The sequence below is a fragment of the Platalea leucorodia genome (genome assembly GCF_965183815.1).
Source record: "Platalea leucorodia genome assembly, chromosome: 1".
NCBI lineage: Eukaryota > Metazoa > Chordata > Aves > Pelecaniformes > Threskiornithidae > Platalea > Platalea leucorodia.
The window spans coordinates 15,014,353-15,158,531 of record NC_138823.1 but is presented as its reverse complement, the minus strand read 5'-3'; the positions used below and the strand labels follow the sequence as shown (position 1 = coordinate 15,158,531).

General features: G+C 42.3%; 2 protein-coding genes across 2 annotated transcripts; one reads left to right on the top strand and one right to left on the bottom strand.

Moving 5' to 3' along the window:
• Positions 1-12,436: 12,436 nt before the first annotated feature.
• On the top strand, positions 12,437-17,788 carry CCN3 (cellular communication network factor 3; the record flags this gene model as incomplete). Its single annotated transcript, XM_082328323.1, has 4 exons — positions 12,437-12,821; positions 13,146-13,397; positions 15,241-15,449; positions 17,492-17,788. 4 exons carry the CDS (start codon positions 12,437-12,439, stop codon positions 17,786-17,788), a joined length of 1,143 nt encoding a protein of 380 aa, XP_082184449.1.
• A 42,426-nt stretch (positions 17,789-60,214) lies between these two features.
• ENPP2 (ectonucleotide pyrophosphatase/phosphodiesterase 2) lies at positions 60,215-130,149 on the bottom strand (the record flags this gene model as incomplete). The annotated part of the gene is given in 28 exon segments (XM_082305746.1): positions 60,215-60,697; positions 65,175-65,331; positions 65,952-66,084; positions 68,642-68,719; positions 69,913-70,048; positions 70,540-70,676; positions 73,169-73,220; positions 73,533-73,705; positions 74,628-74,715; positions 74,894-74,981; positions 77,218-77,345; positions 78,160-78,191; positions 80,581-80,706; positions 82,081-82,192; positions 85,803-85,958; positions 90,673-90,745; positions 91,470-91,535; positions 93,766-93,821; positions 99,784-99,903; positions 101,120-101,199; positions 102,312-102,409; positions 103,654-103,714; positions 105,759-105,884; positions 108,016-108,171; positions 114,061-114,163; positions 129,877-130,011; positions 130,014-130,076; positions 130,078-130,149. Coding segments are annotated over 28 exon segments (2,976 nt in total). The 3' UTR covers positions 60,215-60,526.
• Positions 130,150-144,179: the final 14,030 nt, after the last annotated feature.

Below are 144,179 nucleotides of genomic sequence, written 5' to 3'. Positions count from 1 at the left end.
AAATTATATGAACTTTACATAAAAACCTTATACTGCACTGAGTATATATTAGGACTAGAAATCTATATCCTCCAGTATCTTCTCTTTGTCTCCAAGTGCAAAAACCGAAACAAGGTGTCTTTACTAAACAAAAGGCATCTTTTCAGTATAGTGAACTGCTGAAATCTAGACAGGCATTTTCAGGCTTTGCCTGCACTGGTTTCATCTCCTCTAATTGTTTCTTTAACATATCCAAAGCTTGCTTTCTAGGTACTAAAGACCAAGAAAACCAAGAAGGACTATATTCAGCAAAATCTGATAGGAATTAAAATCTCCCCAAGGAGATCAAGTGGTGTTACAGCAGGTTAATGCTTCAGCTAGTGGGTTGCTGATATTAAGCTGTGCATCTCTGAAGCCTCATGGGCCTTGTCAACTTTCCACCCATACCACAGTACAGAAACATCTGGGTGAAACAGCACTGAGCTTACTCACTATGAAAACACACAGATGAACACTCACATACCTCCTTTCTCATGTGCATGGCTGAAAGTTGGGCTGAAGTGCAAAACAGATTAAGCAAGCCACTGGTTGTGAAGCACTCTTGGGAGCCGTTTTTCACTCTTCTGCAAGACAAACTCCTTATTGGTTGACAATGAGATGTTTCTCCATTCATACTTAACACGTTTATAAATGTTTTAATACCTCATTTTTAAAGATTTTAATACCTTGTATTAAAAGAGTACACAGAGAATCCACGAGAGGAACTTCTCTCCCTTCCTTTATTATAAATCATAATTTACACGTTCCTGAATAATCACTGTATCAGAGACAGCACAGTTTTCACTGCTACTCAGCCCACGTACTTAGCTCCTTCAGCTTCCTCCCACTCCTATGATCCCTGGTCTCTGTTCTGACACTGCTAGTCATGATACCATTTATTGTAATGGTATCTGTGATATCGTTACTTGTTCTGTGGATGCTGAACTAGAGGTTTGTCTACATTACAAAATAATATATTCCTTCATAATCATCATAATCAGCTAAGCAAGACCATCAGACATGATGAAAACTTAGTTTTGAATTATATCTGCTAATCATACATAAAATGGTTAATGGCTTTCTGTTAAACATTAACATTAAACATTAGCAGCGAAAAAATGACTACACATTTTTCTTAGAAGTTGCTGCTCCATTAAGCCTTTTTACAAGTAATATCTGTTTAATTGCCAGTAGAATCCTTATTTACTAAAGAAGACATTTTAGTTATTAATTGGCTTGTTAATTTTTAAATGTAAAACTTACATAATCTAGGCTACTAATTTTTATACAACCTGACACTACCTTTCCACTTATTCCCTGGAACTAGTGCTCTCTCTTCAGTAAATGTTTTAGAGCCTAGTTTGACTGGTTTTGACAAACACGTTTTTGAGAAAAGTATCATCTTCTTAAAATGCTGCCAGTTTCTTTCTGGTCAGAAGAAAGGTTTTAAAGGTTTAATTTAGACTTTACATTAAAAACTGTCACTCTTACATGTATATTAAATGTCCTGAATTACGTTAACAGGAGGTGTAATCAAATTACTCAAATTAAAATATTTTAAATCACAAAAACTGAATCAGAATAGAAAAGCAAGAAATCATGTTATACAGGGAAGGGGGCATATAGTTTTATCAAAAAGAGGAAAAGAAAATAGATCATTTACACAACAGAGAACTCACAATTGTTTAAAACAAGCTGATATTGCTGAGACAATATTTGGATGAACAATATTTGGATGGTGCAGTACACACATTTTTTTCTCTTATGCTATGAAACCTGGAGTGATGAATACATTAGTTTAAGAATGCCTTGCAGCAAATATTTGGCATGATCATAGACACTATAAATTCTGCTTTCAGCTTCCACTAATATCCATACATCCTTATGATGAAATAAGCTTAATTTTACTTGGGTTCAAAGCTGCCAGGATCAGGGATTGTGTCTTTTTCTGTATCTTTATTGTTCCTACCACATAGTATTCTAGGAATCTACAATAGTATCTATTAAAACATATAATATAGTTATTAATTAATAATTATCATATGCACCATATCAGTTAATTACTTCTGCAAAGCACAAAGTTTCAAAATTTGTTTTACTGAACTTTCTAACTTCCCAATATTAGCCTCTAGTTTTGTCATGACTACTTTTGGAGAGAAGTTTTGAATGCCATCACAGCTGATTAAAAAGTTGCATTATTCTTTTTATTCAATCTCTGTTTCTTTTTCTGCCTGTATTTCTAGAACTTCTCTTTTCCTTTCTCCTGGTTTGTCCCCAACCTCCTTTTATTTCTGTTTCCAGTTTATAGAAATTTTCCTCTCTTCTTGGCAAGAGGAACAAACTTGTGGCCTAGAGACTTTAAAACATACTTCTGTAGCCATGGATTTCACATACCTAGCCTGCTGTCTGCACAGCATTTCAACTGAAAAGCTATACTGAAGCAAATATTTCTGGAAATTTTTATGAACTAAAAGAACTTTACAGCCATTTAGAATTGCCTGGCATTGGTACTGAAGGACGAACGGGTGTCAGTAGGCAGGACACACCAACGGCCTTTGCCAGTCTTGTTAACACCTGTATGAGCTGCTGCAGAGATTAAAGAGCAGAGCAATGAAACGAAAGGGAACGGGTCAGAGCACAGCTCTGCTTTGCTTCACTGTCCTCCCTTCCTCTCTCCCCCTTTTTTTTTGTAGACTGCCGCACAGGAAAATCCAGTTGTGCGCAGACAGCAAGCAGCCTGGAAGAAGGTGCTTTTCCGTTCGTTAAACAAACAAGTGAATGGGTATTTGTGGACCAAACGTTTCAGTCTTCCTCACTAGGCAGAGGTTTCTTAACTCCTGGTCAGCTGTGTTCACAGCGTGCTGGTGCTACGTTACAGTAATTATGCAGCTACGCTTGCTCCACGTAAAGACTTCGCATATTGAAGCCTGAGTATCAGTTGTGAACGTATTCTCTTCTCTGCTGCATCCAACTACAATTCCTTCCCATCACCATCTCTCACTTTTCACCCTTGCAGCTGTTGTAATATTTTGGCTTTCATCTAGATTTATGTTTGTTGAAGAACCATCATTCATCAAAGCCAATAGCTATTAAGGACAAACAGTATCATCCATTAGAGGATCTGAAGTTCCACATTTTTCTAAAGGTAAGGAAATCTACATTCAGATCACTGTAACGATGACTACATCCCTACTGATCGAGTCCTGAATTACTCTTTCATTGTGGCAGTGGGATGGTACAAAAAGCAGTCGCTGACCATCTGGTTTGATATATAGGGTATGATCTTCCATTCTTGGACCTAGTGACACCATCTACACTTCAGAGTCCCTAATTTCTTTCAGCAAAACTGCCACAGGATGCCCAGTACAGTGTTTGTCATCAGTCTAAGATCTTCAACTCAATCTCACCTATTACAGATGTATGAATTCCTCAAATTACTGTCTTCCTAATACTTATTTGGAGATTTCCTCCTTTTTTTTTGCTTGCAATCTAAATTTATTCATAATCCAGACATTAAACAGCCAGTCACTGCAACTCACAATGGGACTCCTGCAGTTTTCTAAGCGTTGTTTGCACATCACCATGAAAGTTCGAGCTGCTTTGTACACTACTTGAATAGTCACGAGACCTTTTCAATGTAGCAGAAAGATATGATTATAGTGCAAATGCCCATGAATTCAAATGTATACAAATACTAATGCAGGGTGCTCCAGCTTTCTGTAAATTTTCTTGCCAATACTTCACACAAACGCTCAAAAATCGTGAAACAGGAGGGAATGTGTCAGTAATAAAAATCAATGCACATCATTTTCTACAATATCAGGAACGCTTTTCAATCTACATCCTCAGCTGTGGAGACTCTCAGAAGATAATGGCTGGTAACACTTCCAGCACATCACAAAATTTGCCTCCATATGCAGTAATAATCTAGAAAACTTCACATTCGTATCTGCTTAACATTTGCTTTTAGTTATAGCTATCTGTTAACAAACTCATTAAGCAAATGGGATGATGTTCGATTTTAGAAGTGTCATATCTTACTCCATGTGCCTCTGCAAAAATGTTGAGGTTGTAGTGTTCCAAAACAGACGGTTTTGGAACTTAGCACTAGTCTAAGTGCTAAGCACTTAGTCTAGCACTTAGTCTGTTGGGATACCAGTTTTTTCAAGGCTAGAAGAAGTTGCTAAATTCTCACAAGACCCAGCATTATGTGCCAGATCAGGTGGCTACCACCTGTACCGTCCTTTCACCTTGGTAAATTCCCTCCAGTATGCTCTCCAGCTTTGGCAGAAGCAGCAGTTTGAAGTTCGAAACACTGCCCTGGAGCTTCTTGTCATGCTGCCTCTGGAATTGAACTTATAAAATAACCAGCTGGGTTAGAATTTTCCCCTGGTATCTACACCATCCTTTTTGCAACCGCTCCCCAGCTGCACAAGCCGTAGCGGTGTATGTACATACTATGAGGTTGAGCCCTGCCCAGGAATGGAGCTTCCCTTTCCTATGGGGCAGGACCGCTTCTCCTCCAGGACCTCCTGCATCCCTACCAAATCTCTTCTGTGAAGAGAAGACTAAAAAGTAATCCCAAATAGACTTCTGGATCTTCCGTCCATTCCTCAAATTTGGGAATGTTTACAGAGCAAATGAATGCCCTGCTATCCTCGGTGAATATTTGCACTGAGTTCATTTCGAATTTAAAAACATATGTATCAGCAAGCACAGGTGTCCTAAGGAAAAAGCATATGGAAAAAAAAGTTATTTGAATTCACATCCAGCTTCCATTTCCACAAAAGGGGAAACAGAGGGAGTCTGTCCTGGAAGCTTTCAGAGGGACCAAAGAAAGGAAAATGGGAAAAGGGAATGAACTGTGCTAAAGCACTCTCTATAAACAATCCCCTGAGTTTGATTTAGAAAAAATGGCATGTTGGTCTGAACAGATTTTTTCTGCTCTATGGATTTCAGTAGGAAAACCTGGATAGAATTTAGAGAAACACAGAAAAAAGCCTGAATGGATCATTTACAAGGAATATTGAAAGTATTAAATTATTTGAGCTTGGCTAAACAATGACACAATAACATTTTCAATCCACAAGTATTTTTAAACTTTATTTTTAAGTGCTGTTTTTACAATGAGGCAGCTTATAAGTGAAGTGAATATGTGGACCACTCCTTTTAATACAGTATCTCCCTGGCAACCAGACCAGCAAAAACAGAAAAAGAGATTAGACGACCAATCGTTTCTTCCATCTCTCATATCTTCGATTTCTTTTCTGGATGGCTGATAAAGTGCTCGGACTCTGTGACTCCTCTGGGTGGGGAAGCTCAATGCAGTATGTTTCCTTTGGCCAGAACCAGTACATGCAGTTAGATGGTATGTTATGCTGATATCATATGGCTGTCTAAAGGAGAAAAAATCTCTTTGGAGTGCCAGCAGTAAAGGCTTGGCTATCACAACAAGACCAAAATTTCAGTGTTTCCTTATGAGTATTTTTAAGCCCTAACTTACGGAAACAGCAAGGAGATTTTGGGAAGATCAGACAATTGGTCCAGGAGCCATGGCTGGGAACGGTTCCCTGGAAGGGCATCCAGCCTGCCAGCCCAAACTGTGTTACTCACGGACAAGGCAGGAACTCAGAACAGCTGAGGAAGAAAACACAGACGTATTTGATAAATGATATGAGATAAATGACAGATGCTCATATCTGAACTGAAATGTATTGTCTTCAAAATTATTCCAGCTGGAAGAAAGGAACCCCTCATGCCAGGTACGTCCCCAATACAACCCTCTTTATGGGTACTCAGTGCCCCTGCCCTTCTCACTCCGAGACAGGACGGCTGCCATGCCCTCTTAAGACCCCTCAGCGTGCAGCTGCCACACAACGGGTCAGAGAGCTTGTTACGGGGTATTCCTCCGGAGGGAGCGCATTATTCTTGTACCTCTCTGTCTCCACTGGCTAGTCAGTTGCTCTATGAGCAAAAGCCGGTTTTAACCTTAAAAACCTGAAATGGTAAGAATTACTTCTGAGACTGCCTCTACACCTGTAGCATAAAGCAACAACAGAGATTATAAAAAGTGCTCAGGCTAAGGAGGTCCAATTTAATTGTACTTCATTTGTTTTCCTTTCCTCACATTCTCAGTAGTTTACAGTTTCTAATTCAGAGCTCTCCCAATTCAAAACCTCTGGAACTGCTCATTCCCAGGACACACTAAGTTTTTGTTTATTCTCCCAAGCTTTTTATTTTTCATTTATTGCCACAAAAGAATATGACAAAAGCATATTGGAAAATGAAATGCAAACTATAAAATATGTTTTCATTACTTATGGCCAGATTATTCAGCACTTGGCAGAGACCAGTGAAGATATGGGAAACAGGCACAAAGGACAGCCCTAAATCACGCCAGTTGGTAACAACCCTTCGTTGGAAATGTCAGGAACTGCCAATTATCTGAATTAGGATCTGATTAGCCATACCCCTTTCTCTCAGACATGCCCTGAGGAACAGCTATTCTTTAGAGAGGAAAAAAAGATGGGGAAACCCCACTCTGCTCAACTAACTTTCTGATTGCAGAACACTCGTTTTACCACCATTAAGTTCTTCAAACTGCTAGCCTCTGCTTCCAGCCCTTACTCATGTAGGTATTCTTATTCTCAAAAGCAATCCGAGAGGCAACCACGTAATAGCTGTTTCATGCATGGAAGAGCCAAAAAACCCCCCCATATGTTCCACATGACCTGTTCATGTACCTCTTACGAAGGTCTTGAAATAGAAATTAGGTGATGTGTTTCTCAAGGATCTTACTGGCTCTCTGCACCAAAATGAGTTTCACTCAGTGAAGAAAGGAAAATTTCCCTAATTCTGTTTATCCATTATCATCTCATGCAGTAAAAGGGACCCAACTTAGATTCTCAGTAATGTCAGCCTGGTAATTTCAGATACAAAGCATAATTATACATTTAGGGTTAATAAACTTTAAAATCAAATTAAATAAGCAAATAAAGACTATCTCACTTATTTTGAGAGCAAATATTAAAGACCCTTTTCTGGCACAAGTCTCATCCCTTTGCTTCCCAACATAGTAGAAATCAGCACTACAGAACATGAGTTACTGAATATACACACCTACAGCCATCCTAACAGGAGCAGGCAGGCATGCCAAATCCCATGGCATGCAACACCTACCCTCAGGTTCCTTGTACGAAGACATCATTCTGGTGGGCTGCAGCGTAGCCCTTACGTTACTTCAGGCACTTTGTTCACTCATCCCACCCTCCCCCAAATAATAGTGACATTTTACGCCCATAAGGGAACACAGAATCCCAGGGGGTGAAAAATTAAAAGCTTGTTAGTGTGTACAAAGAGTATCTGCTGTAAAGAATGCCAGCCCTAAGCAGTGTGGACATGAGCCATTCCTCCCCTACTATTTGTACTATTTGTGACAGTATGGATACCAGGTTTGTGCTTCTTGGCTCTCTTTTCTAAAAATCTCAGCCCAGGTGAAACCACAGCAAACACTTCCACCTGCACTCTTCTGAGCAAATGCTCTTGCTGCTCACCATAGCTTTTTAGACATTAGAACCAATTATAAATGAGCAAATAGTAATAGAAGCTTTCTTAAAAACCTACAACTCCCCTTATGATCCCCAAAATAACAAAGCTGTAGGTAGTAACTTCACCTGGTGACTTGTGCTATACGTATTCCCAGCAGGCTCTACAGCTGAAATAGGTCTGGAGGAAAGAAACTGATGGAACTTTTTTGGTGGAACACGCAGATTGGAGTAAACTGGAACATTTTGTGAATTTCTTTTGAGCGCATAGAACTGTCTGAGTCAAAGGTCGTGATGCAACTCCCCATCCCCACATAATTCATTTTGACATTTTCTAAATGATGTTTCAATTTGAAATGAAATGTTATTTCATTCTGAAGTTTTCTTCAATTGTATGTAAAAATATTAAAAAAAACCTCTAAAATATTTTGCTTCCAACACATTTTTTCCAAATTTCTATTTTGCTAAAACTGTTCTTTTTTGGATGACACAGGAGGCATATCTCAAAAAAAAAAAAAAAAAAAAAAAAAAATCCAAATCACTGTCACTTACACAACTCTGAAGTATTGCAAAACTAATGGTATCATTGCATAGGCTCAGTGGAATTGTAAAATACCGCACGAAACACTGTACAAAATAAAAAGTAGCAGAATTCTTCTATAGGCAAAAAGATAATTCATTTTTTAGTCTCAATTCAAAAACACAACCATGATTAAGTCTGGGGGATTGATTCTGATATTATTGCCATTAAAAAATAATTACACCTTAAATCCTACTTAAAATAATGATACAGTTAACATTGTTAATCATTGAAGAAATCAGCTGCTTTCCTGGAATATCCATCTTACAGCTGAAGCAGCATGTCTTTTGAAGAGAAAAGTCGTTGGGTTCAGCGCATGCACTAGTGGGGAAAATTCACTGGCCTGGTTTCCTTGCCAAGAGCATACATGACCATATTGATCTCCAATGGCCAGCAACATCTTCATCATCCCTATCATGGTACATGCAACAGGATTACCAGTAAACTGTCTCAGCATGAACAGATCTTTTCAGAAACAAATTGTCTTACTCATGGTGAACTACTGTTGCTCCTTTGATAATTTTCAAGTAGACTAGTCTTTTTTGATTCAGGACCATTTTCCTTCTCAGAATCTTTCTGTGGGGTACTCAGGATATCTTCTGGGCATTGACGCTATCCACTTCATCCTGCTGAAAAGGATATATAGATCAAAATACAGAACCTCTTCTATGAACACAGTTCTGCTGCCTGATGGGAACAGGCGTCCTACTCTGAATAGGAAACACTGAGTCTTGATTCAAAGCTGCTGGGACCATTCACAAATTTGCATAGATCTTCATAGGAAACATCTTCTTTTCTCAGTAGCTCGATGGGAAATAAAACAGTTCATTAACACTGACATCAGAAGTAATGTTGCCAGCATCTGAGTCTCATATTTGTAGTTCAGGTACCATTTTCAAGATTAATCACATCATTCATCAATATTAAAGCTCTAAATGTTGAGGATGAACTCAAAACCCCAGGTAACCATTTGTGTCTGGATTAGCTCTTCTTGTAGTACATACAGAAGTCAAGGAGGCAGAAGGCTAAAACCTCATGAAGTCAAACAGCAACTTCAAAACTCCACAGTACTTATAAAGTAGTCATGTAAGCAGAGACAAATGTAGGAGAGTCCACTTGAACCTTGGACAGGTCTCTTCCGAACCACAATGAGTGTGGTACATACCTCAAAGCAGGCTGTAGTCAGGGAGGGCTGATCTGAACGGCTCAGGCTAGATGAGAATGACCATCAGGATGACCCTAAATATTAGTTGAGGTACCCAGTCATCCAAGTGGGCAACACGATTCACACTTCACAAACCTTCTTCCAGGATCTCTACCAGCTCAGACAGATAGGACTGTTTTAGTTATAGCCATTTCATCTGCGGCTGAAGAACCTCTTATGCTGCTACCATATGTTGAGGGAGGAACCAACGCAGTTTGTTACCAAGTCTGATGGCTTGCTATTGATATATCAATGTGTATGGAAAGCTGATAATATCACCGATAATTATGAATGTACTGGAGCCTTTATATATTTTTTGTTTGGTCCATATTTAGGTCATGTGCAACATTAAGAGCCCCAAAAGATGTTAGGAATTTACAGCTGTCATCTAGGCTGAGAAGGGCTAGCTAAAATCCAAAATGGCAGTATTTTCAAGAAAAATATTGTGATTTGTGTGGTAGACTACTAGAGAGGGCATAAAACTATAAGACACTGTAGGGCAAGGGATGAATCATCCACCTTACACTTGTATCAGCCGTGTCTTCCTGTAGAGTGAAGAGCAGAGGTTCATTTCATTACATATTAGGAGGAATTACTCTTTGCAACAGCTAGAGCCAAGGTGGCGACCCAAATATTAACTCACTTAAATACAGTTCTTTAAAAATCAAACCCAGAGAAATGAAGACGTTTATTTGTACCTACTAATTTTATATCATGACTAAGCACTATTCACTACCAGCTGAGCCAGAAAGAAACCCCTCCACCTGATCATTATTTTACTCTGTGAGGAGTAACAAAGGGTACGGTACGTTCATATGATAAGAAAAGTATGTTGCCCTTAAAAAAGTTGCAAAACAAGTACAGAAAAAAAAAAAAAATGACTGTTAGGAAGATGAAGCAGCATCCTAGAACTGGTAGTTCCAATGGATTCCAAACTATGCATGCTTTGGGGACTGCAATGTCTGGGAAAAGGTCTTTGGCCCTACTGTACTGAACTGCAGCATCATCTTATTTTCATAACTGGTATTTCATAAACAAATGGGGACTTAAGAAATTTATTAAATGCATGTAAAATGGTTATTTTTTTCCAAATTAAGTATTCCAGTAAATATTATTTTCATTTATTTGATTCTCTCTGCAGGTTTATGTGGTGAAACCTTTTTTATAGACCAGAAGATACTTAAGAGTGGTGTGAAGTAATCTCATTGAAAGGGAAGGTAACTTTCAGGTGCTGTGAATGATTACTGGCACTGAAAACCTCATCAGATTCACATATGGAGGGACAGGCAAAAACAGATCTTGTATGTGCCCCTCTGGCTTACAGTCCTGCTTCTGGGAAAACTACAGGATCAGTCTTGCTTCTCTTTAGCAAATCTTAACGCTTGGCCAAGAGCATTGGTCATTCTGTTCACAAGCAAGGTGCCATAAAAAGTGGCTTTGTGCTGACTGCCTAAATCAGAGGCAAGAGGGAAAGAAGCAAGGGGGAAAAAAAAGAAAAAGGAGATAAGGAAGGTGAAATGACCTGTAAGTCAGTGGATGACTGAAATAACCTCAAACCCATGCCCAAGCTGCTAATAAGGTTTGAACAACCCAATGTTCCCTTTGGCTGGTCCTGCTGTTTGTGAATGAGAAAATGAAGGGCCAATACGTGACCGGAGATGATGTGTTTCTGTGCCGGTGAAGTCTGCTTTGCCCAGAAAGAGGCTTCTCCAGAAACCCTGCTGTTGTCACTCAGCATCAAGAAAGAAATGGTGACTTTTATCCAAAACAAAACTTGTGTCTGGTGATTTCTGGTTTTGTGCTGAGTATTGCTTTGGCTTAGAGCTACAGCAGCCTTGTAAATTTGTAAGTACCACTTGTGTCATGTCTTAAGCTTAAAAGACATCTTGTTTTCAGTAGTCTGTCTATGACTTTTGTTTATTTTTCAAATATTTTCTCTTTAACAAGCCACAACAGAATCCAGTGCATATTATCTGCCCCAGACGACCGGGGATAGAGAATATCTGTATCCTAGCAAGACCCAAGAAGGCCTGCCTTGGGCAGAAGGCAATTCCTGACAAGTAAAACCCGTTAACAGATTTAGTCTCCCTTACGCTTGGCCTAAATCCGTCCTGCACACACTAAAATAACTGCACAGCACAGAGCACTGGAGCTACTTCTCCAAAGCATTCCTGAGGCCTGACATGTCGGCTCGGCATCTCCCTTGGTTGCACACGCCATGCGAGCCCTGGGGAGCCTGGTACCTTTGCAGCTCATCACAGGAGCTTCACGGTGCACAGAGCTCAAAGAGCTGCCTGCACAACTTCTGTTTCCTACCAGCCGATACGCTCGCACCCCTCTGGTAATCAATAGTGCCCATAACTTGAAACTGAAGAATTTACTGCGGAGCACACATCACCACACAGCCCCTAACCCTCACGGGCCCGTTCCCGCCTCAGTAATGCCCGCAAAGCCCAAGAGGCCTCAGGCAAGGGCCAGAAGCAGCGCGGCCCCGAGAGGTGCTTGCGTTTGGGGCGGCCGGTCTCCAACGCCGAGCGCTGCCCAACCAGTTGGCCATGCCGCAGACCATGGCGTGGCCCCCCAACAGCAGAGAGGCAGCATGGCGCTTCCCTACAAGGTATAACCGCGGGTGGGAGATGCCTGCAGGCGAACAGGGCGGGCTGGGGGCCGCCGGGCCGGGCGGAGGGCGGCAGCCCGGGGGAGCCCCTCGCCTCAGGGGCTCGGCCGGCTCGGCCCCCGGGAAGGGGCCGGTTCTGCCCTCGGGGCTCCGGCCCCCTCTCCACGTAACGCCTCCGGGGAGAGGGCTGCCGCCCGTGCCGCCCGGCGCCGGGCCGGGCAGGGTCGTGCGGGCGCGGCGGGGCTGCGGCAGCGGCTCGGCGGCGGCGGGGCAGGTGGCGGGGGGAGCGGGGGGAGCGGAGCGCCCGGCCCGGCCCGGCTCCAGCTCCGGCTCCAGCTCCCCGCCTCCGGCCCGCGCTGCCCTCTGCGGGGGAGTGGTGGTGGAGGGGGGTCCCCGACGGCCTCTATATAAGCGGCTGCAATGGCTCTGCCGGCAGAGCCGAGCGGCGCGGCGGGGAGGCAGTGGCCGGGACCATGGCGACGGGCGGCGGGCAGGGCCTGCCCGCCCTGCTGCTCCTCCTCCTCCTCCGGCTGTGCGAGGCAAGTGCGGGGCCGGCGGGTGGGGGGAGCCCGCGGCCGGGCCGGCCCCGTGACCCGGCCCTCGGGGCCGCTTTGTCCCCGCAGGTGAGCGGCCGGGAGCCGGCGTGTCCCCGGCCCTGCGGCGGGCGCTGCCCGGCCGAGCCGCCGCGCTGCGCCCCGGGGGTGCCCGCCGTGCTGGACGGCTGCTCCTGCTGCCTGGTGTGCGCCCGGCAGCGCGGCGAGAGCTGCTCCCCGCTGCTGCCCTGCGACGAGAGCAGCGGCCTCTACTGCGACCGCGGCCCCGAGGACGGCGGCGGCGGGGCCACCGGCATCTGCATGGGTAGGTGGCGGCGGGCGGGCGGCGCCGGGGCTGGGGGCCGGCACGGCGTCCCCCGCCTGCGGCAGCCCTCCCCGGGGCGGCGGGGGGACCCTCCCCGGGCCGGGGCCCGCCGCGGGGTCCGCCGGGGGCTGTCGCTGTCCCCCTCTTCCCCCGCCGTCCCTCAGGCCGAGCGGCCCTGCCTCAGGACGGCCGGCGCCGCGGCGGGCCGAGGGCTCCCCGGCTGCTGGGGGACGGTGTGGAGCGGGGCCCGCTCCGGGACGGGGGGGACGGGGAGGGAGCCGGGTGCCCCCCGTCTCAGTGCAGTGCGTTCGCTGCTCTCACTAGTGCTGGAGGGGGACAACTGCGTGTTTGACGGGATGATCTATCGCAACGGGGAGACGTTCCAGCCCAGCTGCAAGTACCAGTGCACCTGCCGCGACGGACAGATCGGCTGCCTGCCCCGCTGCAACCTGGACCTGCTGCTCCCCGGCCCCGACTGCCCTTTCCCCAGAAAAATCGAAGTCCCGGGAGAGTGCTGTGAGAAGTGGATCTGTGACCCTAAAGATGAAGTGATTTTGGGAGGTTTTGCTATGGCTGGTGAGGAAACTAAAACTATATCATGGTCATTGTGAGAAGGAGGTGATATCATACTGGAAATATCCATGGGGTTGCCAAATCTAAGACACATTGCTTTGTGCGGTCGGTTTCTTCTGATCTTTTCTCTCATCTAGAGTCACTAGTAAGTATACCAGTGGTTATGACAAAGGCAGAGCTCGACAGGTAAAAGAAAATATACTCAGATGATGAACGTGCATAGCAGTTTTGAAAGGTAGTTAGCTTGAGTTAGTTCCCAATTCTGAAATTGCTGTTTATCTAGTATAGGGTAGTTCTGTGAGTGGAATGAAACGGGGGCAAGCTCATAATCCTCCAAACATTCCCCCCTCCCAAAAAATCAAAGCTGCAGTCTTGCTAGTTGCTCTTCAAGAATGTTACATCATAAATACTATTCTAACAGCTTAGTCTACAAGAGATTTTTTTCCCCTAAATTCCCCAGCTATTACAAGTGGTCAGCATGGTAGCTAAAATGCCAACAAATTCCTGCCTGTCTGTGCTAGAGCTCTCATCATTATTGTTGGCATTAAAAGCATTACAAAGTACTTGGAAAAGCAGTGGGTCTAAACACAGTGAGTGGATCTGAAAAAAAAAATCCCATTCCATAATGCAGAACTCATAAAGTGCTTTTCTAATTGAAAAAAAAAAGGTACATAATACTTTCCCTCTGTTTTCTTACTGAATTATGTTTCCATCCCCTTTAAATTAGACTATTAGTTCAACATGAATAATAAGCTACCTTTACTGAGAGTTGAGGGCGCTGCATTCTGTTCCAGTCACTGCTCTTTGTGATCTTAAGCAGTTAGTTATGCTGAAACTCAGCTAATCCATTTGAAAAACAAGTAAGGAAGGATCCAGGAAGAAAAGCTCTAAAAACTTTTCGGAGTGCTATGAAGTGTCGGTTGTAAGGCACATAAGGTATAAACAAAAATCTTGCCACCTTTCTACTATCTTCCCTTTTCTTTGATTTGTCTGACAGTGACAGGTTAATCCGTAAAATGCCTACAGATGGATTATCTGCATTCTTTCTAGCAATAGCCATCCTTCTTGGGAGGCCACCTATTTTGGAGCTTTACCATGCAAAAGGCAAAAATGCAGTTGTAGAGGAGCTTAACAGCAAGAGCTGTGCCTGACAGCTCAGTCGTGTTGCCTCATTGTGTTTACTCCCATGATAACCACTGAACCAAACTATACAGCTACCAATATTTGCATAATACAGCTTAACACCGTCATGAGGGCAGGACGATGATCAGAGAAGGCTATGCCTTTGAGTAGCTGTGATAACTCCTGGGAATTACTTCCTTCCGCCCTCCCCACCATCACCCTGGCTATAATCTGTCAATAATTAACAAGATCGGGTGACTTTATGACTCTTGGAGAAAGGACTTTACTTCCATGCTGTTTATTAGTTTAGATAAATCATTTGGCCTATCTCAAATCATATTTAATATAAATGCTTTTATGACGTAGCTTTAGAACAGATTTGTGATGTATTTCCATTGGAAAGAGTGAGGAGTAAAGAAATGTTAGAGTTCTAAACTGGTTAAAAATTTGCAGTAATTCTTCCAGCTGTGGACTTGAGTGAACTGAATCGAAGTGCTTTGCTGATTACACTGATAGGCACCTTCTGTTATTTTTAGATGTAGGAAGTTGCCATCCAGGGCTCCTAAAAAGGCAGCGTTTAAAATTCCTAAATCCTGTCAAAAGCATGGATTTTGGACCTTTTTTTTGTCTCACATTTCTTCCCAGATGTGGTAGAACTCAATTAGATACTGGGTTTTCACATGAGTTTTTCTTGTAATAAAGTTCTGTGAGGTTTTTTCTCCAGCCTACAGACAAGAGGCCACACTGGGGATCGATGTGTCGGATTCAAGTGCCAATTGTATCGAGCAGACAACAGAATGGAGTGCTTGTTCCAAAAGCTGTGGAATGGGCTTTTCCACCCGTGTTACCAACAGAAATCAGCAGTGTGAGATGGTGAAGCAGACACGGCTTTGCATGATAAGACCTTGTGAAAATGAAGAGCCATCTGATAAGGTATGCTGCAAAGAGTGGCAGGGGAGCAGAGTCTCTTCAGCTGTAATTCCAAGGTTGCAATATTATGGTCTAGAATGCTCCAGATGCAAGTGTACATAAATACACCTTTTAACATATGTGCAGCAAGCCCAGTGTTTTTAGTAGGCATTAGATTTGGTGTGTTTGCTCAGTAGCTTTGTGCTGCACCTCCAGCAGGTTGAGGGAGGTGATCCTGCCCCTCTGTTCTGCTCTGGTGAGACCCCCCCTGGAGTGCTGCGTCCAGCTCTGGGGTCCTCAGCATGGGAAGGACATGGACCTGTTGGAGCGGGTCCAGAGGAGGGACACAAAACTGATCGGAGGGATGGAACACTTCTGCTATGAGAAAAGGCTGAGAGAGTTGGGGTTATTCAGCCTGGAGAAGAGAAGGTTCCAGGGAGACCTTATTGCGGCCTTTTAGTACTTAAAGGGGGCTTATAAGACAGACAGACTTCCTAGCAGGGCCTGTTGCGATAGGACAAGGGGCAATGGTTTTAAACTAAAAGAGGGGAGATTTAGACTAGATATAAGGCAGACATTTTTTTTATGATGAGAGTGGTGAAACACTGGCACAGGTTGCCCGGAGAGGTGGTAGATGCCCCATCCCTGGAAACATTCAAGTCCAGGCTGGATGGGGCTCTGAGCAACCTGATCGAGTTGAAGATGTCCCTGCTCATTGCAGGGGGGTTGGACTAGATGACCTTTAAAGGTCCCTTCCAACCCAAACCATTCTATGATTCTATGATAATTTGAGCCATCGCAAACAGATCAGGTAAATTCCATGTGCAGACTACTTTTTGACAGCTCGTGCAGTCTAACTTCTCCCACAAATGCAATTGTACTACCTCTATGTATATTTCAGAGCTGCTCCAGTCATGCAGACGGATATGTCTCAACAGATGCTCAACAGATTTCTAGTCTGTTGAGCATCTGGAACTGCAGAGAAATGTGTGAAATCTTGCAAAATCTGCTTGGGTAAATTAAACCTTATCTTAATCCTTATGATGCTCTTTCCAAAAGCCAATCCAACACTGACACTTCAGGTGCAATAAATGTGTATCTAAGGGAGCTGACTTTTTTGCTGCTTCTACACATTATACAAGTGCTTCTGTCAGGGAGAGTAACATGTAGGTAGGTAAAAGGACCATCGCTTTATGTAATGCTCTGAGTGTTGGAAAGCATTGCTAAGGCCTTTGCTGAATACTCCGTGCAGTTTTAAATGCTGTGTTTCGAAAAGGATATGAAACATTTGGGAAGAGTTGAGGAGACTAACAAGAATAAGCAATGGTCTAGAAAACATGTTCTGCTAGGGAAAAATTGATTGAGCTGAACTTTTTCTGAATGCAAGAGAACGGAGATGCGTTCTCATAACCATGTTCAGATATTGCAGCCTGTTCTGAGTCCATGGGGGATACAACAAGAAATGGTGAGTTTAGACTGCATAAAAATTAAGACAGGAGTGAAAACCTTCCAAGCAGTCAGAAGAGTGAACTGTTAGGATTGTCTGGCGTAGATGTGGGGTCTCTGTCACTGAAGACTCCCAAGGACAAGTTAGACAGCCATCTATTAAGAATAACATGGATAAAGCTGATTCTGCCTTGGGTCACAGGAATTGGCAATGACTTTTGAGGTTCGTTTTAACGCTCTTTTTTTTACCCCTGAATCTAGTCCTGTAACTTGCTCATTTGGCTTCCTGATTCTCTGATGGAACTACACTAGCCTGAAAAGTTCTCCAGTAGAGTATAGTTTCATAATGAATTTTGCTTTGGCTTGTCTCAGACGACAAGAGTGGGCTTTAATTATTTGTCCTTTGTTACTGGCCCAATAACACACTGGTGTCAAAGGGCAGATCTTGCAGGAGTTGCCTGTAAGTAACTACTGAAGTAGCTGCAAAGTCTTACTGCTGGTGAATGAGCAAAGACAACAAATTTAAGTTTTCAGAGTACACCTATATCCTTGCATGTCAATTTTTAACTGCTTTCTGTCTTAGCAATGATGTAGCTAATGTCTCTTCATGTTTCTCTTAGAAAGGGAAGAAATGTATCCGAACAAAGAAGTCCCTGAAAGCTGTTCGCTTTGAATACAAGAACTGCACTAGCGTGCAGACATACAAACCTCGTTACTGTGGCCTCTGCAATGATGGACGGTGCTGTACCCCACACAATACCAAAACGATTCAAGTTGAGTTCCGCTGTCTTCAGGGCAAAGTCCTAAAAAAGCCAATGATGTTGATCAACACCTGTGTCTGTCATAATAACTGTCCTCAGAGTAACAATGCTTTCTTCCAGCCGTTAGATCCAACGTCTAGTGAAGCAAAAATATGAAAAGCATAAATTAGATAGCGCAAAGGGTATAAATAGTTTATACAAAACTTGACCCACAATCAGGTGAATGTAACAATTGCATATGTAAAATATCTAAGATGTTTTCAAAACCGTCTAGGTGCTTTCTTTTCCTGTAGTTTATTAAATACCTCAGTTTACATTTTCCCCCTCCAAATTTGTTTTATTCACTTGAAGGAAATTTTGTACCTTGGACAGAGCCTTCTTTTTTTCTTGGCAGTGGCATAAAGATTACAAAGCGAACAGCTAGTCTTTCTCCTTGAGCTAAGGGGATCATGCCACGAGCTTCAGTAGCTGTAAGATGGGGCTCTTTAAGAGTAAATGGATTCCTTGGGGAATGCATGATACCAGATCACATAAGCTTCCAGGTTCTTAACTTCACTTTGCATAATGCATATAGACACTTAAGCAGTGTTCTTTTTCTGTTCTAACGAAACTCTGTTTCCGATGACAGTAAAAATCTTACTGATGAAAGTGTTGTATTTTTGTGTCTTATAAAATACCTTCTATCTGTACCTCCGACTTTCTCTGAGGATTCAGTTCGCACATAGCCCCTGACATGGCATAGCTAAGATCTCTTATCCTGAAGCATAGCAGACTGATAGCTGACAGCAATTAAATTCCTCTTTGGTAACTTCACTAGGAGTCTAATCCAAAACCCACTGAAGTCAGTGTCTTAGGAGAACTTGGTTCTAACCAATGTGTAGATATAACTGTTTGGATGCAAAAATAAAATTTCTGTAAATTCCTCTAAAATACTAACTGTATCATATGGTGCTTCATTTCTTAGCAAGGTGTATATGTAAATAGAAGCTGTATATATTGTAATATAACTTTACTAAGTAAATAAACTTTATGTGATTCAAAATATTTTTTCCTAAAGTTGTTTTTCTTAAACTACCAACTTTTCACAGCTAAAAGGAATGGGAAGAAAAAGGGTCTCCAAACTCCTAAAATCAGAAGACCCTATCTTGTGATGTTTTTAGCGTACCTCATCCTAATCGCTGCTGTAACGGGTATGCAGTGTCGGTGCAGGAAAGGATGAATAATTTGTGAGGCACACATTGGAAGGGAGATTTCTTTCAGAGTAAGTTAGCCTGGGAGATAGGATGATGTAAATAAAGTTAGGTTTGGATGCGATGTGCCCTGAAACATAGTGGTGGTGGTGAAGAATAATTATGTGATCTGGAGTTTGGGTTTGGGTCTGAAGTACTAATAAAGTATTTAATTGTATCTTGCAGCATTTCTGCCTCATAAAAGCAGCCTGTGAGCCTGCTTGTGCTAGATATTGTATGACAATATCCCTAGGGAATATAGAGCCTGAGGGTGGCAGTTTCACATATGTTACATCATGTACGTAGCAGGATTGTGCCAACAGGTCCTAAGTACCATTGTGTAGGCATTCAGCTGCCTAGACTGTGGGCCCAAGCTTAGCTCGGTGTGTGTCTCTCTGTTAGAGATATCAGAGTAGTACTTATGCCACAACCGTTCTATAACCATGTGGTAGGAAAGAGCTCTCTTGTGAGAAAAAAAGTCAGAAGGCCAAATCTCAGCATATTTGGCCCAGCGTCCTCCTTCTCTGGAGGAGCTAGCAACCTCCAGTTCGGCAATTCCTGAGATACACACAGGGTGGAATTCAGCACTACGTTAAGTCTCCTAAATTTGGTGTCTACATGTTGACATCTAATTGCCTGTTTTAGCCAATGAAGCCTAAAGTAAAGCTAACTGTGAGCAAGCATCAACAGCTGAAGTTTTTTAGTAACCTTTAAGTCATCCTTGAAAGCATGAGGCCCTGGTGCTAAAACCCGTACTGGTTCAGTTAAGGTTAGATAGATCTTGGGTCCTCACCTACGTTCTTGCATGGCTTTCCCCACTAACTGTGCCAATGATACATTTCTGCGTAGTCATTGCTGGTGTTACCAACACATCCCTGCCTGCAGGGACATCTACAACTCGATCAGGTTGCTCAGAGCCCCATCCAGCCTGGCCTTGAATGTTTCCAGGGATGGGGCATCTACCACCTCTCTGGGCAACCCGTTCCAGCGTTTCACCACCCTCATCATAAAAAAATTCTTCCTTATATCTAGTGTGAATCTACCCCCTTTTAGATTAAAACCATTACCCCTTGTCCTATCGCTACAGGCCCTGCTAAAAAGTTTGTCCCCATCTTTCTTATAAGTCGCCTTTAAGTACTGAAATGCCGCAATAAGATCGCCCCGCAGCCTTCTCTTCTCCAGGCTGAACAACCCCAGCTCTCTCAGCCTTTCCTCATAGCAGAGGTGTTCCATCCCTCTGACCATTTTTGTGGCCCTCCTCTGGACCTGCTCCAACAGGTCCATGTCTCTCGAATGTAGAGAGTTTGTAAAGTTCTTCCTGATTTTGCAACCCAGCAACCTTATGTGCTAGGAAATGCTGAGTGCTAGAGAGCACGAGGCCCAGACTCCTCTTGGTGGCTCAGGATTGGTTAAGGGCAAGGTTAGAATCTAGGGGAGAGGGAAGAAGGATTATTTAAAACTACTTTCACCCCACATCTTTATCTGCGCCACCCCCAAGAATCAGTCTGTTTTGTGCAATGCTTTTCTAATATAACACAAGCTATTAAGTATTTCTCAGGATCATCTTGCAAATTACATGCATGTTGATTTGCAAGAGATGCATCAGCTACCGAGCAATGGAGCATTTCACTGTCCGGACAAAGTTAAACAGTCTGGATTAATCCTCAGTCAGGTGTAATTAGAGAGGAATGCAGTCAACCACTGGTTTCCTAAGAAGCAAAATAGTTCACTCAGTCACTTTATTTTGACAGTTCGTCTACTCCTTTCACACCCAAAATCATTTATACTTGTGCATCAGCTTATCATTGTTGCATTGCTTCTCCTTTATCCCTCTGTTTTCCCTTCATGTTATGGATTTTCACATAATTCCTCATGTTTTCCTTTTTTTGGATCTTACAAGAAAAGCACAGGCACCAGGGGGAAGCTCTTCAATAGGTAGCTTCCCCTTTGCAGGCAAGTTGAAGAGTTTATCTGGGATATGAACCTGCAACCACTTGTACATTAAGATCATCCACTACTCTTAAGTTTGTGGGTTTTTCCCCTCCAAAGGCAGGAGTTTAATTTACGATATTTTCGAGGAGACATAAACCCAGCTTCCTGCTGAGACACTTTTTGTGGCTCATCCATCCTTTGAAAAGAGGACTATGCGCACTACGGCATATGAGTTCAATTCTAACTCAAGTAACTCTATAGATATTTCCCCAGAACTTTAAACTATGGTCTCCACTTCAGTACATCCAGTGCCAAAATGTCCCCAGTAACCTTCCTTAGTGCTGCTCTACGTGATCTCCACGTCTTCAACCCGTGTTGTGAGAATGGAGTTGCACTGTTATGAGCACTACAACCTTCACGAAAGAAAAGTGCTACAGTGTTCAAATCCTTACTAGCTATTTTTATTAACACCAGAACTATTGCAATCTCAATGTCTTCTTACAATGCTGTAGCATTTCAGCAGGAAAAGTATCTTTTGGAAAGGAACACAAATGTTTCCTCTGGAAAAAGAGAGCCAAAGTTCTTCACTGTCTTTTAGACTATATACATAATACCAATTCAGTGGCTATTTTTACCTCAACTCAGTTGATACAGCTTTTCATCCAGTATCATTTTTGCTATATTCATTTAGGTTAGATTACTAGCTTAGACTTTGGGCCAATTTCAGCATGTTCCTGCAAAAGGTCAGGATGCCAATTTAATTAAAACACAACAGTGGTTTGTCAAACCTGTGACATTTGTATCAGTAAACTCCAATGATAAAATCCTGAACTTTCCTGGTTTAGGGCTGTGATGTTCCCAAACAAAATTAAATTATTCAGATTGAGCAAAATTAAATTATTCAAATGTCAGCAGTTCATTTTCATATCTCCCAGGATTCCCATGTGAGCATTTCAGGGGATATCACTTGATATTCAATGTATGGGCCCATACAGTGACATGTACTGAGCATGATATGTTGACGGAACAAGCACAAAATATACTGGTTGACTTGTTCATCCCATACTCTCTGAACAAATTTACCTTTCCTTTGCTAGTACCAGTCAAGGACTGTCCCAATAATAAGCTGGTTAGAGACCTTTTTTTTATTTATTTATTCATTTAATTTAACAGCTTTTGGTGTTAGCAACTGGTAGGCTAAGTGCACCTTCAGTAAGCGGTGTTGATGGTAGCCAGTGTTACCCCCTACAGCACATATACCCAGTAGAGAGGTTTGTAGCTACTTCCAGGACTATTTCATCTCTAGGACTTCATTAAAGCAACCTGCTTCTTGCATTTAATCTGCTTCAAATTTGTCTAATGCAGCAGTGACAGACATATTGCAAAAATGTCTTTTTTTTGCCTTCACTGACTGTGTAAGGAGACCAGCTGTCAGCCTCCTCAACTGATGCCTGACACTAGAGTGAGAACCTCACAGTGAGCAAAATTCTACAATTGATTTCAGTAAGATCATGGCTTCACCCTTTCCGTTTCCCAGTATAATTCCAGGAGTACTACAATAAAAACTTCAGGAAAAGCAGAATGTTGCTATTTTTTTTCTTTCTAGTCCAAGCTATAATTTGTCTTCACTCTATTTTTATTAATTTATAGCTGTGTGGGGACATGGACAGGAAGAAATTTAGTTACTGTTTCTAGTCCTAGTATTTATACCTTACAACAAATCTGAACTTCATGAAATAGGATTGTATTTCTCTCCTCTGACAGCTTGCTACATTAGAATTTATTTTTCTTCTTAATTTTTTGAAGCAATAGTAAAATAATTCTTTTGTACCAAAGCTTTCTGCATTAACCCTTGTTTCAAAAAGCCATTCTAGTTATGTCTACCATGCTAAATTTTGTAATACGAGCCATCTAGTGCAGGCATGAAATTTAGTGTGACCTGAGGGAAAATTCTGCTCTGATTTTCCCGTTATTAATCCCGGTTTATGCATTACACAGGTATGAACACCTGTTCTATGACCAGAGATACTACGCTGACATCAGTCAAAAGACGTACCATGCAGATGTGAGAGGAACAGTTTACTTGCAAATATCTGGTAAATATGCTTTCTATTTGTTTAAATCCCTGCAGTTAACACTGTTATTCCTATAAATGTGTAAAGTTAGAGCTAATAGCCCGTTTCTTTATGATTAAGCACATCTTTAAGATCTGATGTTCCTTCCATGGACTGTAGAGGGAGCCCAGAAGGTTGCCTGCCAGTGAACTTGCTGGACTAACATGAAATTAATCTCACACTTAATCCTCTCCACTCAGAGAAACAGTAGGCAATAGCCATTGCTGATCAACTGATTTAATTTAACGATTTGTAGATTAGCAAACAGGAAAAAATACTTATTTATATTCCAAGAAGTAGATTTATCTGCCCTGGACATGCAAATGGTCACATTAAAATACTGAAGTGCCCCACTGACCTAAAATGCTTCAGTATTCATGTATGTTAACCTGGTTGTTGTTATTCTCAATGTTAGAATAAAATATTGCCCCCAAAATATTGTATTTCAGTTCATACAGGGAGACCCGTGTCTCTGGTCTCCTAGGTTGTCTCTCCTCTTCTTTAGTCTCTCATTCTATCAGCACGTGCTGAATCTGTTTTCCACCCTCTTCCATATTTTTTCCATGCTTTCCTCCACAAAACGCTCTTTTTAGCCCAGTTCTCAAAGCCCACCCCTTATTATTCACTTCTACAGTGCCCTCAAGTGGTAAATTAAACATGCATGTGCCATTGCCAGAGGCCTTCCCCATGCAGCCCATGCACACTGCGCACCCGCCCTGCTCCCTTTCCCCATGAGTCTTGCAGCCCTCAGGGTACGTGTTATGTCCATTGTGGTTGCAAAAACATTTGCTTGGAGCTAATCAGTTTTTTGAAGCATATCAAATTTAATTTTGCTGAAGGTAAAGGATAAAGGATACTTCAAAGGATACAATAAAGGATATTCTAAAGAGGAAAAGATGTGTTAAGGGAGGGAGATTTGCTCTACTGCACCACTGGGTCTGGCTCATTAGAAACCCAGGCTCAGCACCTCATGTTGCCTGATTCAGAGAAATTCAGAAAGAATCTATCCATTAGGCCAAACAAAGACTTGAGCCTGCACATAACCCAGGACTGAGTGTGCTCTGACAATTAGGACACGAAAATAAGCATGTTAGCCCCTGTGGGAGGATTGCTAGTTTGCGTTGCTTTGCCTTTTTCCCCCCTCTGTTTTTAATTAAAGAATTGGACTTCAATAGAAAGCTGGGGTTTTTTTGTGCAAAAAGAAGTAAACCCCAGAAATCCTTGCATAGATTGAGGCAGAACTAAATCCTCTGAACTGCCTTCATAAACAACTACAATCATTGAAATGCTTGAAAAGTTGTACCCTCACCATTTTGCAAAAACTGTATCTTCAGACTGTAACATGTTAGGCTGTCTGCTTCAGAAACAAAATGCACCTCTTTGGGGAAAAGAATCAGACTTTCAGAACATTTTGAAAGTATATACCTTTAGCACTCTGCAGCTAATGTTCTTACTCTGTGGGATATGAGTTTGTGATTGTGCATTAAACTCTGTCATTCTCAGACCAGGACCATGCTAAGGGCCATCCTAAGGGCTGCCTTTGCCACCACCGCATTGCTTAGAGGGAAGACAAAAGAGCTCATCACTTGGGGCCAGAATTACAAGCAGCATTTCACGTCAAAGTTATGATTGGGATGGCCCAGTTCAGTGGGATGGCCCAGTTCTCCTCCAAACCATGGAGAAGGGGGACACCTGGTGGCTAAAGGCCATTTTGTCTTGTCAATGATGATACCCTTTCTCTGGGCCTGCTCCTGAAAGTAGGGATGCATCCAGAAGGATGAGGTCAATGCATGTTACTTATGACAACTGTCACTGGTTATGGGGACATTAACAGTGAGGGAGGACAGAAGCCTGGATTGCTGTCCCATTTTTAAATGTATCCAAATTATTATTAGCATTATGGCGGGCCCCAGCCCCATCGGGGACCTGTTTTGCTTGGTTTAGATATACAGTGCAGAAGAAAGGTTCTCATCCCAGACACTTTCCAGTTAAGTGGGAAAGACACAAAGGATGAAGGGAAGGAGAGGCCCTTTTCTCTGGTTAGCGCACAAGGCACTAAAAGCTCAGAATATCTGAGCAGCTTCCTCCCCGTCACACACAATTTGTGGTAAAACCAGGAAATGAGCCCATTTCTCTTAAGTCACCATCTACAGCCTTAACCACAAAGGCTGTCCTCCTCCTCTTGGCTTTACCCTTTCAAGTCCATCCTGCACTTCAGAGGATCATGTTGCAGAGGAAAAGAAGCAATATGCTTTCTTTTTAGAGAACCAGAGGGGTCTCAGTCACCACATAAGACCTTTACAGGCTCGAAGGACAACGAGCTCAGGGAAAATGATGGTCTCAGGAATGGCGACTGTTCACTCCATGCGAAGAGGCTGCTCTCTGTGTATGTACTTAAGAGAGTCTTACTGCATTTGATTGCAAACCACCATGGTTTGGGTTACATACTGCTTGGTGGAATATGGCTTTGCATCTCTCTTCCTTGGGGTGCTTGTGGAGGAAATGTTCATCTCTCACTTATGCTGACCATTAGTCAACGTGGTTGCTAAATCTTTCCTCTTCCAAGCTGTAATGAATATTTTAGTTTCCATATCAGTGTGAAAAACCTGCAAAGCCTAGGGATCAGTATTTGCAGCCTGTGTACAGCAGCAGAACCACGACTCTGGAGAGAGGCAAGAAGACCAGGAGCCCTGGGGCTGGGGAGTGAGTCCCTGCCTTCCTTCCCGGGCACTTGGCACACAAAAAAAAAACCCAAGAGAGAAGTTTCTGCTGCAACCTTCAGGCCTGCCTGAAGTGGGAGGGGAGAGGGAAGGACAAGAGCATAGTTTTGAAAGATAGAAAAAGCCTCAAACCAGTTGCAGCTGTTACACCAAGTTCTTTGAGGTATCTGTGATTTTTTATTTAAGCTGACTTGGGCTTTTGGTTCCTGGAAAGAGCTGATATGTTCTTGCCTTAATTCACATTTGTTCAGCATTTTAAAGCTCCATCCTCCTCAAAAAAAAAAAAAAAAAAAAAAAAAGGCAAGTGCTGAGCTTTACCTAGCTTTTCAATATTTCCATGAAAAGAGGTTTTTCAGATTTACCACGAGGGGGAGACAGCTGAAAAATTATCAGATGCACAGTCTTAGAACTCATTTTTTTTGCGAAAAACACAGGGACATCCACAAAACGAGTGCAAGCAATTATGTCTTCAGGCTTAGAGAAAATCTTAACCTTTTCATGGCTGTTATCAATTCATATCCTTTTAAGTAAGGCTTATTTTTTAAAATCTTATTAATTGCAGTTCGAATAAAATTCGGCATTTCCCAGAGGAAAGAAATATGTTAATGGACATGATGGTTTGCTTCTATATATGGAATGGAAATAATAGAAATAGTTTCTCCAGAATTTAAATCAACTAGCAAACGCATGCTGCATGTTTAATATGAAGTAGCTCAGAGAAAAATTCTTTCTAAATTTCAGGTATATTATACTACACATTGCATCAAAAAATACATACTTCTACTAAAAAAGCAGCTGTTTTCTCTTTCTAATAGAATATTTCACACACGCCAAATCTGTTCCCAAACCTAATTAATTTGCTGTGTCTGAAACAGAATTTTTAAGGACATAACTACCAAAACCTATGAACATGAAAGGTCTTAGAGTGATAACTAAGGTCACCAAAAACCTTCCACTGCCCACAGCACCAGCAGACAAGGCAGAGAAAAAAGCCAGAAGAGGCAGAGAGAGGTCAACTCCCTTCCCCGTGATCTCCAGCAGATCAGTGGCAGACCCCAAAATACGAGGTACTAGCAAGGTATCTCTTGGATGACTTTTCTTTTTTAAGTGATGAAAATAAAAGGACATTTCTCTCTCAGTCTCTCTCTCTGATGACTGTACTTCAACAAGCCATGAAGCATTCAAAGTCCAAGGTCAACGTGAGTGTAGACCTATGAAAAGCAGCTGGGGAACCCTTTGGGACCACTAATTATGAGCGTATGAGAAATGGTCTTCTCCCCCGTGTGAGACACCAGTCTATCAAAGATTGGTATTCAATAGCAATCCTGCAGAATAGGCCACCTTTGAAAGCTATAATGAATAACCTCAAAAGGAACCCTTATAAAATCTTAAACATGCACAAGATACTAGCCAAGGGCTTAATAAAATATACAAGCCCCACATGCAAAAAAACAGGCAAAACAAACAGAAACCTATGGCAACTCCAAACATAACAAGATGGACCTCATAAGAAGGAATTAACAGTAAATCTCTCAATAACTTGCCTTTCGTGGCCAGAGGTCTGCTATCTCCCCAGGGTACCGAGCACAGAAACCAAATTAAACTGTGGTTATCTGATGTCTCTGGTGAGATTCACTTCGTCCCACGTCAGAGCTCAGTGGGTAGCTAAAGCCCAGGACCGGGAGTCAGAAAGTCTGCGTTCAGTTCCCAGCTCTGCCACAGGCTTGCTGTGTAGCACTGGTCTACTTACTCAGCGTTTGTTTGCCTCAGTTTCCACAGCGTAAAAAGTCAGGGTTTGCAACAGTGCTGCAGCACAGGACGATGCTGCAAAGCCCAGAGCAGGGCTGCTCGCACACCCGCCAGGTCAAGGAGGGTAACCACTGTCAAAAGTGCCAGTTTCTAGATGTTCACCATCACATATTTTTGAGTTCCTAGGATTCCTGGCAGGGAAGGATGGCTTTAAAACCAGCCTCGCTCTATGGACGGTGGATTAAGTGATTGCTGGAAGATGTGGGACTTCTTAATTGCAAGAGGTTGGCATGCCTGCATGCCGAGCGATGTGGTAAGGGGAGACCGCACAGCGGCACCCAGGCCCAGGAGCCCAAGGTAACGTTGCACAACATGGCACTAACAGGGTTGGATGAGGGGCTGTGGTCCCTCAGTACCCCGCTGAGCTGCCTGACTGTGTTTTCCGTGTATTAGTGACCATGATTTGCTCAAGCCACAGCTGTAGGAGCAGCCTGCTCAGCCGCAGAGAACTGGGACCGTATCATATGACAGCTATGATAGGGAACAACTGTATAACCTTTGTAATATGTTACCACTGAAAAGGTATCTTCACCCCCGCAGTTATGTGACACGGTCCACAGCAAAGCCAACCCCAGACAATGCATATTTTGTGCCCCCTGTGATCCGTGCAGTTTACAGATGGTGTCTCATGGCCTGGGGTAAACACAGTTTCATAGAAAAGAAATCTTGGAAGAAATTCTCAGACCCTAGTGCAGATCTATAATGTCACTTGGCAAGGTCTCATCCCATTAGGCGCAGTCATTTCCCATATTACCACGAAATGAAAATCCCACATCCAGCCCAATTTCTGATGGAGGTATACATAACCACACAGAGAGGAATTTGCAGGAAGCCTGTGGGGAAGAGCAGGCTGCAGCCAAGGGCAAAGGGCATGCAGATGGCATGTAGGAACATGGGACAACAGTGAGCTAGATCCTGGCACAACACTGGGGCTTATCCCGATTGAACTTTACTTCAAATCACATGAAGGAAAATCAGCAGAGCCTCTCCAATGCACAGGAGATCAGGCAGTCAGCCTGCAAAAATGACTGCTACAGAAGGAAATATCTGTATTAAAAAAATAAATCCATTTTAAAAGAGAACAATTAACATCATTGCAAATTCAAGCCCTCCCAATCTAGGAATGTCACCAATAAAGCTGCCTGTGTGAGGTGTGATTCAAACAGGTTCCCTCATCAGTCTCACCCTTTATTTGCTTTAAGAGATGAATCTTGATGTTACAATCCCCATAGCAGAACGTAACCAGGAATTCACATCTTACCTGGGATCTGTGGTCAAAGCAACTACTGTGAACTCCAGGAGCCCCCCTCTGAAGATACTGGGTGTACTGGGTATAACAGATGCGACCCAAAGCAGCTGGAGGAGGCTCCATGATGATCAACCAGGATGAAAGGGGCCGAGGCAGTAAGAGCTGGTTTTCCCTTGCAGACAGACAGGGAAGTAAAATGTGTGATCCAAACAATTTATGCTACCTCTGAAATAAGGTGAAATCAGCCAGACAGGAGATGACATGGCCGTAGTGAAGATGTCCTTCTTGACGACAGACCAAATATGGGAAAGGTCAGTGGATGCCACAGCTGCTTTGAGTGATCATAGGAACACCATCCTGATTCCTCTGGGCATTTTCTCTCTGCCAGATCCATATTTTGTATCATCTCCAAGGTCTTCACTTCCTACTAACCCCAGCAGAGGGAAGTTAAAGGAAGCGAGCGAGTAACTCCTTTACAATATACTCCTCATTGTCCTCAACATGGGACTCATACATGGACCTTACCTGCTTCAAAGCACTTCTAGTTTCTACAGCTTTGGGACATATATTCTCTCATGGAAGTATGAATTAAGGCTTGAATTTGTCCCTTTGGAAAAATGAATGAATGAAGTAACTTCAGACAGTTTTATTGCATTTAAATAGCCAAAATTACTTGCAATGATTGACAATCATTAAAATAGGCAATGGTTATACGGATTGTAATCCCACACCTTATGTCACAGGAGTGCTTTCCGTTACTTGTAACGTCAGTCACATCTCAGCTCCCATGATCCCTCATAGCCTCTTTTTACTCTCTTGCTTTTTTTTGACATGAGCTCTTCATAGGGCCTGCCTGGGACCTTTGCTTTTACAAGGTCATTTTTAGATGTTTCTATGTTTCAGATGAAGATGTCATTTACATCTCACTTCTAGGAATACAACAGGACAGCATAAGACAAGAACAGGGGGCTCGGAAGCTAGAAGTGATAGAAATGTCTTAATAAGTATCTGGGTCATCACCCAGTAGAAAGGACCCCAAGGACCACAGGAATCTTCACAAATTGTCCTGTATGCATAGAGGAGCTCTGCACAGGGGACACTTCCCGTAAATGACTTTGGCAGCTGAGATGCAAGTAGTGAGGACCAGTCCTCCAGCCTTCAGGGCTCTCTCTGTTGTATGCCATTTGCAGGTCTGTTTTCCACTGTTTGAGTTCATGTTTTTGAAGTTGTTTGATATTTGCATCCAGAAAATCATTACAAGAGAATTGTATCAAGATGTGTTTTAATACACTTTAGTTTTCCAGGCAGTCCTTCTGCCCGCCTTCCAAGTCCCAGAATCATACTGCATACATAAATAAGAAACAGGGTTGTGAAATCACCTCCAACATGATGTAGCCCAGGCCCAGCCTCTAAAGACTGTGTTATTCAGTCTGACTGACATCAAAAGGCAGCGTAAAACTTGATTCATGATGCCCACACAGGGCTGTGGGTAGCGAGCCAGCCTGAGCACAACCCTGCCACTGCATCTTAGAGCAGTAGCTGCACAGAGCAGGACTGTTTTGATCTGCTTCCCATAGGTCTCAAGAGCTCTGAAGAAAAGCCAACCGTACAAAAAATATTTGTTTCTTCATAGAACATGTCAGTATTTTAATTGTGGTAGAGATAAAGATAACAGCATGGAAAAAACCGAACAATATTCTGTGTTCTGCTAAAATATACCTGTAGAGATTTAGCCAAAATAAAGATCCATAGCATCTCACAGACTGCAATGAAGTTGTCACCAGAAGAAAACTGCCCCTAACATGACCATGTTGTAGACACTTCTAAACTTTGAACCAATTTGGCTCTGAGTTTTACTGTTTCAGTTTCCAGTTTTATTGTTTCTGCTCTGAGTTTTACTGCTTCAGCCCCCCTCTGTCAAGAACCAGTATCAAGCAGCACACACAACGCAGGTGCTTCCCTGAAACAGAAATTGTAAGACTCAGGGAAAACACTTTCTGAGTAAGAGAGAGATGAAAATCTCACCATAACCTTTCTCCAGGTATTTTTCAAATTTTATATCACCACTTGGAGACAAACCTAATTACCTGTGCCTAGCATGATGGTGCTTGTACTTATAGCTTTGATGCAATATAGGTCATGATAAATTATAATAATAATAGATCAAATGTGGAATTAACCTCCACACAAACACCTGGAGCTCTTGTAACTGGGATAGCACTTGTGCCTAACCAAAAACTGAAACCGTCCGACCTCTGGGAATTTGAAAGTTGTGAAGCCATTCAGATCCAGCAAGAAAACCACTGTGTTTTGGCCAACCCTTCATCTTCTTGGCTAACCAAAGAGCATTCTGGTTTGGGCCAAACTAAAACAGGATATTGGTCTGCATGGGGAGTCTCTATAAAGTGATTTCATACTGCTTTGCTTTACCATCCCCAAATGTTAGGACATGCCACTCTTTTTATCACAGTAAGGTGCAGATGCCCAGTGCATCTGGCCCTGGCTCACACCAGCATGAGCCTGGCTGATGGCTCAGAGGTAACAACCCTGCTCAGCCTACAGAAACAGCAAAGCAGTACCAAAGGAGGCTTGGATGAACCTGAGGGCTGGAGAAGCAGAAACAGGATAAAGCTTATGGCATATAATGCAAAGCTGTGCCTTTTGAGAACTAAAAGAAGAATATTTAGTAGAAAACATGGGACTGTGATTTGAGAACATCAGAGGAAATGACGGACATGTATCCTAGCTGCCACAGCGAGGCAGCCAGGGATGTGTCATGGCATATACAAGGAGAGATAGTTCTGCGAGTACAGAATATACCTGCTGTTCCAGGAGGTAAAGGATTTTTTTGTGAGGAACAGTATTTGATATGCATTTTTTTTTCTTAAATACCCATTTTCAGTAAAGGTGAATTTAAGCTAGAGTAGCTAGTGAGAAAACAGGGGAGGGGCATGCCTGCCTTACAAGAAACTATTAGAAGAGTCTGGGTTAGCCTGAAGCAAACACTCATGGAGAAAAGCTGTGATTACTTTCTGTAAACACAGAAAAGCAGAGAAGGAAAAGAGCTAATAAAGTAAACTAGAAAAGCTCGTCCAAGAACACATGGGCACAGAGTAGCAATGAAGAAGTTTAGGCTGGGAATTTCAAAAGGGCTCCTAACAGGGAAAGTCAGCAGCATATTCCAGTAGGAAGGGAAAAAGCACAAAACCCAACTTATTTCTAGGACAATGCTTGTTAAATTCATTTGAACCATCTGTTTTACTGCAGTAGCAAAGGACTTGAGTTTGAGGTTGGACTACTTTACAGACAGAGACATTGCACAGTCCTGGCTATGAACAGTTTTACCAGAGGAAGAAGCTGGGCACTTCACTGACACCTGAACTTGACTGGGATGCCAAAACTGGTCTTTGGCTCTTCCTAAACCAGTTCAGAGGTTCAGGCTGAGGTACCAGCTTTGCTCTGGGACCGCCAGCCAGCAGTATCAGCCACCTATACACACACAATTGCAATTCTGCTTTCTTTGAGGTGACAGCAACGGGGGTGCTGCTCTCCTGCGTGTTACACCTTAGCAGTGAAAGTATTTGTCTGGGAAATGGGATATATGGACCTGGTGGGAACTCGCCCTGATCCGCGTTCAGCAGGGGATAAGGACCACATAGCTCAGCAAGACAGAGAAGGCAAGAGGAGGTCAGAAGTCTGTGGGCAGAAGGAACCATAGGTCCTGTCCCTGCTCCCAGGAGTCTCTCTGTAATGTTACCAGACTTTGGATAAGATATGAAAACAGCTCTGGGAGCAGAGAGGAGAAGCCAGGCCACTTCCTTCCCAGCTAAATGCCCTGTGCCCTGACCTAAAAGGTCATGTTTGTGTTCTTCCTCTCCTCCAATGCATCCTGAATTCTTCCCTGCAGTTTCCCCAAGAGCAATGCAGCTTGCCCAGTCCAGAATAGTCTAGAGCTGGTGACTAAGAGGCTTCTGTTTGAGGGAAGCCATGGTTTTGAATGATGGACAACTGTTGTAACCACCAAAAGCAAGCATGGGTATACTGCCTCCCCGCCTGTCTTTATCAGCCGATGTATGCCATGGGACATGTGATGCAGTCAGGCCATGTCCTGCAGCATCTCTGCAGTCATATCGCAGCCATCCTCACCTGGGTGGAGGTGAGCCACACTCATCTCAGAGAAAACAGTCTTTGTGAGGGTTTCTAGGCTGAGGATCACAAATGAGCTAGAAAGTTTTCCAGGATAATCCTCAGGGAGGAGTGGGATTTCTGACATGCCCCTGTCCTCAGCACATCCTACTGGTTGCCATGGGATGTACTCATCTGAAGTGACACTGCTCCATGAGGCTGAAGGTCACTGTTCCTTGGACTACACAGGGAACACAACAGGACCTTCTGCTGCAGTGGCATTCAGAACCCAATGTGGAAGGGCCAAGCAATGAGGCAGCCTGTCCCACCTAAATCCAGCTCTGATGGCTAAAGCATGGTCACAGGTGTATTGTCCATAAAGCTCCTGTGGTGCTCCTGGAGCTTGCCTCCAGGTATGGGAGGGGAACCGGCCTTTATATGGCTTTGGGCTTCTCCTGCTTGCTAGCTGACAAATCCATAAACAGCTTTATTTAAAAGCTGTAAGCTAACCCTCTAGCCAGAGCTTATAAAGATCAAACAAACATTGTGAACAAACTCTTTCCTTTGCCTAATCCTAAATATTCAGCCTAAACTGAGGTACTTTCCCTTTTAGAGAATTTCCCAGTTTTTAACCTAAGGAAGCAATAAAAGTACCAACAGAACTTCCCAAAGAAAATAAAAAGTTCATCTCCTTATTTACTCATCTCAGCTTAATCTCTGGGAACAGACGGCAATGACTGTCTCTCCGAAGTCTCTCTGCTACTCGGCTCTACCCCCACATCTGCCCAACTCCCACTTTAGTGAATGAAACATGAAAACCACCCCTCTTGTTTTCCTCCCAAAATACTGCAAGTTTTGGGGGAAATACTTCTGATACCTGACTACAGTAAAATATATGAAATGATGAGCTAAATAAATCATAAACTGCAAAGACCAGACCACTAAGTATTATTTGTCACTACTTCATGATATTTTTATTTTTAAAACTGACAAGCAGAGCAGGCAATGCAGCTTCTAACACATGAAAGAAGAGGGCATGCTGTAACATTTAACTTCAAACAACATAACACAAATAGACTGTTGATCTGCATGATTATTTAAGCCAGCGGTTCCAAACTTTTAGGGTAATGGGACCACCATTAATGCTAAGACCCTCTTGTGGACCACCATGTACCCTATATCATCAGATTTTTAATTGAAAACATGACTGAAAGCTGTTCACTTTGGTTCTGCAGCCCAGCTGTGGACCACTTACCATAAGCTCGTGGACCACCAGTGGTCTGCAAACCACAATTTGGTAACTATTGGTCCAAGTGACTCAAGGCTAGAAATGTGCCAGAAAAAGCAATGGTGGGGTACTAATGTCATTACAGAGATATTACACATAACTAACCATATGGATACAGAACTCTTTATACCACCCGCAGCTTTCCATGTGGGAACACAATTCCAGCTCCTGATTGTCTTCTTGCTAATGCCTCCCATACAGTGTATTTTTTGCAGCACATCCTGGGACTTGTTTATATGCATGAGCTTTGTGCCACAGCCAGTAGCTACAATTAAGGCATAATTATATGTGGTAGGGCAGGGAGGAAAACTTGGCTACCAGTAAATTTCACAACCGATGGTTCTCCTACATCTAATAAAATAGTTTAATTGGGATCCTTCTTGTTTGCCTCATTCTTTAACTAGTTACGGGCCTGAGCTGCTCTTTCAAAGTCCCTGAGTCTTGTGGGTCTGTATTTTATGGCCTGGTTCTCCTCCTCACATAGAGGAGGTGGAGCAGTGCAAACCAGAGATCTCTAGCCACAAATGACTACTTCAAGTCTTGCCCAAATACAGTTTTCTTATATGTTTTGGGCATTCTTGAATTCTTGGTTTATGTTTTTAGGTCCATCCAAACTCTAAATACACATTGATCTTTGAATAGCAGGTACTTGTTTAATCTGCTGTAATATACATGTACACACACGTACACACATACACAGAGGGTTTATCTATGGGACACAGTGAGGTGCTGTGCAGAAATGCCTTAACTATCTCTAAATGACCTTGCTGAGGACTGCACAGCACTGCATAGAGCCATGCTCAGAAACCCAGAGGACCTTAAAGGCCTTTTCGTTTCTGGTGTCGGTGGATACCACAAGGTAGAGAAGCCCAAGTTGTCTTTAAACAAGCTTGCTCAGATACTGCTAATAGTGTAGCCATGACCTCATGGAGCAGTGAAGATATATTGTAAGTAAGTGACATATTCTTTACTACTAACAAGCTTACAGGCTTTCATGGTGCCTTGGGAAAGGAAAATTCACATTCAATCCTCACTCCCTCATGGAGAGGTACATAAGCACCGTGAAGCTGCACAGTCCCCAGGTAGCAACAGGCTTGTTACAATATGCAAAATCCAAGAAAGCATGAAGGGAGGATTTCAAGCTGCCAGAAGGAATAAGTGAGCCTCTTTAGAGCTCCTTGACCATTCCTAAGGTGAACCCTTGCAAATGCGTTTAAAGGCTCAGAAGACATTTTTATGCAAAAAATCATCTTTGGTACTTTCTGATTTGGACTTGGTAAGGCTTTTCGGACAGTATTTATGGCTGCTTGGGAAGCAAATGGCACGTTATCATTTGGATACAGAAAGGTTGGGTCAGTTGCTCTAAACTGCACAGCAAATCAGCGGCAGGGCCAAAAACCAAGGCGAGGAGTGCTGATTACATGTTCTGTTCTCTTGACCCTATGCCTGCATCCCACTGCTACAAAAGGCGTCTCTCACTTAGGCAAACACAGAAGAGGGAGGGAGTAAAAGAAGAGTAAGATTAAAAAATCTGGAAAAGAGATTGCAGAGAGGAAGATGTTGCATACCACCCCTAAAAAGCTGTTTGTCACATGGAAACAGCAGCAGTTCTCCCAGGCCAAGCCTGTGGAGACAAATTTATCTCTTGTGCAACATTAGTGAAGCAAAGAGACAAAGTTACTTCAAGAATGGACTTGAGCCAGTAAACCGACTCAGTTTTGTTTGGTTGTAACAGAAACTTGCCTTATTCTTCTTTATCCCTGAGCTTTTATTGGGAAAAAAATGAAAGTAGAGCTGGGCAAAGCTGTATTCTGGGAAAAAAATATATCAACAGCACATGGCTTCATGAGATGGAAGATCCATAGAGATTTGGTTTTTTATACAAGGAAGATCATGCAGATATACTCGGTTTACACAAACACTATGCTGATGCTAATGCTTGCCATTGCCCATGGCACCCCACCACGATGTGCTGTTCCAGCGCTGCTCAGCCTCTGTGACTAAGAAATTACTGTGACATCTAATGAAGCAATCCGAAGTCCCTCTGGAAAAAAAAGAAAATTTCTCTTTTTTTTGCTTCCAGTGTAAGCACATGTGAACCTACGATGCTCAGAGGGATGCACAAGCCCCACTTCCCGCACTCGGAGCCAGCCTGCGGCGAGCTGCTCGTGCGGACGTGGAGCTGCGTTAGGACACGGCACAGCGCAGCAGCACGAGCCTCGCCGCTCGCCAGCTCCCGCGCGCTGGGCTAGCACACCTCCGCCGGGGAGCTGAAGGCAGCTCAGCTTCCAGGGAGGCAATTACTTTGCGTCCTTCTGCAGCTCTGCAGTTCTCTGCGAGGAGATAGCCAGCTCTTTGCTTCCTGACAGGGGTATACAAGTGAACTAGCATTTATACATATATTTTTTTCATGGTTTTCACAGACTGTTTTTGGAATCTGGGAGCTTATGGATCTGAAATAACCCGCGGTCTGTTTTTCTCATGATACCTCAGATCCTGCTTGGAGGAAGTACGGCAAGAAGACCAGACCTAATCTCATCTTATTTCATCCTGGAAGCTCCTTGAGGAATTTGAAAAGCCTGTGAAAAAACAAAAACAAACAGAGAAAGAAAAGAGAAGAAACCCACAGAGAAAGAAATAAAGCTTTATTTGGGTTTCCCCTAAACACATGTTTCTCAACTTCATAGCACTGCACACTGAGATGATATTTCCTCAGATGTCTTATGACTCACAGAGCTACATAAACTATGTTTGCCATTCGTTAGGGCACTAAGTGGTGCATATTTAGTTCATCTCTATCCCTTTGCATTCTTCTGCTTACTTATTTTTTCCAACTGCCTGACCAGTAACTCCTTCCATCTCTGACTATCCCCATCGTGACCTTTCAGGATAAGGAGACTTACAAACTAGTTTTTTGCTCTGTGAGTTAATCTCCTCGTTTCAAGGCATGTTTTGGATGCAAGTGTTCTCTCTATTTTCCAAAAGAAAGTAAAGGTTTCCATTCCTTTATTTTTCAAATTACCAAAGTCAAGTAAAAGGTACTGATGTTCCTGACAATGCAAAGCAAATGATCCCACTGTTGTTTTCATCCTTCCACTAAGCCTGTTATTGCTACCCACTTTCTAATGCAAATTTCTCATGTTCCAGTGCATTTAATGGGCATATCTGAAGCTGCATTATTAGTGCATTAGAAAGTTGTATGCCCATAAAACAGCAGTGGCATCATCCAGTCACAGCACATCTGGAGGTTCAGCTGCTGGAAAAGGGACTATTTAGAGGGACTCAGATTAAGAAGTGGTCTGCAAATGCAGATACTTTCACAGGAAAAAACAAGTTTCTTTCCTCCAACCCATCCCAGCAGCTGCTTTAGTGTACGGTGGGGTCTCCCTGCACTTTCTGCCCCATGAACGGTGCCTCTGAGGCCTGCCACAAATTTTCACAGTAGTTTCCTCTTGAATTAGTTTTAATCCAGAAAAAGAAAAAAACGAATTTCAGAAGAAGAAATGGCTTGAACTCCCAAGGTGCAGTTAGCTTTCACTCCAGTGGGGAGCTAACAAAGAAGTCTTATTTTTGAAGTCCCTCTGTTGGACTTATCTCTCCGCATCAGTGTAGACAGGGGTCTTCAGACACACCTCCTGCCCCTAACACTAGAACAATACCGAGGAGATGCTCATATAAGGGACAGCATATCGTCCTGAGTCCCCACCTCTCTCTGCTCCCTGTGGCACAGCATGCCTGTGAGGTAGGGAAATACCGATCCCCACTCCATAGGACAACTGAAAAGCAAGGGCCATCTTTGAGACTCCTCATAGAAGTCTCTCATCTAGGTGGAGAGACTTCCGTCCTTAAGTCCAAAATCCCAATTTGAGTAACTCCTTGAGTCAGCAGCTTTCCTGTTTGGTGAGGGAGCGGCCCAGGCTCTGCCACTCGGCACCTCAGAGCTCTGCTTGCTCAACACCAAGTCACCAAGCTCCTACATAAACCCTACTTGGAAAGAAAAATCACAATCACCTGGATGGGACAGCTCTTTCTGAGGCCCCTTCAGCGGGAACATCTGGGTTCTGATGCACACCAGCAGGATTAGGCCTTTCACAAAATGCAGCTACAGCCACTTTTTCTGAAGAAGCAGCTGGAGCACGGGGTGCAACCACAACCCACCTTCTCTGTCTCGAGGACAAAGGCATGTGTAGGAAGTGGGAGCTGAGGCTGGAGACCTTCCTCAACCTGAAGTGATGCAAACCCAGAGCTCCTACTAAAAAGCCTTTCACTTTTAGGTCACTGGACATCAGCCTAAAAACTAAGGCAACTTCCTGAGGTCACCTCTGTTCACCATCAGCATGCTAGGTTTGAATGGACAGAAAGACCAATCATGCAAGTCTCAGTTCAGGAGACAGGCCTCATCCAGTGTCAGACCCAAAATGGTGCTCCGCTTTTCAAGGGCTGGCTCAAGGCTGCTCCCCACTCCACCCATCGTTTGGACTGAGCTCCTGAGGTGATTTGCTCTCTCCCTCCACTGACGAGGGAGCCTGAACATCCATCTGGGTTTTCCTTGTCACTCTTGGGCAAGTCGCTTGGCCTTGCCACAGCTTGCTGTAACCTCAGCAGATGTGCTGAGGGTCACACATAAGGTCTGTGAAAGAGCAGGAGGCTGAAGATGGGCTGCAATGTGGTCTTCTTCACCAAGCTACGGCCCTCATACTCACAGTCCTGTGAAGTGTGATGGCACGCAGTGACGCCTGTGACTAGAGACCAGACCAGAACATATTATCATACGTTATGATGTATGGCAGGCTATGACATGCTATATGGGCTGGGCACCTAGCTCAGATAAGTGAGGCATCATGAGTCTTCATTTAATGGACTCGGAACTGAGGGCAGTCTGTTCTTTGCAGGATCTGAACCAGTGACCTAAAAGTGAAAGGCTCTTTTTCCCATGCTAAAACTACTATTTTTTCCCATCCATGATTTTTCATATTGGCTTCAAATCAACTGCTGCTTCAAAAAACCAACATTTTGTCTGAATATTTTGAGGTTTAAAGAGGAGGGGTTTGGCTAAATGTACTAAAAAATAAAAGCCCCAAACAATTAATTGCTGAGAAATAACAGTAAGATTCAGCTGAATTTTTTCTAGTAAAAAAAGAAAGAATCCTGAGGAGGATGGAATCAAAACAATGCACTACTGTCTTGCCATTTCTCTTATGAAAACAAGTTATGGTAAATATGAAAAAACAGCCTGATACTAAAATAATTAAAGAGAATTGGTGTAAACTTTAATGTACAGCCATGTAAAGTCAAGAAGTGCCTACTCCAAGGAATGTTTTGACATCTGGAGATCAATTTTCTTTCCGTATTATTTAAAAAAAATAGTCAATATTTATGTGAAAAAAACATTTTAAAAAAATCATTCTGGAACCATAAGATATTTCTTTTCAACAAAATCACCTTGCTTCATTTGATTAATAATGGCATACCACATTTTAAAAACATAGTATCATCAACCTTAAAGCAGTCCTTTTTAAACTAAAAAGTGAAACATTCCCTTCCAAATAGGTCAAGAAACACATTTCAAGCTTTATCTAAATGGCTTAATTTACATTTCCCCAAAACAAACCTTTCAAAATGGTCAATTTCTTGGGAAAGAGTTTTGATTTTGAAATTTGGAAAAATGATAAAAGTCTTTCACTGGAAAAGTTTCAACCCATTCTTCTGATTTACTTAAGGCAGACTGAGGCACACTACCCATGCAAAACAGCCAAGTAAACCTACTGAGGTTAAAACACTTCGCCACATGTACTGTTTGGGCCTTCCTTACACTAACCTCCTCCTGTGTATTAAATTGCATAAATACCCTTCAACCCATGTGTCCAGGAGAGAAGCTGCAGCTGAACAACCGCCCTGGGGAGTTGACATCCCTCGGGCTGGGCCCAGCAGGCAAAGCCGTGGGCAGCAGCTCCAGGGTAGGTTGCCCCCAGGCGGCCCCCATTGTCTTGTGTTTGTCCTCACCTTGCGTCTCACCTTGGGCCTGTGGCAGCCCAAGGCAGCAGGGGAGGACCTTGGGTACCACCAAGGACCCATCCCTCCATGCCTTCTCCAGAAATAGCCATGGTGGCCTGCCTCTCCAGGCTGGGCAGAAGAGTTCAGCAGCTCCTGCTACTGCCAGGGTGGCTTGGTGGCTGGTCAGGGTCTCGAAAGCCACCATTTAGCCCCTGCAGCTGCTGTGGTTAAACCATCGTCTTAATTACGCAGGAAAATGTGCTTGAAACCACAATTTACATTGGTTCAGCTCACCCCTGCCTGAAACCAGGGTAAACTGGGCAAGAGGAAATCACAGCTCATAGCAGCTTTTGCCTATGCGCACCACCCTTATCAGGACGCAGGGACATTTGGTGACTGGGAACCAAAGGCTTTTTCTGAAACAGAGACAGTCATAACTGAGATGCTTCTTAAACCACACAGATTTTTTTACATAGTTCCCTTTATCATGGTTCATATTATCTGTTGCTTATCTAACCCACTCTCTAAGAAGCTACTGCCACCAATATTTGTGTTTAGCAGGCACTGAAGGTTTCCCTAGCATGTCCTCGAATGATTATTTGTATATTTTTACTTGTCATAGGCAGCTATGTCCAGAAACTTGAAACCAAGAACAAACTCTGAGACAGATCAACTTGCAACTATTACGACAATTGCCCTCTCTGTGTCATGATGTTTAAACCATACAAATTCATCTTTGCAAATGTAGGATAGATTGCTTCAGCAGCTGTGCTTTTAAAGACATTGTGGACTTCTTACTCCAAGCAGACTGAAAATTACTTTCATCATACAGTTTGGAAAAAATAGCCAAACCTCAGGGATTACTAATGATGGGTAAATAAACCAAAGTTAGCATTCTGGGGAGGGAGTAAACAGTAGCAGTGCTTGAGATCCGACGTGGTGACCCAGGCAATGATACTGATCAATGCCTTCCCGGAGGAGGAAAAATTAGAGAGTGTGGAATTAGAGACACCATTCAGTTTAAAATGAATAGAGCCTTAAGCAAAACAGAAGGGAACAACCTTATAATGTTATAAAAGGGCTTTTTGTTCGCTCTGTACCATACCTCCTTTCATTGTGCAAGGCTGTTATCATCTTTCATTAGTGGCCCTTTTGGCATAAAATTTTTCTCCCATGAAACATTCAGATTTTTATGGACCAAATTAGGACCATTAAATTAAATCCTGGATGCTTGGCAATGAAATATGGCTGAGGAGAGAAGTTTAAAAGCACACAAGAAACAGTCAAATCACTTGGCAAAAAAAAATAAGAAAATAAATGCTTTGTGGCTAGATAAATGTTATGTTGCGTTAGCCTTCAGGAACATCCAGGGACATAAGCCCACGATGGGCACAGGAAAGCCAATTTAAATTCCCTTCTAACTCAGAGGCAACCACATGGAGCTCTAGAATGGGGTCTCATCTTTTCTTTAAAAACATGTCAATTTATTTTACTGAAATATTCACTACATCTGGAACCCAAGTAACCACAACTACTAAGCTGGGGAATGACTATTGCTTCCTCTCACTGCAGGAATCCTGTGGGATTACCTGCAGTGGGAGCCAGCATCAGCAGGAGCACAGGGGACATCCCGGAGTGGTCTGCCCATACCACGAGGGCTGGTGCACGTCCCTGGAGAGAGGCACCTAAACAGAGGAGGTACGGACCTCCTCAAGTGGAAGAGTGAACTGAATGTGGGTCCTCACAACCTCCACAGGTGTCCCTACTGCCAATCCATGGGGACAGGCTCCCATACTGACCCCTTTCCTGACTCATGTGGGGTGTGTGTCCTTCCAGACCACACTTTTTGTGGTTCCTCTTTGTGACAGATGCTCAAAATGGGGATGGGGAGAAGGTTCAGCCCCAAAATCAAACCAGGTTAGTGGATTAAAGAATAATGATAATAATCACTTTTGGTGACTCTCATGGCAGGCCCTGCTCTCCTGCAGCAAAGGGCTGTGCAAAACTGGAGCTCTCATGTAAAGCAGCGAGTCAGAAATTCACAATTCCTCGTCTATTTTGACCACAGTAAGGCAAGGAGAGACATTAATTTGGCTTTCATCACAGATTATCCATTCTTCCTGCAATGCTCCTTACCAGCTGTGGAAAAAAAGCAGGAGAAAGGGCATTTCTTACCCACTTGAGCATGGTAGAGATCAAGGCATCAAGAAATACCTTCAGCTTGAGAAGGAAGAAGGGGAATCCCCAAGGACAAGTAGGAAAATGTGATGTGAAGGACTAGAGAGCACACAGTTTTTACAGGAATGGACATGTAACAACACCTACAGAAATTCTTACGTAAGAAATATGGCACCCAACTTGAGGCAGTACTAGTATTAGATTTGTCTTGACAGTTACAAAGGAAAGAATCGGAGAGGCTGGTTTACATTAATTGCATGCAACCAGCATGAAATCCAAACCAGCAATTCTATATACTTAGTGCTTTCAAAAAGTCAAATTACACAAAGCTGAAAACAATTATGAGCAAAAGTATTTCAGAGAAAGAATTTAAACAGGAAGAATGTGAGTGATAATTGGGAACTATTTAAACACAATTTACTAAGTAAGTGCCCCAAAAGGCACATTCTCACATTGCACAAAAGAGGTCAAGTGGAGCTAAAAACAAAAGCAAAACAAAACAAAAGCACAAGCTGGCTTAGAGAGGAAATTAAATCAGCTTTTGTAAAAACCTCTACAAACAATCCCCCTCCACCATTCTCCCAGCAACAAAATATTAAACAAACCAAAACCACATATATCATAATGAATAAGGAAGGAACTGCTGATAACAACTGTGTATCAGACACCAGCAAAGGTAGATGACGGGGACGGGAAGCAACGGGATACGAAGGCGGGTGTATGGCCATTGGAATGACAGTGAGAAGGGACTTTTTCTCAGAAGTGTATCAGAGGAAAAAGGCCTCCTAAGAGCAGTAATTATTCACTGTTAGATGGTAAAAGTGGAAGAACTGTGAATTATAGTTTTAGGATTTTTTTCCTTTTTTTTATCTCATTTGCAGGAAAAAAAGTTCTTAGTTTAGCTCTGTACTGTGCTGACTGGAGTGCTGGTGAAACGCAATAACAACAAGGTTATGAAAAACAGATCTAAATAAAGTGGCAAGCCCACATCACTTCCAATCAAGTGTCTCACCCAGGAATTAAGTTTTTAAATAGTGATTTTCAGTTTGTTAGAGTATCAGGAAACATACAGGACAGTAAGAAGGCCAAAGTTTGGCCAACTTTCAGAGGAGGTGACCAAGGGCAACTGAAGGAACTACAGACTTACCTGCCTGGCACTGAGCACCAGGCAAAATAACAGAAAAGCGGTGATGGGGCTAAGTTAGCAAAGAACTGGGAGTGAAGGGGAGGCAGAAAACACAGCTGATGGTAATAGATACATGAGAAATAGACCTTTTCAGACAAACGCACATCTTCTTTCTGTTGAGGTTACAAATGCAGTTGATAAAGGTCATAATGTTGTCACTACGTACTTAAATCTCCATAAGGAGATTTTGATTTAGAACTGAAGAACAGGGAAAAAATAAGGCAACAGTAGAAATTCAATTCGGTGCACATTAAATATGTTCAAAAAAGCCTACCCAAAGTACAATCCCAAGAGTTCAGTGCCTCTGAGACAGGCAGCAGGATCTAGGGGACAGTCCACAGCAGGGAAGGTGTGAAGATGGATCTTTTCTGGCTGCGTGCACAGCCCTGTCCCACCACAGATCCCAAGTCAGGCACGCAGTGCCCCTGGGGTCTCAGAGGATGCGTCAGGAGGAAACGGCCACACTGCTCAGCTTCGCAAGCTGACAGAGATGTTCTGCAGGAGATCCCTCTCCCATGCTGCAGGTTTGTCCACCTTTATGCACCATACCCACAGCAGCACACACTGTGTGCTTAGTTACAAAACTGGTCTGCGTGTACCTCAGGAGCCCAAAAAGCAGCCTAAGTATGATCTGCCCAAGGCTGTACATGTTAAACACTGAATCTAGGCCTCTGAATTGCATGCTAATGCCTGGTCCCCACAGCCAGTAGCAGCAGATTGGGCAGAGGTGGACAGCATGAGTGGGGCCAGCACAAAGCATCCTTCGCCCTCCATGTCCAGCTCCCACAGTTCCCAACTTGGCGGGGCCTGGGACCTTACACAGGCACACAATCTCTTGGGTTTTGTAGGCTTTCTGCCAGTTCATTTAGCCTCTAATGCAGCCTGACACCTCACCCTTGAAAGATTATTGACGTCAGTGCTAGTGCTCACTGGAAATATGCTCATATGTCCTACAAGAAGCATCCTTAAAGTGACTGCAAAGTCCAGACTCCTATGCTAACTTGATCCATGGCATTTACGATGACTTCCAAGAAGTCAGGCCATGAGAACAGTGGTTTTAAATTGCTGTGACAGATGGTATGTGTTTTGCTCACAGCTGGTTGTATGCGAATACGTTACGTTCTTTTGAAAGGATTTGGCTGAGCAACAGAGAGAAATGCTACCAGTTTGCCTCGTCCTGGCTGCTGCGCTGCGGTTCAGGCAGAGTTGTCCTTGGGGAAGGGAGATGGCGTCTTCCCTGAAAATCCTGGGAAGGGGAGAAAACTGTCAGGCAGGGGGATGCTGTGAGCAGCAGGAATGTCCCTCCTTTGGCAAAGGGGGAGCCCTTCGAAGGAGCAGAAAGTGGGACATGGAGCGAGGCGCTTCTCTCAGGTGCCCGGAGGGGACTGGGAGGGCTGGATGCAATTGGAGAAGACGGTACGAGGTGGCAGGCCAAGCCCAGGCTTGAAGGAAAGGACCTGTCTGTAAGGACACAACGAGAAGGAGCAAGATTTGTTTACAAACCTTCTTAATTTAATCCCAAATTTTCTTGAAGCTTTCTTGATGTAATTTCACTTCCAGTAAAGCCTGGCCATGGAGTTCACAAGCTCCTCCGGTGTCTGGGCATGCTCGCTCTCAGGAAGAGGCACAGACCCTCCTGAGACCCCTGGGTATCACCTGCTCTGCTCACAGCCAACATCACCTGGAGCCAAGGCTCAAACCCAGACAAGACACTGAGGGCTTTTAGCCCATTGCTGCAATTCCACTCTCCCCAGACAAGTTTTTTTTTTTGCATTGAGTATGACTCAAAAAAGGAAAAAAAAAATCAAAAAATAAATAGTGCTTAGTTCTATGAGAAGCCTTAAAATAATATTTTCATGGCCCATCCTCCTCAGGAACAAAAAAAAAAAAAAAAAAGGAGATGAACAACTGAAGGAGTGTTGAGATAGTTGCTGGCTAGAAAAGGAAGACATGCGACTACAGACACATTTCTGCAAAACAGGGCTTTGTTGCCTGTTTCTGCCACATTTAAGGGACAGCTCAGAGAGGAAAGAGCTACTGGGAAATGACGAGTATGTTGGACTCAATGATTTTAAAAGTCTCTTCTAACCTAAATAATTCTATGATTCTATGACGCTGCCATGCCAGGCTGAGGCTGCGGCTGGCTGGAGCCCCTGCCCTGGCTCTCCACCACAGAAATGCCCTCAGGCAGTGCCAGCCAGGAATTGAGAATTTCTTATAGGTCAGACATGAGGTCCTTTTTTTTCTTTTGCGTATTCCCAAACTGTGGTGCAAGTACCTGTAGAAATAAACTGCAAACAAGTATGCGAGCATGGCTTGATCTGCCTCCTCCCTGCCTTGGTGCCCAGCTGGTCAGGGAGCCGGGACTGCTCCCGCCGCTGCCACCCCAGTGGGGACGCTCAGAGGGCAGTGGGGCAAACACTCAGAGGGGCACGCAAGCCCTGGAAGCAAGGGTGACTGGAAATAGAACCCTATTTCTATATATTTCTACATGGAAATAGAGACTGGGAAAAAAGCTCACTGAGCTTTTATTTGCAACCACTGTGTTGCTTCAAGAAGAAATGCTGATGGTGGGGTCCGCTGGAGGGGCTTCCCTCACCTCTTGGGATTTTCTTAGCTTATTTGATGACCAGTCTCTTCTGTGAGCTCTCTCATCTCACCCTCTGACCTTGCCAAGATGGCTACAAGAGCATTTCCCAGAGAAAGACAACATGATGGGCGAGCAAAGTAGTTGGGCACTTCTTTGGAAATTGTTCAGACATGCTCCCAGATTTAGTCCTATTTAGGCATACAATTATCTCTCACTCTAGCAGTTATTTCAAGGAACGTTGCTCAATGAAAATTTACTTCCTTAATTATGCCCTGCATTGCTTAAGAAAATTTTAGCTGGGAGACTTGCTTTACTAAAAAGTTTAGAAAAACTAAGGATTTCTGTATTCTGAATTAATCTTTTAACCTGGGGGAAAAATTGGACTTGATTTGAGCCTCCCCATTAAGAAAAAAGAACCATGAGCTGCTGCTTGATTTTTCATGTTTTGAGGTCATCTTGTTTTCTTAACACACTAGCTTTACTGATATATTTGAACAGATTTAAGACAACAGGTGAAAAATAGACTGTATATGTAAAATAGGTTAATTGGTATATGAAAAGATGCTAGCTTGATATTTATATCTTTGGCCTGGATGCTACTTAACATTTTGCAACTTTAATACGTTACACATGTATTTTGTCTTTTTTACCTCATTGTAAACAGAGATTTTAATTCAACATTTAAAGATTATTTAAGAACTATTTTGAGTGTTAAGTGCTTACAAATCTTCCATGGTTCAACATTTAAAATTTCATCTATCCTGAGAAGAAATCAGTTGAGATGAATGTACCACTTAAAAAATACAAGGAAAAAAACAGATTTTGAAGGGCATTTGCAAGTTAAGTGTATGTTTTTAGAAGAGTTATGGAGATTCTTTATTAAGCCTTGAAACTTCTTTGCTAAACCAGCACCAGCACAAACACTACAGGGTAGACAACAGCCCATATCAAGCTAGTAGTCAAAATGCCGAAATCTATTTTGTTTTTCCCTCCTCCCCTCAAACTTTGCAGAAACACCTTTCTCAACTTCCTGGACAACCTCAGGTCAACGCAATTTATCTAGCCAAAATAAAAGGCAATTTTTACATCGTTCGATAATTTATAATACCAAACATCTCATCAACAGACAAAGATTGCTTGCTTTGTTTGTTTTTACTGAAATCTCACTACCTGGTAGGCCATGAAATACTAAGCTCACTGCACACTAATCAGCCTTTTAATCACTGCTGATTTGCAGGCCCTCTTAGAGAGACATAATTATTTTCTCATTTCCTTCTATATGCTATTTTGCATAATCAATGAATGTAAGCATTTACCGCAGTTCAGCATACTTAAAGAACAACAAAATAAACAAACAAGAAGCCCTCCAAGCCCATGCATTTTGGAATAAACTCAAGCTAATGGAGCAAACAATTACTATTCCGGCATGCAGAAGTTAAACAGAAATGCAATGGGCAAGTAAATTTATACATATAATTTGTAGATGACAGACATACTTATAAAGATCAAGGTTGTTTTCAACCATACATTACCATTTCTGGAAAATCAATCTACATTATTTTTAGTACAGGTTAGGAACTGGAGTAATGATTGAGTGATTTGCCAAGGACATGGTTAGACAGGCTTGGAAAACTGGAAACTGTGATTTCTTTCCAAAGGGAACATGTGTCATAGTCACCGTCGGTATCACTATGTAGAAGAGTTCAGTCCTATAATTCATGGTGTAAGAGACCAAACATATTTTAACACAAAGCCTCCTATTACCATGGTAACAGGAATTATCCTTGAGCAGACTTTAGTTTAGTCTGGGACCTACACTGGGACCGCAGTAGGACATAGCATTCTACACTTACAAAGTGCAGTGTAGCACTGTCTAATCCTCACAATGCTCTAGCAAATAAGACTATTATTACTCTGCTTTGCAGAGGGGAAGGCAGACACAGCCCACAAGCCAAAAGATATGAAAGGATTCGCAGCTTATAAATATTTTTTCCGACACCCCAATGCACTTCTCCCTCAAAGTAAAATCCAATGTAGAAAAACGCTTTACAGCTTTAAACACATGCTCAAGTGTCCTCAAAACTCAAAGGGATTTAAATATACAGATGTATATAAACTCAAAGGGATTTAAATATACAGAGCTAAGCACACTTAAGCATACTGCTGGATTACACACTGACACAGACTTGATATGACTGAGCGAATCCACAGCCCAGAAACAGGCACGTGTTGAAAGCCAAGGCAGTTGCATGGTACAACATATCCGTTGTACAATACCCCAGTATTTTGCCCAGGCGTTGTTCTATGAAGGGGCAGGTGTTCATACGAAAGAGTTAGGAAAGAGTAGAGACATTGAGAAGAGGTTTCTCCTTTGCTAGCATCCTGCTTTATCTAGAAAAACACAACTTTTTAATTTCAGTTTAATCAGAGCTACCCTAAGGCCATGTTTCCTGCAGCGCCTCTTCTTTTTCCAGCTGGGAAGTTTGTCCAGGCAGCTTCCATACTGAAGACTTGGTCACTGCTGCCTCTCAATCATGGTTTTCAGCGGCTCTGGATGCAGCTCTAGTCCCAGCAGGTGGTAGATGTGCCATGCTCGTCCTGTGCATCTGATCTGGGGCCCTGGGATGTACCGGGCTTCTGCGCCGATGGCTTCAGCATGTTCAGAGCATCCAGGAGTCCCGGCAGGCTCTGGGCGTGCCATAGACAGTCTGACCCTCACTGCACCCATCTTCTCAAATCCCAGGCTAAATTATAGGAAATAAAGAGTATCAGAGGAACGATGTTACTGGTTCTTCCTCTTAACTTAACCAGCCTTCGAGACTCCAGAGTTTTGAATAACTGGCCAGGCCAGGAAGAAGTAACTGATATTTAACATGATTCGATCTATTTTGCTGTAACAGTCAGTGTTCATCTATGCTTGCAAAAAATTATGTTGTGCGGCATGAAATACTCTTCTTTCCTAGAAAGGTCTGGAGCACTGGAATTCCTTTTGGTTGGAAAGGAGCTTCATGGAGCCATTTTACACTTATAAATTTACTAATTTGAACAGCCTGGGTAATCAGGAGAATTTCAAGTTTTAACTACATGTAGGACCCGATGTAAAATTAATCTCCTTGTTCCCTCAATAAATGCGGTTAGTAAACGGCTTGGCAATGCTCTGCCTGGGCAGGGGAAAAAAAAAAAAAAATTCACAGTGGAGAGTTGTGATCTAAAGATAATTCAGCATAAGACGAGGATGAAAGGCAGGAAGAGATTAAGCACCTTTCAGAGGGAAATACTGCTCTTCACATTGCAAATAGAGGGTATCAAAGAAAACACAGATTAATCAGATAGGAGCTTTTTCATTCAAATGTTGAACACATTTTGAAGAAGAGATCCTGCATACACTGATGCTTGCAGTGAAGTGCTGTGAAAATGGCTTCTCCTGTTCTTTCAGCCTTGCAGATATATCCACTGAAAAGGTAAAAAAGTGAACAGAAAAGAATGGCATTGCCTAAAAGGGGCTTGGGAGGGTTCAGTGAGAGGATCTTCAGCTGGAATCAAGGTGTGAAACAGTGAAGAAAATGTTGGGTGCAGGAAAAAAGTCCCAACAAGGAGGCCTGTGGGGAAGGGGAACAGACTGCCAGTGAAGTGGTTAAAGCCCAGCCCTTGGGTCATTTGAAGTGAAACGAGAACACACTGCAGGAAACATCTGCACAGGCAAGAATAAGATCATCTAACAGGGATTTTCCAGGAATAGCGTCTGGTACAGTGGAACAGGCTGAAATTGCATCCTATCATCAGACCCATCTCTCCTCATGGCTGGTTGTTTCCTCTCAGAAAAGTGGCAGATACAGGATACATACAAAAATGTATAGATGCCAAAACATACCCCCAGTGTTTGCATCTTCTGCCTCCTCCTGACTAGCAGGTCTGTGATCCGCCAGTTTATGTGTGGTAATTTCAAAGGTCCTCTCCCAAGGAGAGCTCCGGGTGGACCATCACACGTATTTATGACACTTGCTGGACCCAGATTTTTCAGACCTTTACCCAACGGTTATATGGGTTGAAATAGGTCCATGGAGACAAAGGCTGTTGAAGGGAGGAGATCACACAAATGGAATGATCACATTACCAGGCCAGAAATGCTTGGCACTCTGGAGAGGAGTATATTTTTCACAGACAAAGCATTCCCAGCAGTTGCATCAAACACTGACACATACCTGAACTTAGGCAGCTCCTGAAATGCTTTGCTGAACAGAGAGCTCAGCAAAGTCAGGGCCTTATTTTCAGGGCTTATGAGCAAGTAAGGAATCCTACTGGAGTCAATGGAAACTGCCAGCACCATTAAAAATCAAGTTATGTGGCTAATTGAGCAAATAGGTAGTCAGACAGCTGCCTTAAAACTCTGTAAAATAATGACTTTGGCACATGGAAAGTCCTCATGCTTTGGGCTGAAGTTCTCTTAAGCAAGAGATAGTTAAAATCATAGAATCATAGAATGGTTTGGGTTGGAAGGGACCTTTAAAGGTCAGCCAGTCCCACCCCCCCATAATGAGCAGGGACATAGCTAGTTAGAAGAAAGCATAGCAAAAAAAAGTTGCTTAACTCTGCCCCACTGCAGCTAAGGACATACTCTTTATACATGGACATACTCTACAGTCATACATACTCATTTTTACTTTTCATGACCAGCAGTAGAGGTTTACTTTGTTAACACCTGACAGCCCCTCAGCTGAGCCCCCAGTTATTGCTTTTAAGAGCAGCCCCAGCACGAAGTGCCAGGAGATGGGCTGAGCTGAGAGCGCGCAGAAGCTTAAGGTTGGTAAGGCCATACCTTTGGGTAGCAACGCACAACAGGCTCAGCTGCCTCGTGGCACTACAGGACAAGCCTGCACCAACATGGGTAACTAGATTAGTTTGAATCATTAGTAAAGGTGATTTAAAATAATCAGGCTGCTTTATGTCTGAAGCACCTAATTCCGGCTGTCCCAGATGCAAATATCTATAGTCCCCACTAGATCAACTCAGTGCCTCCATTACTAATTATCACTCTTTTTGTTTTTTTTAAGTAGGAATATCCTGTGTTGCTTCTCAACCCATTTGCAAGAAAAATGAGCCACATGAGTACATCTCTAGCTTTTAAACTGTTCAGTGAAATAATCTGTTACTCCAACTGGAGTGGTTTAGTGGGGAGCAGTTCTGCAGGCAATGAAGAAACAATAACCCTTGCAGGGAGAGGAGGCAATAATTTCTTCTGCCAACTTAGTGCAGCTGAGAGAGTCCGTGTCCAAAGCCCAGGAACATCACACGATCTGCTTCTGCAACACCAAGAAATTTAACCTTCTGCTGGAGGTGGTGACTTGTTAAGTCGTTCCAGAAAGTCCCACAAGAATATATCCTTAGGCAAAAAACTACATTAAACTATGTGGGGATGGACTAAGTGGCTGCTGGAGAATTATTATCTTTGTGCAAGCTTTATTTGCTGGTGTACATTTAATTACGAGAATGGAAAATATAATCCTTTTTTATGACATCCATGCTGTAAAACTAGAATTAAGCAAAGGTACCCAGGGCATAAAATGTAGGCATGTACTCCCATAAATCTAAATCCATAAAATAAATACAAAAATTAAACAAGCCTCTTTTCCAGGAATCAGTTGCAACAGTTTCTTTTCTTATTCAGAAGAGATGTGCTTGCAGCTTAAAACAAAACAAAACAAAACAAAAATATTTGGGGGAAGGAGTGGGTGGATTATTTAAATACCAATGAGGAAGGCAAGCTTGTTAAGATAAGAATGATGTTGACACAAAAGGGATAAGAAGATATAATCTGACCATGAACACATTTAGGCTTGTCATTTTTTATCATTACAGTTCTTGATCTAGCTTCCAGTGAGAGCAGTGAGGCCAACAGCTTAACTCCGCTGGAGCTACAGTTTGTTGCAGTTCTCACTAGTGGTTTCCTAGACCGGTTGCCTTCAGTGTCAAGTTGGGATGCAACAACCTGAAAAAGTCTCACTACTGAAAGTATTTTTGTGCACTCTTTTGGGTGAAATGCAGAAGTACAGACTCTAAGACTGTGGAGTTTTGGATACTTCTTTCTCTGTCAGGTAATGCTTGTGACAGAAGCAAAGCTCCAAACTCTGTCCCATCCTAGTCTAGCCTTGTGAGACTTAGTGAATTCATACTCGATGCTGCAATTTTACATGGGATTTTTCATGCTCCTCTATATCTTCAAAAGTTCTAACAGTTGTACAGGCTAGAAGCTTCAAACCTTTTTCAAGCCCTTGTGGTATGTTACAAATGACAAGCCTTGAAGTATTTACCCTCATGAATGCCCATCTGCCTTCATGTATTCCAGGGCAGAGAGGGTACTGGGAAGAGCTGGGGATCTCAGCCCTTTTCTGCCAGTCACTCTGTGTAGTGAAACCAACATCTCCAATGGACCATCCTGGGATCTGGGATGTAGACCACAAACAGCCATGATGTCACGGGTGTTAGATAGCCCAGCTGTGTGGCTGGTCCCCTCCTCAGTTATACAGCAGGGACGAAACATACAGCATCAGCCCCATTAAAGGCAAAAGCAAAGGGGCTATTACTCCTCTCGCCCTTCCCCATTTTCACCTCACCCTTTCCTACTCCCTCATAAACCCACTCCAGATAACTGACAGTTTTCTTCTCATGTACAATGAAACACTGTTAAAAAGCAAGCAATTGCCCATGCGGAAACAGAATTTTCCTGGGAGGCTGGAGAAGGCCACAAAATTAACTCCCGGAGGAACCATAAAACCTTTTCTCCAATTTCAGCACAACATGAAAATTAAGTACACCAAAGCCCTCCGAATCACATACTTCTCCAACTTGGAAGACAATGTGACAATAAACATGGAGCATATCTTAATTACATTATTTAATACACAACTGGAAGGTCCTTATACAGACTGGCGGAGAGAACCTGGCTAGATCAGAGCAAAACAGGAGAAGCCTATGCAGGACAGTGAACAGGGAGGAGGAGGCAAGAAAGATGAAGTATGGCAGATTGTCAGGCAATCCCCCCAGCCTTGGAAAAAAGATGTGGACAGCATTAGATAAGGGCCAAGGGGAGTGAGATGTAACAAGGTCATCCCTCATAGACCCAGGAAACCAGGTAAACTCTTTTATTTTTAACTGATTGACGTTTTTCTCAATGAATATTCCAAGGATAAAGTTTAAAACTGAATTAGGAACTACATCAGATTTGGGGTAACAACCAGATTAGCTCATGATTTTGACCACAGGAGGGCTCCCAGGTTTCATGAATGCATATGGAAACCTTTTCACAAAGGCTAGAAACAGATCATGAGGCATGGAAGATGAAAGCCATGGAGTTACACCCTTAGTTCAGACTGGACACCTGCTAGGCCAGCTGAGCATGCTACATATAATGGCTTTCTTCTTCAACAGAACAGAGAAACAAAAGGAACTATTTTTCTGCAAACTTCTTTTTCTCTGTTGCCATACAAGAATCATTATGAAAATGTCAGTTGTTAGATCCCTGAGGCAGCAGTGTTTCTTCTGCTGTTACCAGTAAGGAGAACTTTTTAAATTAAACGGGGTTTTGCTAGTGAATAATGTTTGAGGATTCAATTTTTCTCACATGGGAAAGGACTATCAACATCTGACCAGCTTGCAGCCCACACAGATGAGATGCAGCCTGCCAGAAGATAACACATCAGCTGTGACCTGCTTCCTACTGTCCTTTTCTCTAGACTCTGCAGACGTGGCCAGTAAGTGGACTACAGACCATAAGTTCAGCCAGGGGCCCTTGGGCACAGAAAGGCAATGGTGGTCAAGGTCAGCCTGATTAAGTGAGGTGGGCAGGGACAGCTGTTCACATGGTCATACAATGGAGGAGGAAGAGGAGGGTGCAGTTGCTGTTGACCCAGAACACCATGTCCACGCACTCTAAAACACATCCCAAGAGCCAGCTAAAAACACAGAAAAGACTAAAAGTGCAAATGACAATGTGTATCAGGAAGAAAGCAGGTGAAACTACAGCCATCACCAACGTCCTAGGGATATTGTTAGATGAAAAGGGGCAGATGTGTGGCAAAGATGGTCTGCCACCATTCCCACTGAAGTCAATGCTGAAACAGATCCTGACCTCTCATGTGTGTGGATTGGGTCTGAACTTCTCGTCCCAGAAGAGAAAATACTGACATTAGTGACAGTTAATTTTCTCAGTTGTTAGTAACGGTCTAGTCAGTCATGGCCTGTGTGGAAAATTTCTGGTCGATACATCAGATCTTTGATGTCCTACCCTCAATGATATTAAATGCCTGCATACAACGCCACGTACATAAGTAAAGGTTGCCACCTCAAATACTCTGAAGAGGGTTTTTACCTGCAAAAGCTGGCCCTGAGGTTTTAACTGTACTAGAGAAGAAACTGGGAATATATCAGTATCTTCCACATCCTCCCTTCTGCAGAAGTGTGTAAGACCTGACAGAGCTAAGAGCTGGCAGAGCTGGTGGCAGCACACGCTGTAGAGATATGCAGGCGCACAGAAATTGGACTGGCTAGGCTAAGACTAGAGCTATTTGGAAATGATGAACAGATCAAAGCTGGAAGAAAACAGGGAGGCCAGCAATAACCAAAACAGCAGCGATAAAGAGATAAGAGAGGAAGTTTCCCACTTCATGAGACAGAAGAGGCTGAACAGGTTGAAGGTCCGAGAGATGCTGCCAGCAGGGAACCGGGGCTGGAGAAGATTTATTTGACAGGTTTATGAAATCCTCGTTTCCCCTGCATCCAGCCTCTTCCGATAGATCAGTCCTTCACATACAACAGATGAAATAGCTCCCTACTTTCTGCACACAGCCAGGAAACAGAAAACTCAGGAAAAATATCCCCTGAGAAGGATTTCATCCTTTTCCGTTGAGGGTTTATGATGACAAATAATCCCACCTCTTTTCTAGTAAATTCCAGTTTTAGGGTCAATCAGTTACAGCTGTGCTAATCCACAATTACTAACTTTGCCTGCTGATCTCTCCATGGTGAAACCTGCAGATGAAACAAGGGTGACCTCCATCTGCCTTTCCGTACCATATTCAGAAAACAGCAGGTAAGGTAAAGCTCCAGAACAACCGTGCACATGCTGTGGATGCTAGAGCAGGGCAGGGATTTTTCTTTCCGAGGGTAGGTCTGAATAGGTTACCTTCCAAACCGGACTTGTAAAGGCAAAGAAACCTGTGGTTTTGTTTACCGCGGTTGACTGCAGCAATGCTGCTTTTTATGTCAACATACATTTTAGTAAATGTTAACTTGTACTCTGTAGTGATGAGCTGTTTGCAGTAACCTTGGGAATACTGCTCTTATCTTATATTTACACAACAAGTGCAAAGAAAGGAGATTAGGTATTTTTCCACAATGTTTAAAATGCCTTTTTTTTCTCCTGTCTTGAACAAGGGCTGAACTTTAAACATTTCAAACACATATGGACCTACTTGGAAGACGTACAGTTAACATGGTACTAATCATTTGCTGGCAGGTCTATCCTGATCAGAGTATACTCGCATTACCATGATTACACCATGTATCTCAGGTCAAGTGCAACCAGTTTCTGGGACTGCAGCGAGGGAAATGGAAGCTAGAGTCACAAAACTGAGCTGGACTAGGACTACAGACAGGATGGACAGACACATAGTGTGGCACCCCTCTGGAGACAGGGGAGGACTCTGGTAAGGAACCAGACTTATCACAAGCATTTTGATGGATGGGATTGATAGAAAACTAATTCAGCATGATTTATTGTCCCCAAAAGAAGGCAGGTTTGCTTCTGTAGCCCTGTATTCAAATTTTATTTCAGACACGTGATTCTGAGGCTTCTACTTTACAAAACTTACCTTCTGCCCTCCCACCAGTGGTAGCACTACCAGAAACATTTTAAAAATACCGCATATCCAACCCCATGCAGGAGTGCTGTGACCAGCTTTACCGGGCTTACCGTACGCATGTCCTTAAACATATTATTCAACCTCTCCATGCCACAGTTTCATCCATGCCTGTGACAACAGCTGCTTCCCAGGAAGGCTGGGAAGTTTTGTTTGTCCTCTGTGCCAAAGCAGCAGAATAAACTCCACTGCCATAAGCGTGAAATGTGTTTGAAGAGCACCGTATGGGAGTGGAGGGGAGGTGGCAGGTCTCCAGCACCCACACACTCCCCTGCCCCGGGAAAGCCTGGTTTTCTCCCATCTCTCTCGCAGGGCAGAACAAGTGCATTTACCCTCCTGTGTGTAGCAGGCTTTCAGTTTTGCAAAAAAAAAAAAAAAAAAAGGGAATTTTCTCATGCTGCTTAGCACCACAAGCAATATCTCCTCTGTCTCCTGCAGAGAGAAGCTGAGATAAGCTGCACAGCTCTGGAATGTGAATTTAAAGTTAATTAAAAATGTTTGGGATGGACATGAGACTGAAGGGAAGGATTGCTGGAACATCAGCTTCCGCTGCTACAAATTTGTTTCTTTCAGGTCAGATCCTGCACTCTGTCCTCACTGTTGTGACTCCAACACTTGCAGAGTTCACGTGCTGCTCCTGCAACCAGCAACACCTTCAGAGGGGACCTCCTTCAACTTTCCTGAGAAGTTTTCTACTTCCTGGCTGTGTGCAGAAAGTAGGGAGCTATTTCATCTGTTGCACGTGAAGGACTGATCTATCGGAAGAAGCCGGATGCAGGGGGAACAGGGACTTCATAAATCTGTCAAATAAATCTTCTCCAGACCCAGTTCCCTTCTGGCAACATCTCCTGGACCTTCAACCTGTTCAGCATCTTCTGTCTCATGAAGTGGGAAACTTCCTCTCTTACCTCTTTATCACTGCTTTTTTTCTTCTGGCCTCTCCTACAAGAAGTGCGTGTTTTCATTTGTTAAAATCTTCGCACAATCAGTTGACCAACTGTTTGCATATAAAGCACTGAAAAGCTGGGGACTATGGCAGGATTGTTTTGGAGCAGCCCCCAAGGACGCATCAAGACTGGCCTAATTAAACACAGGTATTTAAATTCATTCACATGATACCCCTGTGAATACTAGAAAACCTTCAGAAGACAGCACAGACCTGACAATTATATGTTTTAATTTTCTTGTTTTCTGGAGCTGAAAGTGCTTTATAACAAACACAATACAAACTGATCTGCTGTTACCAAAAGAGTGCTGGTGTCCAAGCGAGTGCAGAAACTGGAACGCTGCAGCTAATGCCATAAAGGCACTAAAGGCTGGAAGTGAAGAACAGGGACATAGCAGCAAGCAGAAAGTATCAATCTAATCAAACTGTTAGCTGACCAGGACAGAATATAATGAGTGGTAATTAAGTATGTCAGTACTGCCGGTATAGGATGCTGACTTTTGCTATAATTCTGCTATCAATCATAAGCATGCTGTTGGTCAGGTTACTTGACCTGCTTTCAGTGCTTATCTATTAAAGATATGTGACTGTGAAAAAAGGGTTAAAAAAAAGTAACAGTTTCCCATAATAGGGATATTCCCGTTGCATAACTACCTCTGGAGGAATTTTCCCAGAGCAAAAGGACTCTGTTAGGTGTGCAGGACACCTACGGCTTTTGTTGCCTTGACAGTTGCTCAACTGAACTGCCTCTAACTCATTAAACATGCCTCAAATTCACATCACCAATTGCAAACAGTAATTACCCAAACCCTCAAAACTAGTGTTTGCTCGACAGAAAAATTCAGTGCTTGTTCTCCTCAACGGACCTCTTGCAGAAGCCAGAGTAATATCAAGAAAAGGAAACATGTAACAGAAGCAAGTGGTATTTCATATTTTCAAAATGGTCTAACAGGAATGGAAAGCAGAGGGGTTCCTTCCTACACGCTGCCCTAAGCTAACATTCACCCTGATGAATACCAAAGGGAAATTACAAGTTTCCTTTTAAATGTCTGTTGTTCCTGCAGAGTTCATGTTGCTTAGAGGGATTTACAAGGCTTTAGCTTTGCACTGGAGCTTTTGTGTTGATAAGGCATCTTTCAACACGAAAAAACCCCCATGCAATTCACAGAAGTCACCACAAACATTCCCCAGCACAGCTACTTCTGCCAGCATGGTAAAATAAAACAGCAATACCATACAAGAGCACAGGGCCGAGGGCTGAAGAGAAGTAGAACAGAAGTAAATTACTACTATTTATTCTCACAGCAAGCAACTGAGTAAAAAAAATCACATTTCCCTACACACTAATCGTTATTCTTTGGTGAAACCAAGACAGAATTAAACCATCTCTCCCAACAATCATCACTTACTGTATTTCAAAAGCAAACTTCTCTGAACACAAGAAGAGGAGTATCTTTCAGAGCTTAAATGTTCCTTTGGTATAAATGTCATCTTATTTTGGAAGAAAATAAAATAATTACATAATTTGTTAGATTGCATTAAAACAAACAAAGAAAGCAACAGATGAATGGCAAAGCAACACAGTAGTGGTGGTCTTTAGTTTAGTTTATGAACAATCACATTGTATTATCACTAAAGTTGGTGCTGGAGGGATTAGGTCTTAACTGAAAACTGTTCTAAATCCAGAGGAAATACCCTTTGTAGCACATGTAAGAATGTGAAGTTTATCATGGCAGGAAGCCCTGCCAAAAGCTTACAGAAAAATATTTCTGTGCTACCAGACAACCGCAAGAGACAATTTTTAAGTTGCAAGAATAAGATGTTTCCCAGAGCTTTGTGCAGTTATTAGAATTTCCATCCTAATGTTTTGGGGGGCTTTTAAAGCATTCAAGTTTTGTGCCCTTATAATTTAAACAGAATTTGGCACCTAGAATAATAAAATTTTGTGCACTGGTCACAAGAACTTTATCATCAGTGTTAACATGATTAATTCCGGTTTACTACTTTCTCTTAGATGGATGCTACAGGGATGCAAATTGCTAAAATTGTGCCAGATTAATTTTACTTAGGAGATCTGGCTATTTGTCTGTGTACATGGCTGAGATGCTTTCCAGCCCTTCCCGCTTCCCTCCAGCATTTGCAACCCTCGAAGAGAAAATAGACAGAGACCACTTCGGTAGAGAGAGGGAAATGTGTAACCCTAAACAATGGCTTTGTAATAGTGCCACTAGTGGGTTCAGCTTCAAGAGGCATTCTAAACAATAATCTATCTTTTACATCATCTACCTACACTAACACTAATGCTCCATACCATATGCCTTCTATAAAAGCTGTCCAAGCCAAATCAGGCCGTTACCTAGATAACAGTATACAACAGTGTCTCATCCATTGGCTTAGGACTGTGCCATCAGTGTCACTCGTAGGGACTTGCCAGGATTATGAGACTGTGACTGCACAGATGTAGCCAAGAGAGACTCAACCCACTTCACCAGGTAGGTGACCATGCACTGTATGGGGTTCACAGTACCAGGAGTTACATAGTGCAATCAGGCCAAGGGTCTTCCTCTGAGAACGAGGGCTGGTGTTAAGCCTCAGACTCAGCCTCAGATTAGGGGAAAACTCTGCAAATTCTGGCCATTAGGACAAGATGACGAAAATCAGTTTTTCTCCTCCCAAGTAAAAGCCCACTGCTGGATGTTTAGCAATGTCACCTCCATCGACATCTGCCTTACCTCAGCTTCCCTCAAAGTCAAAGCAAAAGACTATGGAACAGGCATTCCCAGGTACCAGCCCAGAGCAGCGGCAGTGGAGAAGGGATGCAACGCAGCCCGACTGGTGACAATGGACATCGTCACCTCGCATCCTCCCCACAGCTCCAGAGCAGGGCCAAGTGGCCTCAAGCACAGGGTACCCCTGGTAGCCTATGGCACCAACCAACCTCCTCTCCCAGCTTTGCCCCGGTGGCAAAACCTAACCAGTAATGACTACTGTGGGTGTCTGTTTTATGGTCTCACTGCTGAGTACCAGGGCAGGGCACTTGGGCTCCTGGCAGTCCTCTTACCAGCAAACCTAAGCTCTTGAGAAGGGCTCTGCCCGGTGAATGAGAGAGATCTGGCAGCGCTCAACTGCCCGCAAGTCCCTCTGAATGTCCCTGTGAAAGGAAATCAAAACACATTAAAAAAACTGAATGTGTGGTTTATTATATTTAAGATGCTATTTGTCTATAGGGTTTAAATATGTCTGTCACACAGTTAACAGTAAATGAATGTAACTTTACATGTTCAGTATTTTGATACACAGTACAGGACTACAAGTGTGGTAAAGGAGCATGGGAAATTAATATTTCCTTGATGCATGTATCAAATCCTGCAGCACCACTTAAAAGCTCGGAATAAGGACTCAAGCTGCAGTATTACAAGCGCTACTAAATAAACCAAGAGACATATCTATATTAAACATTAGAGAAACAAAACAAATGACACAAGGGTTTAATAGTTAAGATTTGATACAGGATTAAAATACTAATATTTTTAATGTCCTGGTTTCAAATTAATAAATATAAAAACAATATAAAAATATACACCAGTTGATAAAAGGATGCACTGAGTAAGGTTAGAAAGCTAAATTTCACTTTCAAACGTATGCAGGTATGTCTTTAGGGAGAGAATTTCTGTGTAGCTGCGACTAGTCTTTCGGAAGAAGTCCAAGCTTGTGAGCTGTTCAATGTCACGCACACGCGCGGTGTGCATCTTAAGAAGATCTTCAACCCACTTTGATTCATCCTCCAAGCTCTGAAATGTTTAAAAAAAAAAAAAAGTTTCATAACATGGCATGTCAAAAGTCAGCTCAGAAAGCAAATGCAACTTTTCTGAAGATCGGGTCCATTTGAACACTCTCTGCGCCCTGTTCAAGAATGACTAAGGTAAACAAGTTCCAAGAAAACAGATTTGAAACTTCACATGCAAGATGATTCCTACAGCTTTATTTTGGGACCCGTTTTAAGATGGGCTTGAGACAATGACCATAGTCATCTAGGAAAAGCTGGCTCTGTGTTGCAGGTGTTTCGGAAGAACAGCTATATGCTTTCAGAAGATCCATTGGTCACTGCGTATTTTTTTATCTCACAGAAAGAGCTCCATATTAATCAGTTGTGTATTACCAAAGGCCAAACTCTAGGCTGTTTAGCTTTGAACCCTACCCCTACACATTATTCTCATCTAACCAGCACCTCCCCTAACACAATATTATTTTGATCTTTCCACTTTACTGTTAGGAGACCATTCGATTCATTACACAGTTGGGACTATGGTTTATGTTGGTACCTGTAAAGTCCAGTTATTAGAGCATATATATTATTCACTGATAGAAAAAAGACACTCACTAAGCATTTCCCAATACAAAAAAAAAAAAAAAAAAAATCAGGAAGGTGATGCTGCCAGAGTGATCAGGGTCAGGTTGCGTGGGGGCAATCTCTCTTAGGGGGCTGCTCCTACTGCCTGTCTTGTGCCAGCTCTGGTGCTTGTTGGAGCCATCCACAAACTAATGTAATTCACTAACACATCAGAAAAATCAGCTCTGCAAAATACTGCAGTTACTGGCTGTTTGAGTGCATTAACCAGCCCAGCGACGTGTCCCATGAGCATTGCAGCCAGCCCCGGGGAGACTGCACAGCAGGGAGTAGATGTGGGAAAAGGACAGAGCAAACAGAACTTTTCACCCTTTGGCCTCTCAGGCTGGTACGTCTACACCGATGTCAGGGAAGCAAGTTAGGGTAGGAGGGTTCTGCCTCCGGACATTTGGACCTCATGTGTCTTGGAAATCTTGCTGATAAAACTCTATTTCTGGGCTTACTCCTGAAAACGAGCCCCTTTCTGACTGTCTCAGCCAGGTCCTCCTACGAACTAGTCATCTCACCGTTCAAGACTAAGCTTCAGCAATGCCAGAGCCTACCCAATGCAGTAGATGTGCCACAGACCAGGCTGTGGGTCACCCCGCAAAGGCCAGCAGGGTGAGCGTGATCGTTTGCACAGAGGGGACATGAAGTACCAGCTAGGTCACAGCTGGCTGCTCTAAAGCAAACATCCTTGACCCAGTCAGCACTTGTCTGTTTTGAAGCTTTTCAGCTCCAAACCAACTTTCCTCTCGATGTCGCTAGCAACCCGAGGCCCAAAACCAGGTCTGTAGCACGAAAAGAGAGATGCAGCTTAAGAGGGAAAAGAAGGGAGCGTGCCCTGCTTGCTCCCCTTCGCCTGCGGTGCCATGCCCAGGAATGCTGCCTGGCAGCACACGGCTGCAGGAAGACCCCTGCTCAGCCTCCAGCCTGGCGATCAGGTTGCTAGTCTGCAAACGGACCTCAACAGGGTTAGTACTGCAAATGTAACCACTGTATCATGTTACTGCAGAACAACAAATGAAGTGTAAACATTTAAAATGTTAGTTTTATCTATCTGGGTTTGTTAGTCTCACCTCAATAGTACAGTGAGTCTTAGAAGGAAAAAATAACAACTGAAAACATGCAGGTAAATAGAAATAGGCAATCAATTAGGAGGCTAACCTAAAATCCACTGGAAAAGATACCAGATATTCTGGACAAAAGAACCTCTCTGGATATCAAATTATTAGCTGGAAAGCTGAACGTGATCAGAGTGTAGACAGGTGGGTGAGGAACTCGCTTATTCAAAGAGAAATTTAAAGGTTTTGTTGAAAGGGTAAATAGTGGCCTGGAGGAAGTTTCTAGTAGGGTTCCTCCAGCTTTGGTCTTGGAAAGGATTTTTTGTGATGTTTTCATACATGCTTTTTGTGCCAAGGTCGTTAGTGTGCTAGTGAAAAAAACCAAACCAAAACAAAACAATTGGGAGCTCCTGTCAATGCAGAGGAAGACTGGAATAGCATACTGGAGGATGCAGATGAGGGACTCCCTGGTATAGTATCAAATAGGGTTATCCACATTGATAGCAAAAATATCTGCTAAGCTGGGAGCTCCTCAGGTGAAACAGCAGATAGAAGAGAAGGAGCTGGGTGTACTGGTTGTGCATGATTATGAGCCGCCATTATAACACAGCTATGGAAAAAGCAAATCCTAGATAGTATCAGAGGAGTTGTGTTCAGTGGAAAGAAAACCATTTTCATTTTGAGATCTCAGCTGGAGCACTTTATGTTCCAGAAAAAAAAAAAAAAAAAAAAAAAAATCAGACTGGCATAAATGCATAGGAAGGCTACTAAAATGCTCATCCTCTCTTACAAGATGAGCAAAAAAGATCCTGGGTCTCCGATGAATGGAGAGAAGTATATGCCTTGAGAATCATCATAAATCATCACTAGGGTAAATCCCAAAGAAGCCCAGTGAAGGGCTATTTAAGCCATAGAAAAATGTTGACACAAGAATAAATGGGTATAACCTCACCATGAATAAACACAGTTTGGAAATGGAACAAATTCAAATGAGAAGAGCAGTGGTGTTCTCCAACAGCCGTGTGAACAGAAAGCGCGTGCAACAAGAGCAAAGCAGAGGGAAAGCTAATATTTCTTCAGATCTTAAAAGAAAGCTGTGGAGAGGTTAAGGAAAAATTCTTATATTATCCCATGTATTTCATCCATGAAGTATGTGAGGTTTTATACAATCACTTCTTTGAACAAATCAGATGGAACACCATGTGCAAAAGTAAGACTGACGCTGTATTTGAATGGGAAAACTTTGCCTAACTGTATTTTCATTCAACAGCTACATTTAAATATTTTTGGAGTGGTTCTTTGCTATGTAAAAAGCACAGACCAATATCTGCTAATGAGCTTGCAGTAGCACTGAAGTTCCTCCCAGAACTGTAAATAAATAGGCCATAAGTAGCATGACCTACCGAGAAAAGAAGCCTGCGTTGGAATATAAGAAATCAAAGAGTAAAAGAGGCCATTATTCTAAGTAGTTCATAAAAAAAGATTTCAGCTGTTTAAGAGGGCCATGACATGCAATGTAGGGAGGAAAAAAGATTGACTTTGTCATAAAATTACATATGGGCAGAGATACAAGGACAGAGGCACTAATAACTGACAGATTTGTAACTTCCAGATCACCAACTGGACCTTGATTCAGGGGAAAGCAGTCCAGAGAAAAACCACGATGAAATACATGTAGGACTTTCCGAGACTTCTTGTGGAAGACATCTCTGCCCAAAGCAGTTAAGAGTCTCAACAGGGGGAAGCCAGACCTGCTCAAGAGAGAGGGATACTGCTCCAAAAGCGTGGTTTTAAAGGACCTGAAAGCAGGCGATGTTTGATGAATGAGAAAGAGACAGTGTTCCAGGTGAATTGTGTACAGAGTTGGAATGACTATTTCTGCCTGTAGCTGGAATAGGGAGTCTTAACTTTTTGTGCCAATACAAAATTCGTAACATTAATGCGTTCATTCAGGAAACGGTCTCCTGGCAGCCTATAGTGAAGCGTCTGTGTGCAGGAATCCACACAGCTGTGTAATGGGAGAACAAGTTCAGGCGGAAGGACAAGTCTAAATACAGCTGCCTGGGAGGACTGCTGTCCTCGCAGAGCGCCGGAGCCCGTGGGGACCCGACTGCTCCCCTGCCGCACGATCCGCTGCCGAGTGCGCGTGTTACTTTCTACAGTGCTGAGCAGACTGCAGCCTTTGTACTTCACCAAGATTCTTACACTGTAGGATCTTTCATCCTAAAGGAAGATAGGAAAGGAACCAGGAGGGTGTCTGGTCACCTCTGGTAATGAGAATCCAAACTTTTCCCTTGAATCAAGACATGTTCTGGCAACAGCAAGAACTGGCACTCTACCCTCGGCAGGTTTTAGCATATAGTTTTAATACTGTGTGGGCTGGATGTAATCATGCTGTCTGATGCTCACAGACTTCCATAGCAGACAGACTATATTGTACCTGCATATGGAAACAGACCTCAGTAAAAACATCAGGCTGGCTGCCAGCACAATACATCTACGCACACAGCCTCCCTCCAATCTGCTCTGAGGTTACACTGACGGTGTCTGCCAAAACGTAGAAGCCCACAGGTTGTTTACTGCCAACCTACTGTAAGTCAGCTCTTCCAGACAATTTTAGATGCAGTAGTAGTTCCACATTTTCTCTGGTATCATGGAGGAGTGCTTTTGTCTAATGAGTTGAACATGACACTTAGGAGTCCCTACCCTGTGCTTTCATTCAAGGCACCACTGAGCACTAGTATGTAACTGTAATGGGGTTTCACATCTCCCAGCGACATATTTACCATGGGGCTACAGTAGTGCAGCAGAACTTACATTGCAGCTCTCGTCATTGTCAGGCCGGTGGGGAAGGATGTACGAGAGAACGGAGAGTGGTCCATCACATTTGTCGGCTGGTTGAGTGAAATCTAAGCAGCTGGTTATGATGGTGTAGTAATGAGTAGGAACAGGGATGGCGCTGCCTTCCACAAACCTGGGGGAATAAAGCTAACATTTATCCACAAAGGATAAACCTGTTTGGAAGAAGGTTACACAAACAGCATAGAGTTTCCTCCTCTACATGTGAGGACACACATACGTTGTTGAGTTGTGTTTGATTCCTAGACACTGTCTGAAAACGAGCATTCAATTAGTTCATGTTTTGATACTGTGTTATAGAAATACCACACGCCAGTGCTGAAAGGCTTCTTCAGTTCAGGGACACAGAGAGAAAGTATTACTGAATTAATGAACCACTTGAGTAACTCAAAAGCACTGCTATGGTTTGCTCTGGTATCCAGTTGTCAGCTCCTACGTTCTGGAGAATTCTAGAGAAAATAGATTATTTGGAACATAAGTCAGCTTCATCTCAAGGATGAATGAACACTTAATTTCACAGTCAAGGTGAACAGTTACCTGCTGAATTGCCAGTTCCTTATTTTTACCACTGTCCTACCTACAGGGGCATTCAGTCCTGATGATCAATAATTTTAGAAAGAGCTAGAACATTATATCTCCTCCCAAAAATCGAATAATGTGCAGATAATGAATTGTTTAATATAAAACCACCATCAAGAGAAGCAACAGCAAACCAATTTAATGACAAACACTTACTGTTTTATTTTATCAGGTGTGTCATGTAAACCATCGTAGTCATAGTCAAAGATTGGTCCACTTATAACATTGACTCCATTTCTTTCAGTGGCATATCTCTTCACCAAAACCCTTTGGAAATAGTTCCATACCTCTGTGAGGGGGGAAAAAAAAAAAAAAAAAAACAACACACACACACCAAAATTTGGGTAAGCCAAACCATGTCAAAACTATAAACAATTTTTTTTTCCTGAAAATAAAAATCCAGTGGACATCATTCACACCATGGCAGGGGAAATCAAAGACTAAGCATTACAGATTTACTGCAGCTTCATTCAGTTTGGTCAATAAAGCCTATTCAGACTTCTTTGTTCTCTGTCGATTTTTTTCCCCAACCAGTGATGAAGGAAATGCACGGTACCACTCCCAGGCTGGCATTGCCACAGACATTGCACAAAGAGCTTGCTGTTCCTTCACGGAACAGTAGAAACAGCTATTCACATGCTTTTGATGTCCCTGTAAACACATCCTTTGTCTTTCTTATCTAGTTACAGGGAATAGTGCTGTGGGTTTTTTTTTTTAATTCTAGAAAGGAAACAGCACCGTGATTAAAAGCAAAACACAAACATTTTCCAAGAAAGGGAAGTACAAAGGCCATATGCTTCCAGTTAAATTCTCCTTGGATACAAAATGTCTAACTTTTAAATTAGGTGCCGTCAAGGATGACCACATTATGGCATGGCATCTCATTACAGCAACTTTTGGGAAGAGTGTGATACTCTTTCTCCCACCACACCCTCTTCAACCTTAACAAGTTAAGATGGTTGCAGAGGCGGGAAACACACTGGAATCTCCAGTTACATAATTCTTTTCCTTATTTTTTTCCTTTTTATTTTAACATTAATAGAAGTGTGTGTAAACAAAGCATCTCAAACTTGTAAAAGTTTAACTTTTGTCTTGCCAGCTCAGACCATTAGGTCGATGGTTCCCCAGTGTTGATGGCAACACCAGCCTCAGCAGGTTCCCCAGTATGCCTTGTCCTAAGGCTGCTCAGTGCTACGTGAACTCCCTGCTCGGGCTGATGCAGAGGGCTCCACAAGCAATGGTCTAACAAGAACCTCAGCTGCGGTAACCACTTGGCAGTACCACTCCTCCAGCTGCTCACTCCTTCAATGCATCAGCCTTAACAATCAAAACAGCCCAAAAAGGAAATCTTTCCCCGCCCCCTTGAGTTTTCCAGCTGAATCAGTTCCCCACTTGGGTTCCCACTGCAGCCACATAGACAGCAACACCAGTGCAATGGGGGGGGGGCAGCCCAGGGGCATCATCCTGCAGCTCCAGCAAAGTGGGAGCTGCTTAAGCCAGACTCACTACAGAAACGATGGATACAGAATTATTGCCTGGGGGGATGGGATGGGAGAGTGAATTAAAAAAACAAAGCGGAGAGGGGGGCTTCTGCAGCCAGCACTGCCACCAAAGCCAGCACAGCATAAAACTGCCACCTCGTATTTTCCCTGTTGTGGAAAAATCTCCATGTAATGAGCTTATAATCAGCTCTCTACATTGCAACCTGCACACGTGTGGTGGTTCGTAACTCCCCAGGAATGATATCAGTTCCAGCACTTGTTCTCAGGGAATCCTTCACCCGCTTGTGATGAAGGCGGCGGCCACTAGGCAAAATGAGCTGCTGCTGGTGGGGTGTTCTCCTGTGATTAGCATCGCAGCTAATTTGCTTAGACTAGCATTAGCATAAAGAGCATTTTTATGAAGTGATCCGAGAACGGGAAATCCCCAATAATTTTGCACTCTGTAATCAGTCAAGTGCCTTTGCTCAAATTTCCAGCAAACATCACCACTTGCTCCCACTCCGAGGTTTTTCAGTTAAAAACACTCTTTTCTGGTTAAAAAGAAAAAGCCTCCCATAGGCTTTGATGTTTATCCAAACCTCTCTGGCCTAAAATCTGAATTGGAAATCTCACAAGAACAGGCTCTTGAGATTCTTCCAAGGCTTCTCAATTCCTGCCAAGCCAAAAATGCCACCAGAATAGTCTGATGGTTTTCCTACCTCTTGGCAAAACTAGAGAGAAAAGGGATGTGCAGACAAAAGAAACGTTAATATTATATTCCTGCAGCACTGAAAGTTTCAGCCAGGTTTAAGTCATTCCTCATTTTCCATAAATTGGTTTCCTCTTCCTTTTTCTTCAGAAGTAATAAATATGTTTGGTCTCCCTCTAAGGGCGTGAATAGAAAATAAAAAATAACCACTTGTCCGTGAACTACAACAACATGCTAAGTACACAATCCCAGGCTTGTGCACACTCCCAGATGGCTCCAGTTGAGAAGTAAAAACACATTGCCTGAGTATGTTCTGCACTAGCTTGGGCTATAGACAAGAAAATCCGAATGGTCGTGCACAAACTGAATGACTGTGCCATGAAGCAAAATTGCTGAACTACAGCACGTCTGTGCTCTTATCTTAGCCCAAGACCAAGGAAAACAAACCTTTCTTAAAGCTTAAACCTTTCTTATGGTATTTTGCCTGCCCATACCTAGAACTATACAGGTGCCCACATGTATTATCTGCTGGCTACAGGTAACTGAACGTTATGTTCTAAACTTCTCCCGTCAATTCATTCCATAGTCCAACACACACATCATTAAATGAGTAAAATGTTGAGAAAGACAAGTAAAGCCATGGAAAGGGCACTTACTTTTGAAAGCTGGATACATTGGAATGATATTTGTTATTAGAAAAGCATCATATTTTGCTTCTGCAGAGGAACTTAATTCTGAAAACAATAAACCAGAAAAATATAAGATGAAATAGCAGAAATTCAAGGAACATAAAAATATTTTCAAAAATGGCTTCAGAGATCAACCAAAGGGAAAACTGTCATCTAAACAGCGATCTGAATGCCATATTCAGAAGTGCACATTATATGCGTAAAATTTTTCTTTAATGTGACAGCTGGACATGGAAAGTAAGGGTTTTATCTTTGCTTCAACTGTCAACCATTTAAAAATATTTTTATAGCTCATTTATTTTTGCAGTCTCAAAAGTCAGAGAGCTGCTCTGCAGGCTTTTACAAAAGAGGCACAAAATTTTCAGGGAGAGGAGTGCGGGATTATCTTCTAGTTGGGAGCAAGCCTCTGCACCAGCAATTCCATATCCACCACAAAATATTTCAGCCACTGAGTGAGGAAGGCAGTAGGCAACGAAGTTCACAGCTGTGAGACAGTTGTATCCCTTGAACATTTACTAATCCCAGCAGACCATTGCTCCAAGACTGAACCTATGTAACTGCAACAGGAGAATCCAGGACACTCATTTACACAGGTTTTCTACTAGCACTGTTTCTATAGGGTGGTAGAAATTTTTACAGTATGTAACAGTCTAATGTGGATTTATAAATTAAATATTTGTTTATCTTTCTGCTGTTTGAATTCAAAATTTAAAACTCTGACTAGATTCCTAGTTTATATAAGCTGGTATCTATCCACTGACTTTAAAGGGCCAGCTTTTGAAGATTGTCTTCTACTTGTACTCCTACTCTGTGCAATTCTTCATTCACCTTTATTTTTATTAACTGAACTGGGACACTTCACTTTTGGTGCATGAATCTGGGCACCAGTGTGAAGCACCTCTCTCTCGGAGCTGAGGGACCACAGATGTGATGGCCACTTGTGGCATTGGGCCCTTGGTCCTCAGCAAATGCAGCAAGAATAATATATCCTTCCCATTTAGCCCCATATGTGACACTGGTGCAGAAGCAACTCCTCTGAGGAAAAGACACCGACAAGGAAGAAATCACCGCAGACTGGGGGATATTAAACCATTCCTACCTATATTCTTTCCCAACAATCTCAAAAAAAACCTTAGTCTGTTTATACCTGATGGGAGGTTTTTTTCATACCTAAGGTTTTCCTTAACAAAAAATAAAACTACAAAACCTCTAGGTATTAAAATGTTATCTGAACTTACGCGGAGGGAAAAGGAAGCCATAGGAGAGCTGTTTGTCGCCTCTGTAGGCTGCGCAGCTCTGGCTGTTTCCTGGAGAAATGCGGAGGTCGGGCCTCACACAGCTGGCCAGGTGCTCTGGGACACCTGATACCTCTGCCTGCATTGAGGAACATACACAGAAATGACAAGAAAGGTAATTCCAGCATTTATAGCCAAAAGAAAACAATTTCATATAGTCAACAGATTAGATGAAAGGCCTCGTGTGGAGTAAAATAAACCACCCAGCTGTACAATGAAGTCCTGCTCCTGTACCTACCACAGAGCCCCTCCTTCGGGTAGCAGAAGTCACCATGGAAAATAATTCAAATGAAGTCACTGATTATGCTATCATAATAAAAAAAAATCCATGGGACAAAAGTTAGAAAGAAAATGAAAACAGGAACAGAAATATACAGCCCTTCTTCCTTAAAAGTCTTTTCTCCTGAAGGAAAAAAGGGATTTTGGCATTGTTTTCAATGGTGTTTGACATAATTTCTGGTGGGAAACTCTATGTGGGGAAGAGGAATTTTAGGACTTCAAGAATAAAGGTACTGAACAGATTTCCCCAGGATTTTTTAAGCACTTCCCAAGAGCAAAGACAGCACTGACCTGTTTGGAAATAGTGTAGGATGTCCAGAGCGGCATCAGGAATGTTTCGCTGTAGCCACTTTCAAAGTCATGGTGATGCAAGATATTGTATTTTGTGCGGTACAGTACTGCAGGGCGCCCATATAGGAGATGCTTCTCTACAGATCAGAAGAAATTAAATTTATTACTGAAAGCCTTAAAAATGGAAAAAAAAAAGGAGTTGTCTTTCCAACACTTGCTGATTTTACAGTGATCCTTAATGGGATACTGACCCTGCATAACTGCTAGGGGAATCTTGTAACAGAGAGAGCAGCAGTTCTTCAATATTTTTAGTTGGGATCCCCGTTCCAGGCTCACAACCCACGTTGAGGTTAAAAGTCCCTTCTGCCCTTGAAAGCTTGTTGGGGTCATGGCATGGAGAGGGTGTTTCTCCAAACACAGGAGACTCCACAAGGATCTTTGTATCCACATTTCAGTCACACATGAGGTGAAAAGCGCTTTTTTGTACCTTTAAATCTACACCTATCCTATCACTCCTGCCAGTCTTCTCCAGACTTTCTCTCCTTCCTATGTTTTTTGTAAAGTCCCTCGCAAAAGGGAGGCAAAGGTGCTCACTGATTAAAAGAGTATTTTTTTCCACTTGGCTGATGTTCTGAAGACTGATGTGATATTTTCTGTCAGTAATACCAAAGAAAACAAACAAACAAACAAAAACCCCTTTTACTAACTTTGGCTACAAAAAGACAACTCCAACTCTGCAAAACTTGGTTTTATTCTGTCTTGGTGATATGTTATGGTTAAACATCACTAGGTACCTCTGATAAGCTTGCTTATAAAAAGACAAAAATATCATTGAAAGACACAGATGAAAAATAAATTTCCTGGGTAATCTTGCATTGTGCTGCACGGTTCATTGACTTTGATAACCATTTGGCAAACAGCCTTAGCTAGGTTTTGGAAATCAAAACATAGAAACAAGGAAAGCAGCCTAACACTTCACAGATAGGCATTTAACCTGAAAGAAAAGGGCATGTTTTATTAGTGTTTGGTCCAAATAGAGGATATTTTTACAGGACACAAGAAAGGAAAGTAGGAAAAGCCTTGCTTTATTCAAGAGGAGCTGAACGAATCTTTTTCTTCTGCGTGTGTATAACAACATCAGCTGAATATGTATGGTGGACCATGCGAGAGAAGGGAATTACCAACTAAACGCAGGAAGATCCCTGAACAGGTGCTACAGCCTGTCATAAAATACAACAAAATAACTTGCATGTAGCCAAACTGCTTGTTGTTTAAATAAGGGGCACTTCATTCCACTTAACAGGCAACTTACAAATAAATGAGCAAGTGAAACTGGTTTAAATGCTTATATCTTAAAATACATCAAACATACTATTTTTATACTACTGAAGTGAAGAAGCATCAAAACCTTAAATCAAAATAAAGAGGTTGAGATATCTAGGAGCACAATGGTGAGGGTGTTTTTTCCTGATGCCAGAAATTGCCACAGCAGGGAGTAGCTCTTCACTAATTGGAAAGATCAGTTTCACAAGATGAAAGCTGTAGAAAGGCAATTTAACTTACAAATAAAAGGAATAATTTCACCTCTGGAAACTAAAGGACAGGCTGCATTGCCTGTTCACAACAGAAAAACTGAAGAAGTATCTTCACAAGGGAATTAAAAAATACCTCCTTAGTCATCTGAGCAATACGATTTGAAGTATCTCAAAAGTCCATGTCTACACTCGAAGCTTCAGAATTTGCTAATTTGGACAACTGTTACGGTGAGGGGAATGCTGCGAATTGTTTTGCTGAACCATATCACAGCTGTGAGAAGGAAAGCTCTGCTTTGGTGTGCCTTTCAGTCAGTATTGCTGCTCAGAAAAGCAGTTCCCATCCCCTCCCCTCTGGTCCTCTTGCTACGTTTTAACCTGGACCACAGCCCTGATGTGTCTGAGAGCGCAGCCACGCAAAAGTCAGTGCTGGCCTACAGCAGGGAGGGTGCAGGAACTAGTGTCCAGGAGACCAGGGGATGCTTTCTCCTGGGAGTAACGCTGACCTGAACGCTGATGAGGGACAGAATTGTGCTGAGCACCCCTGAACCAGCAGAGCATTTCTGCACTTGTTTCAGTGGATAATCTGCACCCTAAAAACCAAGCATTGAAGACCCAGTCAGGGACTGTCAAAGCAGCTGTACCATCCTTTCTAACACTGACCTGGTGAAACCTAAGCCTGAACAATACTGGTAAAACACGGTGTGCAGCTGTGGTCTATGGTTTTTACCCCATTTATCGCTTATCGTTGAGTGGAGCACTGCCTCATGCTCCCTCTCCTTTCCTCATCTCTCTGCTTCCACAGCAGAGATTAAACCTCCTAACACTGATGGAAAGGAAGAGCTAAAATTCCTATCACTTTGAGCGATACTTTAGTCCCGGTTACAGCAAAAGATAGTGTGCACTTCCTCACGTGAGCAGCATTTAATCTCGTCCACAGATCTCATGTATGTCTATGTGCTATTTTGACACTTGAAAAGACTGTTTACTACACATTAACTAAATCAAAGCAGGAATTTGTCTAGTGTCAATGATACAAACTAATATTAAAAAAAAAAAAAAAATAGCTTTTATTAACTGAGGCACCAGACTCTTACCTTCTGTTCCCTTGACATGAAAGCGCTTGTTGAGTTCATCCAACTTGTTCTTCTCAAGAATAGAAAAAAGGAACAAGATTAGGATCACTGGAGCATTCTGTCATCTTGTTTTACTAGGCGTCTAGCAAAAAAAACCTAGTGCTATAAAACACTAAAACATTTTTTGGTTTCTTGTTTTACAAAAAGCCATAATTGTTCCAAAAGGGCACAAACACTTCACAAGAAGGATCTGGGAAATTCTTATAGATCAAACCCTCTCAAAACAGACAAAATGGCTACAACTTTACTAGGCAACTACTGCTAGTGGGCATAGCATCAGCAGATCCCCAGATAGGGGAAGCGTCAGCAGATCCTAAACACCTACCTTATCATCACATGTACATCCTATATCAAAATCTGATGCAGAAGGTGGAACAACAGGATAGAGTGGTTTAGCAACTTCATCTGGCACAGTTGGTTTATAAACATTGGCTCTCAGCAGGTGATTTAAACTTCCATGGGTGCCATTATTGGGAGCAGGCTTTAATCCAAGCAGGTCTATGAAAACACCAAAGATAAATGAATGATGGTTAGATTGTAAACATGTATGCAGCAGCATCTTTACTGAACTAAGACATTTATTTGCAATACTGTTTACATCCATGACATGTTAATGAATGCTTTTAATGTAATAAAAATACTAACCTTTTGTCTAAATCATAAAATTGCAAAAGCTGTCTGAATAGTATGGTGGCCTTTATGGCAAAAAGGTTAATTTGGATCAAGACACTGGAAAACAGTTTTATTATAACTACTCCTGCAGCTTGCAGTGCAAACCTACAGTCAATATGTTGACCTTACACCAACTACCTGGAACAGAGTGTTATTAGTCACCTGCTTTAGAGATAAGGGATAATGACCTTTTTGGTATTTCATGTTTGAAAAAAGAAATTAAATAAGTGAATTACACCTTCAGCTAGAAAGATTTTTACCCTGGAAAATGAGCATCAAAGAAAAGATCATAATGAATACCTGTGTACATTGTCAGATTCTGCTTCATGGCTACAGTAGGAGCATAGGAAACATAATCATACCAGGAGATGCCATAGAAGCTAAGTGATGCCCCTGAGCTGCTCCATGAGACATGCAGGTGCAGAAGCACTCTCTGAACAGAAACCTCCTTCCTAGACTCTTGAGGTGTGGACACCACACACTGTAGTGGTGTGTATTCGATCTCTGCCAAGCTGAACGCAGCAAAACTATGGTAACACCCTTTATTGGCCAGTTGCTAGAGTAGAGCAAACTGAGGCCCCTGAGAAATGTCTTCAGCCCTCCTGGCCAAAAGGCAAGCATTTGGGAAGAGGGGATTGGGGAAGGGACACCAGGAGGGAGTCAGGGCATGAGTTCATGGGTGCCTAAGTGAAGCCCTGTTAGCTAAACCAGCATGTTTCTCTTGCAATTTCTCAAGCAGGTAGCTTACCACACATGACGTTGTAAAGTTCAATATTTTCAAAAGGAGGTACTTTGGTCTTGTATTTGAATGTAGGACCATAACCTATAAAGACAGTCTTAAAAAAAAAAAAAAAAAAAAAAAGAGAGAGAGAGAGAGAGAGAGAGAGAGAAGAATACAAAAGAAGAGCATTAAAAGGTAGGGGTTTTTTTTTCAGTGAATATTTACATTTTAGAGACCTCTGATTTCTTCTGCCTTCAATGACCCTCCCACAAAGGTTACTGCATTGCTCATACCTGCATGCTGTTTATCTTGTTGTCATAGCCATGGTCTCCATGGAAGAAACATTTTCCTGTGGGTTTCTTGTAAACATCCATAGCTTTCCTAAATTGAAAAATTAATAGAAAATTTCCTCAAGGTGCAGGTGTGATGGCTGACCTGACAACATACTTTGGGGGTAGGAGGGAAAAGGTTACAAGGCAGTGCATGGCTCATCTTTCTTGAATAGCAGTAGTGGGGACTGCAGGCTCATCCAACAACCCCAAGGTTTCTCCCTCTGGTCCCACATTCCCCAGATAATGGAGTTTACAACTATCACACAATAGCAATGTGGAATGTGCTGGGATGTATCGTTTATTCTTTATGATTTCAAATGTAATTATAATACTTTTCTGTGGCCTACATTAAAAGTTGTGGAATTTGCAAGAAGAGCCATGATCAAGATGGTGCAATCCTAAGAGCTAACTCTTACACAATGATAAGAACCTTAGCATCTATTTACTTATTTTCTTAGACTTGCTCATGTCACATCATCTCTTACAGACTGGAGGTGTTTTGTACCATACTCTTCCAGTCCTCAAAAGGCCAACAGAGGCTTACAAGAAAGCATCTTTGTGATGTTACAGTGCTGCAAATGACATATAATGCTATAAAGTGCTTTCACCTGTTTGCCTTCCACCCAATAAACAAAAATGGGGAGCAGAAACAAAGCTGGAGGAAAAAGAGAAAGATTGTAAGGAAGATAAATAGCTGAGAAAATAAGAGCTGCATCATAGGGAAGGTAATTATCAGCTTGTTACTGAGTGTTTTTTTACAAAATATGTGAAAAAATAAGTATTATGTCATAGGAATTATAATTACCAACTTGTTCCAGAGTACTTTTTTACAGTTTTATGAGGGCCATGTGCAGGTGATACACGCAGTGGACCAGATTATCCTACAAGTTAATTTCTTCATCTGCAATAAAATGATGCTCAACCAAAGTTTGATTTTGGCCTTGTAAATTACTGGAGTTACAGCAATCAGGTCTGTAACTACCATTTTCCTGTCTGTGAATATACAATATGAATTACAGTTACGTTAACAAATGAGTCAGTGGTGAATGAGATTTCAGAAAATCTAGTGAATAAATAAGGCAAAGAAAGTCTGATGTAATTAATAGGAAATTACTAAATGTAAATCAACTTAGGCCATCCCATCAGTTCCAGTAAAATTCTTAAAACTAAAACTTTTATAGGCCTAACACTCGGAGTGTGATTCTTTGAAATGTACGTGAACCCTAGCCACAGAAACTGTACAGGGCAACCAGCCAGCCAGCTAGTGGAGTTATGCAAGAAAGCAATTGGGGTTTCTCATTCACTGCTTCAGCAGAGTGATCCTTGCATAATTCACAGAAAGATAAGCACAGATGTCAAAAGGCACTTACAACACACTGTGTGTTTGCCTGGCAGCTATACGGGTAAAAAACCCTACCATAATTTAAAGCTCATAACAGACTACCATGAGCCAAAAGCTGTGTCATCTTCCAAGAACCACCGAGTCAGCTTTATGTGTAAAGACCCAGCCATTCTCATACTGTAATACATAACATGTGTCAAAAGATCAAAGGAAGGAAAAGAATATATATTAACCCAGAAAGGGGTGCACAGTTCATAAACACAGGCTACTCCTCTTCACTCTATACATATATGTGCCAACTTGGTTTTCCTCACTCAGTTTTTAGCTAACTAAGAATATTAAAAATTGTCCATATTTTATAACTTAAAATTCAGAGGCATATGGGGAGGAAAAATCCCAAACAGGGTTTTCTCTGAGCTAAAGCATCCTGATTTTCTGTGGATTTGTTTTGGAACACAATACCCTGCTGACACTTTGATGGCCACCCTGTCATACCCTCCCATGTGTTCTCAAGCATTCACCCACTCTGCCAATATCTCCATTTTCTTTCCATTCACGCATTACATCCACTCAGCCTTTTGTTCCCTAACATCCCCTGGTCACATATGCCTTCCCCTTCTTCCAATATTCCCTGCTTCCTGGCTGGATTAAGCTTGCACCTCATTAAAAAAAGCTTATCGGCTCCTATACTTGAGCTAACCAGTCAAAAACCACACAGCTGCTTGAGGAAACCAATCTGGGTTTCTACCCTCTATCCTGCTACCAATTTTCCCAAATTTTAAAACAATTTTGTGTTCTGAGCCACATCCCGCTGTACCAAATGTACATAGTACATGCTCCTGGGGTGCAGGAGCAGGATGCTGACATGCAGGGCATGCCCAAGTGTCTCGTTTCCTCAGAAAAAGGGCTGAAAATCAGGATGGAAGCAAAAGCAAGAGTTTACCTTGCCACGTGCCATTTGCGGTCCACCAGTAAATGGACATCTTCAATTCTTCGGTTGTAAGCATAGTGCAAGCGTTTAGGCAGGTGCTGTTTCAAGTAAGGCTTGAAGTGCTGGTCTGGCTTTCTACACTGAAAAATAAATGGTTACAAACGACACTGCTGTCAGTTAGCTTAGACGTGCATAAAACCTTGAACTAGAGAAATCAAGCTGTTAAGGTCATTATTGATGATGTCTTGAAAACAAAATGTACATCTAGAGTACGTGGTCCAGCCCTTTCTGTGCAGTATTTACGTAAGACCAGGGCCCAGGGAGTCATTCAAAGATGTATTTGGAAAGCTTCATTCTCATGACAGTCTTTTTGAAAGCATCATGAAAAACATCACACTTACTTAGCTCACAGATGAAGAATTTTATTCTAACTGGACCAAAGCTTAAGTTTCAGAGGAAAGATGAATGCTGAAAATACATCTTGTCTGCAGATATATTTAAAGCCATCTGGTTACAAAATTTGGTATTTTTTTTCAATCAGCTTTTATTTTAAGCCCTTTTTTTCCATTAAAAGCAAGGTTATAGTTGAAGACTATCAAATGAATTTTTTCAGCGTCTTCAAAGTGCTAGTAAAATATTTACCCTAAAAGATTACTTTCCATTTCTGAAGGAATGAATAAATAGACTCAATTCAGGGAGTCAAGATGGTCAGGGAGATTCTGGCTCTGCACTGCCCAGAAAGGTTATAAAAGCTACTACAGCAGCAAACAGTGGAATTTATGACAAACATTAATCTGTACTCATGAAGGGCACCATTTAACACTCTTTATTCATGTTAATGGTTGGATTTCCTGCCTAAAGAGTGAGGAGAGAATGCTGAATAATGCCCCAAATTAAGATGTGAAGTGAGCAGTGCAGTATAGACAGAGATACCTCCCAGTCCTAAATACTTACTGTAAGGTTGGCAACAATCACTTTAGGGTCATCTGTTAAGTAAAGAAAAAAAAAAAAAAGACAGAAACATGACAGATGAACAATTTTCAGAAGAAAACACAAGGTAATAATGTAGTTTTACAGAAGTAGTCTTCCTAAAAGTTGGCGGATCCTTACTATAAGTACACTGTATATATCAGATAAGATATCCTGAATATGAACTGAAGTTTACCTGTATACCCTCTTCTTAGTGATATTTTAGTTGCTTAGCTAATGTTGCTCACTGTTTTATGATTTGGGCCTTAGTTTAATATTTATTCTATTTTCTGAAAACATATAATTTTGAGTCCTTTGATTGCTTTCCTTTAAAATAAAAAATCATCCCCAAACACAAAGACTTTCTTTGAAAAATTTTGAAAGCACATTTGAATGCAACGATGCACTTCCTTAGAAGCAGTAAGATAAATATGTAGCATTTTTTGTCTCTTTTAACATTTTACATATTTCATAGGCTACTACAAAGTAAGTGAAAAGCCACAGTAAAATATTCTAGGTATGTGTTTGGACTATTAAAGGGACATGCAAGATGTAGAAAGCCCAAAACAAGCAACAGTCCACACTAACTCTGTCTTCTACCAGAGCTGGGCAGGAGGGGGGAAGCATTTTTCAGTCCTGAGAGAAAAAACATGCTAAGAGAAAATCTTAGGAAGTGAAAATCTCTTGCTTAACTATTATTGTTTTGGTTGCTTAAGGCACAATCTTGCTGAGCTTGAAATGAGCTTTATTGAATCTCAAAACACAAGCCATGGGCTTATCCATTGCTAAGGTGTATCTGCAGGCCTTAAGGCAGTGTTATCAATAGGAAAATGGAGGAGAAATAAAAAAGCTGGTCATTTGCCATTTAAGGGGGCAAACCCCAGTTCTAAAACTAAGGAATATGCTTCTTTGTTCTATGTTCAAGCTGCTGATTTATAAGCAATCACAAATATTCAAACGAGGAAGCTGTGGACAGAGGCCAAAAGAGGAAAATGGTATTGCGGGAACACCAGTAGCATGACTCAGAGGTCAGTCAGACTAGCTGATCTTTTTGGAAGATATTGCCATTCATCCTCCAAAGAAAACTAATTTTTCTCAGCAATTTGGGAATTCAAAGGTTGAAAGATCTTTTAAAAAATCTTCTCAGAACTGAAACACAAGTTTTCAGTAGACTGTGAGGTGTAGGAATTCAGTCTTTATGCTAGTCAAGTAAGCTATATCAACACACACACACACTATTTTCAAGAGATCTTTACACATTCATCCCATATTCCTAGAGCATAAATACCCTAGATAAATTAGTTTATAGTAAAATAAATACATACATAAATCAGTATCTAAGAAAATTTTACCACATTCTTATGATTTCTGCTAATATTCTGGAAATCTTTCATCTTCAAAGATCAATTTTTTGTGAAATGTGTCCTCAACCAAAGTATATCTGAAGTGTTATGAGGGCTGTCCCAGCTATCTTATCTTCCCCTCTACCAGAAGTTATCACCCTTGTAGCATACATTGCAAAAACATAGGTCCTTATGGTTAGTTTATGAGTTTCAGAGTTTGCATGGTAGCTTAAACTGCTGGCGAAGCCAGGTTTGCCCTGGTACACTGAACCAGAGCAGCCACGGTGCTGGCACAAGCCCCGTCCTGGTACTGCTGCTCTGGAGGTGGTAGTCCTCAGTGGAGCAGCAGCGGGGCAGGTGGGTCTGTAATGCTTTAAATCACAGAGTTAGCTTCACCAGAGGACTCCTGCCTCAGCCCTGAGTGCTCTCATTGAAGATCAGCTAATCTCAAACACCAAGTCAGGGTGAGTTTCTAACAGCATGGTACAAAAAAAGCAGCAAGTTTTACTGTCACCATTGGCCCTGAATGCATGCTCTACAGCTCCCTTATATCCTTCAACATCTCCCGCCTGTTGCTATTTAGCAACCCACACTGCTGCTCATCTGTGCCAAAAGTATGAAGAAGCTACTGAATTCAAAATTAACAATTAACTTTTTTTTTTTGCATTAGCTCAGCAGAGGTACCAGACACTTTTTTTACATCCAATACGTGCGGTGCTGAGCTCCCTCAAGTCTCGCTTTCATTGACAGAGGGGAGAAGTGTGTGAATAAACTCATGATGTACGCTGCCATGCGAAACTAGCTTCAAGAGTTCCCACTTCTCCTTGCCCTAAAAGAGTGGGTTTCAACCCAGAACTTTTCTGCCATCCACTTGACACAGCTCTGCTGCTGTGGGATCTGTGAGCCACAGATTGGGAAGGGAGCGAGCAGCTGGTCTTTAGTGGGCTTCCCTCTGAATGTCCCGCCGACACACTACGCACTTACACCCTTCATACAATGTCAGCCCAAGGAAGGGATGGAGTGTAGTTCTCAGGACATAAGGGGTACAATTAAATTAACTTACATTTGAGGTTATTGCTAGACCTAGGGCGAATTCGCCCTAAAGATCCAGGAAGCAAAATTATATCTTCCACATTAGTCAGATAGTTGCTTAAAAATTCAGTTCTTTCACAAGTAGTGTCTTCCATCCCTGCAGAAGGAAAATGCCGAATTAATCCAGCTTGAAAATAAACATGTTTTCCAAAACAGCACAGAAAGACACCCCAAACAGCTTATGTATTCCTTTCTTTTGGACGACTAATCTTATTCTTGTTCTTTACAGTCACCTAATTCCAACATCAGACACTGGTAGGAGCCAAACTAGGGGTGATATTAGCGTTTGCCTACACAAGAGAAATGCCAGTCTCAACGTCATAGAAACAGTCAGCACATATACCATGTGTGCACTGACACATCTCCAAACTAAGCTCATGGAAAAATCGAAGTCTGTTTCTAGTTTAGTGTACTACTTTGGGTTGGCTTTTTTTTTTTTTTTAAACAAAGGATTTTAAGAGAAGTTGCACACAAAAGGTATTGTCTGTTGGTGGTCTGTTCTAAGGCAGCTGCAGATAAACAATTCTCTCCTACAGCCATTTGTGGTGGGGAGGAATGTATTGCCAGTCACAGGCAGTTCTCAGCACAAAACTGCCTCCCCTGGAAATCCTTCCTGCCCCCTACCCATCTCTCCCCACAGCCAGAAAGGAAGCATATTCCATTTTATTGCTAATGTAGCAATTCTTGTGAGACTTTCATAAACAAAGATCTAAACAGAACAGGACCTTTGGTAGGATCGCTAAGAAGTTATGCAAAAACAGGTTTCTCTCAAACATGGTCATGTTTTTCGTTAGTAAAACTTTCTTTTTCTTTTTGTCTTTGCTAGTATTCACTATTTCTTCTATTGTAAAGTTTCTTCTGATATCTGAACAAATGAGACCTACCAAATGGTATCCTTGCTTTTGGGTGACTCTCCATCTGACCCTGAAATATCTTTTTATCATTTTCCTCCTTCCTCCATTATTTTGATGACTTTTTCTAACCAAGCTGGACACAGTCCCTCATAGATATTCCACTCTTTCTCCTAGTAGCATAACTTGACCCACTAATTGCCATGGAAATGTCTCTAAAGTCGTACTCCTCTCCTCATGAAAAGGAGAACAGTGCTACTAAATTGTTTCCTTCCATAAAAACTGCCAAAAAGATTACTCTAGGCACATTATAGCCTTCCAATACATGCAGGGACAGATGCACTTGGATGTGATATAAAAAATGGCAAGCTTTGAAAAACTCTAAGCGGAGATGTAAATACCTGGATCACTGCTAGGAAAGAGAAGTGTCCTCCAATGACAATTAACAGGCAAGCTGCGTGGCCAGTCTACACCGACTGCTTGGTTTTGGGAATTTAAACTACCAGAAAAAAATCAGCACAGAAATATCTTAAATGGAACTTCCATTTAAGCCACCTATTATATGTACAGCTACATTGCTCAAGCATTTATATACTGATAAAGAATATTGTTTATTTTACCATGATCACCAACAAAGATGACATTGACACATCGATGTAGTTTCAACTGTTTCAGTCCATCCATTAGTTGTCCTACTGTCTTGTCAATCTCTCTCAGGGGATTCACCATCATCTGTATAAATATGCAGAAAGGAAAAAAGCTAATTCTGTCATTGCAATGTTCCCCCTTGTTCTACAAATGGAGGTCCTTTGGCAAAACTCTGATAGGATAACCATCCAGGTCAAGAGGCAAAGCCTTGGCTGAGCTGTTACACCTACAATTATTGTACCATTTCCTTTCCTATATCCACACTGTGATTTCATTGTGAGAAAGCCCTGCTGAGATGCTGACACAAGACAGCAAAAGATCTTTATGGCTGATCCTAGGCCTCCCATGGATACGTGTACATTTGGTAAAACAGAGTATAGACATTAGAAAAATGCATGTGACTCTGGGGATCCGTTTCTTTCTTATAGATAAATAGCAGTACTTTTAAAAGGCTATTTTATGTGAGTGGTTTAGTCAAAACATGAACATGAAATGAAGCTTTGGACTTGGGATTCATATGCCAAGTCACTTAATGAAATTCACTTCAAAGGACATCTGATACTACGACGACAACATGCAAGTCACTTGAATAGCACATGGGGCTTGGCGGGAGCGTTCTTCAGCTTCAAAGCCAAGAGTTTCCAACATCTCAAATGACAGTTTTGGCAAAATTGGCAGCAGGCCCCAGAAGACATGGATACAGTACTGTGAGTTCTTCATTTAAGTTTCCTTTTCATTAAGAAACAGAAAACACCAGGACATGTTCACACAATTGTGTTTTCAGCTATAAGAAAATGAAACACTTTTTACCAGATGGCATAGAGAAGGGAAACATTTTAAAGCAAGATTTTAACCAGAGGACTGAGATTTTGTTTTGGTTTTGAGAAGAAAACATTTCTTGTCACTATACGCCAGCTTCCTCCTCGCTTGTCTGTTTGATTTGGCTGGTCCAAGGATCCACAACAAAACATCCTCCCAGTGAGAAACAGAATGCTAACAAATTTTGCATGAGAAAAAACTAGATTTTGGCAGAATTTTCTGAGAAGAAAAGATAAACACCACATTAGTGCGACCCAGAAAGAGACGGTTCAGAAATTCTCCCTCTGCCTGAGTCATTAAGCGACGGATATTAAATGAGCCTGATAGGTTATAAGACGAGACAGGAAACACCGTCTCCCATGTGGCACTACAAATACACGGAGAAGCGCTCATGAGAGATGGAATCACGGTGGGGAACAGGAGGAATAGTTTCTGCAACATAGGGAAGTGGTTCAGGCAAAGGGTGAAATTTTGAAATATTTTAATTCAGGAAAGCTTAAGTAGTCAATTTAGTTAAAACTTTGAAACATTTTGAGTTTAGAAAAAAAGAAAATTGTCTGTTTCAGCATTCTTCCACTCTAAAATATGAAGAATTCCTTCAACAAATGGGAATTCCATTTTTACGAAACTATTTGTATAACATCAATCATATAAGGAAATAAATATTTTACTCAGAATCCAAAGCTTATTCAAGGAAGCTGGAAATCCAGATGGATTTGCCATTAATGTTTATTTTTGTCAGAAGGCTTGAGGCTTCTTTAAAAAATAAAAAAAAAAAAAGAAAAGAAAAAAGAGCAACAATACTTCCAGAGATTTCAAGGATTCATGGGTGATGGTAATCATTTTTTTTTTAGCTACCCTTTCACCAATTTAATCTATAAACCTGTAGAGACATTTCTGAAACTGAAAGAAAGTCAATATAAATGAAAAAAATCTGTTTTTAAAAGAAACACAAGCTCACACAGAAAACCACAAAAAAACCCTTCAACTTCGCAGTTTTCACTACTTGACTGTGTTCAAAGCAGCTCTTAGAAAGAGCTTACTCAAGATTTCTTCATCTCATTGCATTCTGTCTCTCTCCAATTTTTAAATTCGGCTATCTTTTATTATTCTATACGACACTCAAATTTTTCCCCAAACGGCCTTCACAGTCTAAGGCTGGCTGTTGGTGGCCTATTCACGCAAGGATTTTTTGTGTGGACATACTGCTCTTACAGCTCATGTGCTTTCCCAGATGCAACTTCCAAAGAGGTACTAGTAGTCAAATAAAATTCTCGCATACACCTTTCTCCACCTAACAGATTGATATCAAGACTTTGGAAGACTGTACAGAATCATTTTCTCTTTCAAGATATATGGATCTCTAAGATGGTGCTACCATAAAGAGTTGGTACTATTGTGAAAGCAATGGGTATGGGATCTAAGGCATACAGACAACAACTGGATTCTCTCCTGAGTTTTTGCTTGGAAGAAGCTTGATTAGAAGGAAGAAAGAATTTCACTTTATCCACTTTCACTATATTCCACTGCTCTCAAACAGCACCAAAAGATTAACTTGCAGATACGATGGGAACTATTACGTGATATCAGAATGTCTTCTTCTGAAATAACAGTGGCAAATGTTCACAGTTGACTTATCAGGAAGAGTTCTTTAGGGATAAGTTTGGGTGACCTTTTCATCCAGAGGAAAAAAGGAAGAAAAAAAAAAAAGAGTCACATATGCTCACATCAGTAGGAATGTTATAAGCTATCTGCTGTACTTCATGCCAGAAGGGTATAACTTGGAATGGCAAATTAATGAGTAATAGCAATATCATCCATAGCAGTTATCAGTTCTCCTCTCAGGTAAATCTGTGTTATCTCTGGAAAATTCCTGTTTTCTTATACCTGATAATTTTTTTTGCATGTTCCTGTCTGCCATGTCTTTACACTTAAAGAATCAGTCTCAAAAGAACTGTTTTAAGTTGACTCATGCAACAAGTCAAAAAACACCTCTACAAAAAACCTATTGAGAAATGTTTATAGCCTCTTGTAGGACAGCAGAGTGTCAAGGCTTTTGTTTAAAACCTAAAGGAGAAATATTTAGGTTGCTTATTTGAAGAGTTTTTGAATTATTTAGTTAGATGTCCGAAATGAAAATAACACTGATGTGGTCTATAACCCCTCCCAGTGTGTTAGTTAGTGCCAGGTGGAGAAAGACAGTACACTAAGGAATACCCTTTTCCTCCACTTACACCTTTTCCTAATAAAGCAATTTCTATTTGACCTTTTTCTTGTGAAAACAGACTGCACCACTTCTATTGCAAATACAGCATTCAGAAATCATGTAATCAAGAATACTCTACCCTCCAAAGTCACAAACTGGCTTTAAAATATACATTTTTACAACAACTTTTTGAAGTTCTTTCCCTTTTAGATTTTATGAGTCACATTTTCAGGACTTTTCCACAACCACGATGACTAGACACAGAATCTCAAATAATCACCAGGCTCCCAAGAGCTGGGGAGTTAAGGAGGCTACAACATATTGCAGAATTTGTAATATCTCAGAAGGGTTAGCAACACTGGTAGTGTCTTCCCAGGGATTTATCTGACATTGCCTCCAGCTGATGGCTGGATTTAAAAATATAAAGAGATTATAAAGATGACTTTCCCTAATGCAAACAGAGTCTGAAACAAGAAAAACATAGCTCCCAGAAGACTTGGTCTGGTTTGGCTGCTTTCCTTTGGGTCCTTCAGTATATTTATAGAAGTTCTGTCTGCAAAATCCCAACCTGAAGCATGGAGTGAACTCCAAAGTTGAAAAAATAAAGCTAGAGAAGTGCCTAAAAAGGGGCACTTCCATCATAAAATTTTGGAACATATGTAAACTTACTTTCTTCCGACGAGCTTCCGCAGCATATTGATCCACTCTATGTACTTTTCTTCTTCCTTTCTTTGGAGCTGCAACTGGTCTTTCCTGTCTCCTCTTAGGAGGAAGCTTTCTCTTAGGTCTCTTGGGCGGAGTAAGAGGGGAGCCATAACTACTCTCCTGTACTGGCGGGGAGAGATGTCTGGACTCAGAAAAAAAGCCTCTCTTGACTCGCATCAGATAGTAAAGTACCTGTGCCAGCTCATTCTGAAGCATAAAGCCTTTTCAAAAATTTAGGCATTTGGACAATTTAGGATCTGTCTCTCTTTAAGGAGGAATACACCAAATTGTACTGAAAGCAGAACAGCAGTTACGAGAGCAGACAGCATAAAAGCAAATGAAATCGGTGTTTCGGAAGATAGGTGGGGCTTCTGGTTTTTAAAATATAGAATTATGTGGGGTTTTTTATTGATCAAATATTAATCCATTAATATTATCAAAATTTAAGTAAACTTAATTTCAATTTACATAAAATTCATTGCATACAATTTAATGAATGTCTGGGGTAGAGTGCTGGTGGAAACGCAACATCTCACTTGGATGATGGTATGAGTACTAAAGCCTGTCCAGGCCAAATGGCTTTCCGCGAGGTTTCCCACACCCACTTTTTGGCTGAATCAGTGACATCAGGTACCCTCATCAGTATCATTAGCAGGTGCCACCATTGTGCGCCAGGCCATGCACCCCACTGAAATCACCAGAACCCCATTAGTCACTATTTGGGGACTGCAGGTCTGCAGGGCAGAGCTACAAAGGTGAGACTCGGTGAGCATGGAGCTTGTATCCTTCAAATCAGCGAGGCAGGGAATATTTATTAGTGGCAGTGCATCAGAAATCTGCACTACAGCCTGCCTTATTACCAGCTTTATGTGCAATTTGAGAACTTAATTTCCTAGCACTTTCAGTATGGTGTCGTTTTGGGTAATATTATTGTTCATAAATGCACAAATACTACCTGAGAAAGGATTACAGAAGGGCAAAAATTTTTTAAGACATAACTGGAAAAACTACTATCCCGTTAATCAACTCGCTCATAATTTTAAACTGTACTGCTCTCACTACTTTAACACAAGTTGCAGGTTCTTGGCACTGCTCGGGATTGCGCGTGAAGTGCTGATAGATGACGCCTACCGGGAGATAGTAACTACAATATGCTGCGTATAACGGAGCACGCTGAGTGGGCTTGAGAAGAGCTGGAGATTTATGATGATATTTAACTTCTGTGTACTTAGGCAGCTTCTCACAGTTGTTCAGTTACAGAGCTATGTAAATAGGGAAGGGAAGGAGGGGAATGTTACCATCTGCCATGCTGTTTCATTGCTTCCAAGGCAAGCAGCTGGAAGGGAGATTCTAGTCCAGTCTCATTCGTCTCTCTCCAGAAAGGCATTTTAATAAAGCAGCACCAGAGTTTTCTGTTTTTAAAACGCTTCAAGCTTTGTGCAGTCCTGATGAGAGGAGCGGCAGGGAAAGGAAGGATTCCTGTTTTACTGTCTCTGAATCGGCTCAGACAGAGCTCCACAATGCAAGAAACACGCCAGCCCAGGAGACCCAGGTCTGAACACTGAAAATGGCCGTCTCAAGACAGCATGTTAGAGGAGCAGCAGGAACGGCTTAGCAGTGCCAGATTTCGATGTGTTTTAGAGCTCTTATGGTAGCATATTTCTAGATTATTTTTTTTTTTTAAAGATAGCTTGGAGGGAAAAAAAAAAAAAAAGCCAAGTTCTTATTAACCAGCCAAATCTTAGTCTTGCTTGAGAAGAGTCAGAACAGAGTTATAGAGGAGGGAAATGAATCCCTCCCCGCTTACAGAAGGGAACTGTAACATCACAAGGGTAACTAGCCAGCCAAAGCTCTGCTTCTTGACCCGGACGGACCAACCTACCAGAGTTCAACTGCAGAAGCACAGAGGGAAAGAAAAAAAATATGCAGAAGTAAATCAAGAGCAAGCACATATTTGATAACTCCCATAACTACTCCTGGAAATGTAATGGAACCCACTAAAATACTTCCTAAGAAGTTTATTCAAGTCCCACAAAAAAAACCCAAACCCAAAGCTAAAAAAAAACCCCAAAACTGAGACAACCAACTCATTTACACGGAAATTCATAATGTTAGAGGACATGCAAAGTTACACTAGTGGACACTGGCCATAATCTGTACTCCATTTATATCAACAACACTGGCAATTTACCAATAAAGTTTAAGTGCATCTAAATCCCTTTATTTCTAGCTTTTAAGATACGTTGGCTGTTTCTGCTGAAGTCTAGAAGCTGAAAATTATCAGTCATGGATGCAGTTAGTTAGACCTTAAAGGCAATGTATTTAAAATACATTTAGAACACTATGTGGCATAAGAAGATCTAGTAAACACCCACTTTACTCTAATGGACATTTGTAGGATTTGGAGGTTTTCAAGGTGTATTCCTCAAGCTACAAAATGTAGCAAGAAAAACTCGGCATAAAATCTTCACTCTTCAAAAGAAGAAATAAGAAGCCCATCTTAAATATAACACAGAATTGTTAAGAGCTTGTTTTCAAACAGTATTTTTTGGCTGATCTGTCTTTGCATGAAGAAAAATGAAGTGGTCAGAACTACTCCAACTGTCTAACTGCTGCCAGCTGTATACAAGAAAAGAATGATTTCGCGGGGAGGTCATACTCTCGATATCAAGGAAGCAGCTGAAACAGATCCCTTTGAGGACTTTCTTCCCAGCTGATTTATGTACATTTCATAGCTCCTAAAAATTATATTGAAAACAGCGTCAAAGAGAAACAATATAAAATACTTCCTAGCTTTTCTATCCTGAAACCAGACCCCTAACAAATTTCAGCATCTGCATACTTACACAGCTGTATTCATTTATTTAAATTTCCACTCACGAAGTTATGGCCACTGTTTGAACTGCAAACCCATACATGCTCATCTGCTAACTCGTCTGTTCTCAATTTGCTAAAAATCAGTTTCATGCTCTTCTTGTGTTTAACACAAATGGCATAAATCAATTTATTTGTAAAACTTTCATAAGCTATTAATTCACACTTATTAAGAGCTTAAGCTTTGCCTTGCAATTAGAGGTCAACCTTCAGATAACCATCCAGAAGAACTGCCAAACAATAAGAGCCTTTGGGGGCTTTTTGCTTTTATAATGACTTTTCCTATGATGATACAATTACACTTCACTTTTTAGACACTTATAATTAATCTGCAACTAGATTACCACATTAGATACTGAATTGGTTTGTTAAAGACTAAAATTTAAAGAACAAATGCAATGTCATCATCTTCATATTCTCCTTTAAGTCCATGGAAAGAGCCCCACAACTTTGTTCAGAAGGAAGTGGTTGTCTACAGGTAAATAAAATTAGAGTTGTCAGTCATAAGCCACATATAATATTTGTAACACTTCAATAAGAGGAGCTATAAAGCATCATTGAGTAACATATCCTTGAATCAGAGAGCTCTCATTACCGATACCTCGCTTGACTGAGTCAGATCTCTCTCCTGTTCTGAGCCAAATGACAACATGGAGACATATCAATGCCTGTCAATTTAGCAAGAGTGTTGACAGATTTTAACCACCACTTATCCAGAAAAAGGACTACTTCTTCCTATCCAGTATGATGTTTCAAGTGCTGGTTTGGAATAATTCCTCACACCCGCTGCTCTGGGACCACGGCTCAAACTGCTTCAACAGGGATGCTACCCACAAGTTCATAACCACTGCAAACTTATTCAAACAGCGCAAATAACTCAAGTGTATTAAAAAAGATTAATGCTGCTTCTCTTTGCTTTCTCGTCCACTAGAGAACAGCTATCAGATGTATACCAAACAAGTAAGAAACTACTGCTGGGTACCTGGCTTCTCGGGGAGATTTGTATTACCTTCCAAAGGGTAGGCATCTGATACACTCCTCAGTTTTCGAAGATTTGCAAACATTTATTTACTCTTTAAAAAGCATGTATAAAAACTCCTACGGTCTTGTGATCTTGCAATCTGCAAGCATACATTTGCACTGAAACTAGGGGACATTTGCCAGATGTCAGCGATCATCGGAGATGCCAGATCCCCGCTACCCGAAGTAGTAGGATAGTTGGGTGCAGAATTTACTTTCCCTCCCCACAAATCCCAGACAAGTGCAGAGTCTTTAAATTCTTGTCACCTGGACAGTGTTGGCAGGGAAGCAGTACTCATCAGTCCCAGCCAGCTACCCAAAGCTCAAACAAGGGGTTAACTACTGTAGTGTTTTGCACATAATGTTTCATTAAGATACCTTACTGTGCTTCAAAACTTTTTTCGAACTCGGCAGTCTAGTCCTGAGGGAAGAGTACTGGCAGAGCTTTCTGAACCCCTGTAGGGCCTATATGAAACTGGAAATAGCAGCTTTTTACAGTTCACAACAGATGGGAATTATTACTTTGGCTACTGCAGGCTGTCAGCTTTAAAGAAAGCTTTTTCTTCTCTGCATTTTTCCTCAATATTTTCTGCATTATATTTTTATTACTTTTAAGAAGGATAAATTGTTTGCAGAAAGTTAAATTATGCTGTTGCACCCAAATATACTCTTGTCTTTGCCCAATAAATCTGTTCATTTGCATTATCATATCACACAGAGAAACAGCCTCCTGAAAGGCATGGGCAGTTCCTTCTCTCAGAAGTGAATCTCACGTGATAAATCCTTAAGACAATAACTTTGCTTTCTCTGGCAGCGGGGAGGCGTTCTGCAGAAATGGGTGAAAAAAAGTTGCTAAAAATCTTACTCCTGAGCAGCGGCAATTATTCCAAAAATGTATTTGAGCCACGTGCTTTTTCTACAGAAGAAAATCTATACTAACCTCTGAGTTGAAAGGACCATATCTGTGGCCAGCAGCATCTGGTTGTTCAGAGTAGAAAGCATAAACATAAGGCCTGAAAGAAAGAAAGGTCTTGTTCAGGATAGCTTCCCTTCAACAACAACAACAAAAAAACCCAGGCCTGTTAGGTCAAGTCAAAGCAAGTCAACCTTCGAATGAGCGTTGGCTTTATGGAAAAAGAACTGTTTCTCAGTCATGTTTCCATGGAACGATTAAGCAATTAGTTGTTCCACAGTTTTATTAAATCCGAGAACACATGCAGGGAGGCACATGGGGTACCATCTGAGGACACACGCTCTTTCTAAGTTTTGTAGGCAAGATCACAACAGCAGCTCGCCTGAGCTTTGCGGCAAGCAGCATGTGGGAACTTGTGTACTAAAAAATACTCATAATTAAAATCTTAACATTTTCCCAGTCCTCAGGGTCCAGTTCTGCAACTGCCATTGCCTGTAAAGTTGTTAAACTATATTAGACTCAGTAGGATAAGGAGAATCCAAGTTAATCCATGTAACTAAATGCTTCTTGATAAGAAATAAATTCATATCATACATTTATTGAGAAGAATAAAAATGATGATGGTTAAAAGCTGAGATTAAAAAAAAAAAAAAACAAAAAAAAACCAACCCAAACACAAACCCCCAACCAATCCTTAAATCAGTGACAGTGTGTAACAGACAAAAACAATTTTTAGAATTCAATTTCCCTTTGCTCTTCCAGCTACTTTTAGGGAGAAGACAAGTTAGCAGTTATCCAACAGCAGATGACAATAAATGAATTACCTTTCATTGTCTGGAAGTGTTAGCCACTGCAGTATTGTTAATATTCTGCGCTCGTGAGGGATGACACTGGACCACAAAATACAAAAACATATCATGTTATCATAGAATAAAAAAAGCATCAACAAAGCCTTACAATGAACTGATTCTACCATGATTAAAATCAATTATAATAACATCATTTGCTTTTAGTATGCCATATGTTCTTTCTTGCTTGATACTGATTCTTATTTTGCAAACAGAATTGCTTCAGATCTCCTGGATGTCCACATACTCTAAAAGAAAGATGATTAAAAGTTTGTAACTGGAGTCAGAACTCAAAGCAATAAATCTAACTGTTCTAAACAGGAGTCAATAAAGATCCATTCTGGTAGTTTAACCCAGATGAACCTTTTTTATGCACAATGGTGCCGCCATTGGGTAGCTGGAGTGAGTAAAAACCATTAAATTGTTCACATCAGTACAGGCTTAAATGACCATCCTGCTCTGGTAGTCTTGAAGACACTGGAAAAGTTCCCACTGACTTAATAGTAACCAAACTGAGGGCTAGGCTGCTGTAAATCAAAACAGAGCCATCTGAAACACCAGGCCATCAGCACGGTGACTTGCACAACTTTGACAGCTTCTCACTCTGCATAACAGACTCATCCTGTTTCACTGTTTGTATCCTGAGACTTCTCACTTGGCTGCTGAGGCCAAGTTCATGCTATGGGAATGACTGACCTTATAAACAGCTGTTAAACTTCCAAATATCTCATCTTAGGAAAGCTCTGCAGGTCAGTGACCATGCAGTTATTTTAATAAAATAGCATAGTCAGTCCAGATTCCATTAGATCAATAGCAGAATCCCAGGGTAGGAATCAAATACAACTGTCTTGGATTCCCCATGCTGAATTGAATTCAGCACTCTTTGGAAATGTCTGACAGAGAAATAGAGATGCCAACAGCCATTTTGAAATAAGTTTGGGTTTAATGCCTTGTAGAACAACAGTGGTCCTCAGTCTACAATTACACAGAGAACTTTTGGTTGTAAAACTACTACAAAAATGAGAATTTATGCTAAAATTTGCAAACAAGGCAATATTATAAGGTGGAATAGTAATCTTGGGTATTGCCCAGTTTTGAAATTTTTGTTAATTGTGCAATATGAAAAAAAATACGTTATTTTAATTAAGTCATTTGTGACTAAGATGTTTTTAACACTTCTGTTTTCCTAAAAGAGTTTGCCTGAATTCTGCCAAAAACCATTCTGTATCCCAAATTAAATAATACAGTTTTAAGGCATATATATTTCATTCACACATGAAGTGGTGGTCTCACTCCCTTACTATTGCCATTCATATGATATATCCTTGGTTACCTTCCATAATATTTTATATCCCCAAGCATGCATTGGCCAGAGTGTTTATGGTGACTATGTAGTTATAGGGCTTAGGAATCACATTAATTTCTTTGTTTTGTAGAGCACCAGACCGGAGCTCTGTCAGATAACTGTCTTGCAAGCCTAAACGTATCATCAGCTTTGTATGTGGTACATTTTATTATTGTCTCCATATGCTATATAATATTTAGAGTAGCAAAGAGCATTATTTCTAATGGAATCACAAAAAAAAATAGGCAAACCCCCTTAGTACTTCGATCTTGACAGTTTGCCCATTTTCTTTGCTGCTGCAGTCCTGCCGCTAAAATGAAATAGAGAGACTGATCCACACGAATTCCTCAGAACTCAGAAATGACCAAAATTCATTCATTTTCAGTTAGGAAGATACATCTTAGTTGGGACAAGGGAAAATAATTTGGAACCATTAAACAAAAGAATAAACAGCAAAGATCCTCAAGGCTGTCTTTTAGGAAAGGGAAACTGGATATCTTACTCAAAGGTCAGACTGGATTGTAAAATGAGTGAGTCAGGCTTTTGAGTCAATTAGGCTGTTGATGTCAGATGACATAAGAGGACAATAAAAGAGTCTTCCACAAACACTCAGAGGACTAGGAAACATTGCTAGCAATACTAAGGAGGCAAAACAACACACCATGAAATGAAAGAAAGTAATTTTTTACACAGGCACACATCTTTTCTTCAGACAACTGCTAAAAATCAGTGTATGAACTTAAAGCAGCAAAGTGTAGCATTAGCTTTAGTTATCAGAAACATTGCACAAATGAAGCAACGGAGGGTTACAGGTATGGTCTCCAAGCTACCAAATGCTTAGAGTAAGGAAGACAACTTAATAAACACTTTCATCAAATTAATTCTGAATTATTAGTTACAAATCTCCAGAAAACAGGGGGCACTTACACAGACCAGAAGAACGTGCCAGCTTTCACCCCTTGCTTGGCTGCAGTAATCCAAATCTAATGAGGAAAATATAAGAGGATTAGAATGTGTTCAGATCTTTAACGACTCCCTGAAATCAAAAGAAAGTTTTTTCAAGACACATTCTTCTACCCTGAGCCTAGAAGTTAAAATTGCAGTCTTCAGCCTGTGTCCCTAATTTGAACATGTGGAGTGACAAACCTATGCAAATTCTGTAGCAGTGGATCAGCTGCTGTGCTGCAGAATTTCACCCCTAAATCTCTGTGTTGCTTTTAATGCAAAGTATTAAGATTCATGGCCAGGAATTTCTCCAGTATTCCATTTAATTTTCAAAAACCAGCCATTAGTCACCTGAGCCTTTTGGTGTTCAAATTTCAGAAGATACTCAGTTAGGAAAGAACATGGCTTAACTCTAATCAACGTCTGCATAAACGTTCCTCTTTCCCATATGCTACCATCAGTACTCATCAACAGAAAACACATTAGGAAAGAGTACCCAAAAAGGGTGCAGATGAGTGCGCAGGGGTATAAAGAAAGCAGGGAAGGACACCTTCCTCCATAGAAATTTAAGAACCTCTTGAGCTCACCTGAAGTGATTGATGGAAATGACGGGAACAATCTCTATGAATTTTTCAAATCCTTTTTTCAATCCTTCAAATCCCATACATTTTTCTGTCTATAAATCAGTTTGTAGCAGCAAGTTCCGCAATGTGGTCACATACTGCATAAGTGTATTTTGCTTTTTATTTGGTCTAAACCTGCCAGTTTCACTACAAGTCATGCCTCTCCCAGGCTAACATGAGTCTACACTGTCAGTCAATGTAGGACAGAAAAAAAAAGGTAGCCAATGCCGTCAACCTTGTCTTTCCAAAACAATTGAAATTAAGAAGGGAATAAGGGTTATTGTTCCATTTCCTCTCTGTTGGTTAGAGGCACAGTCTTAAAGTTAATTAAACCTAGATGTTCCAGTACTGAGCATGTAAATGCAATGCGTTATATACACTCTCTGGCTGGTCACATCTGTTCAGGTCACTTATCATAAAGTTTGCTGTGTTAGGTGTTGCAAGGTCAGTACCATTTGTGAGCTTATGTAATTTATTTGCCATATGTAAATATGTTGGTTTTAACTGTTAATATGTTAGAATTTTATAGTCAGCTGTCTAACTATGTCAGATGTGCACCCCTGGTTTGCATATGGGACAAGCTTTACCGTATTGCAAGCTATGTAAAGGCCATATTTCTGAATTAATTTCCTTAAACAGAGAGGAGGGGAATAAATAAATAAAAAAAAAATCAAATATTAACTACTCTGTCTTCATACCATGCTACAAGAATTAGAGAATATCTAACTTTTCCAATGCAGAAAGACCTGTTAAATCATGGACCTACAGACTCAACCCTAGTACACTGACAGATGTCCCAAGAAATAATATGCCTGCTTTTCTAGATGTATATGATCCATATCCTGTAAGTTGAATTACTGTCATTTTTATATCCTCTGTGTTGAATGACTACAATTCTTCTCCTTTATTTACGGATAAAAAAAGACAGGCTAAGCAATAGTTTAGGTGGCAATGCCATATGGAATATGGAAGTCCCAAGTTCTCCCTTTTTCTAACTGCTAGACACATTTGCACACAGATACTACATATAGAGTTATTCAAGGTAGCTGTTGAATTATCTTTGAGAACCTGCACAGAAAGTGGGGCACGTCCCTACTTTTAATCTTCCACAAATAAATAAGAAGCCATAACTTTTTGCAAAGGCTCCCCCATATTTATTGCACTACGAAAGGACCGGCAGCAGCACATCTCAGGTCAGGGCTGACAGGAGGGACAGCTCTGAAGTCCAGCCCTTGGGCCAAGTTGCACAAACATGCTCCCGCTCACCAACCAGGAGAGGAGATTCATGGCAGGAGCAGAGGAAGCACGTACACCCACTGCAGCGGAGAGTTGGTAATACATGAGTGGGAAATCCCTTCCATGTCCAGGCAAAGGTGGGAAGGGGGAAATCATAGCATTTCCCAGGTAAAGAAACATGTACAAGATTAGTGCAAACATGCAGAATTAATACCAGGGTGGTGCGAAATGTTACACTCCTGCACCATTTGTCATTTGTCCTTCCAACGAGGTAAAATGTGGAGTAGCTACTTCCACACTCCTTACTCTTTAACAGGACACAAATGATCTCACAGCCTTGACAACTAAGCATTGCCTTCCTTCCCAGACAGAAGATTTTGGTACAAGAAGCCTATTAAATAATTAGACAGACTCAAAGAGCCTTGTTGATTGTTCACGGCTCCAGCTAGACAAACAGAAATATGTATAAAAAGACAATTATAGACATGCCTCCTTCTGCTTCCCCCACCAATCAACAAAGTGAATGCAAAATGTTTTCAGGACAAAAAGGCAGATGACAGCTTTCTGCAGAGCCTGGGCTCCTTAGATGTAACTACCCTGCCAATGTTCACTCTGACTAGGCAAAAAAAATGAAAATAAGTTCTTTCTGTAATCATTAGATAGTCAAAACCAACAACATTCCAATAAACAGGAGAGCAAAATGGTTTTATCCCAAAGATTGATATAAAATGTGAAAATTAGGTAAAATCGGGAATATCCAGTTAAGATGTGTGGTGATGATGCCTAGTGTCTACAGACATACCTTGCAGGCTGTAAAGACAGCTTCACGACATGCTGTCACTTATCTAGGAGCGTCACAGCCCTTTTTAAGGATTATCTGAGGATCTCAAACTGGGCCCTTTTTGAGGGTTGTATTCTCTTTAAGAGGTTAATAGTGAAAATAAAGCTTCATACAAGGTGCCCTAAACAACCTTCAATACTTTTATAATTAAGATATTTCTGAAGAGAGAGGCATCTTTGGAGCCAAACTCAGATCCAAGCTGGGTTACCTTCTGAATGAGCCTCTCTGTCCCTATTAACCACAGACAGGCAGTTTTATACCTGCCATCTTCTGACCTTGGAGAGGCCAATGGATTATTTCTAAGGATCATGAAAGATCACTAAAAAAAGCAATGTATTGTCTGTAGTGTAAGCTTAAGCTCACTACATCAAATCAAGACATGGAAAACTACTGCTTAACAGAAGCCAAAGGCAGCTGGGGCCTAATTTAGTGCTTGAAGTTACTTGGGATGAAAACAGAGGCTCAGTGCCATGAAAAATGAGCAGTAAACTTAGTCCCGTTTGGAGTACGAGCCTTGATGCTCACCGTTTCTGTGAGATGCTGTAGCAATACGAGGAGTGGTTTTGCGGCTGTTTCCTGTCAAACACTTTTGTTTTGAAAACAAGGTGGTTTTAAGCTTCTGTAATAAATCAAGGTCATATACTGAATCAGAAGACTAGATTTCAGGAAGTCCCACAAGCGGCTAGAGCACCTCGAAACACTTCCAAGCTACCTTCTCCCCCCTTCTCCTTTTCCTAATGCTCTTAAAATTAATTTCTCAAAATTCCTGGTGCAGAAATATTCAGCTACTCATCTGTCAAATCCCACTGATGTCCATGGTAATCTGGCTGTTTCCCAGCAAGATGCTGAGTATTAGAACAAGTAATTAAATAAAAAAAAAAAAAAAAAAAAGAAAAAACACCAAAAAAACCCTATATTTTAACAAAGCCATATACAATAGGCCAAATTCCAGGAGCAAGAAAGTATTTCAGAAATTATCAACATTAAATGGTGTTCTTTTCTAGGCAGTTTTAGCCATAATACGAGGCTGGGGGTCCCAGGCACTTTTCCTGCCTTCCTGGGCAGAAAAATATTAATTCTGAATTCTGTGCAAACCAAGTACCACTCTGCAGTTGTTTGAGTACTCCAGTTTGAGACCCAAGACCTAAAAAGAACCAGATGAATACGTGATATGACAGACAAGATTTCCATGATATGCAGACCAGATTTCCCTTCCTCCCCCCTTAATTCTACTGCCTTGTCTTTCAATACCCAGCTATTTTTGGCAGTCTATGTCAATGTGATATTTAGAGAAAATTATAAAAAGGAGTTAGAAAGGGACTGTATCTAATCCATATATAGATGGAGATAATTTTTTCTCTTATCAAAATCTGCAATTCTCCTATCAAGACCTTTCTTAAAGGTCTTTTCCAACCTAAATGATTCTATGATTCTATGAAATGTGGAACTCTTCCATGTGCAGAGAGAGTATGATTTATATCATATTTCTGCAAGAGATCTACCACCTCCTTACCCAGCCACTATGGCCACTCTCTCAGGTTTGCCAAACTTAGAGGTTTCCCTCATATTAAGTGTGCAGGGATTGAATTATAGCCCTTCCTCTATGCACTTGTTTCCAATTCTCCAAAGACATTTCCAGTTTATTACATTATTTGTGTGCTTTTCCTTTTTAACACTTCTTCAGATCAGCTGGTTTATTTTATCGTCCTTGCTTAAGTATGCAACACTCCCCCTGTCCTCTGAGGATTTCATCCAGTGTATGGCCATCCACTGTTGTGTAACTGTCTTGAACTCTTCTCAGTTGACATTTTTCATGAGTCTTGTTTACTATCCAGAGTGACGTTTATTCTCTGGAGCAGCATAGGTGTTTCTAATGGGTGGGTGTGGGAATTATCAATATTCTCCACTCAACACTGCAGGTGATGAAGTTTTTATAGACTTATATTTTACTTTAAAAAAATATTGTAGTTTAAAAATAGACACACTTGTACAGTCCTCAAAAGTTAGTTCCCCACTAATTCCTACCTTATTGTAATTAAGGTAAGATGCACCATTAAATTTGTAATGCATAATTAAATTACAGCTGCTTAACAAGTTGTCATACAGCAGTTGAGCCCCAGTATTGTCTATGAGCTCAACACCTGACTGCAGCAGGCATGGTTTGTTAGCTGTGTGGCTCTGGCTGTAGCTGAGATGGAGGAAGAAGCCACCCACTGCTGCCCTTTCCCTGCTCCTAGTTTTGATCCTGCTTGTCTTGTCTCGCATTTGTTGTGGACTAAAACCACATGCAGACAAATAACACACACACCTGCTAAGCCTAAAACCATCTGAGTAACTTCCTTTAGTCTCTTGGGATAATTCTGTCTTAAGAGATTTGGGGGATGACGCTGATCACTTTAGCAAACAGCAATGACAGATTATGGTGTTCCCAAACCCCTTCCGATTTCCCCACCTCTATCACACCACTCTTTTGTGGGGTTAGCTGGTCAGGGAGCTTTTAAACTACAGTTCCCTAAGCAATCAATGCAATGAAATGTGTGTGCACCTTGGCTGCTTGCACATAAAACTTATTAGTTTAATTTAAACCCACTTCTGTTGGCAAAGCAAGCCACCACAGCATGCACTAGCAGGGGAAAGTGCAGCAGAAGCAAGGGGACCTTCTTAGCCGTAGTAAAGCAGAAAACTTTGAAGGAGGCCATTTCCTTGCCCAGAATAAGGATTCAGAGCTAGAGAAACCACCAAGTCCAACACTAATCTAAGAGAGAGGGCCTAGCTCAGCCACTGCTGCTGTGCTCAAGGCAGAAATGAATTCACGAACTTCTACAGCCTCTGCAGCAAGTCAGGTAACAGCGATCACTTGTGAACTTAACAAATAATAATTATGAAGTTGTGCCATGCTATGCTGACAGAACGTTAATACTAAAACTGCCACAAGAACATTACTAGGATGAAAACCTGAGAAACCCATAATGAAAAGGAAACATTATGCCACGGTGACGAAAATATAGTAATTCGTGTTAAACTGCTGCCTAAAGTGAGGTTTTTTTCCTAGCCACATCTAATTTATACTTATCAACGCAAGCACCTTTCCATAATCAATGGCTTTATTATTCTGAAAAGCACAAGTCAACTCAAAATGTTACATTAAATTGATAGACACAGGGCCAGCCGGGGGGGGAGATTAGGTACAAATTGTTCACAGATGTATTTTTTTAATTATTATTATTGGCTATGTTCCACAGCACAGAGGGAGGGGAGGAGAGGGAAGAGGGAAGGAGGAGGAGGGAATCTGAAACTTACTGGTTGACCTCCCCACCATCTGTGATTGAATTTCTCTCGCCCTCGAAGACTGAAGCTGGCATCAAACACTGGGTCATACATCGAATTGCCAACGATTCCATGTGATTCAGGATAGAGTCCCTTTGTGCAGAAGTAGATTAATTAGTAAAAACCTAATGCACACAAATCCAGTTCTTCATAGCTATCTGCAAATACCACTAAATTATTTTAAAATAGGTACCTTTGTAACTGCACACCAGAAAAGTTTGTAACTTTAAGATAAGCACATTTAAAACTGGCTGTAGCAATGAAAGCAGTAGGAGATGGTTGAATTGTGCTACAAAGCACAAAAACTCCTGTTACTCGATACCTTAAAGTATTTTCACACTGGTTAAAAGTTAGTTCGAGGCCATCTAAGTAAGCAAAAATTTCTGAAAAGAAGATTGATTTGAACTTTCAGTTCCTCTTCACGAATTCCCTTTCTGGAAACAGTTATTCATTCTCTGGTTGCAAGAGTAACACTTAGTGTTTCCAGTTTATAATGTTTTATCTTCACCAGAGCCTCTGTGAGATAAGAGTTATTTCCAAGAAAAAAACAAGGCAAGTCACCCAAAGCCATGGCTTTATATCACAATTTGTCCAGCAGTAAAGGCAATTTAAGAGGTTTCTGCACTTCTCCCTTTCTCTTGGCCCTCTCCCATCCCCAGCTATTCGTTTCTCCATCCCCTCCTTTCTCTTCCCATTTAACATTTGTGCAGAGGCTGCAGGAAAAAAGGAAGGGGAAAAAAAAAATGCAGCCGCAGGTAGGCAGTCCCTGAGGCCAGCTTTGGGAGCACCGTCACTGTCACACAGGAGCGTTTGCACCCCAGGGTGGGGACAGCCTGGCCACCAGCTGTGCCACCGGCGTGCAGAAGTGATGGTTCGGTTTACTGCAGGGCCAACGCAGCATCCAGACACACTCAGCAGCTGTAAATTGCAAGTTGGCTGCTAAGTCAGCCCTGCTGACTTCAGCTACTCCAATGAAGGAACAACTGCTGGTTGTATTCTGGGTAGGGTTTCAGGGGTGGTTTTTTCCCCCTAGAAAAACTGTGACCTGTAATTACACAGCAGTACAAATAACTGCAAAAGCAGGCATAAGAAAGCACAGGAAAGCTGTAACACAGTGTATAATGGTGAGATACACTTTATCTCAGAACTTCAAAATACTGAAGAAAATACTTAACATAACTGAAGGACGAAAAGGACAGACAGCAAAGCAGTTTTATTAAAAAAAAAAAAAAAAATCTTGCTTCCCACAACCCACATTTCTACCACAATGCAACATTTTGTCATCAAAAAGTTCTTCTCAGGGACTTACAGTAGCAAGCGTGTACAAGTTGGGGAAGGTTTTTGTAGGGTAGACAGGTCTCATGTAAGGAGAATGTGTTCCACAAGATCCTGAAAAATCAATAGGGAATGCAAACATTAGGAAGTGAAGCTCTCAGACATGGAAAACAAAAACAGAGGAAGTCATTTGCTGTAACTCAAAATACTGCAGAAATTGGTTAAATTTTAACGAATTTAAATGAACATTCTGCTGCTTAACGTTGGCACATCTTCCCTCAAGACACTAGTAAAGCCACTCATGCACTCTTTGCACTTCACAAAAAACGACTGAAATAATGCAGCCTGAGGACTACAGAACTAGCTACATTTCCATAGAGTGTTTTCCTTTCTGAGCTAGCCTCCTTCCAGAGTCCAGAGTCATTGGAAGTGTCTTGCTAAGTAAAACAACATGAGAAAATGCAGGCTAATTTCAAGTGACAAATATACTAAAGCTGCAGTTTCACAATGGGCTTTGGCCACAGCTCCCCAGAGGGCTACACAAATACGAGGGCCAGCACACACACAGGGGAAAAAAAAAAAAAAAACAAACCACACACCTTTCAAGGGTATGGGCACACACACAAACTACCATGCTATACGGAGAAGCTCAAATATGCATCGCGTCCAGTACTCCACAAACCCAGGTGGATGCCCGCTCCCCCCAAGGTGAGCGCAGGGCTTCTCATCCCTGGGGCATGTCCCCAGCCAGTTATCACACATTCACTGCAGCTCCTGTGCCCACTTACCCATATCTTCAACATTTCTGAATCAAGTGGGAAATTTTGTGGGCACCTCCCAGCTAGCCCGTAAGAGTGCATGATACATATCATGTACTGAAGAGGCATTTCTTTCCTGACAAAACCATACGAAGGTCACCGATTCTGAGCAGCGTTCCCAAAGCACCAGCGCTCTCCCCACTCTCTGATTGCTGCGTGCTGCTTTAGCCAGGGTGCTTTCAAGCCACCAGTTGATACCATGAAAGTATCAAAAGGGACTTCTGCCATTTCTCTTTCACAGAAAAATACTTAGTCTTTGTTAGACCTTCCAGTCAGAGGAGCCCTGTGTCTGGTGCAGCCCTTCTACCCACCAGCTCCACACTGACTTCTGTTGCTCAACGAACAGTGAAAATAACCGAGTTGAAAGAGATTGTCTTTTGTTTATTGTAAGAAAACAGATGTACTCACTCAGTTTTTCAATATTGGGCATGACCTTGTTCCCTTTCTTCATATATGATGCACGGAAACCGTCAACAGAGAAGATGATCAAAGGGGGACGAACAAAGCTAAAAACAAAAGCAGCGGGAGCGTAAGGCAGCATTTCAATTTTTTTTTTTATTTCCACTTGCTCACTGAGACTCCAGAGAATCTAAAGTACAGTTACTGCATATGCTATATGTCTATAGTTTTTTTGCTTACTTAACAGATCAGCACAAACTGGTGATCTTCACACTTAGTAACATCCAGTGTTAGCTCACAGTCGGTGAAAGGGCTGAGCTCCAACATAAAAGATATCTTCCCTGAGCAGCTAAAAGCATATAGCCCAAAAAGGCAAGTGCTTATAGAAGGAGACAGAGAAGGAAAAAAATTAGTATGCATGAGTACCCACCCTAGCATACAATCTGTAGTTAAAAACCACATGTCTCATGACAGCTGGTCTCCTCTCTTAACAAACAAAAGTCCATGTGGCATTTTGAGTGACCTCTGTGAGGCAGAGCTCATTCTCACATACTAAAGATGACAGTATTTCATGTTATTTTATTACATTTTTATTTACTGCTGCTACTGGGACTTGACCCTAGGCAGGCAGAGATGTGTCCTGGATGGACACATCTGGGCTTTTAATGTTAGTCTCCTACTGCGTGGGTAAGCAGCCACCACTGTCACCAGGAGAAGCAGGGGCTCCTATCTTGTCCAAACTATCCTCCTACTAGTACAGGGTCAGCTGCCGCCCAGCACAGCACCTGAGCAGACACTCACCTTTAAGGATAATAGTGAGCCAACCAGTTTCAAAAGTGCTTACTTTCTCAGTTATTCATGTGCTCAAATACCTCACTAAGTCAAGCCTGTATCCAATTGAAATTTAGAAATCCTTTCCTTTAGGAAGATAACGCTAAAAGTACAAAATTCAATTAAAAAAAAATGGCCTGAACTGTGTTCACATATGGCTCAACCTGAACTTTTCTGAAATCAGGAAAACCTAAACCTTTCCACTGCCTTCAAGGGAGTTTGGTTACCTTCCCTGTGTGGGTAAGTGAAGCAGGCAAACCCCTCAGCAGGTGATCAAAGACCAAGAGTTCAAGCCAACATATCATGCAGCACTACTGATCCAGCAGCTCAAAGGCAAATGCGTTACAATATTATCAGCCTAATTGTAGAAATGGTGAAGCGCAGAAAAGCATCCAACCCACAGCCATTCAGTCTGCGTGACAGGGCCAGTGCAGAAATGCAGTGTTCCGAGGCCCAGCGCAGAGCCAGGGACCATCAGTCTTGCTGCATTTGACTTTGCAGTTGCCTGCAAAACACTTACCCTGCTGGACATTCAGGAGCCTTTATCTCTTCACAGTCATCATCCACCCAGTGGGTTTCTCCTACCAGAAAAGTCACATTGGAGTTTCAAAAAAAAAAAAAAAAAAAACACACACCTTTGGACACAGCTACAGGTTTCAGAGAAAATGTCAAAAAAAATAAAGTCTAGCTCCAGGTAATGGACTGTCTTGTCATAATTCCCATGAATAATTCACAAAGCTGAACAAATGATCTGGTTGTATTCTATTCAACAAGATTATCCAAACTAGCACTCCTAGAAGTAGCTGTTAAAACTGGAGTTAAAAGTGTCCTTTTGACCGCAGGAGACAGTGGTAATGCTTTAGACACAGTGGTCATCTATTTTAATTTTTTATTTTTGATCTGACAAAAACAGGTAGTGCTGCTTCTGGCTGTGAATTCCCACCCTCCTCCCCACCAGCTCTGATGTCTCCATAAGCTGATTCAGCTGGCTAAAGACACAAAACAAAATTCATTCTGGGGAAGAAAAACAACCCTAAATAGTTTCCAGCTGGTTTAGAGAGCTGATCAGCTCATGGATGAGGTGAGACTCAGACACAGCTAAAAAAAGCATTAATACTCTTTCAGAGCTAGATTAGTTAAAGTTACTTTATGTAATCAACTATTTTCTTAAGGTTTTCACTGCTGAATGCTGACTATAGAGTGGCTCATGACTTGCACTTTCACAGGTCAATTGAAAAACAAATTATTAGCTAATGAGGCTCACTTCCTGAACCTGGCACTATTAAAGGAACTGCAGTTCAATTAAATGACCAAAACAAAAAGCACCATAGAAAAGATCTGCAGGAAATGTGTCCTGCAGCAATTCCAACTGACCATGACAGGAGGTGGAGGGACAATTTCCAAGACAGAAAAAAACCAGCACGCCATCCTCAGATAGGCAAAGGCACGAATAAAGAGGAAACACTGTTCTCACATAAGGCTTACTCCTGTCAGAGTGCCAGGGTCATTGAGATCATTTGTTATTAGCCAATTAAACAAAGATTATGTACATTAAAGCTGGAGACATGTAAATTCCTCAGTCTTGACCCTTGTAAGAGGGAGCTTACAAAAAAGGCAGGAACTGAAAACTATACCAGTATTTAAGTGGTTTCAGCCTTGGGTTTCTTTGGGAAGGGGAAGAATGTAATCTCGGGGGGCTTGCTAGAAGATACGTATTTCATTTGGATTCCCAACACCAAAACTCAAGTGAAGAAGAAAAGAAGTAAAGAATGTATGGATCTGGTCTATTATCATTTTCTGAACATATGCAGTTGGCCAGAATGGTGTGGAAAAAAAAAATTTCAAACTGTAACACTTCCACCAGTAAAGTTAATGAATGAAAAATCTGAGAACTAGCTGAGATACAAAAGTGAGAACCTGTAAAGCTCGTTACCAAGGATAAGACCTGCTCCAAATAGGAGACACATTACAGAAGGCAGGACATGCCCCAAGAGATCAGGGCAGAGGATGAAAATTAAGCCTTCACAGCCCATCCACCCACCAACCAGTGCAGGCCATACTGCAGCAATGGTGTATCTAGAAGGTGGTATGGTCATTCCCAACATGTCATCTGAAGCCCGTGCCACCCATCTGCAAAATACAGACCTTGTATTCTTGCAACTAGTTCTCTCTCACAAGAAACAAAGCCTACAGGTGTTAGGCCAAGTAGTTTAAGCAGGAGCTTTTGTGGTGGGGAGAGGTCTTTGAGATGGAGATAACATATCTAGGAATGCTCCATTCCTTCTGAGACCATCAGATATCCCTGCTTTCCCTGTGATGCAGACAAATGCATCTGAACACTTTTGTGTTTTGCTTTAAACTCTTCTTCATCCAGCCACACCTCTTCTCTTTCTATCGGTATCTCTACAGGCAAAGACAAGGTCCTTCCACTATCAACAAATTAGAAGTATTCACCTCTGCTAGTGCCCAGAAAATCACAAATGTAATTCCCCATTCTTCCCCCCTCCTCCCAAAAATCAGAACTAAACAAGGAGAGGGTTCCTTCTTAAGAAGAAAATTCTATAGCCACAGGGCTGTCTTCTATCAGGTTTGGAAAGATAAGAGGTAGAAAGACCAAAGTCGTACCTTTGCAAATGACTTGGTAATTAGTACAACAATCTCCTCTACTTAAGCAGTCTTCAGAGCAGTGACAAGCATTGTCATCATTCCTGGTTTCTCCACAGCGATCTTTGGTACATTCCCAGCCCCGAGCTAAAATATTCACAAGGTAAGCAAGAATGAGAGATTATAATCAAAACAAAAAGTACTCACTCAAGCCATAATGACAACACTCTAGTCGCTAAAGTTGGATGTAAAGTTTATGGCCCTATTTTAGTGATTTCAAGACCTCTGAAGTAGACATGTCAACCAGAAACAAAAAGGACCCTTGTGTCCTGCAGGTGCAGGAGCCCTCCTCCACCCCCACACAAGTGCTTCTGCTACCCCCAGGTGTTGTACTCCAAGCTTTGTACAACCTGAATGCCAGAAAATGTGTGGAAGGGAGAAGACAAGAAAGGATCTTGAAAGATAAATGGTGGGGCCTGGAGCACAAACTAAGAATTCTGGTTTTTCTTGGGAAATCCATTCTTTTTCTCGCAACTATTCAAGTCCCCAGTTCAATCCACGGGAAATAAGAGAGAGTTGAAAAGAGACTATGTAGATACCAATTGATGCCTTACTCCCATCAGTTCCTCACCCACAGGGGGAGATTAAGTACCAACTGCAAAGTTATGAGAACAAGAGCTGCTCTTCAAGGAAAAGCATGGCACAGCTGCTGTAAAACACTCCAGCTCTTATCATCTTGCAAATGAAGTTAGGACCTAAGGGCCTGTCTAAATTAGGGTGCTCTCTCAAGGGCAGTACATTGCTACACTTTGGAATAGGGCCTAAGGACATAAGCATATGGTTTTCCATGTCCTGGCTCAATCAACAAGAAACTTCAAAAAAGACTTCAGACAACATTCACCCAGTAAAAAACACACCACATCAGAACAACATCTTTTACCCCCTTTTCTCCTTCATTTGGGGCTTTTTTTCTATAAATAAGTAATATTTACAGATTGTACATGTGATAATTGCCTTAATAAATGCCTATGGGAGTACATGACAATTCACCCAACAGTCCCAAGGGCTATGCAGGTATCCATACACATATGTGGACATGGTTTGCTGCGGACAGGAGGCTGAGGAACTGACTGCCCTTCGGTAGCAAATATCTTGTATTGTGATGGAAGTCTTCAAAAAAACCTCTCATTCTACAGTCATTTATACCAGGAGCAAAACAGCATCAGCCTAAAATTCAGAAGTTTTTGGCCTGGAACTAAAGTAGTTTTTCATACTGGATTAGCTCACCATTTCTTGGTACCAAGCTATTAAAATGATACTATTATAAACAGAACTGAGGAAGTCAGGACTCTTAAGCATGGCACATCCATGGGCAATCATATTTTTCATCATTAGACTTCTGGCTGCTTATTAAGTGTAATTCTTTAATAAAGCAAGAAAATGTTTAATGGCAAAAGTAGAAGGCACCTGTGTCAACTCTGACCACTGTGCAAACACTCAAAGAGATGGGTACAACTAATAATTTAAATGCACTATGCTAAGAAGTAAAACATAAGTCATGGCTCTCTTTGAAGTTTTCCTTGCCTATGACTCATGAAAAAAAACAAAAAGAAAATGAACCCAGTGCTGTATTTCCATCCCCCAGGGTCCAACGAATTGAAGTCAAACGTTTTTACCAGTGTGTTATATGCATCCTGACATCTGGAAATCGGAGTCCGGGGCAAGGATAACAAGCCCAGCCTGTCACCTGCAGCTCGCTCCGAGAGGATCTGCACGACTTCAACGCTCTCAGCTTCAGAGGCACCTTCATGAGTAACCATAATGCACAGTCCACAAGTAAGCATGAATTGCTCCAATATTAAGTTATCACTTAGGAGAAAAAAGGACGGCTGACACGAAATGACCAACCTCCAGCCTTTACCGTGTCTCTTTTCGTTGTAACCTGGAGGTCAGACTGGTGCCTGAATGCTGATTATTGCTTTTAATTGAGTATCAGAAGATCTACTTTTCATGTAGTATGAATAGTACCCTGCTTTTTTTGCCCTGGAAACCATGGCTGAAACCCAGCAGCGAGGAGCAATAGGTGCGCATCCCTACGGCTCCTTGCAAGGAAACATGGGCTGGATTTTGGGCTGAGCCAAGCCTGCCTGGCAAGGTGAGGTGCAGAGGAGATGCAGGTTATGGCAGGGAGCTCTGGCTTGTCGTGGCAGGTTCCGACCGCTGGCATAAGCCAGGCATCAGCAGCGCCCGGCGGTGCAGGACAGGAGTCCCATCGTACCTGTCTTTAAGCACAGCTCATCAAAGTCGAAGCAGCAGCTGTTGTAGCTCTTGCACAGGTTGTCACAGCGGCAGCCAGGAGGCTCTGCCTCTTGAAGTTCAAAGCATCTGTTTTTGCAGGAGCCAGAGGTACTGATCCAGGGGGAATCTGACAGGACTGTGTGGAACAAGAAACAGGGCAACATCTGTGAGGCTGGCAGTGGTGGGATGGGTGGCTCAGTCCTGAGCCACTGGGATGAGCAAAACCTCAGCTGCCTGCTCTGGGGAAGGGAGCAGGGAGAGGAGAAGGGTTGCTTGAAGAAACAAACAAAAAAAAACCAAAAAAAGAACAAATTCCAAAAAGGTTGCTCTATTTATTTTTTCTTGGGGGGGGGGGGGGGGGGGGGGGGGGGGGTGAAGGAGGAAGCAGTGTGCTGTGATAATGTCCTGCAAAGAAACAGCCCTGGCTTTACCTCTGTAACAATCAAGAGATCATTAGCAGAAATGTATTGAAGTCTCCAAGGCCCCATTCCAGGAGCTGCAGCTATTCCTCAGAAGCAGGGCTTTGTTTTCAGAAACCAAGTGACATTTTCATGGCTGGCTGGGCAGTTTGCATAGGAAAGGACTGCAATTAATCTACATGCAGTCAGCAGGACTCGGTTTGCTATACTGGAAGGCGCCAAATCAGTGTCAAGCATGAAAGAAAAGTGTAAGATGCTCTATAAATTAATGGAGAGACAAAGCAAGGCTTTTTGGTGGGCTTCTGCAGAGCATTAAATTAGAAAAACTTAATAAAATACAAAAATATGTAATATATCAATATATACGTAAATCAATATATTTGATGTGTATAACTAAATGCAGGACTGCCAGTCTGAAAACCATGAATAATGTATTAGACTTCAATAATCTATTTATTAGTAAGGGCCCTTGCTGTCAAAGCTGATATGTACTTGTCTGCTCTTTTCTCAAAACTTAGTATTTTATACACTTTATATATTTTATACATTTTTCCTATAAGAAAATCCTACATAGCAGCTTATATGAAGCAGGAAAATTGTGTGCTACTCTCCAGGATTAATCATATTTTATGAAATAAAATAATGACTGTATGTTATTCTTTAAAAACAGAGGTGTTCCAAGGAAAATTTCACAATGCCTTTTGTTCCTTGAGAGACCTATTAAATTAAGTCTTTGAAACTGTCTTGGGGTTTGTTTTCTTTTAGACCACAGTTTGGTTTTGGCAAACCTCACCATGATTAGCAGTATGATTTTGGGAGGACTGATGCAATGGCACTTTTGAGAAACAGTTGCTCTGATCTTTTCTTATAGATCTTTCCCCTACTCTTTTACGTAGCTGAAAGTTTAGTCTCCACATAAACTGAGGGAAAATCAATTCCCAAACAAGATGGGATTATCCCAGAACTGTGAGAATGAATGGAAAAGAAGATGAAGGGGGAGTTTGGAGGTGACATTGTATTGGCTGATGTCCCACCAGCTCCCATCCCCCCAGCACTACTGCTGCACCGCTTCCCTTGGACTGGCACTGGCACCAGTTGGACACCAGCATAAACCATTTCAGGGAGCAAACCTGGCAGCAAATCAACCCTACAGCAAGATAATGGGTAAGAAAACCAAACCTACCATGGCTGTAGTCATGGATCATGGCAGTGGCAAGGCACATTCATACAACTGCTAGAAAATGTAGTGGTAGACAACTATGTCTCTGCTTGTCTGCTTTTTTCAATCAGGTCAGTAACATCATATGCACAGTGAAGTTTCACTCTATAGGTACATACCCTGCAAGCACGCTCATAATGAGCCATCAATATTTTGGCCATCTGGAGTTCCAAGGAGCTAAAGGTCATGTATCTATGCTGGCAACACACAGATCAGTATTTTCTTTGTTCACATTCATAGGCCACAAAGCTATGTTAGAAATGAATCACATGAGAGTTGTTTCAAAGCATGCTAACACTCAGATTTTCAGAGATATGAAATCTTGTTCCTTATTCTTAATGACAGCTGCTTCCTGCCAAATGCTGCTGAAAATGTACTAAAGAATATTTCCATATTATTTAACCCCTTCTACTACTTTTTGTTTTGGAAGCTAGGTAACATATAATCACAGATCCAGTAAGCTGCAAATCAAAGGTATTACGGACTCCAAGGTATTACATAGCAGCATACACTATATATTCCTTACACTGGCTTTGCCCTCTTCATTTCAAAGGGATGAGAGGGAGATCATCTCAGAAGGTCAAAAAACAGATGTCAGCATGCGTTTAGGAAAGAGAAGGTGTAAATCTGACTGCAGATTACATAAGGGACAGAGTCAACTGCAGCTCAAGGAATGTCTCGCTGTTGTAAAGAGCAGCTCATTTATCAGGAAACCACTGGAACAAATTGCCCACAGAGGCTATGCAATCTCTGATCTTGAAGATTTTGAAGAACAGGTTAGACCAAGATCTGTCAGGAGCACTGCAGTAATAACTGACCATGTCTTGGGATATAGAGAAGGTCTACATAGCTGTTTAAGGTCCCCTCTAGCTCCATCTTCTATAACTGCAAGTAGGGTTGGTTTCCATTTCACATAAGAAAGGTTTAGTCCAGCTGCCTTGTCTGCTATTTTTTCACATCTATTGACAACTGCTTTATTACTGATGTGACAAATTATCCCAAATTACTTAGCAAATTCAAGTCACACCTTGTGAGTCAGTGTAGGACACTTTCCATATCACAACACAAAAGAGAACTTGGTTTAATTCCTCTGATCTCTGAATACACTGAGATCGTTCCTTTGTTTATGATGCTTGACCTTGCCTTTGCAGCCAGACCATGATTTTCAGGTCGTGCACAATGCCGTGGCATGGGTACTGGTGCATGCAGAATAGTTTGAAAATATATTACGAGGAGCTCCGTCCCTGGTGAGCATTTTCAAATTAACAGAAGCCCCTGTACAGAACAAACTTACACAATTTCAAAATCCTTTTCAAAATTCCTGCATCCCTCCATAGCTCCTGCAATCAGACCATGCAGCAGACCTCAACATGAAGATCCTCCCCTCCTTATTTACTACATAAAGCTTTTCACATCTTTTTCCATGTGTTCTTTTTTTGGCCAGCTAAGCTCAAAACAACCACCTAAGGATTGTCTCTTATGTCACAGGTTAGAGAAAGAACTTACATAGGGGAACAGTGCCTTCCTGGTTCAGTCCATGGAGGTTATTACATTTCCATTGTAAATGTGTTATATTTACCTTGGAAAGTGCTGTATCAAACTACTTGCTCTGATTCTATCTGATTACAATATTTAAAAAAAAATCAAATCCATTTACTTCCAGTAGTGTTTCAATCATAGGACTACACAATATAGATGTGCTTACACAGTTATTACAGGAAGGAGACCATCTGGTAAGAATTTGCCATTTTGGATCCTATGGATCCTATATAGAACCTATATGGATCAACCAAATACTTATATAAAACTTCTAGAACAGCAGTTTTGCTAGATAATATTCATATTATGAACTTGCATTTCATTTAGCAGAATGCCATTGCAATGAGTAAAATTTCAATGAAAAGTCATATAAAGCAAAAAATACCTCCTAACTGTTCCAATACAAGAAAGATATGACTCCGTTTTTAACAACGTGCTTAAAAATCCAGTGAGAAGGGATAGAAAAACTTCAGTGTTTCTCCTCCCAAAATTTAAGATATCATCCTGCCATGACCAAGGAACATGCTTCAAGAGACTACTAAGGCCATTTTCCCTGAAAGTGCTTACAAAGATGTCTAGAAAGTTCATAAAGCAAATAACTCACAAAGGCAAAGTTATGAAAAAATGGGAGCCTTGGTTCTCTACTGTCTTTTAGAAATTTTATGTCAAAAAATTATTTTAATGAAATAATTTGTTGGGTACAAATATTAAGCATCTCAAATGTATAAAGGCATATATATCTGTACAATGTAAAAAGAGAACAAGAACGGAGTTGTAGGCTTTATGGTGCTTCTTTGACATGCATTTATAAGGGAAAAAAAATGGTTTTGACTCATAGATAAATTCTATGCTAGGTGAAAACTGAAATTTCCTTGCAATCATGGCATACCCCTGGAGAAATAACAAATTGGTCATATACAGTAATGGTTGGTAAAGAGACGGTGTTTTGTCAACGCAAAATAATTAATTCTAAACACTAAGAAACCTGGAAATAAATAAGCCAAAGCAGAGTGGAGTTGAAGAAGAATTTATAACAATCTCTTATTCTGGATATTTCATTGCCCTGGGCTTCTGCAGAAGTACAACTGGAAGTCATACAACTACAAGAGCCTAAATAGGTTCTTTCATCACAGTGCTTTAATTTCGTTAAGCACCTCTCCAGTGTAACCTTTTACTTTCTCCTTTAGACAGATGTGACTACAATACTTTATTCTTTGCTATCACATACTTTTTTTTTACTGCAATAAAAGTAACCAAGCTGCGTAAACACAGAAGGGACAAAACCCTCCATTACTTTTCTGCCTCTCATTGTTACACCCTGGACTGGGCTACTTCAATGCCAGGTGCTGGTCCAATCCCACCTGTAAACCAATTCTCAACAGACTGCCAAAAGTAGCCCACCTCCTGCCCTTTTGCAAGAGATCCTGTATTTCTTCCTATTTTCCTAGAATGCTGAGCTAAACCTCCTGCTATGGGAAACAGCCCGCAGCTACGGATCCCAGCCCTGGCGGTGTTGAACAGTGCTGGCTGGCTCAGCAGGGTTGGCACTGAGGAGCTGCAATGGGTCCCCAATATCAGACCTTTGGGACTTCAGTACAAATCAACTGCCCTAAAGCCTAGACGGTCACCAGCAAAAGCAAAGCGACTGGCAGTCAGGTGTTGAAGACATGAAATGCAAATCCTACACGTCACTATTACACACACTACGCAACTGCTCTACAGTTAACGTACTAGAAGTTAAAAATAGAAATAAATTTGTTTTTCAAGCAAATTTTTTTTCACTGTCGTATAAAGATCAAAAGCAACAGCTGCTGTCTTTTTGGTTACCTAAAATGCCTCTGCTCAGTGATCAGCAGCCCTGATTGTGGCTGTGATTAGACACCAATTCCTGTGAAAGAGCGGGGAGGGAGGGACACAGATTCGTTACCAGGAACACAACAAACTCAGGCCACGGTAAACTATTTATAATTAAAATTCACAAGCTATCATTACAGACGTGTATTGCAAATGAATCCCTTTCACTTCAATTGTGTTAACCAGCTCTAAGTCAATGACCACAGGTTTCCTTTCTCCTGCCAAAGGAAGGAACAGAGACACAAGTCAAGCCTACGTTTTTTTCTTAAAAGAAAAAAGACTAGTTTTCCATTTTATATATTTTTCCACTTGGACTGTGCCTGAGCTCACAAAACCCTATACTGCCCCAGAACACAAACAACAGTCCCTTCTGTGGCATGTTCTTGCTTTCCTCCAAAGAAAAAAGTAGGAGGCAAAAGAAAACCAGACGCCTCGGTGACAGCACATCTGCGCGAGCACCTGCTCTCCTCTCCCCGGCCCTCTCCGCCGTCAGATGTCTGCCGTCTACTGTTCACAAACCAGCATGACCTCAGGAGCCACAGAAATCCCAAAAGCTTTTCTCACCCAGCGCCTCTTGAAAGCATTAATCAAGTTTCTAGAAACCGCTTCAATAGCTACCAAAATAAAACCAGTACCCTTAAACCCATCGGGGTGTTTCTCTTAGCTCTAGAAGGAAACTGTGTGGAGCACAAAACATGGCAAACGCTATGTAGGAGCTGATGAGACCGGTCTCTGTGAGACTGACAGTGCTCACTCCTAAAATAAGCTAGATTTTCTATAGTCACATGCACACAGAGCAAAAGTTTAAGTAAATAGGAGACCTATAGGTGAGTCCCAAAGGTCAACTGACTCAGGCTCAGTGAGTTATTTATTCTTCTCTGTATCCCAGAGGGAAAAGGAACAAGCAAACTACTGTTTCGGAGTAGGAGTGGTTTCCAACCACAGTATAGAACATAAGGGTATTGCGATGCACAATTTATGTCCGTTACTGTACCTGAGACGGGACCCTCATCCCATTCTTCAGATCTCCTAAATCGATGTGTTGTAAATCCCATGCAGACATTTACTCCAAAGGCAAAAGCAAATAAAGATATAACCTGCAAAAGTAAAACAGCAAAGTGAGCAAACTGTGCAAAAAGCAGGACTTTGGAGCTAAGAGCATTACGATTAAAGCGGCAGAGATGGTCCTCTGTACATTCAAGCTCCCCGGCACTGCAGTTCCCATCACTGGAGCAGCAGCTGACAGCGTCACCGTTGGAGAGTAACACAAACCAGAAGGGGTTTATGAATAAAACATCTCTGTCCGAAGCTGAAACGCTCCTTTTTGTAGGAACTTATTCAGGAGAGACGGGCTACTCCTCCTCTAAAAGCAAACACGCTCCTCTCCTCCCCTACCTGGTGCGAGTGGACGCAGCTCTTCTGAGCCATACTAGAGAATTCTTGAAAAGCCTGCACTGCACCGTCGCCTTTTCTTTATAGTGAGCGCAGAGCTCTGTTTGCTCTGGGAGTTCAGGCTATTAGCTACAAGTAATCCCACCTGGTGAGGTTGACAGGCTCGTGTGATTTGTCCAGGGGGTGATTTCATCATGTTTCACTCACAAATCGCAGCTCCGAGTGCAAGAAGCTCCAGGCATCATCCCTCGCTGCGCCCTCCCCCCAAACACACACACGCACGCTTTTATGTGGTTTCCTCTGGCAAAGCAGGGCTTTCTTATGTTGCTGCGGCCAATAGTGTTCCTGCTTGTTTTATTCCCCTCGCAAAAGTAACATGGTTAAAAGAGAAACCAAATGCGTCTCCATCTGGCTCGGAGAAGAAGGGGGGGGAAGCTCACTCGGGGCTGCGAAATGAAAATATCCCGATGCCACCCTCAAATGTCACCCAACGTTGCAGGCGCTGCTGCGCGGTGGGCTCGGCGCACGGGGCGAGCACGCAGCCGCAGCTGCCGACCTTGCGACGGCCGGGTGGGTTTTGGGAGCTCGGGCACCCGTCTCATTCTCCAAGGGTGCTCCTGATGTTTCTAAGTGGGTCTCAGAGCAGAGTGCCCCCAAAACTGGGGACACCTTCGGGGGGGGGGGGGGGGGGCGTCAATGCTGTTCTGTGCTGCTGTAGTGGTGCAAGGCTTGGATTGATGGAAACGCAAGCAGTTTTATCTGAATAGCTGGAAACCGCAGACTTCCAGAAAGGAAGGGAAGCCACACGTTCCCTCTGCCCCACATTTTCCCATTTTCATCAACAACAACAGAAAACTTGGCTGTTTGGATAAGGACTTCTATTTACAAAGCAAATGATTATGCTGAGCAGAATTACGGTTCAAATCAGTGGCTTAAATATTATTTGCCAAGGCAAATTATTTACCAGTGTAGTTCGCCACTTTTTTCTCTGATGAAAGCTTCTTTCATTAAAGTGTTTACCAACAATTACATTTAAAGGGACAGAGTCAAGGTTCGTAAGCCCTCGGATGGACTGAGCCTCCCTTGGGACCTGTCCCGTATTCTATACTGGCATTAAGAAACACAGTACAGTTTTCTTTAAACTCTCTTGCAATATTAAACACATACAATTTTGAGCTTTGTTTAGAGGTACCTTTTACCTGCTGCAACATCTGTCTTTCTCCACCATGTAGCTTTACAGGGCAGTGGCTAAAAAGCCCTCCTCTTTGCTACCCACACCTTATCAGCCTGCCAGACTTTGCTAGGAGCTGATCCTTTTTTATGCAATTTCTTAACCAAAAGTGGCTCCATTGTGCAGCTGCATCTTTGTACTGCAAGCCTCAGGGAAATGCAATTAGCCTGAGAAGACCTACATCTTAGCTACACCAGGACATCGTATTCCTCTCCCTTGCACAGACCAAGACTGTGAAGTCAAGACCCATCTTCTAATGTTCACTTCATCACTAGCTGGGTTGAAAATGAAATAGGTTGCAACAGGCAATATTTTTCTGGTAAAAAAACTGCACAGAGGTCTAGAGAAAAGTAATCACCAAAATTTTTATTAGCTGTTGCTATAAAATTCTTCACCCTTAGCCTCTGGTATATCCTGTGGTTAAATAACTTCACCCCCAAGCACTAGGTAAGTACCGCAGTGTGTGACTGCAGCAGAAGGGAAACCAAAGACATCACAAATAAAATCGCTCAGTGGTGTTGCCTGTCTATCCCAGCTAATGAAGTTCACAATTTCATGGGCAAAACATGGGAATCAGCAGCCCCAAGCTCTCCTCCAGCCTGGGACCCTTAGACCCAGGCAAAACACAACTGAATTTTCAAATTCTGAGTGCCCAAGCCAATATGTCTAGCCTCATTTGCAGAGATGCTGACCCTTTGCTGTTCCTGAATATCTTCCTAACACACAGGTGCTCAGGTCTTTAGAAAGAAGGTTCCTACATAAGTTAAAAATGGCCACCGAGAAAAATAAAGGAAGAAACAAAACCAAAATATACAACATCATGGATGACTTCTACTGATTTGAAAATACATATTTCATTTTTCCACTCATGTAACCTCTCTGGAGCTTGTAAACCGCACAATTTCACATAAATGGAGGAGCTCATTTTATGTTTCCTGGTCCATGCTACAAGTATATTATATTAATTAACCTCCTTTGTAATATTCTTTAGAACTATAGATGATGATGACTCTGAAACTGTTAATCTTTTTCATATGTGTTATGTAAGACACATTTTCCAGTAGCTCTGAACTGACCGCATACTCAGATGCACAATCATCTTTTTGTCACAAGGATTCTGCCTGAAGCCACCCCACAGATGCACAAGGAACTTATTAACATAAACAAGCTCTAATGATTTTGTTCAGGCAAATTTCACTGCTGGGATCACTGGCAATTAACTTTTTAAGCAATTAATTGCCATTTTACTCATCAGAATAGGGAAAACTAAAGCTGAAATAATGTATTCCTGGCCCAAGAATGCATTGGTTCAGTGCAAGTTTTAGGGCTTAAATGAAACACATTAAAAAGGAACTCTGACAAGACCAACAGAATATGGAATGCCTCTTCATCAATTATTATGCATTAGAATTGGCCTTCGGCTTTTATGATCATACTGATTATTATTTAACTCGGGATGCAAAACTTCCAACCAGCCACTAGGTGACACTTTAAATGAGAAATTCATACTGCAACATTTCACAGTTACAAGCATTCCTGTTCTGCTATTGCACAGAGTTAATATAAGAAAGGCAATATTTACAGCCTTATCTAAAACTGATTTTTCTTGAGCGTTTTTTTTAATGAGAAAAGAAAACGCAGAGAAATCAAGTATGTTGGCTGAGTCAGAGGTTGGGGATGGAGTGGGCTCTAGAGAAATAAGCCTTTTTGGCTACTCATCTCCATTTTGCGCTGCTGGGTGCAGCCACATCGGGTGAGCGGGGAGGCAGGGTGAAAGCTTCCCGTGTGCTTAACAGCAGCATGAAAGGCAGAAAGGTGAAGGACTTCTCCAAATTGTCCCAGAGCTCTCACCCCCCCAAACACAGCTGCCCCATATAGTTGTGGCCAAGAAAAACAGTTAGTCAGGTACATGAAATAGCAATTTCACAGAACAAAACCTTTTGATAAACTAGGGAAGTTCAAGCAGTGTCCATATCAAGTCTCCTCAGATACAAGCACTGTGAAAACAAATAAGCTTCCAGCAGCTGAAGTGAGCATGGGAAGATGTGGGTACCTCGCTGAAAACACCCTGAGGCTTTTCAGCAAAACCAAAGAGGCACAACATAACAAGAAGAGCTGATTCTGGTGTATAAAGGACTTTATATTTTTATAGGACTTTATAGATCAAAACCAAATATCTTTGGCACTCAGCCAGCGCAGTGACTGATAAACAAGACAAAGAAGGAAGAGAAGGCGAGTGTGTGAGGGCAAGGACAGCAAAGGCAGCCAGGGTCAGCAGTCTCATCACCAAAAGAGAGGCGAGAAGAGTAAGAGTCAGTGCAGGAGGGCAATGACCTGCAATGAGCAGTCCCTCAGCTGGGATCAGCCCAGGATCCAGGCTACAGCCACATACAGGAGCCCAGAAACATGATTGCACAGCCTGGGTATGCAGGAAGAAATACACAGGAGCTGCTGAAGGATGAGGGACCTGTATCTGCTTGGCTTGTAAGAGTACCACTGAAGCCCCAAAAATAGGGTCACTGAGAAGTCCTCTTTACCTGGTGGAGGCAAAAAACTCCAGCAAGTGATAGATTTCAAATGGCTGGCAAGCTGGCTTGGAAACAAAAAATTACAATCTGCTCATAAAGGGTAGGAGAGGACACAGATGTTCGCATGGATGCATTAAGGGGGCAGAGAGGGTATAGAGGAAAAGAAGCTATTAGCAGAGACAAGGGTCAGACCGTCCCTTCCTTGGGCTTTAGGACATGTTGTGAGAGTTGCAGAAGCTTCTGCAAGTATCTTTTTTTCTTACAGATGAAAAAGCTGCATTTTGTCAAGGAGGCGATTTCCCTGGCAGAGGGCACAGGACTGACTGCCACGGAGCCGCACCACCAAGCCCACTGCTACCCCATGAGACTGGGAAGACCCACAGACCAGGCTGTGCTCACGAAAGTACAGCCTCCTCACCACAGTACCTCACAGCACCGCCTGACAGCACCTGGCAGCTTGAGGAACAGTCACTAATTATCTGTCTGCTCATCACCACCCTGAGGGGAAAGGTATGCAAACCATAGTGCCTGGTGCACCAGAGGAGCACGCTGAGAACAACTTTCTTAACCAGAGAGATCCATAAAGGGATGCCAGACCCTCAGGGATGATCACGAACAAATTAAAGTCTTTAAAATTGCAGTTTGCTGCAGCCCAACCCCTGAGGCACCAAGTGCCTTAGGCACCTATAGGCCCATCAACATTTCTGAGCACCCTACATAACGCCTGCAGGGTTCACAGGGCTGGGAGCTGAGCGTCTGAATCTGGCCTGAATCTCACTGAGGACGACCAGCAAAGCACGTCGCATTCCTCCTTGTCTCGCCTTCCAGCAAGTGCCCTCCCAGGACAGCTCCCAAATCACTTTCTGCACAAAACACAGGTGTATCGGGTGCACACCCATCCAAAACTGAGCCTACACGCTCTGCTTACCCAGAGAGAGAAGAGGAACCGCTGGCCAAGGGAGGACCTGAGTCCCAGTCTCTCTGCTTTACTCATATAAAACACCTATATACTCACTGGAACAAGGACTGAAACCCCGGTAGGTAGCCAGGTGAAAAAAGGAGGGCATGATGCAGCATGGGAGTAAATTCTCCCACACCCCACATCCGATACGGCAGCTTCAGTGGCTGAACGAGGGCTGTGGACTTGCAAGAGCACTGCAGCTCGTGGAGCTGCCCCTGATGCCTGTGGAGGGGCCTTAGCTCAAGTGCATCCTACACACGCAGTCACCATTTGTGACCACACACAAGCAAAGCAAGGTTTATAAGCGAGGTCATGTCTTTTATCAGAGCAGCTAGGTTAGCTGAAAAAAGAAGACAAGTTTTCAGTGACCTGAAGAAAGCTTTGCGTGCCTGAATGCCTGTCTATCTCCTCCCAGCAGTACTACAGCTAATAGACCAGCCGCTCCAATACAGGGTATTACACCTCTCCCTGTGAACTGCACGCATGACAGCAACAGCATTAACACTAGTCCAACACACATACATTCGTCACCTTCAAAGAAACTAACATTTTCCCAATTCAGTTTCTGGACAATATTATTATTATCAAGCAGCACAAGTACTTCACTAAAACACACTGAGTTCAGAACTATATTTCTTAAGATAATCGTATATAAAAAATCTAGCATGCTGCAGAATAAAAACTGTTCTGTGATGAAAAATCAACTCTTCATGGAGGGGATGAATGAGTTAAACGCGGAGCCAAAGAGCCCATATGTGTTTTTAATGCCGTCCATGGGAGGCTAAGTATGTCTTTATGTCCTCATCCTTGCTTTCCACTATTTGAGATGGTGACGAGTATCACAGGTGCCCATCGACAGCTTTACGTCCATCTTCTTAAAAGAGCTGTAGGCTTCAGTGGTGTGAAAATCACCCACCTACCCCCTGACAGTAGTCTGGCGGTCTCAAGGGCCTTGCTTGGTACCTTGTATGGGCCACACACAATCACTGTTAATTTATTTGAATTTTACAAGTGATACAAGCTATTCTGTCCCACAAAAACCATAGCCCTTTAGAAACAATGAGTTAAAGCTAAAAAAAAAGAGAAAAAAAAAACAAAACAAAGATGGGAAAGCTACTTAAAGATGCAATAAAGAAGGTTTTCTAGGCTTCAAATCATGTTCCTAGTTTCTTTGTGTAACTTGTATGTGCGTCCTTTACCATGTTCAAACCTTTCTCCATAGAATATTAGCTTTGAATTTCCTGGGTATATAAGACTTCTTGTGGGGACTTCTGCAATAATCTTGTAACATATCTCTCCTACTTAATCATATTTACCCTCGGCCCAAACTCTATTTTGGCACACTTTTCAAGCTCAAGGCTTGGTTATGATTAAAGAATTTCCAAGTGCTAATCTCTTCCCTACAAGAAAAATGTGGATATAATTAATACTGTTTTGTTTACTTTGAGTTTGTTTTCTTTGCCAAACAAGAGTTTCTGTTTGTTTGTTTTAAATCTCTCTTTTTTAACGTTTTTGGCACTCGGATCAAAAAAGTATTTTAATTAATATTTTTCTTCTCGTTAATCTAAAAAAAACGCTGGTATTTTCTAAATAGCAAAACCCCATTTGATTTCAGTTTAAAGAGATATGTCACCAGCAATATTGTTCTCTAACTTGCCTGCAGTTGAGGCTTTGGACATTGATGCTCTGTAGCACTGATACTTCTGGGGAAAAAGCAAAGTGGGATCAGGCTGGAAGCAGCGGCTTTCCCCACAACAAACAGGGACATGTCCTCACATGGGCACATTTTCCTCCTGTTCCTATGTGCAAGGAGTCATCTCAAGACTGAAGAATTGGCTGCTGTTATGGTGACCTCTAAGTGTCTATCCCTATGAAAGCTTTTTGGGCACAGTAAATGTGCGAACATAGGACAGGCTGTGGCAGTGGTGTAGTTAAGGCAAAAAAAGGCTGTGGGCCTTCTGAGCCTTGAACCTACTTCACCAGAACACAGGTCCAGCTCAAGTTCAGAGCTGTTTTATTTGCATAGGGACTGCAAGACTGCACCACTAAATGCAATCAGTCCAGCATAAAGAGAAGGAAATCCTCTATTAAAAAAAATCCTGAAGAAATTAGGACAGCTGAAGAAGACATGACCTCTGAAAAAGAAAAATAACAATTACTAAAAGCTGGCTAAACTCCCTGATCTGATTCACTGAGTGGCCCCGTGAGCACTTAGGTGGAAGAGGATACAATAGGAACTGCACAGCCTTCCGCCCAAAGAATGCATGAAATGAGGACCCAGCTAACACTGTCACAGACTTAGCCCCATCTGCAACCTCTTTTTGGGGGTACTGATTTATCTCATAGTCGAAAGACACATCTTTATAACTAACTTACACAAGCTTAATCTATCCCCAGCTGTTGAGAAGGGTTAGAGTATTTGATTAACTTGGAAATAACTGGATTTTCTAACCTTTTCCTTCAGAACAGAAATAAAACCAGCAGGTAGAGTCCAGATACCAAGAGTCTACTAGCAGCCTTGGCAGACTGGCTAATCCTTGCCATCACTTCATCCCTCTCACCCCCAACAACCATTCCTAGGGCCATGCTGCGAGTCAAAACAGGTTAAAAAATTCCCTTCTTTTGACAGGTTTTGCAGTTCGATGGGTTCCCTGCTCTGGTCCTCAGCCCTGAAAGCAGCGTGTCTGTGAGATACAGTGAGCTGCAAGCTGCTCCTGCTTCTGAACCCCAAGCTGGGTGCTGTAAATAAGCAGCATCCCATGGCCAGCGGAGCGGGGGGCAGAGCGCAGGCAAGCTCTTCTCTGGCCCCCGACTCGCTGCTGCTCCCAGGGGAGCAGTGTCGCCGCAGCATACGCTCAGCTCGCCGCATTTCTTAACGTGCATCTGCTGCTGCCTGTTTTAACAGCAAAGCACAAAAGCGTAAAACAATTGCATATTACTTTTTAGGTCATTTCGGACAGATGGGCTACTTTCCAAGCATCACAAATTTTCCTAAGCTGAACCGTGTCACCACCACTTTAGTCAAACGCCAGCTTTTTTTTCTGATTACAGCCAAGTGCAAAGATGACAAATGTAAGTACAAAGGGAAAAACATCCTGTTGGAACAGTACTCCCTGTTTTCTCCGGGTGAGAAAAGTATAAGCCACATTTCAACAACAAAACAATGTGATCCATTGCTGGATTTTTTTTTTTTAAACCCATATCATAATGTGTAACTTGTAACATTCAAGCTCTGCAGGAATGGAATAGAAAAAAATGAATGAAAGTTAGAAATCAAAAATATACAACTCTGCTAGCATGAGTTTGCATAAAGATTATCAGGGGGGTGATGTAAATACTTTTTTCACCTTTTCAGCATAAAACTTTGGAAAGGAATAAAGAATAATTTTTTAAATGGATTAAACAAGTAGACTACTGTAGGGAAACTCTGTCCACTTAAATATTAATACGTTTCTTCAATATTTTAAAGCAAATAATCTTACTGAGTTAAGTTTTGTTTAACTCATCTATTTTTTCACCTAGCAATACAAGAATTTCAGAAAGAATCGGTTCCTCAGTTTAATGATTGCTGACTGCTGTAAAACAAAAGCAGTTCTGCTTTGCTCAGCTTTCACAGAAGGCTCCCCACCCCAGTAAATCTCTTTTTAGAGACAAGACTAAAGCCAGCTTGAAATTATATTTGTTGAAGTTTCTCAGGGCAGAGACAGATGTTCCTGGGCATCCACAGAGAGCCTGCAAAACAGCTGGGACTATTTAATTTAGCATCCTTTCACTGCCCAATGCTACCCATTCTCCAAGACGCTGCAACCAAATGCCTTTGAAGGCAACGTCGGATCCAACTCACATAAAAAGGACTTGAGTAAACTACCGCTCAGGTGAGGAGTGGAGACACCTCCTTTTCCAGCAATAGCTTTGCCAGTTGAAGGTAAGGCCTCCAGTGCCTGCTGTCCCTGCTCAGGTGTGTAAACTCAACATTTCATCCTTTCGGGTGAGGAGTTGCCCAGCCTGGCTGTTTCTCCCCTGTCTCTGCACCACACTGACCATGGGAGTTTCACTGCTTGGGTGATCTTCCTCCTGCCTGGTGCTGAGGAACACTATGATTAAATCACCTTTTAAAAAAAAAAAAAAATAAAAACAAAATCCAAAACAACACACTTTGGGTAAAGAAGCCAGGATGGATGATGGAAACAGGCAAGGAGCAGCAATATCTTCAGGTGACAGCTGAAGTCAGCAGAGGAGGAGCACCCCTAGCCCGAGGGTGAACTGGGTTCTCTTTGCACTGCAAACGAGCAGGAGCACATACGAGCTTCCTCTGTGGTAGCTTAAGCCACGACAGCTGTTTTGAACATGAGTATAACCTCATGTTCATACCCCTGCTTGTAGGCAGCCTAAGCCTGCTGAAACATCTGCTTGGTTCCACAGATAAATCACCATGGTTTTGGAAGGTACCAGATTAAAAAAATGACACTAGGAAAGCTTCTGCTTTCATTGCTTCCTACTCTGACGCATTATAAGTAAAACAAATAAGCCAACCCGCAATCCCCGTTGTACCAGGGCAGGTGGAAGTGCAGTCAGACGGCAGCGCTGTGTTAAGCAGCCAGGACAGAGGGCACAGGGCAGACGTGTGGGAGGCTTTTGGAGAGGCATCAGCTTCAGCAAATAAGCCAGGCCTGATGCTGCCAGCAGCAACTGCCAGGACAGCACGGTAGATGAAGAGCACCCAATATCCCATGACTGTCACAGCCATCTCCTACCATCCGTGGGGCAATGCTGGGTTGGGTGGGCAGAGCAATGGAAGGGCAGAAAAAGACATCTTAGTGTTGAGGGTGAAAAGAGACAAAATATATTAGGAGAACAGAGCTCTGGAGATTCCAAAAGGGAATCTTTCCTTCTTTTTCCCTCTGTTGTGGGGCTTGGGGGAAGGAAACCATCCTTGTGATCTCTGCTCTATTGTTAATGCTCTGTCTCAGTTGTACTCTACTGTGCAAGTCCAATATATGTTAAGGGACATCAAAAAACTAGAGCCTATTTAGGTGCATTGAATTTACATGGTCAAGCACAAATGACCTGAGTAATGAATCCTTTTGGACTTGCCAGCCAGCTGAGATTGGGACCCCTTAGGTTTTTTCCTTTAAGAGAGGACTTGGATTTTGGCATTAAGCGATTCTTTGGTACAATCCTGTCGTTTACAAAGAATGTACAAAAAAATGCTGTTTCCCTGAGCAGGGAAAGGAATCCTATTGTTTTGGATATCCAAGAGGCACTTAAGGGTTTCTTACATTTATCCTGAATGAAGGGCCATCAGCTCCAAGGGAATTTCACCCAATTTTATAGCAGGGATCCCTTCCCTCTGTCCCACCCCAAAGGGGTGACCTTGTCTAGGTTTTGCCTGTTGTCTTCACTGCCACTTTAGCTGTGCAGCCTCAGCATGGAAAGAAAGGAAAGCAAGCATTTACGAGTGATAGCAACTTAATTATTTACAAAGTGATGTTTTATCAGGACATTTTCTCCTCACTCCCTCATAGTGGCCATATTTTCATCCACAGGATGTTTTTGACTGTCTCAGCCAAAATTCCTTTTGGAGGTGCAAAGAGAGGCTTTGAGGAATGCCCAGAATGACTGAGGAAGCCATAACTCTCCTGGGCTAAGCCACGCACTTCCAATGTCACCTGCTTCAGGTACAAGACCACAGCCACAAACTCATACTCTTCTTTCTCCAAAGATGGCTGAACCAAGCTGTATTTTCTCTTTATACAGCCTATGAAGTCTTTAAGTATTGCATCCAGCATCCTTCTTTGAGCCTGATACAGATGAGGGCTGGGCCACCGTTGGCCTGTTCCCACCATCCCACTCGCATCTGAGGCTGAGGCTGATGCTGACATACCAAACCACAGACTGGGCCAGCCGGAGGGGCAGCCATTTGTTACAGCCCCTGCAGTGGCACTCAGAGTTTCTTTGTCCCAGCTTTGGTAGCTCCAACACTGAATTTGGTTCAGGGCTGATCCCCCAGTCCCTCTGCTGCTGCCACAATACAGGTTCCTCACCACCATCCTGTCCCAGCTCCAGTAACCCACACCAGCCCTTGGCCCATTCCCCCATTTGCCTGCCATGGCCAGAAAAGGTTTTCAAGCTGTCACATTCATCTACAGCACCAGGGACATACAGCTAATATGACTGAAAAGGTTTTTTTGCAGGGGGAAATATACAGCAATAGGTGAGCAAATATTCTGTAGATAGTAACTTCTACCTTGAAATTCACATTATTGTCTTTGCCCTTTTTCCTGATATTTGTCAAGAGTGCTGGTGCATCCTACTGCACCATAATCTCCCTGAGGCAGGACTGAATTTAAATAGGGCAGTTTGGAGCAATTCTGTAGAGCTGAGCTGCTGGAGTCAAGTCATTGAAACACAGGGCTGGGATGAGGCGTCCCTAGGCTGTATTCCTCCCCTCTGCTTTGTTATGCTGTTTGCTGAGGAAAGTGTTCAAATCCTGTCCCAGGTTTGCATAGGGCTCTCCATAAAACCTGGTGTGATTCCCTGTGGAGCCCGTTTGGAAATGTCCTGCCTGCACTGACCCTGACAACTTTTGCTACAGCATGGACAGAGCAGTAAAACCACCCTTTCCTCAGGTCCACACGTTTTGCCCTTGCAAATTATCCAGGTCTGGCAAAAGAATGACCTGGTGGGTTGGTTTGTATGTAAACACAAGCGTACGGACCTGTCTGGGAACATCTCATAGGTCAGTCCTGGCTAAGCTCACGTGTGGCCCGGCAGCCTAGGAAGCATGCCCTGCCTTGCCCCTACAGCTGCCTGCATTTCGACACACGCCAATACAAAGCCAGAAGCTTGAAATTTGGCATTCAATCAAAAAGCTTGTATGAACAAAGTGGTATTACCTGGGACAGTTAATATATCCTAAGTTCTTTGAGCACCACAGGGATGAGAGGAAGGACCTTGGCTGAACATGCTATTTAACAACAAGCAGCAAGAAATAAAGAGCTGAGAAGAACGGCAGGAGCAACTCTGGCCATGTTCCACAAAGGATGTGCAGGTTTCTCCACCAGATGCCATGGGAGGAAAAAATAAGGTTATGTTCAAGGATGAGTTCCCAAGAACTCCTAAAAAAAAAGAGAGAAAGCCAGTGAAGAGGCAAGTGATAGCAGAGCCAAAGATGTCTTCCAAAACTAGAAGGCTTTCAGGTTAAAATCTTTAAATAGCCAAAAAGTACATGGAAACAGAAGATCAGAGAGTGAGAGTCCAGAAACCTGTAAAGTTGAGCATTATTTTTGTAGATATGAGGTCAAGATTTAAGGCTTCTGTATTGGGTGTCCATGCCCAGGCGCTGGCAGCAGGGGCTGCAGGGCGGCCTCTGTGAGGAGAGGCCGGGGCTGCCCCGTGCCGGACACAGCCGGCTCCAATGGACCCGCTGCAGGGCACAGCTGAGCCCCTCAGCCAAGATGGTGGCACCTCTGGGAAAACGTATCGAAGAAAGGGTAAAAAACGCTGTGCAGGTAGTGAGGAGTGAGGGAAAAAGTGTGAGAAACAGCCCTGCAGACACCATGGTCATGAAGAAGGAGGGGAGGAGGTGCTCCAGGCGCCGAAGCAGAGATTCCCCATCGGCCCATGGAAAATACCTCAGTGAAGCGGGTTTATGCTGAAGGACTGTGGCCCGTGGAAAGGGCCCACAGTGGGGCAGGGAGATGTGTGAGGAGGAAGGAGCAGCAGCAAGGGGCTGTTACGGACTGATCACAACCCCCCATGCCGCCTGGGGTGGGGGGGAGGAGGTGGAGGAATCAGGAATGAAGGACTGAATTGAGTCTGGGAAAAAGGGAAAGAAAGGTGCTGATTTAATTTTTGTCTTTGCTTCTCACTGTCTAAATCTATTGTCATTGGCAATAAATTGAATTAATTTTCCCCAAGTCGAGTCTGTTTTGCCCATGACGCTAATTGGTAAGTGATCTCCCTGTCTTTATCTCAATCCGTGAGCTTTTCCATCTTATTTCCCGTCTTGTCCTGTTGCGGGGGGAAGAGTAGCTGGGTGGGCATCTGGCAGCCAGCCAAGGTCAACCCACCACAGCTTCCCATTAAAAATCTCTACAAGATATTATGAAATTAGATAAACAAAGGAGAAAGCTTATAGATGAAACTTTTGAGGTACTTCATCATAAAAAGAGTGGAAGGAGGGCATGAAGTCTCCCACAGAAATGCAAAGAGAGTGGCTGGACAGGAATTGTATTAGGAGACTTCTGGGGACACAATTTCTGTCCCAGTTATGGATGTAAGGAAGATCCACCTGCAACAGGAGAAAAGCTGTTTGGCTCAAACAGGGCGAGGAGACAGGGGCTGAGCATACCTGCTACTATTTTGTATTTTTAATCTCTTTTAATCCAATTTTTCATGTACGGCACTAGCAACTGGAACTTCTAAGCAGTTCCTCACTTCAATACTTTGAAATATGAAGCCTGCTAGGACAAAAGACCATTTACCATGAATCTTTCTCATGGAATTTAAAGAGTACACAACAGCAAAATATTTCTCCAATGCCGATAGAGTCCATATGTATGTATTTCTATATTTACTTCTTTGTGTACCGAAGTAACAGTGACCCTGTTCTCCTCTACTCTAAATGCGTGGAGTGCACACAGTTTCATGGGTTTTGAGACAAAGAAAGCCTGTGAGATCATTTGGCCTAACACCCTGCAAACAGTCATCATTTCACTGGGCGGAGAGTCCAAGGGAGGGTGCATCCCAGCTGGGCTGGCGCGGGCAGCATGGGGAGAGTGGTGCTGGGAGGTTCAAAAGCCCCCGTCCAGCAAGTTGCGGCAGACGACAAGGTCACCTCCAGCTTTGCAAGCACATGAAAATCAGTTTGCATTATCGGTGTGTCAGCAATAACAGGTTTTGGTCCGTTTCCATAAGTGACCCATTAATTTGGTGAAGGACCATAAACGAGCACTGGGAGCGCATGGGAATTCGGACAAGGTGGTGCTAGCCCCACTGCTGCCAGGAGTAGTCTCATGCCACCACATTTCATTCATCTCTCAGAAATTTTCATTACCTTCACTTCCAGTTCAACTAATATCAAAGGATTATGTTTGCTGTCCTTGGGTAAAGGCTGCTTGCAAGCGCTGTTACTAACAGCTACAGCTTTCAAGAATGATGCTAACATATCTCTAGCTATCTGGCATTCAAACTCAGCTGGCATCCTTGATGAATAATTGGAAACCTCCCCACTGCAGTGACTTTAAACTCATAGTTTCACCATCATATGACATCCTCCGAAATAAGGCAAGATTCTGTAGACGAAATATTGCTACACAAATGGAACACTTTTGTTTTTTTTAACATCCTATACAGGCCTTCTAAGAAATATTTCTACAGACTTGGACTTCATGAGAAGCTCTTCTTAATCTAAAAATGTCCATAGCCATCCCTGAACAGTTCAGCATGTCACCTGTGGGCAGCCACTGTTAGGGGCAGAGTCAACCCCTGCTTTCTTTGAGGTACAGGCAGCCCCCGCTACCTCACCCTACCCACCCGGCCCTACTCTGCCAGCCCCCAGCCCACCTCCCCACAGCACGCCCAGCGGGGAGGGCTGGAGCTCTCAGGTAAGGTGCAGCCAGAGCCTCGACACCGCTCCAGTAATGCAGTCAACAAGGGGGGCAATACCTGCTTTGCCACGGAAATGCTCTATTTTTGAATCTGACAAGTCAGCGCTCTGCTTCGACTTGCAAAGCTCAGCGTTTCCATCACAGATGTGGTGGCAATAAGGAGCAGCCTGCACAGCACTGACGCATGCTGACAGGAAACTTGCATAGATCAGTAGTAATTAGAAGCAAATCACAATTAAAATCTAAGCAAATCAGAAGCAAGAGAGACTCAAAAGAGGGACCCAATGATTCAAAATCAGAGTAATCAAAACCATTATGAGTCCAACCATACGAAGGGGAACTACAAGGCATGCATTGCTTTATTAACTCCTTGTCAACTTGCCTCTCTAATCAGCACTTTACATTTATGGCATAGAGAGTTATGAAAAAAATTACAGATCCTTGAGGTGTTACTGCCCTGATTAAAGAAATTCGTATATTTCCTTTGGGGAAAAAGGCTCAGGTAGAGGTGCCTGTAATAGGAACCCTTATTTAAACAGATTGCCTTTAAGGCCAGGACTTTGCCAGTGAAGCTCCAGACACTGCAAATTTTAATATAAATCAAAAGCCAAGTGATGTGGGAGTTTTAAACTCATAATTACATATTTGCATAATATTAATATTGTAGGAGGTAAATACAAAAAAAACCAAGATACTTTTCTTGTGTCTGTGCTGGGTGCCAATTTTAACATTGCTATAAGGTAACATATATGAAAGGCAGTTTATATTAAAAAGGTTAAGAGAGGAGACATCTTCAGAAGGCAAAACAAGCTATAAGAGATCATCTATGATTTTTAAAATACATTTTCTTCTCTGTGCATTAAATAATACTTTCTACTTTACATATGAATCAGAGCACTTCCAACATCACCCCTGAATGCACATTGAAAGGACTTCCAACTTGCCAAATCCCAATCCAAGTTGCACTTGGCAAAAACACATTCATGCTACTTCATAGCTTGACTTTGCTTGTAATTATATTTGTTTAAGACTACTTCAGCAAGCCAGAAAAACACACAGGGTGGAAGGGGAGGGAAGATGCTCCTACCGTACCAGCGGGTCTTTTTTCTCCATGGCTGAAGCTTGACGTGGAAACTTCACTTCCCCCTGGCCCCGGCAGCGGCTGCTTGCCCGGGGAGGTCGTGGGCTGCCTTGGCCTCAGGCCGGCTCCCGGGGGGCTGCTTGGCTGCCCTGGGCCCGCGATCCCAATGCCGTGCGGCTGAAGTCAGGGTGCCAGCTGCCCCGGCGGGACAATGGCTCCATTGGGAGATAGCTGGGGGACAAAGGCGCTGCTTTCAGGAGGGATTTTATATGCACACATGTGACCTTTGCCTGAAATGACTCTATGGAAAGCATCCCTGTCCTGAAGATCTGCTTTCAAATGCAGGGGTCTGAGGCACTTGCTAAACTTTTTTTTCTTTTCTTTTTTATTTTTGGCTGCAGATGCCTCAGGAGAGGTCATGTGCAGATAACAAGGTGGTGCCAAGCTCTTTCTGATCATTTAATAGAGCTATTCAGTAATGGATAGGATTATTTTCTTCACTTTTCAAAGTCCTTCACCAGAATCTACTAACTGGAGTGCTTTTATCTGCTTTTAGGAATTTAACTACAAAACCAGTGTACCCTAAATTCCAATCCCGTGTCCTGAGCCAGCCTACAAGCTGCTTCCAAGCTCAGGCCACCTTTGCTAGAGTGCATATAGGTTTAAATTTATGCATCCAGATAAGAACAGCAGAGCTTTTGGATTTTTAATGGATTGGAGTGTCTTATTTATTTATTTATTATAAATTCATTTATTGTAACTGTGATTTTTAAGTATTTTGAAGGCTTCCTACTTGACTGGATATAAAATAAAAGCTGTCAATACATAGCACAGATAAAATCCAAATATCGCTATAGCTAGGCTGGAGGTGGGGGGCTGCAGATGGAGTTTATCATCCTTACATTGGGATACCGCACCGAACACTGCGGCTATGGCAGGTCAAAGGAAGGTCCCTCAGAGAGATTCCTTGTTAGGTTATAGGGGAGGTTAATAGCAGCGTGCCTTTTTAAGGTTAGCCAACATTTACCTTTGTAAGATCTTGATTTTTGCTGTTTATTGCCCTGATAAAATAACATTTACACTGACCCTTTTTGTGCTGGAAAGAGTGGGTTTTTTTAATCTATTTTTAATTTAAGGCAAAATGTGCCAAACATTTTTGAGATTAAAACAAAGGATGTATACTTTGCTATACTGATGTTAAACAAAATTCTCTGTCCTGTCTATAAGCAGACCGCAGGCTTACATACCTTAGACCAACAGATTGGATTTTGGGGGCCGGGGAAGAATGGCCTTTGTTAAGTGAATACGTTCATCCATCCCTACCAAATTCCAGCCAGATTTGGTCAAGTTGTAAGTCTCTGAGACCTTTGTTTATGCTCAGCACTGTGTGCTACTAGGTCACACTTAACGGATGATCTCTCTGAAGATCATCTTCTCTGGGCATCTTTGAGCCCCTTATAGACCACGGGTCATGCGGCAGGTTTATTTCAAGGAAGAGGAGTTTTAAAAGGTGCTCATAGTCACAACAGGATCCAGGAGCGGGGTCATGTCCGTCCGTCCATCATACACACACCCCCGCCCCCCAGCACAGCTGCATGCAGAGCCCACATCTCTCCAGTGAGAAGAGTGTGCTTGTGCATGCTGGGGAAGGGGACTCCTTGTCCTGAAATAAATCCTGCCCCATCCCCCAGACAAAAATCAAACCCCACTGTGAAATCTCCCCATGGACCCCCCATCCATCCTCCCTGCTCCCGACAGCTCCTTCCCTCGCCATCAGTCCTTCAAGAGAAGGAACGCTGAAAAGGAGGATAAAATCAAAGCTTTGAGGAGCTGCTGAATAGGTGCTGGGTCCTGAATTGTAAATGAAACAAGGCTGCTGTTGTAAAGACGGCACAGAGTATGTTAGAATGCACAGAGACCATAGAAGCATACAGATTTCAAGTGTTTGATTTAGAAATCTTAAAATGCGATGTCAATATTTTTGCATGTCAGATCAGATCTTTTTAGATAAAAATCCAGTTAGAGCTATGTAAGTACTAAATGCAAGTAATTTTTTTAAGAAAATAAATATCCTGCAATGTCTAGAAGCAAATATCTGAGCATCTTAACACAAGGGAACAAAAAAAGTACAGAAGAAGAAGAAACAAATTAGCAAACTCACAGATGTCCCCACCTCATAGCAGGCTGTTCCCAGCATTGTGCTCCCTAATACTTGTTTGAATTCCATTTAAAGAAACATGCCTCTTACTTCCCTTAGAAGCTGATGTGCAGCCTGCAGTGCTGTTGACAATTTTTTTATCCTTTGATCCCCATCTGACTTTAATATAATTTTTCATTTTTTTAATTTCAGCTTATCACTTCTAATTATTTGTTGCCCCAGAAAAATACAACAGTTCTAGAGCAGAGGGGCTTAAACTCATCATTACAAGTGCTCTGCTGAATAAAGACATGTTTACATAACAAACTCAACAATTTCTCCACATTTACAGAGTTTATGTATTATCAGTGTTGGGAGACAAGCACAAGCTTCCCCACTTAGTCTCCTTTCAGCACAGTTAACAGGAACTAGCATGATTTAGTATTTCCCAATAAATTCATTGCAATCTAAAAATATTTTGGTAGATATTTACCCCTATTTAACACCACAGCGTTCTTAGTCATATGGCTATCAACTTCTTTGAGTCACGCTCAGTTAAAATAAATCTTTGTAAACTCTCTCTCATTCTGTATAAACAAACTCAGGCTATTTGGCAAAACAGACGCTGCTGTCTCTAAATGTCATGGGGAGCAGTGGCTCTTGCTTTAGATAATGCTTCGTCAGAATTAACGCACAGCAACTAGCACGGTTCAAGTGAGGGCACTGGCCCAGGGCAGGGCATGGCCAGAGGAGCACACAACACTGCAGGTGGAAGCCAGTGCCCGTCCTTAAGGGCCCAAAAGGCACAGGAAGGGCTTTAGGAATGGATTTCTACCCATAAACACATCCTTTTTCCACATATGCATCTGAAGTGGTAGACCCCTAAGTGGGGGTCTGTGCAGTGCCACCACCACTCTTTTACAGGCTGTGGCCATCCCTGCCTTTTATCAAACATCCTCTCCCTGCGGTGTATCCCCGGCGAGCTACGACCAGAGCTGTGGGATCTGCTTTCTGGACTTGGCTTTAGGCAGCAGCGAGGCACAAGCTGCTCGGATCGGGGCAAGGCTGGACATGCACAGAAACACAGCTGCTGCACTTCGGAAACTGCCAGGTGGGGCAGGCACCTACTGCCCATTGGAAGGAGCAGCTCAGCTGGACAGACCGTGGATTGCAAGTCTTGGATAAGGAAGTAAAAATCCACCAAAGTCCTATTTTGATCATGCAAAACATGCAGTCTAATGAAAACCAAAACAACAAGTTTCCAGACACGCTAGGTTCAGAAATCAGTATTCAGGAATTTGATTTTACAACAAATGCACCAAGGAGAAGAGTTACTGAGGGGCATGGTTTCATGCTTTCACATGTAGCGCAGGCCAGGCTGTACTGGAAGGTTAATGAAAACAATAAAATACATTCTTTCTTTTTCAATATTCAGAATTTAAGGAGATGATAGTGGGTAAGACTGAACCTCTGCAGCCACATAGGAGAAAAGATTATACAGGCTCAGCTTTAAAGCAGCTGTTCTCCTCATCAGAATCAGACATCTGAACGTCTCTTGATCTTGTGCAATCAGAGGGACTAGCTATATACTTAAAGCAGGCCACACATTGAGCACCTATATATGGATTTCCAGAGCTAGCATTAAGATCCTATTTTTAAAAGCTGTGTTTACAGATGCCTCAGCCTGATAGAAATAAAGACCTTTTGAACATTACTCCTTTTAATCCCTTAATTTTCTGCATTCATTTTTAAACAGTATTGTTGCAAATAAACTAATCAGAAAGTTATACTGGCAGTTAAGTATGCTATGGGTAGTACAGCAGTAAAATCAATCAAAAAAACCCAGTGCTTCAAAAAAAATTGCACTGTAGATAGTCACGAATAAAAGCAGATTGTGACTTACAAGAAATATACAACCCCTCCTCCTGTTAATCTGTTCCATATTTGATGATTGAGCATGAATTACAGTTGAAAAATATCCCGGGGGATTACTTAATATACTGCCTAATCCAACCATCCGCCCCCTGCAAAGTACAACCTCAATGCGGTTTTGCTTCATTAGGAGTTTCTCTGCAGCTCCAATGTCCCGGCTCAGTTTCACCTCCTGCAAACAGGTCTGAGCATGAAGAAATGGCTTCTGTGGCCAGAACTGTGTAGAAATATGTAATTCTGTACAAGCATAATTGCATGAGCTGAGCTAATGGAAAAAACATACTTTGTCCAGCTACCTTCTAGGCATGGCTGGAGTTACCCCTTCCGCAATCTGAATGGATGATGTGGTCTTGTATCTCTGGTTTTGCTTTGACATATTTTCCTTTTCTTAACCCTTAGTTTACGATATTTGGGGTGGATAACAGTTTTGCTCAAACTCTGAAGGTTTACCACTTTTTCTCTTCAACAACATTTTTCCTGACGTGAAATGTTATTTCCACTAGACTTTGCCCACCAGCCAGGATGTTATGGTATCCTTTATCCTCAGTTTATGCAAAAATGTATCTTCACTTTGAAAAGTGATCAGACCCGGAGCTTCTAAAGATGCTCCATCAAAAGCTTAATCCTCCCTTCTTGAGCTCTGTTAACCACAGTATACCAGACTATAAGCAGCTATGAGATAGCACAGCTTTACAAACCTGCACCAGCAAGATCCACTTCCTCAAGGCTATCTGCCATGGGGAGCTTGGGATGGAAGAAATGGCCATAAACTGGAGTTGTGGGTAAACGTGTGCAGGGAGACAAAGCGTGGATACGTGAAGAATCGTAAAGTTCTTAACTGAAGTTCAGTTCTCCCTGATCAGCATGAAAAGGCTCTGCATGGGCTGAAGTTTTCTTCTGAGAGCATGAACTTGGTGAGATAGCTTAAAGTTTTATCACCCAGGCCATCGCGCAGGGCACTCCAGATCCTGGATAAGGCCAGAAAAGGGCCATAGCAGAGAGCAGCATATTGCCAGCATCAGACAAGATTGTGCTCCTTGACTCGAGGGCTGACACCACAACTCCTTTATCTACTTTCCATATCACTGGAACATTGCTTTCTACACCTCCTCTCCTTCTCTTCTCCTACTGGTTTTCTTGCCCTAAGCCAATCCTTATGCCCTATCCCAAACAACATCTCTGTAATCTAACGCAGATACAGCTCCACCTCATTTTGAAGTTCCTGGTCTTGTACAATATGTAGAAGTTACACTAAATTCCACATTCTGAACAAGATGTACAAATTTCTTAAGGGAAACAGTAACTCACAAATTGTAACTAGGGTCCAAGTTAATAAAACCCTTCAAGAAATTTGACATACATATGCCCCAAAAGGGAACACCACAAATTTCAAGGCTGCTCTTATCTGCTACAGAAAATACAGTGTTGAAAGCTGGGTGTAAAGGTTTGAAAAGAGATATTTCACTAGGAATAAGGGATATGTACATAAAATTTAAAAAACTGATGAACCGATAGCATAGCTAGAAACTCCCCACAAACCGTACCCTTTTCACCAAAGAGCAATGCACCAGAAAACACCGATCCATAGGTGAGGGTAGCCAACAAACACAGCCACAGATACAGCCAACATACCCTAGAGAACTGAGAAGTCAGGAAACTCCAGAAAAGGCTTACAGAGGAAGGGGTGATGACTTCCAAGGGGTCCCACTGCAGGACAGGGTTTGGACACACGGGTGGATTTGCAGGTGATACAATAAGACCAGCCTCTGAAGCATGGTGAGGAATTTTGACCACCCACCAAGCTGCTGTGCAAGCAAGAAGCTGTTGGTCCAACAGCCGTGGCATGACTTGGGTTGTTCATGCAGCGTTTGTAAATCAAGACCAGCAGGTTGGCCACCATTACTATAGTGCCTGGATTTTCATCTTCCTGAAAAGAAAGTTATAACCTGGAGAGAACATAAACATTTCCATCTTTTGGGGATTGGGGAAATCAGTTCATTTTTTTGGAAGAAAAAAAAAATAATAATTTCTTACTTCTTATTGCCTACGATTGCAGTATAAAAGATACTTCAAGTGAATGAACAACTCATCCTCGCATTTCCAAGCATTTTGAGTGAAGCTTATAGAAAATCCATAGTGAAAGGAAGCCACAAGTCCAACTGCAACGTGGATTAGGGCCTTCCGAGTGCTAGACTGAGCAGGTAACGATCACGGTGAGAGCTGTTCCTGCATCGAAATGCACTCAATTCTGGGGAAAAAAACTGAGAACAAACTGGCCTGTTCGGGTTTGGACACTGCAGAGAGGAACCGTTGTGCAGTGAAGGTTTTGGGGCTACACGAATGATCTCTGACTTGAATTTTACATATAACTATTTGAGACTTCTAAAATGACTCCAGTTTGTTCGCAAAGCTTGGTTTATATTCCTGCTTATAATTTATCTTGTGCTTTTGATTCCTCACAACATCTGTGTCCTTTTTCCAGACCCCCCTGCATGGTTTTATTCACTAAAGCTTTCAGAGTTTTGTTTTTGTTCTAACAATTTTGCCTTCTAAGTTGTTTTTATTATGCTGTACGCCACACTGAGTGCTCTGGCAGCCTGCGAGGGGTGTTTTCTAAGAAGAATAAATTATGGGCATTAATAAAACAAAGCACAGAGCTTTTGAACATTTGGTTTCAACGTGGAAGGATTCTCTTTCATATGAGAATCATGTTGAGGATTTATTTCTAGAGGGACTTTTTCTGTTATTAAGATCTAACAGAGCAGTATTTTACTGAAGGCTTTTTGTTTTTTCCATGCCCACTCTGTCATGGTTATTGCGAAGCTCTTCTGCTGTTTCTCATTTCACTGCAAGGTACCTATGTGCATATGAAAGGTAACTGTGCAGCGTTTGCTTTCAAGTTTTCAGTTAAGTGGGGGAGGGAGGTTTTGGAGGTTTTGTTTGAGCTTCTTTTGTGGAGAGGGATTAAGGTAAGGATACGGAAACCAGGGGCAAAGTAGTTCTTGAAAATATATCCAGATCTCCCTTCTGTAAACACATGCCAACCAAATATACAAATTATGGCAAATTGGTTGGCTGTGTTCACAACTGGGTTAGTGCTAAAAAACAAGAGCACTATAAGCATGAGTTAGTTACAACATTTATTTGGACCTCCTTGAAAAGTTTTCCTTTCAGTAGGCTCAATCCTGCAACACAAGCAATTTAACTCTCATGAGTAGTCCCATTGACTAAAAGCGGGGCCTGGATTTACAGGGTCACCTAAACCAACAGAAGAGTTTTGAATGCAACATTTTCCCATAAGTCACTTCCCATTATACCCTTTTGCCACCTGGACTCCATCTCCTTAAATCTGCTTTATTGGTCCCATATGCCTTTATTCAGCAAAGTGCTTGAGCTTTGATGGAATGGAAGGGACGTAAGCGAGCACCGAACAGCTTTCCTGAACCGGCGCTGCAGCCGCACTCCCGATTAATGCCTCCTTTCATATAGCTGCGTCCCCGCACTACACACAGGGAACAGCCTCCCACTTGTAGTTCCCAAACACGCTGGCTTTCTCTTCCAAACCCTCTCTCAAAATCCACTGCGTCCCAGCTGCCTCCAGCTCGCAGCTTTGTGCTGTTGGCCTTTACATGATGGAGGTGCCTTTTCCTAAGTACCATTGAGTGCTCAATGCCACCAAGTGCTTAAGCTCCCATGGGGTTCGGTCCCCGCTGATTCCCAGGAGCGGGGTCTCACCCGCAGGCCAGCAGGTCCGGGGGCTGGCAGCTCCCAGCTGGCACCTCTGTCCCCACCTTGTACCGCCTCTGGCCCTCACTTGGGCCCCAGGGGATTTAATTTAGGTCCCCAAAAGGCACAAAACACTTTTTTTCCCCTTAATTTTGCTTGAATTTGGTTTCTGGCTATTTAGCAAGCTGACTCGCCCCATCAAGGTGAGCCTCCGGGCTGATGCACAGGAATCCCCAGAAGTGGACAGGACCGCCACATTCAGCAGTGCTGGATTAACTAATTGTAGAATCACACCCTAATCAGGAAAGAGACAGCAGCAGCTCCATATATCCTTCCCGCAGTGTATCTCCATGCACCTTCTCCTTTTTGTCTGCATTTTACAATATAAAAATATGAAAAAATATTTTAGTGTAGATTTCCCAAAGACAATGGCAATTTTTGTACCTGGACAGATTTTTAGCAGCATCTAAACATATTTCAAAGCTGGTATATGTTAGCTATACACCTACTTTTAAGTTAAAGATGAAAACAGTTTGGTTACATCATGCGCCAGATCACAAAGAGGGGGGTGGGAACCATAAACTTTGCAATGTTTGACTTGAACTCAAGTGAAAACATCTGAAGGCTTTTATGGGTGTTTGTATTTCTCAGTGACAGGAATCAAGGTAAAAGCATCTTGATTGTTTCTTTTTATCACTTTCCAGCTGTGGTACAAAAACAGGAATCCATTAATTACTTCGGACACCGATGGGGTCGGATTGGCAGCAGCGAGGAGCTCTGAGCCTTTCCCTTGTAACTGCTGTCATGAAAAACTCCCCTGTGTTTCCTTCCTCGCCGCATGTCTCACAAAGAGATTTACAGCTGTGTTTTAACTACGCATCGATGAGGCATTCAAGATTTACAGCAGCAAATTTGGAGACTTATCTGCAACAGAATTTTCCCACTGATAGGCCATAATTTATAATAAGTGCTTGCATATTTAATTCTGATGAGATGAAATACTACAGAACAGTGGCCTAAATGAAGGAAGCAAGTCGATGGCACCGTATCCCTTCCTAGGAGGGTGAAGATTAAGCAGGACCTGAGGAATGAGATCAGATTTCTTAGCTGCACCATGCTGCTCACAAGCAGCAGCAAATAAGTGTATAGGAATACCAAGAAATTGATGTTTATTTGCATGTCCTGAGGTTTTGCTTTAGTTCTTGCAGGATCTCTTACCATCAATGCTACTTCTGTCAATTCGTTTTTAACCGGACTCCCAAACTTCCCAGCAGAGACAAGGACCTATACAGCGAATTTAAGCTGGTGATCATGTTTACTTGTTTAGCCACCTTCTACTAAACAAAGGGTTTGAAAGCCATTTCTTCAGGCATTTTGGGTTTTTTTGGGGGGTGGGGATGGTGTTTGCAGTCCACGTGCACAGGACAGGGCTCTGTGAGGCTGGAACAGAGAGAGGCAATGGGCTTGCAAGGGGATGCCAAGGGAGAGGCCTAGGGCAGGTGACAGCTGAACACCCGTATTTTCTTTACACGCCGTCTCTTGTCTCTTGGCACTGTGTCTCTTGACAGCTCTCAGCCGCTTTCGTGACATGCATGCTGGGGAGGGACAGCACAGCAAAGGCTCCCTGTAGAAGGTCTAAGCAATACCCTGTTACCAGAGATGCACTTTTTTCTCAGGTCTTCTCCCAGCTTATTACTGAGCCAACGAAAGCTCAAATCCAGCTAAGGTGGTGTCAGCTCCTGCCTCTCATTTTTTGGCATGTGCCCAGAGCATAATCTTCTTCCATGTTTCAAATATCAAAACTTTCATTAGGGCTTTGAGCATTTCCAGTTTAAGTCGTTGTAAACTCTTCTGCAACATATCCATGTAACCAAAAGTGCATATACAACTCAGACACCAGAGCAGCTTGCCAAGTTGTGTTCAGCTGAGTTTCTAACTTCCCTTTGGAGTTTGCTGTTATGGATCAGAATATTGAAATAAGCATACATCAGACTTCATTAATTAAGAGCTGTTGAGTTGACTCAGAAAACTCCAAAAAGCTCTCCATCACAGCCTAATTTCAGGTTAGATTTCTTTGGTTCGTCTCTAAGGTTCAGTAACTCCATTCCTCCACATCTGTTATTCTTAGTACCAGTGTTGATATTCTTATCACCCCTTTTGGCTCAAAAGGTGAAAACACCTCCAGGCTTGGCCTGCTATGCCTCTTATTATCATCCCACCCATAAATTCATTACTTCAGAGAGAGAAGCATTTAATGGAACAAGTCTAGGGAAGCCTGACCCAAATTAACAGGTGACAGCACCCGTCCTTCTTCCACTTTCTCTTCTTGCCCCACTGACAGTCATTTCCATATAATGTTTAGCATATAAACACCTTGGTGCAAAAATCACATTTTACCTTTTACAAAGTGCTCATGGCACCTTCAGAAAACATGTAATTGCTACCAAAGTAGAATTTTGCTGTTTGAACTATCAGTCCTCACACATCTTCCAGGGGACCAATATGAATTTCAAAAGTAAAATTACGCACAAAATATACTTTAAAAGACGATTTTTCAAGGTGCCTTCCTACGTTTTAAAGGATTTTCAGAGCACAATCCCATCTTGTTTCTTCCTCAAGTTACCTGCAAGACACTCAGGAATTCTTGAAGCACAACAAAAAGCCAACTTGGGTATAAACGCAACACATGCATAGCAGAAATAAAACCAGTAATCCATTTTTAAAACTAATTATTGGAGTATGTAGTCTCCAGCAGAGTTTCAGCCCTCTATTAATTCAGGTCATTCTTTACTAATAGGTAGAAACAGCAGGATCAATGTGGAACTGTGCAAATAAATAAGAGCAGCAATACTATAACTTGCAAAGCGTTCCAAGAAGGTGTTTCCTCTCTCTTGCAAAGCAACAGTCCTCCCTCTCTGATCCCTTATGCTTTCGCCATTCATCTAAGGTTGGAAGTAAGATGAAATTGTTAAATCAGAGGCTGGGGAGTACGCCAGGCTTCCAAGCCCAGGCTGTGAAAGGCCCCCTCTGTCCATTGCAGAGTTTTACGGGGACTGCAGACAGCCGATCTGAAACAGCCTTTCAGGCCTGTCTTTATCAGTCAAATCTCCTCTTGCGCTCCAGAGGAGCCCCCCGGAGAGGCTTCAGCCCCCCTGGTTGTGCCGGCGCGGGGGGGCTTGGCGGGGTGCACCCCCAGCCAGCCGGACCTCCAGGCTGCCAAACTTTCCCTTCACGCAGCCAGTTGGCTCTCAGGCAGCACTGGCCTCCCTCTGCTTGCAGGACTTCTCTTTCTTACACCAGATTCGATGTATGGAAAAATAAGATACCTGTCAGGAGAAGAAATTAAGCCCCTTTCAGTTTTATTAGATTCCTTCCATTTTATAGGTAGGCTGTTTCTTTCTCATTTGCTTTGCAAAAGACATTATCATACTAATTAACCAGTGGAAAGAGCTTGCTTTTGATTCCTTTGGATGAATTGCCTTAGAGAGACTGTCTGAAGTAGAAGAGATTAGTACTGTATTTACTAACACGCCACAGGCTCAGTGAGAGAAGGGAGAAGTAATCCCTCAAAAAGAGCTGTTTGTTATAAAACCCACCACAAGTAATCAATACACCCCGAAAGAGAAAAGGCAGCGATGGAGCAAACCCTTAATGTGAACCAGACCAAATAAAATGAAACAATCAGCTTGATGGGTGAAGTAGTGATTTGGCAAATGTTCTGACGCTCCTTGCCATGGGATTTCCGGACAGTCATGGTGAAAGTAAGTAAACACGCCTCATCAGAAATAACATTAGCAACAGGCACAGCAGTAACACACAGCTGGGCCGTTCATTCAGAAAAGGGATTCCTTCCTCTACCTGACACGAAATCTTACCCTCCGCATGGTACCACAAAGCAGCTTGGATAGGAACTCCACGTGGGGTTCACTTCCATCAAAATACTTTTGAGCTGGAGGTGCAACAATGTGATGGCAGAGTTCACACTTCGTGACAAAACCGAGAGGTTGCCTGAATGAATCCATATCCATTATGAATGTTTGAGGAAACAATCTGGGAGCTGGCACTTTCTGGCTCCCAAACTCATGCTCTATCCATTACACAAAGAAATTCTGTGTTTCAGTGACAGGATTACCCAGGCCTTTCTGGGGAGTTTAAGCCAAATCTATTTCCTCACCTGGAAAACAAGAATAAGAGGGTTAAAACATGTAAAGGGTTTTAAACATTCACAGTGGAAATGCTAACGACTATTCTCCATGTATCAACTGTATCTTGATTTTTCTGTTTATATTTCATTGAAGGAACTCCTCCCATCCCTGGGGAGCATGAACTGTGCAGAATGGAGAGAAGCAGAAAAGGGATGTCTCATTTTGTCAAGAGAGGGATTCAGTCCCTCCAGGAAAAGGAATATAATACATAAAATCACTTTATAAATCTTCAGCTCCAGAGCTACTAATCCAGAATTCCTTCAATGTCTTCAAACTCAGATGATCTCCTAATGCCCAGCCCTTCTCTCTGATCAGCTGCAAAGAGATGTGAGCTTTTTTGGTGACACTAAACTTGGGGGGAATTTGAGACAATCCCCTAGCCTGGAAGTCAACAGCAACAATTGTATACAAAGGTTTGGATTTTTGGATAAAACATCAGGGCCCATGGGGAACATTCATGCATTAAAGTCAGCATTTGATTCCAAAATTTGACATCTCCAAGATGCTAGAGAGCTTTCCAGAAAACAAGACCATCACTCAAAGTGTGACAGGGGCTTCTAACTGTTACAACATCATCTCCAACAGGCATTAACACTAAGCTTTAAACACTGAACCCTGGGGTTTGATGCAGCTCCAGGAAAGTGCTTTGCTAAGCTTCGGAGAGGATGTGCTAAATTTGGAATGTTGTCCAAAGAGAAAACCAATTATTTTCACCAGAAGTCCATCTAATGTTTTGCAATGACCTTAAAGCAGGCAGATATAACAAGGGATGGCAAGTAGCCACTGACATGAATTATATTTCATCCCAGCTCCAAGGTCACTTGTCAAATACAAATAGTGACCAAATACTGAGGAGACACATGGTGTTCAACATGCAGCACAAGGCTGAAGGGAGCTTGCAGTATGGCTGAGGGACAGCCTCCTGCCTTCTACAGAAGGAGCTCCCTGTTGGTTGTGTGTTTGTCTGCTACTGAGGACCTGATCAAGACCAATTTTGTGTTGCAGAAGACGCCAATGTAGGCCAACATTTCTCCTGCACTTTTTAGTATATTCATATCTCTGCAACAACCAGCTTTAGCATGCTTTCAGAGGTATCAGCATGGTCACCTAAATGTGAAATACATCACCCAAAATGTACTCCAAGTCACTGAAACCAAGGTAGATTCCCACTCCCACTGAAGTATGTCCTCTGGCAAGACACTGATTCATGGCTCTGCCACTCTGACTCCAGTGTGTCCTGTTTATTCACGTGCTTTCTGCACAGGTCTTGGTGCTGTAGACCCTTGTTTCAAACTACATCATCCACAGCAACAAGCAGATGGTCTTACAGCGCCCTTGCTCCATCTGCTTCCCCACATCAACATCACGCTGCAAACCAAGTCAGGGAGCTGTTTCAGATCAGAAGTTTTGAGCCAGCTTGCTCTCACTCAGATCCATTTTGCATTGCTAAATGCTGCCGAGAAGAAAGGGGCACAGTACCACACCCTTGCTGTTCGTACACTGCATAGCTGCACACTGGGGCTGCAGGACCAGCTGAATCTTCCAGGTACTGCCAGTGGTACCAAGAGCAAGACAGAGCAGCCCAGCACGGTCACTGCATACGAATTCTTGACTACTTTATTTATGGAGCACCATTCAAAACTGTTCTCTGGACAAGAAGATCGAGAGATGCCCTTGCAGTAGTGTCCCAGCAGTTTCCAAAATATTGTAACAACACTCCTTTGGGTAAAGGCAGAATTATCACTATTTTCAGAGGAGACATTAACAAACTATTTCCACTAATTTTTAGAGCCTGCCTTAAGACTTCAAGAATCCCAGTTTCTAGAATTCATAGCATTATATATCACTACTCCTACAGTCTGTAGTAGGCACTACCAGAGACTTGCTGTACTGAATGTGTGCAGCACAGGCTCCTGTTATTTCCAGCTGAAGCCATCAAGACTCAGCAGTTCTCCTAATCAGAGCTGTGCATCTCACGCTGAGTGCTGAACGGATAAGTTAAAAATGACCTTTTCTGAAAATTATAGCTGAAATGACCTGGCAGCATCCCATAATAATTCTGTCTATGGAGACACAGAAACAGGATTCAGCCCTCCAGACGAAGACTGAGCTGGTCAGACCGTGACCTGATTCATCCTGCAGTCTCACTCCCTACTTAAGACACTGCTTTGAGATCGTCTCATCATACTTTGATGCCAAGGAGCTGAGTAAAGTCACCCAGATGGTCTTATGTCCACTTCAATTGCAACCTTAATCATATTCTCCGCAGAGAATTCTTCGAGGTTTGGTTTGGTTTTTTTTGAAGAATG